Source organism: Arachis ipaensis, chromosome B6 (assembly GCF_059453495.1).
Source record: "Arachis ipaensis isolate K30076 ecotype BB chromosome B6, ASM5945349v1, whole genome shotgun sequence".
In the NCBI taxonomy this organism is placed as follows: domain Eukaryota; kingdom Viridiplantae; phylum Streptophyta; class Magnoliopsida; order Fabales; family Fabaceae; genus Arachis; species Arachis ipaensis.
This window is the reverse complement of record NC_142441.1, coordinates 138,932,541-139,076,719: the sequence shown is the minus strand read 5'-3', so window position 1 is coordinate 139,076,719 and position 144,179 is coordinate 138,932,541. Positions and strand designations below refer to the sequence as shown.

The following is a 144,179-nucleotide window of genomic DNA, read 5'->3' as shown; positions in this document are numbered from 1 at the left end:
ATCATGCAATTCGTATGAATAAGTGGGTGAAGACTTGATGAAACCACTCAATTAAACACAAGATAAACCATAAAATAGTGGTTTATCAACCTCCCCACACTTAAACATTAGCATGTCCTCATGCTTAGCTTAAGGAAATAAAATAAATGAGTAGGAAAAAGTAGGACTCATGCAATGCAATGCAACCTATGTATATGAATGCAACTATATGATAAAATAATTTTGCCTAATTGGTTAGAATAAATAAGTTCTTCAAGACAAAAATAACTCAAATTCCACTAATTCAAATTATACAGTAAAAACAAGTAAACTTGTAGGAAGACAGCTCATGAAAGCAGGGGACATAGAATTAAGCATTGAACCCTTACTGATGGTGTATATGCACTCTAGTCACTCTAGTGTATAGGGTAATCACTCTACTCTTCTCTAATCATGCTTTCTAAACCTTTTTCTTCACCTAACCAATCAACAAGTATTTAATGCACCAATGCAAACATCATGAGGTCTTTTCAAGGTTGTAATGGGGCCAAGGTAAAGGTGAGGGTATATATATGGCTAAGTGAGCTATAAATTGAATCCTTGATTATCCTAAGCAATCACCTAACATACATACTCTATTTTTTTCTTAAATCATCCTTAGCTACCCAAAATTTTCCCACTTTCATTTTACATACTCATGCATCAACTTTTCTCTTCAACTTGTACCACATATGCATTGATTTTTATTGAACTTAACTTAGCATTGGGATAATTTTTTCCCTTTATTCATTTATTTAATTACTTTATTACTTGAATATTTTTGGATTTTTTTTTGTAAAAGTAAACATAGCTTATCAATGCATATGGATTTATAATTTTTCTAGTTTCACATGAGTAGGTACCCAAATTCTCAATATTTTATCATAACACATTCCCTTGTTAACCCGTGTTTCCATAGTTTTCCACACTTAATTGACACAAAATCTCTATCTTAAGCTAACCAAAGATTCAATTTGGGGTATTACTTGTTTTTCTACTTAAGGCTAGTGATGTGGTAAAATATAGAACAAATGAAAAAAAAAAGGCTCAAATTGGCTAACAAAGGTGGTTGAAAGGGTAGGCTATTTGGGATAAGTGAGTTAATAAAATAATAGCCTCAATCATATGCATGCATATAACACATTAAATATTGGACATATAGGATGGAACAAAATATAGATTACAATCATAGAGAAACAAACACACAAGAATAAAATTTTATGGTTAAATAATGTAACCATGTCATTAAGCTCAAGTCTCATAGGTTGTGTGTTCTAACTTTTAACTATGTTCCAAATACAACTTCCAAACAAGTTTAACACAAAAGTTTTGATTTTAAATTAGTGAAATTTTTTCAAAAATAGGGTCTTAAAAAGAAACTTATTATTTTCTAACCAATTAGAACATGCATGCAAATAACCTATTACTATGCAATTTTTATCCTATCCTAACAAAAGAAAAATTAAATAAATATCCTATTCTATTGGTGCTAAGAAAGAGAAATTACCTCCGGAAGTCAGGTACTGACCGACCTCCCCACACTTAAAGCTTGGCACCGTTCTCGGTGCCATCAGTCAGGAACAAAGGGGGGCTGGTAGCAGCATCTCCACAATCAGGATCATCATGGCTCACTATGCTGGTAAATGAGGTGGAGTCTGGGGTGTCTGGTTCTTCTTTAGGTGGGTGGTGACCAACAAGCAGCTTCTTGAGGTATGTAAATCGGCGCTTGTTACGGCGCTCCCTTTGCTTTCCTTTCCGGTCAAGCCGGTCTAGCCTCTCAAGTATCTGATGGAGCAGTTAGTTTGTTGAAGGTGCTTGTGATGTAGAGGGAGAAGGAATATTTTCGGCCGGTTCGGTAGGCCGGCTAGTAGTAGCTGCTGGAGGTCTGATATATTTTCCGTTAAGGACTATCTGATCATCTCGTGGAATCATGGCCTTGGTGTCCCCAGCTTTGTAGGAGACTCTGGCTACTGAGACTAGATCTAAAACCAAGGCGGAAAAAGGTAGGTTGCCCGTAATCTGTACGTGTCCCATAGCATGCCTAATGTGTCTTGGTAAATTGAGGTGCTGGTCTGTAAGGATACACCAGAGTAAAACAGCCATGTCCGCAGTGAAGGAGGACTCGTGAGTGCTCGGAAAGGCATAATGGGACATAATCTGTGCCCATACTCGAGCCCCCAAGGTGAGTGCTGAAGCCAATATGCTCTTAGGTCGAGATCGATGGTATCCATAGATCCATCTGCTGCCAGGTTGTGCTATAACTCTGAGAACGGCGTTCCAGTCAAATTGATATGTCTGGTGCTTGAATGAGGCTTTTTGGAATGCGTTTAATACTTCTGGTGCAGGGGGAAGATCTAGAGCTTTTTGAATGTCCCCTTATGTTATGGGAACTTGCTTCTGACGGACATAAACAGACTGCATGGTTGGCATGTAAAAATTGGAGTAGAATTCAACTACCCAAGATAGGTTAACCTACCGTGGCTGTCTCCGTAGGAATCCCCATTGTCTTCGTTCAATTCGGGACTCAACAAATTCAACAATGTTGGTCGGGAGGACGAGAAGGTATTTGTTATTATAGTTTCTCTCAGCCAGGATGGGGAACATCTGCTCACAGTAGCGGTTAGGGAACCGCGTAGTGTCCTTTGCTGGGAAAGCTTTCTCTTTTTCATCGACCTTGATGATCCTCTTGATTTTTTTTGTTGAGGGTTTTACGGCTGTTGAAGATGGCTTTGCCACTAGTGCTCTTTTTGTTCCTTTCCTTGCTGGTGGTTTGGGAGTAGCTTTCTCTTTACCCTTCTTGGTGGCCATCCTGAAAAGGGAAAAAGAAGCTAACATGTAAATCTAAGGGTTTGAGCAAGGAAGAGGATGGTACAGGTGATAATCAATGCACGGTAAAGAAGGATGTCGTTAACACATGGTCATGACTACATGTGAAAAGTTCATCAATGGAAATATAGCAAGTGTATGTGATGGCAATTAGATGCAAGATGTTTATTGGCATGCCGGCAAAGGCATGAGTAGCATAGCTCAAGCATTAAATGCCCAATTTGATTATCAAGTCTCTTAAACTAACAATCTGTTTGTATTGACAATTATATTTTAATAATAAAATATGAAAAGGGGTTTTGTGAAAAAAAAGGCATTAAAGTAGTAGAATAGAGTAATATAAAAATAATGCACAATGCCATACGGGCTTTTTCACAAACACATAGTATGCATGATAAAGATGTTATGGAAAGTATAAATTTGAACATGCAAACAACCCTTTAAGAAGTAATATAAATTGTCAACAATTCCACAATAACTCACAAGCAAAATATAAGAGAAAATAATCACCCAATTAAATTTCTAACACCAATTAAAGGAATAAAAAGAAAAAGAAAATATAGATAATGAAAGTAAAAAGAAAAAGAAAAAGAAAACATTAATAAAAATAATAAGGGAAAAGTAAAAAGTAAGGAAAGAAAGAAAAGAAAAGAACCTTGATAATGGATATGAAAAATAAGGGAGGTGAAAGTAAAAAGTGAGAAAGAATAAAGAAGGAAGAAGGGGGAAGAAAGAAATAAGGGAAAGAAAAGATTTGGATTTGGGAAAGAAAAGATAAGATATTTTGCACTGATCTGGATAAGCTGTGCGTCGCATGTGACGCGGACGCGTGGGTCACGCGATCGCGTGGTGTGTGATAAGTTCAGGTGACGCGGATGCGTGGGTCACGCGATCGCGTGGCCTGATTTGTGCTATTGGCGTGAGTGCAGCCTCGCGTACGCACAACTCTCTGTTTTATACGCATTTTGCCAAAAATCTGGGTGACGCGTGCGCGTGGGTGACGCGCACGCGTGAATGGCCATATTGTGAAAAACGACGCGGCCGCGTGGGGCACGTGTTCGCGTGGTAGGGCTTATGCTTCCAGCACCATTCCATCCCCACTCCATCATAACTCTCTGTCATATACCCATTTACGTTGAGTTCGCAGGGTCACGCGTTCGCATGGGTGACGCGCACGCGTGGGAGGCTATTTTTCAAAATAACGCGGACGTGTCAGCGACGCGTTTGCTTGGGCATGGTTGTGGCTAAGGCACGCCTCTAGCCACGCTTCCGCGTGACTCTCTGCTTCTTTTCTTCCTGTTTCAAAAGCACCTATGACGCGGACGCGTGAGCGACGCTTGCACGTTGCGTGCATTTTTTTATATGCAGTATGCAAATGTAAATGCAGGCTATATGCAGAGGTTATGAGAAGAGTCATTAACAAAAATAAAAATAGAATAAAGTAAAATAAAACTGAAACGGAACAATCATACCATGGTGGGTTGTCTCCCACCTAGCACTTTGCTTTTACGTCCTTAAGTTGGACGGTCTTCAGGCTCATTCTGCTTCTGTTGGTAGGTCTTCCAAGAGAAAAACCTCTAGTTCTTTGTGATCCTTCATCTTCTCACCATGATAAAGCTTCAGGCGATGTCCGTTGACCTTCATGAATTTGGAGCTAGAGGGATGACGCAGGTGAAAAACTCCGTATGGCTCTGCCTTCTCTACTCTATAAGGACCTTCCCATCTTGATCTTAGTTTGCCTGGCATAAGCCTCAGTCTGGAGTTATAAAGAAGAACTAACTCCCCTGGTCTGAACTCTCTCCTTTTTATGTGCTTGTCATGGACAGCCTTCATCTTCTCTTTGTATCGCCTGGAATTATCATATGCTTCTAGGCGAAGATTCTCTAATTCTGCTAGTTGCAGCTTTCTTTCAGCACCAGATTCTTCGAAATTCATGTTGCATTCCCTTACAGCCCAGAAAGCCTTGTGTTCCACCTCTACTGGAAGGTGTCAAGCCTTTCCGTATACCAAGCAGAAGGGGCTCATCCCAATGAGTGTCTTATACGCTGTTCTATTTGCCCAGAGTGCATCTTGTAGCCTGGCACTCCAGTCTTTCCTATGAGGCTTTACTATCTTCTCCAGAATGCGTTTAATTTCTCTATTAGACACTTCTGCTTGTCCATTGGTCTGAGGATGATAAGCTGTTGTTACTTTGTGAACTATCCCATGCTTTTTCAGTAATCCTGTTAGTCTCCTGTTACAAAAGTGAGTGCCTTGATCGCTCACGATTGCTCGTGGTGACCAAAGCGACAGATAATATGGTTTCTAACAAAGGAAACAACAGTGTTAGTATCATCAGTACGGGTAGGAATTGCTTCCACCCATTTAGAAACATAATCTACAGCTAACAGTATATAAAGGTAACCATTAGAGTTTGGAAATGGACCCATGAAGTCAATGCCCCAAACATAAAAAATTTCACAGAAAAGCATAATTTGTTGAGGCATCTCATCCCTCTTGGATATATTACCAAATATTTGGCATGGGGAACAAGATTTACAAAATTTAGCAGCATCTTTAAAAAGAGTAGGCCACCAGAATCCATAGTCTAAAATTTTCCTAGCTGTTCTTTGAGGGCCAAAATGTCCTCCACTCTCAGAAGAGTGGCAGGCCTCTAAAATGGAATGGAATTCTGTTTGAGGCACACACCTTCTAATTACCTGGTCAGCACCACACCTCCATAGATATGGGTCATCCCATATATAATATTTAGATTCGCTTTTCAGCTTGTCCCTTTGATGTTTAGTAAAATTGGGAGGGAAAGTATGGCTAACTAGATAATTAGCTACAGGTGCATACCAAGGAACTACTTCAGATACTGCATGCAAGCTATCTAATGGGAAAGCATCATTTATAGGAGTGGAGTCTTCTTTAATGTGCTCAAGACGACTCAAGTGGTTTGCCACTAAATTCTGATTACCACTCCTATCCTTAATTTCTAAATCAAATTCTTGCAGCAGCAGTATCTAATGTATCAACCTTGGTTTGGACTCCTTTTTTTGCTAATAAATATTTTAGAGCTGCATGGTCTGAGTACACTACTACCTTAGCACCAAGTAAATAGGCTCGAAATTTATCCAGAGCAAAAACAATGGCAAGAAGCTCTTTTTTATTAGTAGTGTAATTAGACTGAGCAACATCTAAGGTTTTAGATGCATAAGCAATTACGAAAGGGTCCTTACCTTCACGCTGAGCCAGTGCCGCTCCTACTGCATGGTTGGAGGCATCACACATAATTTCAAATTGCTGGCTCCAGTCTGGTCCTCTCACAATCAGAGCTTGAGTCAGGGTGATATTCAGCTTATCAAATGCTTTTATGCAATCCTCACTGAACTCGAACTCAATATTTTTCTGTAGCAGTCTGGATAATGGTAATGCTACCTTCCTGAAGTCCTTAATGAATCTCCTGTAAAAACCTGCATGGCCTAGGAACGAACGGACTTCCCTCACGGAGGAGTAGTAAGGTAAACTAGAAATGACATCTACCTTTGCTGGATCTACTAAAATACCAGTTTTAGAGACAACATGTCCTAGAACAATCCCTTGTTTTACCATAAAATGACATTTTTCAAAATTCAATACAAGGTTTGAACTAACACATCTGTCTAGCTAAACTATCCAAGCAGAGGTCAAATGAATCACCATATACAATAAAATCATCCATAAATACTTCCATACAGTTCTCAATAAGATCTGAAAAGATACTCATCATGCATCTTTAGAAAGTAGCCGGTGCATTACATAAGCCAAAAGGCATCCTTTTATATGCATACGTTCCAAAGGGACATGTAAAAGTGGTCTTCTCCTGATCTTCAGGAGCTATATGAATTTGAAAATATCCTGTATAACCATCTAAAAAGCAATAATGGGATTTACCTGACAGGCGATCGAGCATCTGATCAATAAATGGCAAGGGGTAGTGATCCTTGCGAGTAGGTTGGTTGAGACGCCTATAGTCAATCAAACCCTCCATGAATTCTGCACTCTAGTTGTCAGGAGTTCTCCATGCTCATTCTTTACTGTTGTGACTCTAGACTTCTTGGGCACCACTTGTACTGGACTGACCCATTCACTATCTGAGATGGGGTAAATGATATCTGCTTCAAGTAGCCTGGTCACTTCTTTCTTGACAACTTCTAAGATGGTGGGATTCAATCTTCTTTGGGGTTGACAGACGGGTTTTGATTCCTCTTCTAAATATATTCTGTGCTCACAAACTTGAGGGCTGATGCCTACTATATCTGCCAAGCTCCACCCAATTGCTTTCTTGTGCTTTCTCAGCACACTAAGCAGTTGCTCCTCCTGTTGTGAAGTGAGTTCCCTTGCAATGATAACTGGAAACTTCTGATTATCCTCAAGGTAAGCATACTTGAGGTGTGGAGGAATGGGATTCAATTCCAATTTTTGCTCATGGCTAGGTTCTGGATCATCCGGGGCTAGTGGTAATGGTAAAGTGTCGTCATTATGTTCAGATGGTGTCCCCACACTTGGACCTTGCTCCATGTGCTTCTCTTCTATTTCTTCTTGGTGAACTTCAGCTATGGTTTCATCAATGATGTCACACTGGAAGATAGAATGATCTTCTGGAGGGTGCTTCATAGCTTCATTTAAACTGAAACTTACTATTCTGCCATCTATCTCAAAGGAGTAAGTTCCTGAGAATACATCCAGCTTGAACTTCGAGGTTTTCAGGAATGGTCTTCCAAGCAAGATTGATGATGGTCTTTCTGAGTCATTAGGGGGTATTTCCAGGATATAGAAGTCAATGGGAAATGTGAGCCCCTTAATGCTCCCTAATACATCTTCAGCAATTCCAACTACTGTAATAATGCTTTTATCTGCTAACACAAAACGAGCTGCCGACCTTTTTAAGGGAGGGAGCCTTAAGGTATCATATATAGACAATGGTATTATACTAACACACGCTCCTAAGTCACACATGTAATCAGAAAATATTACACCTCCAATGGTACAGTTTACCATGCATGGACCTGGATCACTACATTTTTCAGGTATACCTCCCATTAAAGCAGATATAGAACTACCTAAAGGGATAGTTTCTAACTCATTAATTTTATCTTTGTGTATGCATAAATCTTTTAGAAACTTTGCATATTTAGGTGTTTGCTGAATAACATAAAAAAGGGGAACAATTACCTCAACCTTTTTAAAAATTTCTACCATTTTGGGATCAAGTTCCATCTGCTTTCTGGACTTCCTTGCAAGGTGTGGAAATGGGATAGGAATGGCGCCACTTGTTTCTTCTGCATCCTTTGGTGCTCCATTCCTTTGCTGAGCTACTTCTTCTTCAACCTTGTCTTGTACTTCATCTTCCTCTTCAGCATCTTCCATTTCAGCATCTTCTGCTTCCACTGAGTCTTTAATTGGGGCGTGTTCTATTGGGATTGGCTCCTTCTGATTCCTCTCTGACAGTGTGGTTCCGGACCTCAAAGTGATGGCATTGATGCCACCCTTGGGGTTAGGTAAGGGTTGAGAAGGAATTCCATTGGAGCTTAAAGGTTGGTTAATGGAAGTAGGTAATGAATCTATCCGGGCGGCGAGAGCTTGTAAAGTGGCATTCAGACCATTTAAAGTAGAGTTCAGTGTAGTCTGCATGTCTTGTTGTCCTTGTGCAAGAGAACGAAGCATCTCGTCATTTGATGAGGGAGTGGGATAAGTGATCTGAGGTACTTGTTGTTGGTTTTGCTGGGGTCCTTGTGATTGTCTTAAGTGAGGAGCTCTGTAAGGTTGGTTCTGATTCTGTTGTCTATTGTTGTTATTCCACCTCTGGTTTCCTTGGTTGTCTCTGCTTCCTCTGTTATAGTTGTCTCTCTAGCCATGGTTGGAATTATCTCTCCAACTTTGGTTGGAGTTGTCCTGCCATCCTGGGTTATAGTTCCCACCTTGGTTGTAGTTGCCACCTTGTTGATTGTATCCTTGATTTGGGTGGTCATAGAAGTTACGAGTAGCTGCCACAGTATTGTCTTCTTGTTGGAGCTGTGGGCATTCATCAGTATAATGACTATAATAAGCACATATGCCACATACTCTTTGGGGAATTAACTGTTGGCTTTGCTGTGGTGGGGAAGGCTGAGCTTGTTGTTGTTGATTCAACTGTAATTGCTTCAGTAGGTTGGTCATTTCACATATACTCTGTGTAAGAGCAGTAGTCTCAGTACTAGAGGAAACTTTTGCAACAGCTTTCGAGTGGCTATTCCTATGCCTGTGATTCCTGGTGGACTCAGCAAAGTCGCTGATCAGTTGCCATGCTTCATCTGCGGTCTTGTACTTCTTCAGAGAACTATTACTAGCACTATCTAGTGTAGTTTTATCCCGAGGCTTCATGCCTTGAGTGAAATAGATGATTAACACTAGCCTGTCAATCATGTGATGGGGCATGCGTCCAGAAGGTTCTTAAAACGCTCCCAGTACTCATAGAGAGTTTCTGATTCACCTTAAACAATACATGAGATCTCTTTTCTCAGTCTATCTGTAACTTCAGCTGGAAAGTATTTTTCCAGAAATTCTCTCCTGAGCGTATCCCAGTTAGTAACAGTCACTTCAGGTTGGGAGTAGTACCACTCCCTCGCCTTTCCCTCAAGAGAAAATGGGAAGGTAGTTAACAAAATAGAAGTTTCATTCGCACCCTGATGCCTAACAGTAGAACAGGCTGTCTGAAAATCCCTGAGGTGCTGGATGGGCTCCTGAACAGGTAAGCCATGAAACTTGGGCATCAAGTTGATTAGTGCAATCTTCAGTTCAAAATCTGCAGCCAGAGTTGGATGATGCACTTGACACGACTGCATTGTAAAATCTGGGGCTCCAGTTTCCTGGAGAGTAATCCTCCTAGGTGCTGCCATTCTATCTGCACGTGAATTAACTGAATCAGTAGTAAAGGAGCTTGTTTCGCTCTCAGATGGCGGTTCAAATTCGCCCTCAGATGAGACTGGTGAATCGATAACAATCACTTCACCACCCTCAGAGGCTAACCGACGTCGAGCTCGCCTAATACGTGAAATAGTTCTTTCAATTTTAGGATCAAATGCGGCTAAGCTCGGATCAGGCAGTGAATGCGTCATTCAATAAAAGAAACATATAGCTCATGGTAATAAAATAAAAATAAAATATGCAAATAAAAATTAAAATATATACACTAATTAATAATTTAGCACACAATTGCAACTCCCCGGCAACGACGCCAAAAACCGGTGCGTGGCAGAAGTTAGGCCAATTAAGAGATTATAATATAATAGAACAGTGTTGTGAGTATAGCTCTTAACCAGCTAAAATCCACCTCACCAATTTAGAAAGGTGTCAAAAAAAATTTAGAATAGAAAAACACTGGGAGTATGAGTCCCAGGTCGTCTCCCAACGAGTTGCAAGAAAGGATGCTATTTTATTAATTAGGAATTTTCAAGAGAATTTGAGTTTGGTTGATAAGTAATTAAATAATTGTAAATTAAAGCAATAAAAACTAAGAATGATTATTAATATTCTAAATAAAAAGTCTTGATTGGGGGAATGATTAATTGGAAGTTCTATCCTTGTTGGGATCTCTTAAGTGTAGTATCAAAAAGGTTGTTGTTTTCACTTAGTTAACCTTTACTAAATAAAGGAAAGTCAAGTGATTGAGCTAACTCTTATTCACAAATCCTAGTCCTCTCCCTTGGGAGGGTCTAGCGTTAGTAAATACAGAACTAGCCAATAACTTCCAGTTTAATCAGCACTTAAGCCTTCCAACTCAAGTGTCTCCTTTTAATCAACCCCCATGTCAAGTATGGTTTCTACTCCATTGACATGAATATAACGCTCATAAAAATATAAGAAGAAGACATGATAAATTAAATTAATTAAAAATAAAAGTAATCCTTTGCATTAACAATCCATGAAAATAATCCAATTACTACTTTAAACAAGAATTAAGAATATGGAATAAATAAAAGAGTAAGTAAGGAAACAAACTAGAATGATATCTTCAACGGAGGTAATGGCTCTTCAATATCCGAAAGCATAAAACTAATAAACTATGAATGTAAAGAGAACCTAGAGGGAGAGTAATCCTCTCTAAATTCAGATCTAAAACCTAAAAACTATCCTAATGAGAATGTGTCAATGTGTATCTCTTCTTCTGTGTTGAGTCTCTACACGTTCCCTGGCTTTATTCTGTGTTTCTGGGCCAAAAACTGGGTCAAAACATGGCCCAAAATCGCCCCCAACATTTTCTGTTAATTCTGCAGATCGCGCAGGTCACGCGTACGCGTCAGTCACGCGTGCGCGTCATTCAGCGATTTTCCTTGTCATGCGTACGCATCGTCCACGCGTTCGCCTCATTTGTGCAGACTCCAATCCATGTGTACGCATCAGGCACGCACACGCGTCGCTGCAATTTTCTCCATTCCGCGCGCTCGCGTGAGCCATGCGCGCACGTCGGTGTTCGCTGGTCATCTCCTTAGTTTCTTGTGTTACTTCCATTTTTGCAAGCTTCCTCTCCATTCTCTAAGCCATTCCTGCCCTATAAAGCCTGAAACACTTAACACACGGATCACAGCATCGAATGGTATAAAGGAGAATTAAAATATACTAATTAAAGATCTCTAGGAAGCAAGTTTTCAACCATAAAACAAAACTAGGAAGGAAAATGTAAAATCATGCAATTAGTATGAATAAGTGGGTGAAGACTTGATGAAACCACTCAATTAAACACAAGATAAACCATAAAATAGTGGTTTATCAACCTTCCTAACCATTTTAAATATAGTCGAATTAAAATCTAAACAAAATAAGAACGATGAAGAAGACAATGAATTAAAATATAATAACACTCACCAATATATGAAATTCTGTCAGAGGGCGACACGGAGACTCCAAGGACAACCATCTGTAAATTGTCGGCAATGTATGTGATATTTGAATTGATTCGACTTGACTATTCGATACTCGGCACTTCTCCGGATGCTGTAATTCATCATGCGTTGCAGCACTGCCTCTTTGCTTCTGAATCTATGACCAACCTGAATCTCCACACCACCATCGGTGTTGTAATCGTCGGCCCTCATATTCAAAAACAAATTTTCCTCATGCATTGCATCCAAATCTAATGTATGGTAGTAGCTGGGTACAGATGATAACTTTGGAATTGGACGCGAAACAGGCAAAAGGTATTGAACTGATCCATGAACAGGAGTCTCAGGTATGAACTCATTATCGTCGTCGTCGTCAGAGGAACCACTTTCGTGGCTATCGGCAATGTACTCTTCGTCGGATTCCCCATCCTCAACGTCCATGTCCTGCACTGGACTAGCACAGTGCAACGGTCGTGGTGTGAGCAGAGGGTCATCTGGTACAAAATTCGAGCCGCCAGCACCACCACCACCACTATCACGAACTTACATAGAAAGCTCCATCACTTGTTCAACTATAATTCTGCCATGCACGTCAAACAAGGCACACATGCTTGCTCATTGCCATCGAGCCAGAATAGACGAAACTGAAATACAACATTCCCCATCAGTGCTAGCATCATATACCCAACTCTACCAACCTCTTTTTTCTCACCACCGCCGACGTGCGTTAATATCATACTCTTTAACTCGAACAATAAATTTGCTCTTCGAGTTCAGAACAATGCAAGATTCTCATACTCAAATATAACCCTGCTGTCATTGTTTCTCATCTGACAGTTGGGATACACCATCACAACAAAGAAACTACTGTCACTAGATATTTTTGCTAAATTTTTCGAAGAAAAATAGTAGAAAAAGAAGAATTGAGATATTTTTTAGGAATACCAGCGGTTTCCTAATCCTTTTATAAGGAGTTATTTTTGTCCTATTCTATCTTGTTTACTGTGTAAACGTTTTTTACTCCCACGTATCTCGTTTACACTATAAAAGAGATAAGTTTTGTCATATCTCATTTACATGACTAAACAACTATTTCTCACGTATCACGTTTGTAAACGTGATACATTGTCACATGTTCATGTTTTATCTTGTTTACAAATAGTTAAACTTATCTCGTCTACAGTATAAACGAGATAAGACACTTTATGAAAATTGGTAAATATCCTCAAATTAACATATATTCATAATTTAAATAATTATTTTATTTATTTAAAAAATCCTATGTTTCTACCTTATTCAATTAATAAAGTATTAATATCTTTTAAAAAAAATACATTTATGCTATATCTATTTATAATAAATTAATAATTAATAAAATTATTTTAATTGAGCTTTAGACGCACTTTTTATTTATTATAGACTATTGACCAATATGTATTTCTGAGTTAATACTAATTATTTTTTTTCTTTTTTACGTTAAAAATATTAGCCATATTCATTTGCATTCTGTATATATTGGTTCAGTGCTCCTCACTTAGCTTTTCTTTATCTTAGTTTAGCGTGTTTTTCCTATTTATAAATAATCTTTTTATGTTGATATTCTTGTTCAACATAATTTATATATCATTTTAGAGTTTGAATATACACCTCTATTTCAAAATATATTTTTTTTATACTCAACGGAACTTACACTCCTATTTTAAAATATTTGTCGCCTTAGAGTAGTTTTGTAAACCCCGAGAAAATAATAAATAGTTAGAGAATAAATTAATTATTAACCAAAGTGATTAGAAAATGGAATTTGATAGTTTAATGTGATAGAGAAAATTAAAACGAGAATTTTGATACTAATTTTAAAGAATTTGGCCTAAGATTGGGCCGAATGGGGAGAACCAAGCGAATCGGGCCGAAGTCCTAACTCAGGCCATTCACTTTTAATGAGCCAGCTTCCCCTTTCTCCTTCTTCTTCATTTACGCTGCACAACAAAGGAAGAAGGGGGAAAAAGCTTTCAACCCTAACCTTCACTTCAATTCAACATATCTTCTCCATCTGAGCTCCGATCGCCGCACCGTTTGCGGCCACGCGTCCACTGTGTCGAGCTCTACGATTCTATCGGATCAATTTTATAGGTAAGCTTCAATCTCACCCCAACCTCTCTTTCCCTCAATTTTCGAAATTAAAGAGAATCCAAGTTGAGGAATTGTTGATTTTGGTTCTCTAGGTTCAATCTAGCTTGTGGAGCTTGTTGGACTTGGCTCTCTTGGTTCGTGGGTACGGTAAGAATTATTAACCCTAGTCAATTCATTGAATTAGTGTATGAGTATTGAATTTTATATATGGGTATGTGAAATTAGGTGTGTATACATATATTGGAGTTTATTTTGGGCATTAAAAGGCTTGGTAGAGGATTAGTGTTGATGCTTTGGTGATTTTGGGCCTTGGAGCTGTGTTTGGCTTAGTGGGTTGCCTTGGACAAACGTGAAAATCGGCCAAGGGATGATTTAGGTTTCGCGTATATAATATATAATGTCGTGTGAAAACTTAGGCTAGAGAACCATAGGGTAAGCTGGAATGATTATGTGTATTGAATGTTTAGTGATAATGATATGAAGTGAGCATGTGTGGTGTTCACTTGATTTTGTTAGTATTGGAATAATGAATGATGATGTAATGATGTTTGAAGAACTTGTGACCATGGCAATATGTATATATATAGATTGATATGTTGGTGTTTGTTGTCAACTTGTGAAGTTTAGGTTGAAGTGAGATGTTATTGAGTTGATAAATGGTAGGATTGCAAAGATTGTTGTGATATTGTTAAGGGTAAGTTATAGTGATGATTATAGGTATGATGGATTGGGTTGGAATGAGCTTTAAAAAGAAATGAGGTTTTGAGGTTTTTGTGAAATTTGGTTTTTGGCTGGACTTTGGTGACCCATAACTTAGCTTCTGGACCTCCAAGTGATTTCAAACTTGTTTCTTATAAAAATTGGATATGTGAAGTTTACGCCATTCGAAGAACGGATGAAAAATGATTTAAAACGAAAAAGTTATGTGCGTCGGAAGTTTGATGTTAGAAATTAAAATTCTGCCACCTTTGAAACTTTGTGAAATTTTTGGAAAAATGCATGTTCACGCGTACGCGTGGCCCACGTATACGCGTGACATGGAATTTTTGCGTACGCATATACCCCCTTCGCAGACAAACGCTACTGCCTGGTTTGCATGCGTACGTGTAATCAGGGGATGCGTACGCGTCTTGGCCTAAACGCGTACCGACGAGTACGCCTGACCCATGCGTACGCGTGGCCCTGTTTTCACCAAAAATAAATTTTGTGTTTTAAAGCTCAAACTTGAACCTCCAGATTTCTATTTTCATTTCTTTAGTCTAAATATTGTTAGTAGGCCTAGTCATAGAATGAAGTTAGGAAATTGTGGTAACTTGAAAGTGAAGAAAGATTTGTTTAAAAGGTAATAAGTGATTAGAGGAGATGGTATTTAACCGATAAAGATGAGAAAAATGGTATAAGAGGTAATTGAGAGAGTAAAGTGACATTAATAATGATGAGATGAGACATGAATCTTAATGATGTTGAATAATTGAGAATGATGAGATGAGACGTGAATCACTGTGAGATTGGAAATGATAAATTGTAAGAAACGATTGAATAACTTGAGTTTGGGGCGTTTCCCTCCCATGTCAGCCGGGATTTTTTCCGTGGTTATTATTGAGCTTGGGGTGTTGTTTTCTCATGTCAGCCTGGGATTCGTTCCATGGATAACATTCAGCTTGGGGTATTGTCTTCCCCATGTCAGCTTGGGGTATTGTTTTCCCCATGTCAGCTTGGGATTCATCCCATGTATATTATTAAGCTTGTGGGCGTTCTCTTCCCTATGTCAGCTTGGGGATTCTCCCCATGGTCTATTTTTGAGCTTGAGAACATGTCGGGATGGCTACGTAACTGACAGTTGATATCAACGGCCATAGGATAGGCATGCATCATATGCATTTGTATGTATGGCTTGTTTGTGCATTAATTTAGATTGCCTAATTGAGTATAATATGCTAATTGTCATAATTGATATCTGTATTATCTGTATTCTACCTGTGCTTGCTTTGTCTGCTTGTCTGTCTTTGTAATTACCGGAGATGGGGGAACGGAGGAAAGGCGGAGAGATTGAGGATTCTATTTAAGTTCCAGCTAGATTTAAGGAGGTGATTTAGTTGAGAAATCCTTAGAGAACCACCTTGATTTATGGTTTCTGTTTAGTTCTTTAAGTTTTATAATTTGAGGGTCGGCATTGTAGGATTGCCTCTGTCATTCCCAGGACCTTATATATTATGTGCATGGCACCTTTATCATGCTGAGAACCTTTGGTTCTCACCCCATACTGTGTTGTGTTTTTCAGATGCAGGTCGAGAGGTTGCTCGCTAGGCGTTTGGACTTCTGAAGCAAAGTAGTTATTTTGTTCCGATTGAGTTGTTATTTTGTTATATAGCTTATGTATATACATATACTTAACTCTCTTCGATTGACTTGTTATTTTGTTCCTCTTAGAGGCTAATGAAGAGCTAGGATTTTATTTATGTATTTTGGGCTTTGATATATGTATATATGTATGTAAATATTCTCTGGCCAGCCTTAGCTTCGCAAGCTGAGTTAGGAGCTTGTTATTTTGTATCTTTTTGGCTCTCTACCCCTAGTTTCTGTTACATTATGTTCGTTGACTATCGGTTTCTTCGCACGCAAGTAACCACGTTCCTGAGCGTTGCACTTTTTATTTTCACAAATTTTGTTTGACCAATCCTTCAAGGCTCCTAGTATACTACATTCTTTCGACTATTATATATATTTATATCCTATCTTAGAGGTCGTAGCACCTCGTCACCTCTGTTTTACATTCTAGGTGTAAAACTCTATGTGGTAGGGTGTTACAAGTTTTAGTTCATTGAAAATTTAATATATTTAAATATAAATTATATCCTAATACAATAATGAAGTTTCAATGCATAAAATTTTTAAAGTAAAAGTATCTTCGAATGCAAATATTATTTAACCGTGTTTTTCAATTTTATGATTTTATTATTTTTATCCTTATTTTAAATAATATTTATTAATTTTTAATCATTATTTACAATTTTTAAAACAGAATTTTCTGTCAAAATAATATATTTCTTTCCTAGAATTGTAAAATCTAATAATTTTTCATATGCATATTAAATACTAATTTGGGAACTAATTCTTATATACACCGTGAAAGAAGAGTGATTTTTTCTCCAATTAGTTATCACAAATATTTAAGAAAAGAGAGAAAAAATATAATAAAAAAGGATAAAAAAAATTGATGAATGGTTATAAACTATAACACGTGGCTTAAAATTTTTTATTCGAAGAGGAAAATATCTCTAGTTTCGGAAGGATAGAATTAAATATCTCATGTTTATCGTTAATTTAAACTAATTAATATAGAACACAACATGATTAATATATGTGCATGTCGTAATTTATTGACTAACGTTATATTTTTAAATAATAAATATGCCACAATTTCAATGGTTAATGATAGCATTTTCGTTGACCGTCAAATAAAAATATGACAAATAACTCTAAAATCATACACTTGCATTAAAAAAAATTATTCTCTTGTTGAGCGAGAGAGAGAGAGAAAGCGAGAATGAGAGCGAGCAAGAGAGAGCGAGCGCGAGCGAGTGTGTGGGTGGGAAACATAGGGAGGGGTAGATCTAAGGAACTTGATAAGGATCCTAGGGTTTGGAATCGAGAAGAGTATCGGCGGTTAGAGAATGAATCCTTCTCCATTTTCGTGAGTAACCTCCCAGAAGACATATCAAAGAGGGCGTTATTCTGCCTATTCAACTGGACGGGATGCATCAATGATATATATCTATCCCGGAAACAGAAAAATAGATTCATGTATATGTTTGCTTTTATTCGGTACACAACAAAAGGAGGAACTTTGAAAGCAATAGCAGAAATGAATCGATTGTGGCTGAGAGGTAAAGTTGTATCTGTGGGAGAAGCTAAATATAGAAGAATGTTGGGAACAGGGAACATAACCAATGGGAATAGAGGTGATGTCACAATTTCGATGGTAGTGAAGCATGATCCTTTGATATCTGGACGGGACCCAAGGACGAAGGAGGTTGAAAAAGACCCAAATGGAAAATGGCTGGACTAAGAAGGTAGAAGTAGAAGCTGTGACAGAAAATTTGGAATGGCTGCTGAGAAGCCTTGTAAGGGGGCACGACGAAGCCTATTGATTTTGATTCTTTGAAGGAAATGATTGCAAAAAACATCCCAAATGTAGTCCTAGTTCGGGAAATGGGAGCTTACAAAGCGCTCTTAACCTTTGATAATGTCTTCGATACTAAGGAGACATACACATTCAACATGAACATGCTCCTACAATTGTTTCACAGTGTATGGAAGTGGGAGGAGTCGGAACATAGTGAAACTCGAAGAGTATGGTTGGAATGTTTTGGGGTTCCGTTGCATGCATGGTCAATCAACACTTCTAGAACGATAGGAGGTCAATGGGGAGAAGTGGTTGGATGTGACAAAGAGACGGAATTGTGTAACTCGTTCACTGTAGGAGGGGTCTAGATTGATACTTGTGTAATGGATGTGATTCAAGAATGGATCCATATAATAATTGGCGCGGGGGGTTTTGATGTTCTAGTGAATGAGATAGGACATGAGGCGTGTAATTTGCACTGTACGGCGAACAGGAGGAATGAAGGGGCAGGTATAGAGTGGAATCATGTTAACAAAAGCAGGAACTCAGGAATGGTTACAAGGTAGAGACAGGGAACAGAAGCTTTGCATGGAGGAACCCAGACGAAGAGTTGTCGATGATGGTAAACCGGAGCGAGGAAGAAGATAAGGGCAGAATCGTAATCGCAGACTTAATTTTAAATGAATGAATTAATGGCAGTAATGGCAGTAGAAATCATGATCACGAGAATAGTGCAACGGTTCAATCTGTAACTGGCAATAATCAAGGAAGGTGCATTAATTTTGGGGGAAGATGCGGTTCGAGTTACGTGGCTGACTCTGATGGAACAATAACATGTGAGTTAAATGGGCTGCGAACGAAGTCCAATAATAAGCAAAAAAAATTCCTTCTCTAAGTGAGTCGTGGGCCAGATGCAATAACATATTGGAGGAGGGGAAAATGGCCTTGGCATGCCCAAAGTTCTCAACAGCTGCGAATCCATCAGCTGGGCCAAGGTTGAAGGAGCCGGGTGGGGTAGCCAGAGTGAGGCCTGGGTTTGGGTCCTCCTTTCCAGAACGAGCAGCAGAAGGTAGCGACGCTCAGTTCCTCTTCGAGGGGGAGGGCGACGCGACCGATAGCGAAAGAAACGGTGAGACATGGCTGGTTGGGGACATCCGAAGCCGATTGCTCTGCACGGTGGGAGAAGGTGTCCGAACTGATGCAGATGCGGCTGTTGAGGATGATGAGAGTGCGACTACGGGCGGGACAGGGGTACCAGCAACTATGGATGGTCATGCAGGTCATGGCGAGGTGGTGCAACAGGGAGTGGATGACGACGGAGGTGGAGGATATAAGGGGGGTGCTGCGGAGGGAGGATTAATATTGAGGAGTGGTTGTGATGGTAGAATGGTGGCTGCTGAACATGAAGATGATGGCTATGGAAGGAATCATCCTGGGAACGAGGATGTCACTAATAAAGCAGAGGACAGTGATAGTCAGAGCTTAGAATTGCGGAAACAGTTGCTGGAAAACGGAAGGACTTGGGAGCTGGCCAAAGAGTCAGGTGCTATATTGTATAATGAAGAGGATGTCATTATGGCAATCCTTCAGGCACAAAATGATGAAATAGCTCGCAAAAAGAAAGTGGCAAAGCAGAAGGAAAAGATGAGACGGTGCAGACCTAAAAAAAAAAAAAACAGGTGTGTACAAAAAATTTTAAATAAATTTTAGTGCATGGAATGTTAGGGGTTTACGGGGTGACGGGAAGTTGATTATGGTGAAGGACTTAAAGAAAAAATATAGTTTAAATCTGTTAGGCCTGATTGAGACTAAAAGATAGGTTGTGACGAAGTTTGATGTTGCCAGAATATGGGGGAGAGATGATTTAGGCTGGGAGTATGTAGGCTCTGATGGTGCATCTGGTGGGCTGCTGTTAATATGGGATGAATCAGTGTTTAAAATGAATAACTGCTATAAGGGGGAGAGGTGGCTGTGTGTCAAAGAAGTAATGTTTAAAGAGTAGTTTCCATTGCGCTTTTGTATTGGTCTATGGTCCTCATAATAGAGATGAGAAGTGTCATGTTTGGGAGGAGCTAACCTATATAGCTGGGTTATGTCAGGTCCCTTGTTGTTTTATGGAAGATTTTAATGAGATAGTACATGTGGAGGAAAGAAAAGGTGCAACTACTGTACCTCGGTCAGCGGAAGAATTCAAGAACTGGATACAAGATATGCAATTAGTAGATTTGGCACTCACTGATCGCGAGTTTACATGGTTTCGAGGTCGCTCTTGCAGTCATATAGATAGAGCTCTGGTTAATGTGGAGTGGCTAGAAGCGTTTCCAAAAACTCGGTTACGAGGGGGCCAAGGGGATTGTCAGATCATTGCCCCATAATACTGGAGGACAAAAAGCTGAGGGGAGGTCCAAGGCCGTTCCAAAGTTTAGATTCGTGGTTTACACATAATGGATTTCTCAGTATGGTTAAAGAGAAATGGAGAGGTTTGGGGGAGATACAGTTTACAGATAAGTTGAAGGCACTGACAATACCTCTAGGGAGATGTGATGAACTGATTTTTGCTAGTAAAGAATTCACAATAAATTCCCGTTGCAAGTATAGTTTCTAAACCAACAATAATCCTTTCATACAAAAATTTGGTTGTCACTAAAACAAACCCAATAAAATTAAACCAAAGTATTTAAACTTCGGGTCGTCTCTCAAGGAATTGCAGGGAAGTGTACTTATAATTGGTTATGGAAAAGTATCTTTTTGGATTTTTGAAATAAGGAACAAGAAAAGTAAATTGCAAGAAATTAAATTAATAACTAAGAAAACTCTTGGCAAGGTATGAAAATTAGACGTCCTATCCTAGTTATCCTTATCAATTGTGATGAGAATTGTCCATTGCTACCACTTAGTTAACCTCTAACTACGAAGGAAGGTCAAGTGGATGAATCAATTTGATTCCTCAAGTCCTAGTCAACTCCTAAGGAAAGACTAGCTTTAGAGGGATCCAAATCAACTAGCAACTTTCAATTATCAATCAACAAAAGAGTTTGATAACTCAAGAGTCTCCAATTACTCAACCAAAGCCAAAAGGAGAGAAATCTACTCTAAAGCCCAACCAAGCATTTTATCAAATACTTGGAAGGCATAACATAAAGACATAGAAATTAATAAGAGATAATAAAACCTAAACAACCAATTAAAAGTATCAATAACATAAATTGAAGAAAGCAATCATAAATATAAAATACCTCAAATTGCATTAAATAGAGAATCAAATCTAACATGAGAATCCATAAAATAAAATAGCAACATAAAGAGATCAACAAGAAAAATAGATAACTAAAGTGCTAGAGCTAATAAGAGTAGAAGAAAACTAAAATAAAGTAAAATAGAAATCTGAAAGTGAGAAGAATTAAAGCTAAGAATCCTAAAACCTAGAGAGAGAAGAGAGCGAGCCTCTCTCTAGAAACTACTTCTAAAACCTAAAATTATGTGAATGAAAGTTGTGTGAATGAATGAATGATTCCCCTACTCTTCAGCCTCTAATATGTGTTTTCTGGGCCAAGAACTGGGTCAAAAACAGGCCAGAAATCGCTGGGGGAAAATTCTGATACGCTGAATTTTCACAGATGCACGCGTGCGTGCCGCTTATCTACTGAGCAACCATGGAAAATTATATATTATTTCGAAGCCCCGGATGTTTGCTTTCTAACGCAACTGGAACCGTCTCATTTGGACCTCTGTAGCTCAAGTTATGATAGATTTAGTACGAAGAGGTCAGGCTGGACAGCTTAGCAATTCCTTCAATTTATTGTATTCCTTCCACTTTTGCATGATTCCTTTCTGTTCTCTAAGGCATTCCTGCCCTATAAATCCTGAAAACACTTAACACACATATCACGACATCGAATGGTAATAAGAGAGGATTAATAATTAGCAATTTTAAGGCCAAAGAAGCATGTTTTTAATCAAAGCACAGAATTAGGAAGGAAAATGTAAAACATGCAAATTATATGAATAAGTGAGTAAAGAATTGATAAAAACCACTCAAATTAGCACAAGATAAACCATAAAATAGTGGTTTATCAAGATGACACAAGGCTAATTTTGGGGAGATGGACAGTAAGATCACAAAGTTTGAGGAAGAAATCAAGAGAGTTGATGATATGGTTAGCAATGGAGTATATGATACCACGATGGAGGCTAGAAGAAAGGTGCTGGTTACTTGTTATGAGAGATGGTATGAAAGGAAGGAAATGCATTGGAAATAGATGTCTCGGTCTCGGCACGCGAAGGAGATGGACAAAAATACAAGATACTTTCACAATATGGCTTCAGCAAGAAGATGGAACAATAAGATTGATACACTGGTGATAAACGGTAGAACGGTCAGAAATCAAGCGAGAATCAAGATAGCCATAAGAGAGTTTTACAAGGAATTATATCATCAGGAACCTACTCCAATGATGGGCTTTAGAGATGGTCTGGTAGGAAAGATAGATGAGGAAGATGCTGTGACCTTAGAGAGGATGCCGTCGGCTGAGGAGATCAGAGAGACTGTGTGGGACTGCGAGTCCTCTAAGGTGCCAGGCTGTGATTGTACAACATGAACTTCATTAAGAGATGCTGGGATGAGATTGGACCTGAATTTACCACAGCAGTGATGGGGTACTTTATTTCTTTCAGGTTATCGACTGATAGCAATATTGCTTGGGTGGCATTGGCTCCAAAGTTCGTTGGCGCAAAGGAGATCAAAGACTTGAGACCTATTAGTATGGTGGGGTGCGTCTACAAGGTCATCTCAAAGGTGCTAGTCAGGAGGATGAGATCAGTGATGCCAGGGTTAATAGGGGAGACTCAGAGTGCGTTCGTCAAGGGAAGGAAAATACACGATGGGGCACTTATTGCATGTGAAACAGTAAACTAGCTTAAATAGAGAAAAAAGGAAGCATCAATAATCAAGCTAGATTTCCAGAAAGCATATGACAGAGTCAAATGGAGCTTTGTGGACATGGTATTACAAAAGAAAGGCTTCGGGCATAAATGGAGAGCATGGGTTATGGAGTGTGTGGCCATTGCATCTATGTCAGTATTGATATTGGGTCACCATCTAAGCCTTTCAAAATGGAAAGAGGTTTGAGACAAGGTGACCCGCTTTCTCCCTTCTTATTTGTATTGGTTGTGGATGTGCTATATTGAATGGTTGGAGAGGCGATCAGGAATGGACATATATTACCGTTGTTGGTGGGTAGGGATAGCATATAATTGTCGCACCTTTAGTTTGCTGATGATACTATTCTATTCTGCCCACCAGAAAAGGAGACTATTAAGAATTATAAGCGACTTCTGTGATGTTTTGAGTTGATGTCAGGCCTCTGTATTAATTTTGATAAGTCAAGTTTGATTCCAATTAATTGTGAAGAGCAGTGGATACAACGTATGTGTAACCTTTTGGGTTGTAAAGGGGACACTCTCCCAGTTAAATACCTTGGTATCCTTAGGAGCAAATCCGAGGTTGGTGAAGACTTGGAAGCCTATTCTGGACAAAGTAGAGGAGAAACTAAGCTTGTGGAAAGCTAAGGTGCTAAACAAACCTGGGAAGTTGGTGCTCATCAAATCAGTATTGAACAATTTGCCAGTGTACTATTTGAGTCTATTTAAGTTGCCGAAAGCTGTTGCTGAGAAGTTGATTTCACTACAGAGAAGATTCATGTGGAGTAAGGAATATGGTAGGAATGGTATGGCATTAGTTAGATGGGAAATGGTACAGGCTCCAAAGAAACTAGGTGGCTTGGGAATTGGCGATGGAATGATTCGGAACTCAGCATTGTTGTTTTAGTGGTGGTGGCAGTTTGCAAAGGAAGAGTGCCCGTTGTGGAAGAAAATTGTATGTTTGTGTAATAATCTGAATCCCAATGAGCTACTGTCAACTCAATCACTACCTAAAAGAGGAGGCCCATGGAAGGATATATGCCAGTTGCACATCATGAATGAACGTATAAGGGATAAGATGGTTACAAGTTTGTCCATGGAGATTGGTGATGGGCGACGGACTCGGTTTTGGGAGGATGTATGGCTACTATGTGGATCTCTGAAAGACCGGTTCCTGAGGCTTTTCTCTGTTTCAAACCAATGTGGATCCGTTATTGGGGACTGTGGGTTTGGGATGGGATAGAGTGGATTTAGAATTCCAATGGAGGCACGAGCTTTTTTAGTGGGAATTGGAGCTTCGAAGTCAATTACATGAGGCTTTGAGACCGGTGAAATTAGTAAATAACAGAGAGGATTGAGTGGTTTGGAAATATGATAGGCAAGGTGTTTTTTCAACTAACTCATTTGTGCAGGTGATGCAGGTTGAAGCACTCCCAGAGGTGGTAACCAGCTACAGCTTCACAAGGACCATTTGGAAAGGTTTGGTTCCACCAAGAGTGGAGCTTTTTGCTTGGTTTGTTTTAATAGGCAGGGTGAACACTAAGGAAAGGCTGAGCCGGTTTGGAATTATCAGACAGGAAGATACTATATGCATGCTATGTAATAATGAATTGGAACATGTATATCACTTGTTTCTAGGCTGTGCATTTACGTGGTAGGTGTGGAGTGCTTGGATATCAGGATTCGGTTGTCAATGGTCTTATCCGGGTTCGATGAAAGAGCACTTTCTCAGTTGGACAGAGGAATTGAGGAGTAAGAAGGATCGTAAGCAGCGGCTGAGGTGCTTTTGTACGGTCATTTGGAATATATGGATGGAAAAGAATAACAAGATTTTCCAGAATCAAAGCAGAGGTGTTGAAGAAGTCATTAACATGACCGTGAGAAGCGTTAATGAGTGGAGTGGTGTTGATCCCTTTTGTTGTTGATGGCTATGCCGGAGATGACATGGGGAGTTTATGTGTTTGATTTAGTTATTTAAGTAGGCGTATGCTGCTTGTCTAGCTCTGTTCGCTCCACTGTACTGTGTTGAGCTCTTACTTTAAAAAAAAAAGATGACAAATAGAGTTGTTGTTAGTTAAGTTAATCTTTATTTTAGTGATTATCCACGGCTTATCTCTTTTACCAGAAGATACTATTTGTTGACCATTGAATAAGAAGGTAATAAGTGCCTATCACATTACATAACAGAATTTTCACCAACTATAAAAAGCCACCAAAGAAATATACTCACAACTCAACTTAGTATAACAAAAAAATAATGTTCCATAACCAATAAAATTTATTATTTTTAATTAATATTAGTAAATATTTTAAAGTTTAAGTACTAAATTTTAAATTTTAAATACTAAAATTAACTCCTAACAATATAAAAATAAAATGTTAGCTAATAGTATTAACTAATATTAATAAAAATTATCTTTAACATTTCTCGCAAGAAAATATATGCAAATAATTTTTATGATTCACATGTATTAATTATTTGGATTTAATTTATATAATAAATATCACTGTGAATCAGATTTTTATAGACATCCAACTAACATATCAATACATCAGCAAATAAATTTCACATAACCACCGATTATAGCTTGAAAGGCTCATGAATACTATAAATATATTTGATTAGACAAAAATAGAAAATTATTAAATGGTATCAATACATAATTAAAATAATCTAAATTAAGATAGTTAATATAAGGACCCAAAATGACAGCAATCATGTTAACATATGTAGGTATTTGAGTACATATTCGTTGTGACAGAGTAATAACGGAAAGTAGGAAAGGAAATAAAAAGAAGGGAAAGTAATCTAGTTGCAAGTTCACATCAACATGAAACTGATCCTTCATTAAAAAAAGAAACAAATGTTGTTATCATATATATGCCCATCGACTTTTAAGGGAACAAGAAATCCAACAAAATTTTTAAATTTAACAACTTTATTATCTATAAAACTATGTTAGATCTCACGCATTAACATGCAATTTACAACTAGTTGATAAAAGCAAGCTAGCAAAAATGGTGGCTGATATGTGCATATCGATTAAAGTAGGAAACTCTGATTATTTGGAGAAACATCCAGAGCACAGAATATCATTTTCCCAAAATTTTTACATTATTGGAGTTACTTTTGCGGCTGGTATTGGTGGCCTTCTATTTGGTTATGATACTGGTACAGTATACATATATGCGTATTGTCTACCATTTCATTAATTACAAAAAAAGAAAGAAATGATATAGCATATATTTTGTTTTCATTTGTAGGTGTGATATCTGGCGCTCTATTGTACATAAAAGATGATTTTGAAGTTGTAAAGAACAGTAGTTTTCTTCAGGTAAAAAAGAGAGTGTCTTTTTGTTCATTCTCTTTTAATTTGGTAGCTTGTAATTGTGACCATATAGTTATATGAAACGCAATATGTTCTTGTAGGAGAATTGGTAGGTGGTACGTAATACATCACATTTAAAATTTTTAATGGGAAAAGTATGTATATATATATATATATATAGCATTCGACAACAAAGATAAATTGTGAATTCACGTAACTATGACTATGACACATTAGGACTAGAGTAGAGTGCCATTTTGCAGCAATTATATGTTCTCATTTTGTTATGTTTGCAGGAACTAATAGTTGCCATGGCCTTAATTGGTGCAATTTTCGGCGCCGCCATTGGTGGTTACATTAATGATTCTTTAGGGCGTAAGGCTGCCACTATTGTGGCAGATATTTGTTTCGCAGTAGGATCACTCTTGATCGCCGTCGCACCAAATCCCACTCTTATCATAGTTGGCCGGTTTTTTGTTGGCCTAGGTGTAGGTTTCGCCTCTGTTACTGCTCCTATGTATATTGCAGAAGTATCACCGTTTGAAATAAGAGGTGGATTAGTTAGTGTCAATTGTCTTATGATCACAACTGGCCAATTTCTTTCCTTTGTCATCAATTATGGTTTGACTAGAGTAAGCATACCCAACTCTTTCGCTAACAATACCAATAGTAATAATTTTGTCTTCATCCATCTTGATTTTCTAAGAGCAAAATTATTTGTGCAGGTTCCTGGAACATGGCGTTGGATGCTTGGAATTGCAGGTACACCAGCTGTTATTCAGTTGGTTCTTATGGTCTTTCTTCCTGAGTCCCCCAGATGGCTATATTTGAAGGTAAATGATGATATAAAATCAATGATCATTCATGTGAAGTTCTCTTTATGCAAAAATTATAGGTAATATCTTTTAGATAATTTGATATGTTGAACTAAAATTAATGCTGGAAACCAATTTTTTTTAAACTAACATCAGCCAATTTTGTTATTTTGTTTATCTTAAATTCTAGATCCTAAAACTTAAATTATAAATATAAAATCTAAAGTTGACTAATGTTAGCTAACTAAAAATTAGTTTCCTGTACTTTTTTTCTTAACTAAATTATCATCTAATGATTATCAACTATTATTTTCATATGAAGACTACTTTATGTCATTAGTCACCTATAAAATTTGGGTAAAATAAATCCTTATATTGATTGTTTTGGTACAGTAATTAAAAGCTTAGTTACTTTTAACTTGCAGAATAGGAAGGAGGAGGCCACCAATGTTCTTTCTAGGACATACCCATCTCCTCGGTTGGAGGACGAAATAGATATTCTTGAAGCTCACATGGAGCAAGAACAAAAGGATAAGGTCAAAGTTAAATACAGTGATGTATTTAAGTTGAAAGAAATCAGAGTTGCGTTCATATGTGGCGCTGGACTTCAAGCATTCCAACAACTTACCGGTATTAGTGTTATAATGTACTATAGCCCAACAATCATTCAATTGGCTGGCTTCAAATCAAACGAATCGGCTTTGTTCTTATCCCTCATTGTTTCTGCAATTAATGCCGGTGGCACAATTATTGGCATTTACCTTATTGACATTGTAGGGCGAAAGAAGCTTACACTTAGTAGCTTAATAGGTGTGGTTGGATCGTTAATCCTACTCTCTGCTTCATGTTATGTTAAAGGACATGGCAACCCGAGTTTAGTTTATGGATGGCTTGCTGTTGCGGGTTTGGCTTTGTATATTATATTCTTTGCACCTGGAATGGGTCCTGTTCCTTGGGCTGTGAACACAGAGATATACCCTGAAGAGTTTAGAGGAATATGTGGTGGCATGTCTGCAACAATTAATTGGGTTGGTAGTGTCATCATGTCTATTAGCTTCCTTTCTTTTGTGGATGCTATTGGGCTTGGTGAGAGTTTTATGATTCTTTTGGCTATTGCTTGTGTTGCGATAATTTTTGTGATTTTCTATATGCCAGAGACAAAAGGATTGACTTTTGAAGAAGTTTCAAATATTTGGAAAGAGAAAGCCTATGGAAAAGATAAAAACATAGAGAGCATGGTTGAGACAGCAAGTACATGATCAACAACTTTTTCCAATACATTTAAGACTTGTGAAAGCACGAAAAGTCATAAAATTAGGGTTTGAACATGAAATGAAGAAGAACAAAAAATAAAAGGAGAAGAAATGAAAGATGCAATATATATGTGCATGCGCATGTGTCTGTGTCCTTATTGGTAGCTTTGGCCAAAGAGTTCAAAACACCATCCATGTGGTTGGCTATATAGTTGATCAGGATCATGTCTTCTTCCATGGTCCATGGCCCTTTTCTCACTTCCAAATCTTGAGACATGTTGAGAGAGTGAGAGAGATTTCGGAGGGGGTGTTAAGGGAGAAGACTCTAGTGACGTGTGTGACAAGCAATGTAGAGTTAGTTTGCATTACAGAGTTAGTTAGATGAAGTGATAATTTGTTATAGGATCAGTTGAGTGTTAGTTATTGATGTGTTTCTCTATCTTTCACTCTTAGTGTGTAAATAAGTGAGGAAGCTTCATATGTAAATTAATACATTCTTCCAACATCAATTCAATTTAATATTTAGTTCATTCTCTTAGCTTTCTTTCTAGTTTTCATACTCTCAACTTGGCAACATAGTGTTCATCAACTTGCTTAATGTGCTTCTAGATCCTAGTCCTCAAGTAGTTCTTGATCTCGTTTCTAGTTCCTCCCAGTATATACTTGGCTATTTTCGACCATGTACAGTCATTATGATTTGATTAATTTATTATGGACAAAAAATGTCATTTTATTACATTAGAATGAAGTCAAATCTTATCCAAAAATATTTGATTGATAAATTTTACAAAGATATAAAATAAATAGTTTAATTTTGATGTACTGATATTATATAACATTTAATTTTATATAGTCATATAATCAAATCTGTTAATTTGGATAACTATTCACATCCTCAATGTAAAAAGTAAGTATTTTTACTAACGTCGTATTATGTTACTGTACACATATGTAAAACTACTTTATTAAGAACGAAGGCTATGATAGTTATACAATGTTAACAATATTTAAAAATTGGTGTTAAAATTAAAATAATATTTTTAATATTAATAAATATTTTTAATTTGAAAAAATATTATATTGCAAAAATATAAAAATGTGTTACTTTAAATACTATATATTTATATATACCAACCTTGCTATATATAAAAAATGAAAAATTATATTTTTTTAAATTATCTTCCATATTTTTGTAATCAATCTCTAAATTAAAAATATTAAGTTTATATATTTATGATACTAAAATTGTTTAACACCACTGATATATATATATATATATATATATATATATATGATTAAAAAATATTAAGTTTATATATTTATGATACTAAAATTGTTTATCACCACTGATATATATATTTGTTAAAGACAATTATACCCTTGAAATTTCTAAAAACGCAACAAATCTGCCCAACCGTGAAGTAAGCCCTTCTCCATTAAATGGAGGTTGGTGATGTGGCAGACAGGATTCCAACGTGGCATCCTCATAAGGCCTTCCGTCCCGTTTCAGGTTTACCCTTAATTCATGAAACCCTAATTGTCCATTTCCTAGTAAATGACCAGGCTAACCTTAAATGAAACACTCCATTTAACTATGACCATTTTGGATGCGGGAAACTGAAGAGTTTCTTAGTGTTGGTCTATGTTTCTCTTCATCTCGTGTGTCTCTGCGTCTTGAAATTATTAACATCATTTGCAATCTCACGTTTGGCATTGATACTAGGTGAAGAAATCTCTATTGAACAACGAAGGTTTTGGTAAGCATTCATTGTTTTCGTTCTTCTTGTTATCAGTTCGTTGGGGTTTGCATATTGTTGGTGATGAAGTGAAAATTTTTTCTGATGGATGTCTTGATGTGTTGATTTATCTGATTGTTACTTATTTGATGTTTTTTGTTAGATGGCAACTCATATCACGTTTGTATATCACCATCGGAGTTGGTTAGAGAAGGATGCAGATGGTGTGGTGAGGTGTAACGATGGTTTAGTGAGTGTCATTGACAGGGTGCATGTTGATACATGTAATCTGTTCCTTGTTGAGGGTTTGTTTCTGGATTTAGGTTATACTAGGTATAATGAAGTGTATTGGTTGGAGCTGGGGATGGATTTAGCTAACGGGCTACGGGTGCTGAGAAGGGATGCCGATGTGGTTAAGTTGTGTGATTCCGCACTGAAGAATAAAAACAGGGTCCACTTGTATTTTGAGCATCCTGTTGACGTTGATCCAGAGTTAGTTGGAATGATGTTGTATTCATAGGTTGGGCACAACTCCAGAACCTGTCCTGATAAGAAGTCTCATGTGGCATCTGAGGAAGATGCAAACGCACAGCAAGCACCTCAAGCAGGTCAGCCAGATGGAGGACATGTTCAGCCAGCAACTCAACAAAATTTGCCACATATGGATTTAGAGGACATGTCAGACTCCGAGCAAGAGAGGTTTTGGGAGGAGACCATGGATGCAGTTGAACAAGAGCTCACACAAGGCCATCCACATTCTGAAGCTAATGAAGAGGTAGTACATATATCAATCAATACTGAGGCAGTAACTTGACAAGTGGAACTTAGAGTTTTTTTTTGTAGGCCAATCTCAACATATCCGATTCAACAAGTTAGTCTGCTGGAAGGAGAGCTCCTAGGACCAACCTTGGGAGGAGAGCAACCAGATCTAGCAAAGGTCCTGCATTAACTCCTAAAACTCCCTCCAATACTGCTGCTGCCGCTGTTGCTTCTTCTAGCAGGGAAGGAATCAGGGTAAAGATGCCTATTATGAGGCCCCCATCAGCTCCAAGTCCAGCAGCCACTACAAGGCCCACAACTCCAAGTCCAACAGCCACTCCAAGGCCCAACCCACCATTTAGGCCCCCACAAATACGGCCCGTTGGACCTACTTCAACTGTTGTCCTTGGTTTAGGAGTTGCAAACACCACAAGGATTCTCGTAGTGTCAAATGAAACCATGAATGGAGCTAGTAAAGCAACAACTTATAGGTTCTCTAAGTTCATGCCAAATTTGTCTGGTTGAAGGAGACTTGGATTTGTGATTAGTTCTTCTTTTGGGTTATAAGTTGAAGTTTAGTTGCAATACTGTTTCTACTTTTTGAGTTATAAAAATAATGACACCCAGTGTTCTTCGTCTGCCCAGCACAAAAGCCATTCATCAAGCTCAACTCTCAATAGGGAATGGGGACAGATTCACCAGAAAATTCATACATACCTTCCACATAGGACACCTGAAAAACCATCTCCCTGGGTTTCTTCTCGTCTTCGACTTCAACGCCACCACCTGAAGACGGCAAAAGCATGTCCCGTCATATGGCTTGCTCCCGTGTTCGTCGAGCCCTTCAGAGTTACTATTTTCCACTGACTGTGTCCTTCGATTGTTATTGGATATGCCTCTGCTTCCACCATGCATGATAGTAATTAGGGTTTATGTCTATGATGAATTGGGAAAAACATTCTCTCACATTCCATATAAAGGAGAAACGGGACAGAACGCCTTATTTTTTATATGATGTCATATTGTACAAGGATAGTTGAAATCAATGTTAGAATAAATACATAAATGATCTCTTCTACTAAGACTAATTTTTTAATTACATGACACAAATATAAAAGATGAGATCCACCTCTTCATCTCTCACTTTTTAGACAAATCAGATACAATTATACAAATTCTTTAAGAACCAAATAAATTTTCTACATAAATATGTGTCAAGAGAGTGTCTACTACTAGTGTGTGGGGTTGAGAGAAAACTAGTTAGTTAACACATGTGCAATGATTTCTTGAAAAAGAAGGTATGAATTGAATTTAAAATGTACTAATTTAATCCTACTCTCTGCTTCATGTCATGTTAGAGGACATGGCAACCCGAGTTTAGTTTATGGATGGCTTGCTGTTGCGGGTTTGGCTTTGTATATTATATTCTTTGCACCTGAAATGGGTCTTGTTCCTTGGGTTGTGAACACTGAGATATACCTTGAAGAGTTTCGAGGAATATGTGGTGGCATGTCTACAACAATTGTCATCATGTCTATTAACTTCCTTTCTTTTGTGGATGCGATTGGGCTTGGTGAGTTTTATGATTCTTTTGGCTGTTGCTTGTGTTGCAATAGTTTTTGTGATTTTCTGCATGCCAAAGACAAAAGGGTTGACTTTTGAAGAAGTTTCAAATATTTGGAAGGAGAAAGCTTATGAAAAAAATAACATAGAGAGAATAGTTGAGCAAGCAAGTACATGATCAACAACTTTTTCCAATACGCCTAAAACTTGTGAAAGCACGAAAAGTCATAAAGCTAGGGTTTGAACATGAAATGAAGAAGAATAAAAAATAAAAGGAGAAGAAATGAAAAATGCAATATATATGTACGTGCACATGTGTCAGCGTGCTTACTGGCAGCTTTGGCCAAAGAAAAGGGGGAAACGTTAATGGAGAAGACAGTGATGAGTGGTGACATGTGTGATATGCAATAGAGTTAGTTAGATGAAGTGAGAATATGTTATAGGATCAATTGAGTGTTAGCTATTGATGTGTTATCCTTCATTCTTAGTGTGTAGATAAGTGAGCTAGCTTCAAGTGTAAACTAATTCATTCCACTATCAATTCAATTTCATATTCTAAGTTCATTCTATTAACTTTCTCTTTGGTTTTAATCTCTTTCAATACCTTTACATGATATCAGAGTTGGTCATGATCAATCATGGCCTTAACTCTCATCATCATCATTATCGTTGCTAAGAACACCTTGGTTCCTCTACTGATAAGCAATAGTATTTTTTAACGATAAAATAAAAGGTTATGCCACAATGATGAAATTGAATATTTTCAGCACATGAAGAATGCATGTAAATAGACTTGTATTTAGACGTGTGTTATCAGGGACGGATTGAGGTTCAAAGGAGGAGGACACTTGCCCTCACTAAGTTTAAAAAAAAAAGTAATAGTTTTATACAAATATATATTATTGTCCCCAGTATAATTATATTTTTACCTCCACAAAAAATTATAAAATTTTATTTTGAGATTTATATTAATTTTTTATTAAATTTAACATGTAACAATATTTATTTTGTTAAATTTGATTTAATATCAAAATTAAAATTAATTAAATAAATTAGCTCAATAAAAATTAATGAATAATGATAATATAATTTTTGAAATTAATAAACTAATTAATTATCAAACTAAATATTAGTTTTCTAAATATAAGTAAAACTACTAGTATTTTTTGTCTTCAAAAGTTAGTTGAGATAAAAATAAATATCTATTTTTAATTAATAATTTTATTTTAAAATTATATAATATTTTTTTAATCTTAACTCTGAAATAAGTTTGCTTGTAACAACTATTTTGGGTGAAACAGTGTTTTATGTCATAAATATTGTAACAAATAAATTTTTTAATTGAATGGGTGGTAATTAATATTTTAAAATTGTAATGAATAATAGAACAATTGTTTACAAATATGAAAGTTAATTTTGATATATTAAAATATGTATATTTTTTACATAGTCATTTCATCACATTTTTTCTTTTAGATAAATATTTATATGATGAATGTAAAAGGTAGTTTTTTTACATTATAATACATAATTGAATGGATTCATAAAATCTTTAATTTGACAATATATTAAAATTAAATTAAAAATATATAAAAATATTTAATTATTTTAAAAAGAAAGAGAGAAAATTTATTGTAAATTAAGTTTTTATTATTTTATAGCAACATATCTGAAGGTTGTAGAAGGCTTAGAGAAGGGGAGTTGAATCTATGCCTTTCTTTTTGTTACTGAAATAACCTCTTTTTAAATGAACTTGCAATTTTGATTCTGTTTGAACTCAGCAGCGAAAATTTATGAGACAATTTCGTTTTGTCTCATGAATATCAGAAAACAGAACAGAGCAGAGAAGAGAAAAGCTAACACCACCATGTATCCTGGTTCGGTTGCCTTGTGCTATGCAACCTACGTCTAGTCTCCACCACAACAGTGGTGGAATTTCCACTATAGTTAAAGTATTACATACACCAATTCCACAGGATTGACACAATCCTTTCACACTCAAGTTCTAACCTAACTTGACATTGGCTATGCTAATACCCAGGGGCGGAGCTAGACCAACTATTTAAGGGGGGTGGTGTTTAATAATTTACTAAAAATATTTTATATTACTATTTCTATTGATAAAATAAAAAAAAAATATATAATCTCAATCAAAGTAAGACAATAATATATAAAAGTTACCATTTACAGTTTTGTATCATGAAAATGCTATTCGACGTTTTTTTCTATTTTCAAAATCATCTATAATTAAATTTGTGTCGAAAATAGTTGCTAATTCTTTTTCTATATAGATGACCAAATTGTCTGCAAGAAATTCATCAGCCATCTTGCTTCTGAGTCTTGTCTTAACAATTTTCATTGCTGAAAAAGCTCTTTCTGTTGTTGCTGTAGACATTGGTAAAGTCAAAACAAGACGTATTAATCTATCAAACATGTGATAAGTTCTTGATTTTCCCGTTTCTTGCAACTTCTTGCATAATTCAGAAAGTGTACCAATGCCTTTCAAATGATTTGGTATATCATGCTGATAATGTTGCAACTGAGATTTCAAAATATTAAACTCATTAGAAGAAAAGTCAAGGGGATAAAACTTTTCTGCTAACTTGCTAATTTCTTCAATATTAAATGATTTGAAATTGTCTTTAGGATTCATAGCACAACTCAAAGTCAAAAGCTCTATTGTTTGCTCATTAAATCTACTATTCAACTATTGTATTGGAGTAGTAATAGTAGAAGCATCTTCATTCTCTTGATCTTTTCTTTTAAAAAATGTACCAATGGTTTTGAACTTACTCATAATTCAAATGGCCAAATAAGTTCCTATAATTAAAAATATATTTAGCAAAAAGTGTAAATTACAATCTAGATCTTTATAAAATATAAAAATTATATTTCAATTCAAAATAAGATATTAAAATTCAGAACAATAATACTAATATTGTAGTATAAATAATATAACCTTGTAATTAAATAGTTAACTAATAAAAAACTAAATATACAAACTAACATATAATAACAAAAACTTAATTAACAAATAATAATAAATTAAGTAAATAACTAAATATATTAAAAAATATAAAAAAATTAGATAAGACTAACAAAAAAATAATAATAGAAAAGTCAATAGTTCAATAATTTTTTTAAAATAAAAAAGAATAAAAATAGAACATTTTTTGAGAAACAGTAGTGAAGAATCACTTGTTGAATTAATATCTTTTTTCTTAATCTACAAAAAAAAGAGAGTCAAAGAGGTAACAGATAAGAAGATTAAAGAGATAAAGAAAAAGAAGAATAAGAAAAGTAAAAAATTGTTACCTGCAAAGTGAAAGTAAAAAGTGTAGGAACAAAAAGAGGGATTGGAAAAATATGCGAACAAAGAGGAAGGGGGGCTGGGAGGCTGGCAAATAAAAAAAAGGGGTGGAAATTGGGAATTGGGAAATGGGCTATTAGGAAGGGGGCTAGGTGGCTGGCAAATAAAAAAAAGAGTGGGAATTGGGAAATGGGCTATTGGGCTATTTTTTTATGAATTAAAGGGGGGGGGGGGGGGGCTGGGAAAGTAATACGAAAAAAAAGGGAGGCGGACTGGGAAATAAAAACAGGAGGGGGCTAGACTTTTTTTTAAATGAAAATTAAAATTTTGGGGGGGGGGGGGCATTGCCCCCTTTAATAGTATGTACCTCCGCCCCTGGTAGGCAAGTTGAGTTGAATTGGTGCTTACCTGGTCTATATCTTGCTAACAGAGTTTAGCTCATGATGGTTGGAGGTAACTAAAAATCTTCTAATGCAATCGAATGCAGACGTGAAGACCCAATTCTTCACAATTTCTTCTCTAGTCCGTGTGAAAAGAGAGAAATAGCTAGATTTTTTAGCACTCTAGCATTTAAGAGAGCTACATCAAGAATTGATACGGATGTCTTGCGGTTTTCCATCATGAGTTTTTTGCATCTAATGTTGCTTTTCTCTTTTTGTTATCTCTATTTCTTTCATCTATTGATAAGTCTCTTGGGAGTCCTTCAATTTTTTTTTCAATCCCTCTAATGTGAACATATGTTTCTAAATTTTTTTAAAATAAATATTTTCATTAGGAATATACATTAATTTGAGGGTATTTACAGATTTTCATCAAGTGCCTTATCTCATTTACAGTGTAAACAAGATAAGTTTGCTATATCTCGTTTACACTGTAAACGAGATAAGGCACGAACACATGGTAATGTATCACGTTTACAAACGTGATATGATACGAGCCTTATCTCGTTTACACTGTAAACGAGATAAGTCCAGAGAGCGACTATAAATGGAAGTCGTTCACAGTGTTTCAGACTCTATATTTCTCTCACATTTTCCTCTTTCTTGCACTATTTTCTTGATATTTATTAGTTCCTCGGACATTATGGCATGCCCGGATGCACGGGACTTTGACATCAACTGCCTCAACGCTAGTTAGCACATTGCGGGAGCCATCGACTTTGAGGTTAGTGTTATCTTTATTGTTTAAATTAATAAGTCTATGCGATTTTATTTCGAAAACTTTTATAGAGTTAGTGTTTTAACAAATGAGTAGGCTGGATGATATTGAGGTAACACAGCTTAGGTTAGTTGGCAAGTTAGTAACATGAGTTAGGTGTATAATTTACTCATAGTGAAAGTTAGATAAGTAATTACTTTGATTTGATTAGTTAATTAAATTTTTTCACATACCGTGTTAGGGAGACAACTCTGCAATGCTTGGAGCAATCACGACACCTCATTGTACAACTCCTCCCAATCACCATATATTTAGGCAATTGCCTTTTGTTTTACCATCCAAACCTTCTAGTATGACGGCTTGAAGTGATAGCTCTGTCTCACTATTCTCTATAGAACAGGAATGGTCACTGATGGATTGGACTGTATGAGTGGCAGGTTGATTTTGCATATGAGATTGCCGTCCAACTGTCGGTGATCCTGTGACATGGTGGGGCCAGACACGTGTGTGGTCCGCCGAATTTATGCACCTTCCTAACCATTTTAAAAACAGTCGAATTAAAATCTAAACAAAATAAGAACGATGAAGAACACAATGAATTAAAATATAATAACACTCACCAATATATGAAATTCTGTCGGAGGGCGACATGGAGACTCCAAGGACAACCATCTGTAAATTGCCGGCAATGTATCTGATACTTGAATTGATCCGACTCGACTATTCGATACTCGGCACTTCTTCGGATGTTGTAATTCATCACGCCTTGCAGCACTGCCTCTTGGCTTCTGAATCTATGACCAACCTGAAACTCCACACCACCATCGGTGTTGTAATCGTCGGCCCCCATATTCAAAAACGAAGTTTCCTCGTGCATTGCATCCAAATCTAATGTATGGTAGTAGCTGGGTACAGATGATAACTCTGGAATTGGACGTGGAACAGGCAAAAGGTATTGAACTGATCCATCAACAGGAGTCTCAGGTATGAACTCATTGTCGTCGTCGTCGTCGTCAGAGGAACCACTTTCGTGGCTATCGGCAATGTACTCTTCGTCGGATTCCCCATCCTCAACGTCCATGTCCTGCACTGGACTAGCACAGTGCAACGGTCGTGGTGTGAGCGGAGGGTCATCCAGTACGAAATTTGAGCCGCCAGCACCACCACCACCAGCATCACGAACTTACGCAGAAAGCTCCATCACTTGTTCAACTATAATTCTGCCAAGCACGTCAAACAAGCCGCACATGCTTGCTCATCACCATCGAGCCAGAATAGACGAAACTGAAATACACCATTCCCCATTGGTGCTAGCATCATAAACCCAACTCTACCAACCTCTTTTCTCTCACCACCACCGACGTGCGTTAATATCATACTCTTTAACTCAAACAACGAATTTGCTCTTCGAGTTCAGAACAATGCAGGATTCTCATACTCAAATATAACCCTGCTGTCATTGTTTCTCATCTGACAGTTGGGATACACCATCACAACAAAGAAACCACTGTCACTAGATATTTTTGCTAAATTTTTCGAAGAAAAACAGTAGAAAAAGAAGAATTGAGATATTTTTGAGGAATACTAGCAGTTTCCTAATCCTTTTAGGAGTTATTTTTGTCCTATTCTATCTTGTTTACTGTGTAAACGTTTTTTACTCCCATGTATCTCGTTTACACTATAAAAGAGATAAGTTTTGTCATATCTCGTTTACATGACTAAACAACTATTTCTCACGTATCATGTTTGTAAACGTGATACATTATCACATGTTCATGTTTTATCTCGTTTACAAATAGTTAAACTTATCTCGTCTACAGTATAAACGAGATAAGACACTTTATGAAAATTGGTAAATATCCTCAAATTAACGTATATTCGTAATTTAAATATTTATTTTATTTATTTAAAAAAATCCTATGTTTCTACCTTATTCAATTAATAAAGTATTAATATCTTTTAAAAAAAAATACATTTATGCTATATCTATTTATAGTAAATTAATAATTAATAAAATTATTTTAATTGAGCTTTAGACGCACTTTTTATTTATTGTAGACTATTGACCAATATGTATTTCTGAGTTAATACTAATTTTTTTTTCTTTTTTACGTTAAAAATATTCGCCATATTCATTTGCGTTCTGTATATATTTGGTTCAGTGCTCCTCACTTAGCTTTTCTTTATCTTAGTTTAGCGTATTTTTCCTCTTTATAAATAATCTTTTTATGTTGATATTCTTGTTCAACATAATTTATATATCATTTTAGAGTTTGAATATACTCCTCTATTTCAAAATATATTTTTTTTATACTCAACGGAACTTACACTCATATTTTAAAATATTTGTCACCTTAGAGTAGTTTTGTAAACCTCAAGAAAATAATAAATAGTTAGCGAATAAATTAATTATTAACCAAAGTGATTAGAAAATGGGATTTGATAGTTTAATGTGATAGAGAAAATTAAAACGAGAATTTCGATACTAATTTTAAAGAATTTCGATACTAGTTTTGTAACTCCAGATTTCTATTTTCATTTCTTTAGTCTAAATATTGTTAGTAGGCCTAGTCATAGAATGAAGTTAGGAAATTGTGGTAACTTGAAGGTAAAGAAAGATTTGTTTAAAAGGTAATAAGTGATTAGAGGAGATGGTATTTGATCGATAAAGATGAGAAAAATGGTATAAGAGGTAATTGAGAGAGTAAAGTGACATTAATAATGATGAGATGAGACATGAATCTTAATGATGTTGAATAATTGAGAATGATGAGATGAGACGTGAATCACTATGAGATTGGAAATGATAAATTGTAAGAAACGATTGAATAACTTGAGTTTGGGGCGTTGCCCTCCCCATGTCAGTCGGGATTTTTTCCGTGGTTATTATTGAGCTTGGGGTGTTGTTTCTCCATGTCAGCCTGGGATTCAACCCATGGATAACATTCAGCTTGGGGTATTGTCTTCCCCATATCAACTTGGAGTATTGTTTTCCCCATGTCAGCTTGGGATTCGTCCCATGGATATTATTAAGCTTGTGGGCGTTCTTTTCCCCATGTCAGCTTGGAGATTCTCCCCATGGTCTATTTTTGAGCTTGAGAACATGTCGAGATGGCTACGTAACCGACAGTTGATACCAACGGCCGTAGGATAGGCATGCATCATATGCATTTGTATGTATGGCTTGTTTGTGCATTAATTGAGATTGCCTAATTGATTATAATATGCTAATTGTCATAATTGATATCTGTATTCTACCTGTGCTTGCTTTGTCTGCTTGTCTGTCTTTGTAATTACCGGAGATGGGGGAACAGAGGAAAGGCAGAGAGATTGAGGATTCTATTTAAGTTCCAGCTAGATTTAAGGAGGTGATTTAGTTGAGAAAGCCTTAGAGAACCACCCTGATTTATGGTTTCTGTTTAGTTCTTTAAGTTTTATAATCTGAGTGTCGGCATTGTAGGATTGCCTCTGGCATTCCCAGGACCTTATATATTATGTGCATGGCACCTTTATCATGCTGAGAACCTCTGGTTCTCACCCCATACTGTGTTGTGTTTTTCAGATGCAGGTCGAGAGGCTGCTCGCTAGGCGTCTGGACTTCTGAAGCAGAGTAGTTCCTGGGTTTATTTTAATATATAGCTTATGTATATACATATACTTAACTCTCTCCGATTGACTTGTTATTTTGTTCCTTTTAGAGGCTAATGGAGAGCTAGGATTTTATTTATGTATTTTGGGCTTTGGGATATGTATATATGTATGTAAATATTCTCCGGCCAGCCTTGGCTTCGCAGGCTGAGTTAGGAGCTTGTTATTTTGTATCTTTTTGGCTCTCTACCCCTAGTTTCTATTATATTATGTTCGTTGACTGTCGGTTTCTTCGCACGCAAGTAACCACGTTCCTGAGCGTTGCGCTGTTTATTTTCACAAATTTTGTTTGACCAATCCTTCAAGGCTCCTAGTATACTACATTCTTTCGACTATTATATATATTTATATCCTATCTTAGAGGTCGTAGCACCTCGCCACCTCTGTTTTACATCCTAGGTGTAAAACTCTATGTGGTAGGGTGTTACAAGTTTCGGTTCATTGAAATTTAATATATTTAAATATAAATTATATCCTAATACAATAATGAAGTTTCAATGCATAAAATTTTTAAAGTAAAAGTATCTTCGAATGCAAGTATTATTTAACCGTGTTTTTCAATTTTATGATTTTATTATTTTTATCCTTATTTTAAATATTAATTTTTAATCATTATTTACAATTTTTGAAACAGAATTTTCTGTCAAAATAATATATTTCTTTCCTAGAATTGTAAAATCTAATAATTTTTCATATCCATATTAAATACTAATTTGGGAACTAATTCTTATATACACCATGAAAGAAGAGTGATTTTTTCTCTAATTAGTTATCACAAATATTTAAGAAAAGAGAGAAAAAATATAATAAAAAAGGATAAAAAAAATTGGTGAATGGTTATAAACTATAACATGGGGCTTAAAATTTTTTATTCGAAGAGGAAAATATCTCTAGTTTCGGAAGGATAGAATTAAATATCTCATGTTTATCATTAATTTAAACTAATTAATATAGAACACAACATGATTAATATATGTGCATGTCGTAATTTATTGACTAATGATATATAAATAATAAATATACCACAATTTCAATGGTTAATGATAGCATTTTCGTTGACCGTCAAATAAAAAGATGACAAATAACTCTAAAATCATACACTTGCATTAAAAAAAATTATTCTCTTGTTGAGCGAGAGAGAGAGAAAGCGAGAATGAGAGCGAGCGAGAGAGAGCGAACGAGAGCGAGTGTGTGGGCGGGAAACATAGGGAGGGGTAGATCTAAGGAACTTGATAAGGATCCTAGGGTTTGGAATCGAGAAGAGTATCAGCGGTTAGAGAATGAATCCTTCTCCATTTTCGTGAGTAACCTCCCAGAAGACATATCAAAGAGGGAGTTATTCTGCCTATTCAACTGGATGGGACGTATAAATGATATATATCTATTCCGGAAACAGAAAAATGGATTCATGCATATGTTTGCTTTTATTCGGTACACAACAAAAGGAGGAACTTTGAAAGTAATAGTGGAAATGAATCGATTGTGGCTGAGAGGTAAAGTTGTATCTGTGGGAGAAGCTAAATATAGAAGAATGTTGGGAACATGGAACATAACCAATGGGAATAGAGGTGATGTCACAATTTCGATGGTAGTGGAGCATGATCCTTTGATATCTGGACGGGACCCAAGGACGAAGGAGGTTGAAAAAGACCCAAATGGAAATGGCTGGACTAAGAAGGTAGAAGTAGAAGCTGTGACAGAAAATTTGGAATGGCTGCAGAGAAGCCTTGTAAGGGGGCACGACGAAGCCTATTGATTTTGATTCTTTGAAGGAAATGATTGCGAAAAACATCCCAAATATAGTCCAAGTTCGGGAAATGGGAGCTTACAAAGCGCTCTTAACCTTTGATAGTGTCTTGCATACTAAGGAGACATACACATTCAACATGAACATGCACCTACAATTGTTTCACAGTGTATGGAAGTGGGAGGAGTCGGAACATAGTGAAACTCGAAGAGTATGGTTGGAATGTTTTGGGATTCCGTTGCATGCATGGTCGTCAACACTTCTAGAACGATAGGAGGTCAATGGGGAGAAGTGGTTGGATGTGACAAAGAGACGGAATTGTGTAACTCGTTCACTGTAGGATGGGTCCAGATTGATACTTGTGTAATGGATGTGATTCAAGAATGGATCCATATAACAATTGGCGCGGGGGGTTTTGATGTTCTAGTGAAGGAGATAGGACATGAGGCGTGTAATTTGCACTGTACGGCGAACATGAGGAATGAAGGGGCAGGTATAGAGTGGAATCATGTTAAAAAAAGCAGGAACTCAGGAATGGTTACAAGGCAGAGACAGGGAACAGAAGCTTTGCATGGAGGAACCCCAGACGAAGAGTTGTCGATGATGGTAAACCGGAGCGAGGAAGAAGATAAGGGCAGAATCGTAATCGTAGACTTAATTTTAAATGAATGGATTAATAGCAGTAATGGCAGTAGAAATCATGATCGTGAGAATAGTGCAACGGTTCAATTTGTAACTGGCAATAATCAACGAAGGTGCGTTAATTTTGGGGGAAGATGCAGTTCAAGTTACGTGGCTGACTCTGATAGAACAATAACATGTAAGTTAAATGGGCTGCGAAGGAAGTCCAATAATAAGCAAAAAAAATTCCTTCTCTAAGTGATTCGTGGGCCAGATGCAATAACATATTAGAGGAGAGAAAAATGGCCTTGGCAGGCCCAAAGTCGTCAAAAGCTGCGAATCCATCAGTTGGGCCAAGGTTGAAGGAGCCAGGTGGGGTAGCCAGAGTGAGGCATGGGTTTGGGTCCTCCTTTCCAGAACGAGCAGCAGAAGGTAGCGGCGCTCAGTTCTTCTTCGAGGGGGAGGGCGATGCGACTGATAGCAAAAGAAATGGCGAGACGCGGTTGGCGGGGGACATCCGAAGCCGGTTGCTCTGCACGGTGGGAGAGGGTGTCCGAACTGATGCAGATGCGGCTGTTGAGGATAATGAGAGTGCGACTACGGGCGGGACAGGGGTACCAGCAACTATGGATGGTCATGCAGGTCATGGCGAGGTGGTGCAACATGGAGTAGATGACGACGAAGGTGGAGGATATAAGGGGGGTGCTGCGGAGGGAGGATTAATATTGGGGAGTGGTTGTGACGGTAGAAGGATGGTTGCTGAACATGAAGATGATGGCCATGGAAGGAATTATCCTGGGAACGAGGATATCACTAATGAAGCAGAGGACAGTGATAGTCAGAGCTCAGAATTGCGGGAACAGTTGCTGGAAAACGGAAGGACTTGGGAGCTGGCCAAAGAGTCAGGTGCTATATTGTATAATGAAGAGGATGACATTATGGCAATCCTTCAGGCACAAAATGAAGAAATAGCTCGCAAAAGGAAAGTGGCAAAGCAGAAGGAAAAGATGAGACTGTGCAGACCCAAAAAAAAAAAAAACAAGTGTGTACAAAAAATTTTAAATGAATTTTAGTGCATGGAATGTTAGGGGTTTATGGGATGACGGGAAGTTGAGAATGGTGAAGGACTTAAAGAAAAAATATAGTTTAAATTTGTTAGGCCTGATTGAGACTAAAAGACAGGTTGTGACGAATTTTGATGTTGCCAGAATATGGGGGAGAGATGATTTAGGCTGGGAGTATGTAAGCTCTGATGGTGCATCTGTTGGGCTGCTGTTAATATGGGATGAATCAGTGTTTAAAATGAATAACTACTATAAGGGGGAGAGGTGGCTATATGTCGAAGGAGTAATGTTTAAAGAGTAGTTTCCATTGCGCTTTTGTATTGGTCTATGGTCCTCATAATAGAGATGAGAAGTGTCATGTTTGGGAGGAGCTAAGCTATATAGCTGGGTTATGTCAGGTCCCTTGTTGTTTTATGGGAGATTTTAATGAGATAGTACATGTGGAGGAAAGAAAAGGTGCAACTACTGTACCTCGGTCAGGGGAAGAATTTAGGAACTGGATACAAGATATGCAATTAGTAGATTTGGCACTCACTGATCGCGAGTTTACATGGTTTCGAGGTCGCTCTTGCAGTCATATAGATAGAGCTCTGGTTAATGTGGAGTGGCTAGAAGCGTTTCCAGAAACTTGGTTACGAGGGGGCCAAGGGAATTGTCAGATCATTGCCCTATAATACTGGAGGACAAAAAGCTGAGGGGAGGTCCAAGGCCGTTCCAAAGTCTGGATTCGTGGTTTACACATGATTGATTTCTCAGTATGGTTAAAGAGGAATGGAGAGGTTTGGGGGAGATACAGTTCACAGATAAGTTGAAGGCACTGACAATACCGCTAGGGAGATGTGATGAACGGATTTTTGCTAGTAAAGAATTCACAATAAATTCCCGTTGCAAGTATAGTTTCTAAACCAACAATAATCCTTTCATACAAAAAATTGGTTGTCACTAAAACAAACTCAAAAAAATTAAATCGAAGTATTTAAACCTCGGGTCGTCTCTCAAGGAATTGCAGGGAAGTGTACTTATAATTGGTTATGGAAAAGTATCTTTTTGGATTTTTGAAATAGGAAACAAGAAAAGTAAATTGGAAGAAATTAAATTAATAACTAAGAAAACTCTTGGCAAGGTATGAAAATTAGACGTCCTATCCTAGTTATCCTTATCAATTGTGATGAGAATTGTCCATTGCTACCACTTAGTTAACCTCTAACTATGAAGGAAGGTCAAGTGGATGAATCAATTTGATTCCTCAAGTCCTAGTCAATTCCTAAGGAAAGACTAGCTTTAGAGGGATCTAAATCAACTAGCAACTTTCAATTATCAATCAACAAAGGAGTTTGATAACTTAAGAGTCTCCAATTACTCAACCAAAGCCAAAAGGAGAGAAATCTACTCTAAAGCCCAACCAAGCATTTTATCAAACACTTGGAAGGCATAACATAAAGACATAGAAATTAATAAGAGATAATAAAACCTAAACAACCAATTGAAAGTATCAATAACATAAATTGAAGAAAGCAATCATAAATATAAAATACCTCAAATTGTATTAAATAGAGAATCAAATCTAACATGAGAATCCATAAACTAAAATAGCAACATAAAGATATCAACAAGAAAAATAGATAACTAAAGTGATAGAGCTAATAAGAGTAGAAGAAAACTAAATTAAAGTAAAATAGAAATATGAAATTGAGAAGAATTAAAGCTAAGAATCCTAAAACCTAGAGAGAGGAGAGAGCTTCTCTCTCTAGAAACTACTTCTAAAACCTAAAATTATGTGAATGAAAGTTGTGTGAATGAATGAATGATTCCCCCACTCTGCAGCCGCTAATCTGTGTTTTCTGGGCCGAGAACTGGGTCAAAAACAGCCCAGAAATCGCTGGGGGCGAATTCTGATACGCTGAATTTTCGCAGATGCGCGCATGCGCCACTTATCTGCTGAGCAACCAAGGCAAATTATATATCATTTCGAAGCCCCGGATGTTTGCTTTCCAACGCAATTGGAACCGCCTCATTTGGACCTCTGTAGCTCAAGTTATGATAGATTTAGTACGAAGAGGTTAGGCTGGACAGCTTAGTGATGGATTATTTTGGAAAACGAAATGAATTCCAAAACACCTTAAAACTAACCGGCAAGTATAACAGATCGCATCAAGTAGTAAAACTCACTTAGAGTGAGGTCGATCCCACAGGGATTGATGGATCAAGCAACTTTAGTGGGTGATTAGTTTAGTCAAGCTAACATTGAGTGAATTGTGTGAAATTGTAGCCAACAGAAAGTAAATGACAAGGAATTTAAAATGCAAAAAGTAAATTGGACAGAAACTTAAAGAGCAAGAAATGTAAATTGCAAAAACTTAAATGACAAGAAATGTAAATTGCAGTAAATTGTAAAGGGGGTTGGGGTGCTGGAAATTAAATAGAGCAGTAAAGCAAGCAATTGAAGAGATCTTGAGAACAAGTAACAGGAAATTTAAGGTGCAGGAAAAGTAAATTCAAATCACAGCATCTCAAATGTAAAGTGTAGATGAACAAAAGTGCAGGAAAAGTAAATTCAAATCACAGCATCTCAAATGTAAAAATTGCAGAAAAGGAAATTGTAGCAGAAAAGTAAACCAGCAAGAAAACTCAATTCAATTATGAAATCTAAAAAGACAAGTGAAGATCTCAGGGGATCAATGAGACTAGAAAACAAGTCTAGATCTCAACCCCTTCCTTGATCCAGCAGAAGACAATATTGCAGAAGAAAGAAAGAGGAAGCAGCAAATGAAATTTGAATTATCTAGAAGAAGAACAAAGAGATTTCAGAGTGAGAATTGAAACAGAATTCCTTCAATTCTCCAATTTAAGTTAAGATGTAAAAGTGAGCTCTCTACTACTACTCTCTCTTGGAGCCCCCCTCAATGAAATGGAATTGATGCCTTTATATAGGCTTTACAAAGTGAAAATAAAAATGAAATTAAAATTCTAAACAAATTACCATTAAAATAAATTCCTAAGCTAACTAATCCTTGTGCCTTTGAGTGATGATAATGGGCTTAGCTTGCTTTGGATTTGAGGAGAAATGGGTTTGGTTGGCCTTGATTCAATTTGGTGAGAAATTGAATTTAAATGGAATTTTGGTTGAATTTTGGCCCATGAGTGTTTGCTCCCAATAGAGTGCTCTGCTCTTGTGGGGAGCGAAGCATCATGGTTTGCTTGTGTTGCCTTGTGTGCACCAAGCCCCTTGACCGTGCCAAATTGTGCGTGACATGCTTCCCTGGGCCGTGTCAAACTCGTGCAAGGAATAAGGAGAGTAGCGTTCTGCTCTTGGCAAGAGCGTAGCACTCCTTTTGCTTAGGTGAGGTCCCAAGTTCAAATCCTTGTGGCTTCACTAGCAAACATTTTCCTTTGAATTTTTCTTGGAGAGAGCACGACAATGCTCTCCAAGAGAGCGGAGCACAATAATTATGTAGAGCGCTACTTTGCTTTGGAGTGAGGTTCCAGCTTCGAACCTTGGTGGTTGCACTTTGGTATATTTTTGTTTGTTTTCGGTCCTTAAAGATGTCTTTCACTCGTACCTCAATTTTGTGCCAAATATGGATTGCCATATATTGTTGGAAAGCTCTAAATGTCAGCTTTCCAACGCAACTAAAAGTACATTAATCGGACATCTGTAGCTCAAGTTATAGCTCTTGGAAGGAGGCATGGTCATGCTGTGGGCGCCCAGATTTTAACTTAGCGAAAATTTTGCTTCCAAGCTCATTTTGAACTCTTATAGCGCTCTGCTCTTGGCAAGAGCGGAGCTTTGTGTGCTGATTGTAAATATCCTTTAATTTGGTCATGGGTCATGCTTTTAAAAGCGTGGTCTAAGGCTCCAAAGTGTTCTCCAACTTCAAAGTGTGTCCCAAAGCTCTTTTTTCTCCTTTTTAGCTTATTTTGTGCTTTTTGCTTCTTTTTCTTCTTATTTCCTACAAAATTTATAAAATCAAAAGATCAAGGAAATATACCATTTAAGTACCAAAGCATTCATTATTCAAGCACAAATTATCAATTTCTTGTATGAATAAGCATAGAAAAATATGACATGGTGACATGTCATCACTTAGCAATTCCTTCAATTTCTTGTATTCCTTCCACTTTTGCATGCTTCCTTTCTGTTCTCTAAGGCATTCCTGCCCTATAAACCCTGAAAACACTTAACACACATATCACGATATCGAATGATAATAAGAGAGGATTAATAATTAGCAATTTTAAGGCCAAAGAAGCATGTTTTTAATCAAAGCACATAATTAGGAAGGAAAATGTAAAACATGCAAATTATATGAATAAGTGAGTAAAGAATTGATAAAAACCACTCAAATTAGCACAAGATAAACCATAAAATAGTGGTTTATCAAGATGACACAAGGCTAATTTTGGGGAGATGGACAGTAAGATCACAAAGTTTGAGGAAGAAATCAAGAGAGTTGATGATATGGTTAGCAATGGAGTATATGATACCACGATGGAGGCTAGAAGAAAGGTGCTGGTTACTTGTTGTGAGAGATGGTATGTAAGGAAGGAAATGCATTGGAAACAGATGTCTCGGTCTCGGCACGCGAAGAAGATGGACAAAAATACAAGATACTTTCACAATATGGCTTCAGCAAGAAGATGGAACAATAAGATTGATACACTAGTGATAAACGGTAGAACGGTCAGAAATCAAGCGAGAATCAAGATAGCCATCAGAGAGTTTTACAAGGAATTATATCATCAGGAAGCTACTCCAATGATGGGGTTTAGAGATGGTCTGATGGGAAAGATAGATGAGGATGATGCTGTGACCTTAGAGAGGATGCCGTCGGCTGAGGAGATCAGAGAGGCTGTGTGGGAGTGCAAGTCCTCTAAGGTGCCTGATGACAAGTCATCTTAGCCTAGTTTCACTAGCCTTTTTCTTTTGTTTTCAATTGATTTATGCACTTTCTTGAGCCATAAGCAAGCCAATTGGGTAGATTTTCATGCTTCCTTTGATTTAATCAACCATAGATGAATTAATGCAATTTCATGAGGTTTTATGCTATAATTGTCACATATTATGAAAGAATGAATATCTCATGATTTTGAGCATAGCTTTGATGTGTTTGGTTGATTAATGATAGGTGAAGAAAGTTTGGAGAAAGGTTGAAGCAAGAAGGAATGGCTAGGAGGAAGAGAGGACAAAAAGTTTAAGAAAAAGTTTGCCTCAAACTTTAGCTCAAACTTTTGGAATAAGTGAAAACGAACCAGGGAGCAAAAAGCTTGACCAAAAGTTTGCCTCAAACTTTTGCACAAACTTTTGGGCAAAAAGCTTGAGCAAAAGTTTGCCTCAAACTTTTTGGCAAACTTTTGGGAGAAAAGCTTGAGCCAACGTTTGCCTCAAAATTTTTGGCAAACGTTGGCATCACAAATCAACACCCTAGAGAGCAAAAGTTTGCGCCAACGTTTGCCTCAAACTTTTTGGCAAACGTTGGCGCCATGAACAACACACCCTGGAGAGCAAAAGTTTGCGCCAACGTTTGCCTCAAACTTTTTGGCAAACGTTGGCGCCATGAGTGTGCAAGGGGGAGCCAACGTTTGAGCAAAAGTTTGACCCCAAACTTTAGCTCAAACGTTGGTAGCAGCAAGGATGGGGTGGCTGATATGAAAAGTTTGAGTAAAAGTTTGCCTCAAACTTTTACTCAAACTTTTACTCAAGCTTACATGATTCCAAACCCGGTTCACTTTGGTTCTTCTCCAAACTCCAAGAGCAATCAACCAAGGCCTCTATCAACCCAATTCCATCAAGAGCAAAGGCCCAATTGAAGGCTTGAAGACCATTTGAAGAAAGTGTATAAATAGCATAGGATTTAAGTTTTTCGGGAGCTTTTCTTTTCGGTTTTGATTTGGTAGTTTGTAGAGAGCTCACTTTTACATTTTGGCATTGTTGTTCTAGAATTCAAGAGAATTGGGGAGGAGAATTGATCTCTCTTCTTCCTTGTTCTTGCTTGAGCACTCTTTACTTTTCTTGCTTCGGATCTTGGGTGGAGAATTGAAGGAATTCTGTTTCAATCTCATCCTGAGATCTCTCTGTTTAATTTTACTGCATAATTGAATTTCCATTTCTGTTACTTGCTTCTTCATCTACTTTCTCTGTAATTTACATTTCCTTTGCAATTGCTCTTGTTGGATCTAGAAAGGCATTGAGATCTAGACTTGGTTATCTAGTCTCTTGGGTCCTGAGATCTGAATTATCATTTTACTTTCTCTGTTTAACGCTTTTCATGTTCATTTACATTTCCGTTTTAGATCCGGTTCAATCCAAGCCATCTTCTACTCTTCTGTGTGTTGAATTTTACTTTTCCTTGTTTAATTTCTGCAAATCCAATTCCCAATTCCCTTTACAATTCAAGCCATTTACATTTCTTGCACTCTAAGATTCTGCAATTTACATTTCTTGCGTTCTAAGCTTCTGCTCTTTAATTTCTTCCTCTTTAAGATTCAGCACTTTAAATTTCAGTTCTCTTTAATTTCATGCAATTTGAATTCTGCAAATCACAAATCTCTCAACCAAATCTTGATTTGCTTAACTAAATCAACCACTAAACTAAAATTGCTCAATCCTTTAATCCCTGTGGGATCGACCTCACTCCCGTGAGTTATTATTACTTGATGCGACCCGGTGCACTTGCCGGTGAGTTTTGTGTCGGATCGTTTTCCGCACATCAAGTTTTTGGCGCCGTTGCCGGGGATTGATTAGATTGACAATGATTAAGTGAGGTGGTGATTTAGATCTAGCATTTTTATTTTCTGTTTCTCTAATTTTTGACTAACACGCTAACTGTTTGAAATTTTGCTTAAACTAAACTTCATTCTAGCAATAGACTGAAGAGTTACTGGTGGTGTTTCTTGTGTTTTTTTTGTATGTCAGGTACAGGGAGATCCATTCCTGTTTTATCTGAAACTGACCAGAGAACTCTTAGAAGGTTGAGAAGAGCTGAAAGAGGGAAAAATATTGTTGGAGAGGAAGAATCTGAGGAAGAATATCACGAGATGGAAGGAGATCCATCTAATCCAGGAAGAGGGGCTTTCCAAAGGTGACAAAGTGCAATTGATATATCAACAACTGGGAGCAATCCAACAGACTGATGACTATTACACTGTCAGCAACATACTCTCGTTGGAACATGCTGAAATTGAACACCAGAGAACAAAGAGGAGGATCACAGTCAGGGGAGACAAGTTGAGGCACTACAATCCTCAACCACCATAAAAGAAAGCTCCAAGGTCAAGCTAGTGACAATAAAGAAGCGCTTGTTGGGAGGCAACCCAACCTGAGGTAGTTTTCTTTTCATAGCCTTTTCAATAAAAATGTTGAATAATTGGTATGCATTGCAAGGAGCTAAGTTTGGTGTTGCACACCAAAACAATTTAAGGGAGAATGAAGGATTCTAAGTTTGGTGTTCCACCAAAACCTCATTTGAAAAGCATATTCTCACCTCCTGCACAATACTAGCTCTAAGCAATCAAACAGGTTATTCACTTACTTAACTGATTTCTAGTTTTAATTTCATAATCTTTAGTAAGGAAACAAGATTTTACATATAGTCAACCTGTTGCATCAGAGGAAGTGGCAAGGAATTAAGTTTGGTGTTCCCACACCAAATCAAACCCAAAAGCCACACTCAATTCATGCATACTAACCAGTCACCTAAGGGCTTGAGAAGCAAGCAACTTTTGAGAATGCAGGGAACTCACTACAATTTGAAGACACTATGCATCATAACTCAAAAGGGCACAACAGAAGGAAGAACAAAGGAACTGCAAACCAATAGGTGGTATCTACACTTAACTCTTACTGTTGAAAAATGCTTTGACTTGTGTCTTGCTAAAGTGTTCATCTAGTACAAGTAGAATCACTCTTAAAATAAGTAAGCTAGCCTATGTGTGTGCTTGTGTGTTTACTTTCACTGAACAAAAAGCATGCTTTGTCCCCTGCATCTTTAATTTAATAAAAGAAATGTTTGAATGTGAAGTGAGATAGTTCTCTGTTAGATAGAAGTACAATAAAAGTAAGTGGTGGTATAAATGTGTGATTGCATAATAGCTCACTTTTAATGAATAAGAGAACTAGGATGTCTCCTCTTAAGTAGAAAGTGGCCTACTGTCTATGAATCTCAATCAAATAAAAATCCTTGGTTAAAAAGAAAAACAAAAAAAAAGAGAGAAAAGAAAAAGCCAAAAATGGCAACAGAACAAAAGAAAAACAAAAAAGAAACAAAGCTAGACACCAATAGCTTGAACCTTAGAATATATGCCTGTGGTGTCTTTGTACTAGGATCTGCTTGGATTATTAAGCTCTTTGGAGTGCATCAACACTTGGTGATTTGGGTTAACTAACCCGGGATCATCAGCTGAAAGTCCACTATCAAGAGCAACCTAACTACAAGGCATTTAGTAACCCAAAGAGGTGCTGGGCATCAATGTTTTAAGAAGGAATGTGAGCCAAGTGTCTATAGTGAATAATGTGTCAAGTATAAAGAAATCAATGAACTTGTTACACATGACACTCAAATAAAGCTTATGAACAAAATAATAGCCAAGGATAAAGGAATAATGAGAGGTCATAGCAGTGTGTTGCTTGATGCTTGAAGAAGACTTTCTAGGCCTAAGAGTCAATAAGAAGTGAGTGTTTACATATCCACATAAAACCCCATGAACTACCAATAGTACTCTGCTAGCATGAACATCATCTTCCATTTCATTCTTTCTTCTCAATAAATCTTTTCTTGCTTGAGGACAAGCAAGCTTTAAGTTTGGTGTTGTGATGACAAGTCATCTTAGCCTAGTTTCACTAGCCTTTTTCTTTTGTTTTCAATTGATTTATGCACTTTCTTGAGCCATAAGCAAGCCAATTGGGTAGATTTTCATGCTTCCTTTGATTTAATCAACCATAGATGAATTAATGCAATTTCATGAGGTTTTATGCTATAATTGTCACATATTATGAAAGAATGAATATCTCATGATTTTGAGCATAGCTTTGATGTGTTTGGTTGATTAATGATAGGTGAAGAAAGTTTGGAGAAAGGTTGAAGCAAGAAGGAATGGCTAGGAGGAAGAGAGGACAAAAAGTTTAAGAAAAAGTTTGCCTCAAACTTTAGCTCAAACTTTTGGAATAAGTGAAAACGAACCAGGGAGCAAAAAGCTTGACCAAAAGTTTGCCTCAAACTTTTGCACAAACTTTTGGGCAAAAAGCTTGAGCAAAAGTTTGCCTCAAACTTTTTGGCAAAATTTTGGGAGAAAAGCTTGAGCCAACGTTTGCCTCAAAATTTTTGGCAAACGTTGGCATCACAAATCAACACCCTAGAGAGCAAAAGTTTGCGCCAACGTTTGCCTCAAACTTTTTGGCAAACGTTGGCGCCATGAACAACACACCCTGGAGAGCAAAAGTTTGCGCCAACGTTTGCCTCAAACTTTTTGGCAAACGTTGGCGCCATGAGTGTGCAAGGGGGAGCCAACGTTTGAGCAAAAGTTTGACCCCAAACTTTGGCTCAAACGTTGGTAGCAGCAAGGATGGGGTGGCTGATATGAAAAGTTTGAGTAAAAGTTTGCCTCAAACTTTTACTCAAACTTTTACTCAAGCTTACATGATTCCAAACCCGGTTCACTTCGGTTCTTCTCCAAACTCCAAGAGCAATCAACCAAGGCCTCTATCAACCCAATTCCATCAAGAGCAAAGGCCCAATTGAAGGCTTGAAGACCATTTGAAGAAAGTGTATAAATAGCATAGGATTTAAGTTTTTTGGGAGCTTGTAATTGTGACCATATAGTTATATGAAACGCAATATGTTCTGGTAGGAGAATTGGTAGGTGGTACGCAATACATCACATTTAAAATTTTTAATGGGAAAAGTATATATATAGCATTCGACAACAAAGATAAATTGTGAATTCACGTAACTATGACTATGACATAGTAGGACTAGAGTAGAGTGCCATTTTGTAGCAATTATATGTTCTCATTTTGTTATGTTTGCAGGAACTAATAGTTGCCATGGCCTTAATTGGTGCAATTTTCGGTGCTGCCATTGGTGGTTACATTAATGATTCTTTAGGGCGTAAGGCTGCCACTATTGTGGCAGATATTTGTTTCGCAGTAGGATCACTCTTGATCGCCGTTGCACCAAATCCCACTCTTATCATAGTTGGCCGGTTTTTTGTTGGCCTAGGTGTAGGTTTCGCCTTTGTTACTGCTCCTATGTATATTGCAGAAGTATCACCGTCTGAAATAAGAGGTGGATTAGTTAGTGTCAATTGTCTTATGATCACAACTGGCCAATTTCTTTCCTTTGTCATCAATTATGGTTTGACTAGAGTAAGCATACCCAACTCTTTAGCTAACAATACCAATAGTAATAATTTTGTCTTCATCCATCTTGATTTTCTAAGAGCAAAATTATGTGTGCAGGTTCCTGGAACATGACGTTGGATGCTTGGAATTGCAGGTACACCAGCTGTTATTCAGTTGGTTCTTATGGTCTTTCTTCCTGAGTCCCCCAGATGGCTATATTTGAAGGTAAATGATGATATAAGATCAATGATCATTCATGTGAAGTTCTCTTTATGCAAAAATTATAGGTAATAACTATTAGATAATTTGATATGTTGAACTAAAGTTAATGCTGGAAACCAATTTTTTTTAAACTAACATCAGCCAATTTTGTTATTTTGTTTATCTTAAATTCTAGATCCTAAAACTTAAATTATAAATATAAAATCTAAAGTTGACTAATGTTAGCTAACTAAAAATTAGTTTCCTGTACTTTTTTTCTTAAATAAATTATCATCTAATGATTATCAACTATTATTTTCATATGAAGACAACTATATGTCATTAGTCACCTATAAAATTTGGGAAAATAAATCCTTATATTGATTTTTTTTGGTAGAATAATTAAAAGCTTAGTTACTTTTAACTTGCAGAATAGGAAGGAGGAGGCCACCAATGTTCTTTCTAGGATATACCCATCTCCTCGGTTGGAGGACGAAATAGATATTCTTGAAGCTCACATGGAGCAAGAACAAAAGGATAAGGTCAAAGTTAAATACAGTGATGTATTTAAGTTGAAAGAAATCAGAGTTGCGTTCATATGTGGCGCTAGACTTCAAGCATTCCAACAACTTACCGGTATTAGTGTTATAATGTACTATAGCCCAACAATCATTCAATTGGCTGGCTTCAAATCAAACGAATCGGCTTTGTTCTTATCCCTCATTGTTTCTGCAATTAATGCCGGTGGCACAATTATTGGCATTTACCTTATTGACATTGTAGGGCGAAAGAAGCTTACACTTAGTAGCTTAATAGGTGTGGTTGGATCGTTAATCCTACTCTCTGCTTCATGTTATGTTAGAGGGCATGGCAACCCGAGTTTAGTTTATGGATGGCTTGCTATTGCGGGTTTGGCTTTGTATATTATATTCTTTGCACCTGGAATGGGTCCTATTCCGTGGGCTGTAAACACAGAGATATACCCTGAAGAGTTTAGAGGAATATGTGGTGGCATGTCTGCAACAATTAATTGGGTTGGTAGTGTCATCATGTCTATTAGCTTCCTTTCTTTTGTGGATGCTATTGGGCTTGGTGAGAGTTTTATGATTCTTTTGGATGTTGCTTGTGTTGCAATAGTTTTTGTGATTTTTTATATGCCAGAGACAAAAGGATTGACTTTTGAAGAAGTTTCAAATATTTGGAAGGAGAAAGCCTATGGAAAAGATAAAAACATAGAGAGCATGGTTGAGCAAGCAAGTACATGATCAGCAACTTTTTCCAATACATTTAAGACTTGTGAAAGCACGAAAAGTCATAAAGTTAGGGTTTGAACATGAAATGAAGAAGAACAAAAAATAAAAGGAGAAGAAATGAAAGATGCAATATATATGTGCATGCGCATGTGTCTACGTCCTTATTGGTAGCTTTGGCCAAAGAGTTCAAAAGACAATCCATGTGGTTGGCTATATAGTTGATCAGGATCATGTCTTCTTCCATGGTCCATGGCCCTTTTCTCACTTCCAAATCTTGAGACAGGTTGAGAGAGTGAGAGAGATTTCGGAGGGGGTGTTAAGGGAGAAGACTCTAGTGACGTATGTGACAAGCAATGTAGAGTTAGTTTGCATTACAGAGTTAGTTAGATGAAGTGAGAATCTGTTATAGGATCAGTTGAGTGTTAGTTATTGATGTGTTTCTCTATCTTTCACTCTTAGTGTGTAAATAAGTGAGGAAGCTTCATATGTAAATTAATACATTCTTCCAACATCAATTCAATTTAATATTTAGTTCATTCTCTTAGCTTTCTTTCTAGTTTTCATACTCTCAACTTGGCAACACAGTGTTCATCAACTTGCTTAATGTGCTTCTAGATCCTAGTCCTCAAGTAGTTCTTGATCTCGTTTCTAGTTCCTCCCAGTATATACTTGGCTATTTTCGACCATGTACAGTCATTATGATTTGATTAATTTATTATGGACAAAAATGTCATTTTATTACATTAGAATGAACTCAAATCTTATCCAAAAATATTTGATTGATAAATTTTACAAAGATATAAAATAAATAGTTTAATTTTGATGTACTGATATTATATAACATTTAATTTTATATAGTCATATAATCAAATCTGTTAATTTGGATAACTATTCACACCCTCAATATAAAAAGTAAGTATTTTTACTAACGTCGTATTATGTTACTATACACATATGTAAAACTACTTTATTAAGAACGAAGGCTACGATAGTTATACAATGTTAACAATATTTAAAAGGTGGTGTTAAAATTAAAATAATATTTTTAATATTAATAAATATTTTTAATTTGAAAAAAATATTATATTGCAAAAATATAACAATGTGTTACTTTAAATACTATATATTTATATATATCAACCTTGCTATATATAAAAAATGAAAAATTATATTCTTATAAATTATTTTCCATATTTTTGTAATCAATCTCTAAATTAAAAATATTAAGTTTATATATTTATGATACTAAAATTGTTTAACACCACTGAGATATATATATATATATATATATATATATGATGTCATATTGTACAAGGATAGTTGAAAATCAATGTTAGAATAAATACATAAATGATCTCTTCTACTATGACTAATTTTTTAATTACATGACACAAATATAAAAGATGAGATCCACCTCTTCATCTCTCACTTTTTAGATAAATCAGATACAATTATTCAAATTCTTTAAGAACCAAATAAATTTTCTACATAAATATGTGTCAAGAGAGTGTCTACTACTAGTGTGTGGGGTTGAGAGAAAACTAGTTAGTTAAAACATGTGCAATGATTTCTTGGAAAAGAAGGTATGAATTGAATTTAAAATGTACTAATTTAATCCTACTCTCTGCTTCATGTCATGTTAGAGGACATGGCAACCCGAGTTTAGTTTATGGATGGCTTGCTGTTGCGGGTTTGGCTTTGTATATTATATTCTTTGCACCTGGAATGGGTCTTGTTCCTTGGGCTGCGAACACTGAGATATACCTTGAAGAGTTTAGAGGAATATGTGGTGGCATGTCTGCAACAATTGTCATCATGTCTATTAACTTCCTTTCTTTTGTGGATGCGATTGGGCTTGGTGAGTTTTATGATTCTTTTGGCTGTTGCTTGTGTTGCAATAGTTTTTGTGATTTTCTGCATGCCAAAGACAAAAGGGTTGACTTTTGAAGAAGTTTCAAATATTTGGAAGGAGAAAGCTTATGAAAAAAATAATAACATAGAGAGAATAGTTGAGCAAGAAAGTACATGATCAACAACTTTTTCCAATACGCCTAAAACTTGTGAAAGCGCGAAAAGTCATAAAGCTAGGGTTTGAACATGAAATGAAGAAGAATAAAAAATAAAAGGAGAAGAATTGAAAAATGCAATATATATGTACGTGCACATGTGTCAGCGTGCTTACTGGCAGCTTTGGCCAAAGAAAAGGGGAAAACGTTAATGGAGAAGACAGTGATGAGTGGTGACATGTGTGATATGCAATAGAGTTAGTTAGATGAAGTGAGAATCTGTTATAGGATCAATTGAGTGTTAGCTATTGATGTGTTATCCTTCATTCTTAGTGTGTAGATAAGTGAGGTAGCTTCATGTGTAAACTAATTCATTCCACTATCAATTCAATTTCATATTCTAAGTTCATTCTATTAACTTTCTCTTTGGTTTTAATCTCTTTCAATACTTTTACATGATATCAGAGTTGGTCATGATCAATCTTGGCCTTAACTCTCATCATCATCATTATTATCGTTGCTAAGAAAACCTTGGTTCCTCTACTGATAAGCAATAGTATTTTTTAACGATAAAACAAAAGGTTATGCCACAACGATGAAATTGAATATTTTCAGCACATGAAGAATGTATGTAAATAAACTTGTATTTAGACGTGTGTTATCAGAGACGGATTGAGGTTCAAAGGAGGAGGACACTTGCCCTCACTAAGTTTAAAAAAAAGTAATATTTTTATACAAATATATATTATTGTCCCCAGTATAATTATATTTTTACCTCCACAAAAAACTATAAAATTTTATTTTGAGATTTATATTAATTTCTTTTATTAAATTTAACATGTAACAATTTTTATTTTGTTAAATTTGATTTAATATCAAAATTAAAATTAATTAAATAAATTAACTCAATAAAAATTAATGAATAGTGATAATATAATTTTTGAAATTAATAAATTAATCAATTATCAAACTAAATATTAGTTTTCTAAATATAAGTAAAACTACTAGTATTTTTTGTCTTCAAAAATTAGTTGAGATAAAAAAATAATATCTAGTTTTAATTAATAATTTTATTTTAAAATTATATAATATTTTTTTAATCTTAACTCTGAAATAAGTTTGCTTGTAACAACTATTTTGGGTGAAACAGTGTTTTATGTCATAAATATTGTAACAAATAAATTTTTTAATTGAATGGGTGGTAATTAATATTTTAAAATTGTAATAAATAGTAGAACAATTGTTTACAAATATGAAAGTTAATTTTTATATATTAAAATATGTATATTTTTACATAGTCATTTCATCACATTTATTCTTTTAGATAAATATTTATATGATGAATGTAAAATGTATTTTTTTTACATTATAATACATAATTGAATGGATTCATAAAATCTTTAATTTGACAATATATTAAAATTAAATTAAAAAATATATAAAAATATTTAATTATTTTAAAAAGAAAGAGAGAAAATTTATTGCAAATTAAGTTTTTATTATTTTATAGCAACATATCTGAAGGTTGTAGAAGGCTTAGAGAAGGGGTGTTGAATCTATGCCTTTCTTTTTGTTACTGAAATAACCTGTTTTTAAATGAACTTGCAATTCTGATTCTGTTTGAACTCAGCAGCGAAAATTTATGAGACAATTTCGTTTTGTCTCATGAATATCAGAAAATAGAACAGAGCAGAGAAGAGAAAAGCTAACACCACCATGTATCCTGGTTCGGTTGCCTTGTGCTATGCAACCTACGTCCAGTCTCCACCACAATAGTGGTGGAATTTCCACTATAGTTAAAGTATTACATACACCAATTCCACAGGATTAACACAATCATTTCACACTCAAGTTCTAACCTAACTTGACATTGGCGATGCTAATACCCAGGGGCTGAGCTAAACTAACTATTTAGGAGGGGAGGTGTTTAATAATTTTGCTAAAAATATTTTATATTACTATTTCTATTGATAAAATAAAAAAAATAAATATATAATCTCAATCAAAGTAAGACAATAATATATTAAAGTTACCACTTACAATTTTGTATCATGAAAATGCTATTCAACGTTTTTTTCTATTTTCAAAATCATCTATAATTGAATTTGTGTCGAAAATAGCTGCTAATTCTTTTTCTATATAGATGACCAAATTGTCTACAAGAAATTCATCAGCCATTTTGCTTCTGAGGCTTGTCTTAATAATTTTCATTGTTGAAAAGGCTCTTTCTGTTGTTGCTATAGACACTGGTAGAGTCAAAACAAGACGTATTAATCTATCAACCATGTGATAAGTTCTTGATTTTCCCGTTTCTTGCAACTTCTTGCATAATTCAGAAAGTGTACCAATGCCTTTCAAATGATTTGGTATATCATGCTGATAATGTTGCAACTGAGATTTCAAAATATTAACTCATTAGAAGGAAAGTCAAGGGGATAAAACTTCTCTGCTAACTTGCTAATTTCTTCAATATTAAATGATTTGACATTGTCTTTAGGATCCAAAGCACAACTCAAAGTCAAAAGCTCTATTGTTTGCTCATTAAATCTACTATTCAACTCTTGAATTGGAGTAGTAATAGTAGAAGCATCTTCATTCTCTTGATCTTTTCTTTTAAAAAATGTATCAATGGTTTTGAACTTACTCATAATTCAAATGGCCAAATAAGTTCCTATAATTAAAAATATATTTAGCAAAAAGTGTAAATTACAATCTAGATCTTTATAAAATATAAAAATTATATTTCAATTCAAAATAAGATATTAAAATTCAGAACAATAATACTAATATTGTAGTATAAATAATATAACCTTGTAATTAAATAGTTAACTAATAAAAAAACTAAATATACAAACTAACATATAATAACAAAAACTTAATTAACAAATAATAATAAATTAAGTAAATAACTAAATATATTAAAAAATATAAAAAAATTAGATAAGACTAACAGAAAAATAATAATAGAAAAGTCAATAGTTCAATAATTTTCTTAAAATAAAAAAGAATAAAAATAGAACCTTTTTTGAGAAACAGTAGTGAAGAATCACTTGTTGAATTACTATCTTTTTTCTTAATCTGCAAAAAAAAAAAAAAACAAGAGTCAAAGAGGTAACAGATAAGAAGATTAAAGAGATAAAGAAAAAGAAGAATAAGAAAAGTAAAAAATTATTACCTGCAAAGTGAAAGTAAAAAGTGTAGGAACAAAAAGAGGGATTGGAAAAATATGCGAACAAAGAGGAAGGGGGGCTGGGCGGCTGGCAAATAAAAAAAAGGGGTGGAAATTGGGAATTGGGAAATGGGCTATTAGGAAGGGGGGCTGGGCGGCTGGCAAATAAAAAAAAGGGTGGAAATTGGGAAATGGGCTATTGGGCTATTTTTTTATGAATTAAGGTAATACGAAAAAAAAGGGAGGGGGCTGGGAAATAAAAACAGGAGGGAGCTAGACTTTTTTTTAAATGAAAATTAAAATTTTGGGGGGGGGGGAGGGGGGAGGGGAGGGCATTGCCCCCCTTTAATAGTATGTACCTCCGCCCCTGGTAGGCAAGTTGAGTTGAATTGGTGCTTACCTGGTCTAGATCAAGCTAACAGAGTTTAGCTCATGATGGTTGGAGGTAACTAAAAATCTTCTAACGCGATCGAATGCAGATGTGAAGACCCAATTCTTCACAATTTCTTCTCTAGTCCGTGTGAAAGGAGAGAAATAGCTAGATTTTTAGCACTCTAGTATTTAAGAGAGCTACATCAAGAATTGATACGGATGTCTTGCCGTTTTCCATCATGAGTTTTTTGCATCTAATGTTGCTTTTCTCTTTTTGTTATCTCTATTTCTTTTATCTATTGATAGGTCTCTTGGGAGTCCCTCAATTTTTTTTCAATCCCTCTAATGTGAACATATGTTTCTAAATTTTTTTAAAATAAATATTTTCATTAGGAATATACATTAATTTGAGGGTATTTACAGATTTTCATCAAGTGCCTTATCTCATTTACAGTGTAAACAAGATAAGTTTGCTATATCTCATTTACACTGTAAACGAGATAAGGCACGAACACATGGTAATGTATCACATTTACAAACGTGATATGATACGAGCCTTATCTCGTTTACACTGTAAACGAGATAAGTCCAGAGAGCGACTATAAATGGAAGTCGTTCACAGTGTTTCAGACTCCATATTTCTCTCACATTTCTCTCATTTCTCTCTTTCTTACACTGTTTTCTTGATATTTATTAGTTCCTCGGACATTATGGCATGCCCGGATGCACGGGACCTTGACATTAACTGCCTCGACGCTAGTTAGCACATTGCGGGAGCCATCGACTTTGAGGTTAGTGTTATCTTTATTGTTTAAATTAATAAGTCTATGCGATTTTATTTCGAGAACTTTTATAGAGTTAGTGTTTTAACAAATGAGTAGGCTTGATGATATTGAGGTAACACAGTTTAGGTTAGTTGGCAAGTTAGTAACATGAGTTAGGTGTATAATTTACTCATAGTGAAAGTTAGATAAGTAATTACTTTGATTTGATTAGTTAATTAAATTTTTTCACATACCATGTTAGGGAGACAACTCTGCAACGCTTGGAGCAATCACGGCACCTCATTGTACAACTCCTCCCAATCACCATATATCTAGGCAATTGCCTTTTGTTTTACCATCCAAACCTTCTAGTATGACGGCTTGAAGTTATAGCTCTGTCTCACTATTCTCTGTAGAACAGGAATGGTCACTGATGGATTGGACTGTATGAGTGGCATGATGATTTTGCATATGAGATTGCCGTCCAGCTGTCGGTGATCCTGTGACATGGTGGGGCCAGACACGTGTGTGGTCCGCCAAATTTACGCACCTTCCTAACCATTTTAAATACAGTCGAATTAAAATCTAAACAAAATAAGAACGATGAAGAAGACAATGAATTAAAATATAATAACACTCACCAATATATGAAATTCTGTCGGAGGGCGACACGGAGACTCCAAGGACAACCATCTGTAAATTGCCGACAATGTATGTGATACTTGAATTAATCCGACTCGACTATTCGATACTCGGCACTTCTCCGGATGCTGTAATTCATCACGCCTTGCAGCACTGCCTCTTTGCTTCTAAATCTATGACCAACTTGAAACTCCACACCACCATCGGTGTTGTAATCGTCGGCCCCCATATTCAAAAATGAAGTTTCCTCGTGCATTGCATCCAAATCTAATGTATGGTAGTAGCTGAGTACAGATGATAACTTTGGAATTGGACGCGAAACAGGCAAAAGGTATTGAACTGATCCATCAACAGGAGTCTCAGGTATGAACTCATTGTCGTTGTCGTCGTCGTCAGAGGAACCACTTTCGTGGCTATCGGCAATGTACTCTTCGTCGGATTCCCCATCCTCAACGTCTATGTCCTGCACTGGACTAGCACAGTGCAACGGTCGTGGTGTGAGCGGAGGGTCATCCGGTACAAAATTTGAGCCGCCAGCACCACCACCACCACCATCACGAACTTACGCAGAAAGCTCCATCACTTGTTCAACTATAATTCTGCCGTGCACGACAAACAAGGTGCACATGCTTGCTCATTGCCATCGAGCCAGAATAGACGAAACCGAAATACACCATTCCATATCGATGCTAGCATCATAAACCCAACTCTACCAACCTCTTTTCTCTCACCACCACCGACGTGCGTTAATATCATACTCTTTAACTCGAACAACGAATTTGCTCTTCGAGTTCAGAACAATGCAGGATTCTCATACTCAAATATAACCCTGCTGTCATTGTTTCTCATCTGACAGTTGGGATACACCATCACAACAAAGAAACCACTGTCACTAGATATTTTTGCTAAATTTTTTGAAGAAAAACAGTAGAAAAAGAAGAATTGAGATATTTTTGAGGAATACCAGCGGTTTCCTAATCCTTTTATAAGTAGTTATTTTTGTCCTATTCTATCTTGTTTACTGTGTAAACGTTTTTTACTCCCATGTATCTCGTTTACACTATAAAAGAGTTAAGTTTTGTCATATCTCGTTTACATGACTAAACAACTATTTCTCACGTATCACGTTTGTAAACGTGATACATTATCACATGTTCATGTTTTATCTCATTTACAAATAGTTAAACTTATCTCGTCTACAGTATAAACGAGATAAGACACTTTATGAAAATTGGTAAATATCCTCAAATTAACGTATATTCGTAATTTAAATATTTATTTTATTTATTTAAAAAAATCCTATGTTTCTACCTTATTCAATTAATAAAGTATTAATATCTTTTAAAAAAAATACATTTATGCTATATCTATTTATAATAAATTAATAATTAATAAAATTATTTTAATTGAGCTTTAGACGCACTTTTTATTTATTGTAGACTATTGGCCAATATGTATTTCTGAGTTAATACTAATTTTTTTTCTTTTTTATGTTAAAAATATTAGCCATATTCATTTGCGTTCTGTATATATTTGGTTCAGTGCTCCTCACTTAGCTTTTCTTTATCTTAGTTTAGCGTGATTTTCCTATTTATAAATAATCTTTTTATGTTGATATTCTTGTTCAACATAATTTATATATCATTTTAGAGTTTGAATATACTCCTCTATTTCAAAATATATTTTTTTTATACTCAACGGAACTTACACTCATATTTTAAAATATTTGTCACCTTTGTAAGACCCAGAACTTTGAAAAGTCTTAGTATGATCAAGTCTCAAATCATATTGTTATTTATAGCCTTAATTTCGGAAATCATTTTATTAAAGATAATTAAGGCAAGTTTTGATTTATTGAATTTGAGATAAGTTATGATTATTATCTAATTTTATAATTATCGGATTATTTTCTATATTTAGATTATAAAGTTGGCAGTTATGAAATAATAAGGAATTTATATGATTTGGATTAAATATTAATATTTTGAATATTACTACTACTGTTTTGTGAAAATAGAGAAAATAATTATATTATTCCTAATTTTTGGATTCAAGCATTTATTGAAAATAATTTATGAAATTGATGAGCAAATAGTATTTTTATACATTATTATTAATGGATTAGAATTTATTTCTAATTACTATAATATCCCTATTTTTATTCGAAATTACTAAAATTTCCCTAACCCTAATTTTTGAAAGAAAAACCCTAACCCTGAAAACCTGACCCGGTACCCGTTTCCCCTCCCTAAACCAGCAGCAGCAGCTGCTGCCCTCTAACCAAAACACACACACACAGCCGTAGCCTTCCCCCAATCCAACCAGCAGCAATAGCTGCGGAAATGGAAGAAAGAAAGAAATAGAGAGGGAAGGGAGAAACGAATCGGTGGAGGAGAAGAAGGAGAGGAGGGGAGGAAAGGGACCGCGCCGGCGTGCTGAACCTCACCGCCGCCGTCGCGCCATCGCCGAACCATGGAGGGAAAGGGAGTGTCGCGAGTCACCGTCCCTAAGCTGCAGCACCATGGAGCCATCCTGGTCGTGCCGCCTCTACTGTTCGTGCTACCATCGTCGACCAAGCTCGTCGTCGGTAGTCGCGTCGTTGCCGTCTCTGCCCAGCGCCGCCGCAGATGATGGGTCACCGAGAAATGCCACCGCTGCTGCTGTCGTCTTCGCAGCTTGAGTTGTTGCGATCGCTCCTCGCCGTGAAGCCCATCCACGAGCACCACTGTCAGCCTCGTGCTTTCGGGTGCCGTCGGTGGAGTCATGTCGGCCGGATCTGCTGCAAGAGATCGGGAAGGGAAGCGTTCCTCAGATGTCAAATGGAGCTCGGTAGGGGCTGTGCGCCGTCACTGAACTCGCACGCAGAGGGAGATGAGACGCGAGAGGGAGCCGTCGCGGGGTTGCTGTCGCACCGCGTGGCTGGGCTCGCCGTGGTGGGAGGTTGTCGCCACGAGTGTCGCTACCAGAGGAGGAAACTACGCCGCCATGATTGGCCACTGGAAAACCCCGCTGCCGTCGCCGGAAAACTCTGCCAGTAAGGGTTTTTGAATTCGGTCTTCATTCGTTTAAGATTTTGGAAGCTTTAACGTCTCTGTATGTGGGTTCCAGGCGCCATTGTCGGAGTCTGGTCGCCGCTGCTACTTGAGGTGGCTGCCGGGCTGCTGCCGAACCGGTTCAGAGATCGCCGTTGTTTTGGTTCAGCTGCTCCTTCATCGTTCGGTAAGCGTTTTTGAATTGAAAGTCCTTTTCTGTTATCATACGCTGAGGTTGTGGCACTAATTTCTATACGATTGAGTTTTGGTTGTCGTATGTTGCGATTAGAGTTGTTGAGACTGTTGCGAAAGTGGCTTGGAACCGAGGTTTTGGCTGCCGGGATTTTGATTGTTGATCTCAGGTCGAGGCGGAAGGGATTATGTGACGCGTTTGGGCTATGGAATTGTGTTTTGAGGTAGGGGCGCTTTCCAAAAACTATAGTTTATTATTGGAATTATTACATATGGGTACTGATGTGAGATGTTGTGTACTTGGTGATTGTATCTGTCTTATGTATCAATTGATTGACTCGAATGACTATGGTTGTTAGTTTGGCTGAATTGTTGTGTGGCTTGTGAAATGTAATGTTTGAAGTTGATTCTTTAAATATTTGAAATGAATTTAATCCGTTGAGGATTGGTTTGAATTGAGTCAATTATTTTGATGATGTGAAAGATAGAATGCTCTTGAAATTTAGCCTGGGTTGCTTTAATTGCTCTGGCTTTGATAAATGATTTATTGCTGAACCGATTCTTTAAAGCTTTATAAATGAGTTAAACCGGTTGATATTGAGTTGATTTTTGAAATGGTTTCCTTGAGGTATGCCATTGAGGCGACTGTTGGATTTAGCTTGCTTTTGAATTGATTTCTGGTTTGAGCTGTTGAAAAGGAATGAGAAACGGTTTAGTTGGGACCCGAAGCGGGTGGCAAAAGTCCAAGTTTTAGGGGAGGTGCTGCCGAAATTTCTATAAAATCCGAGTCTTTATTGAAATGTTGTCTGGAAAATGATGAGTTAAAGGCTTCTACTATTTTATTTGAATTATCGAGAAAAGGATGATTCAAGCTTTCGAAATGAATTAATAAAGAAGAAATTGTGATTTAGTCTTGCTTCTTACGAAAGGCATTGTATCTCTTTCAGGAGAAGGTTATTTAGATGAAACTTGTGTTTTAAAGCTGTTTGGATGTGAAAAGGGTTTATGCCTTTGAATTTGACTTGGGAGTTTCAATTAAAGAAGTTTCAATGACTTTGAAAGAACCTGAATGTCTATTGACAAGTTTCATTTTGAAATGTTTTGAGAAAGATTTTAAGTACTCTTTGAATTCTGAATTCTTGCAAGACTAAAACAATTTTGAACAGTTGAAACGTTCTAGAATTATCATGGGGGTTGAAGTTAGTTTTGCCTAAGTAAAGGAAACGGCTTTGAAAGAAGTGAATGATTACATGACTTGGTTTGGTTTAGATCCTATTTTCTTACTCAAATCAGAAAGCTAATGTTTTAATGATTTTAAATGAATTTGGCGAAATGAGTTATGTTATTCTCTCCTAAAGACTTGGGACTCTGCCGAGAAATTTTGTTATAAAATCCCATTGTGAAATGGGTGATTTTGATTGTTCCCAAATTAAATCTTTAACTTTCCATGGTTTTGGAAGTCTTGGAAAGAGGATGCCGAGAGCGGCTTTGTTTTAAAAAGGGAACTTACTTTGAGTAAATTTGGCTTATGAGCCTGAGATGATTTGAGAAATGAGATCTTTAAAGCCAAGGCTGAAAAGAGTTGAAATTTGATTTCAAAGTGTAATGGCTTGAGAAAAGTGATTTGAGGCTTAAATGCCGGTTTTATGAATTCGATGATGTTGAATGGTGAAAATGCTGTTTTGTTATGGGCCGGAATGGCTGTGTATGATTATGAGTAATGGCTGGTTCTGGATTGAACCGTGAGCCGGAATGGCTGTGTAAGATATTGATTTATGGCTGATTGCTGAATGAGTTATGGGCCGTATGGCTGACTATGAATTATGAACTTAAGCCGGATGGCTGAGATGGATGTTGATCCATGACTGGGACTGAATGAATATATGCTTGAGATACCTGGGTAGTAGCAAGGGTTGTGGTTCGTCCCACTTGCTCCAGGTCAGAGACTGTGACGCCTGGGTAGTAGCGGTAGTAATGGTGATTCCACTCGCTCCAGGTTGAGCTGTTAAACACCCGCCTGGGTAGTAGCCACAGTAGTGGTTATTCCACTGGCTCTGGGTTGAGCGGATAGTAGCAATGGGGTTGTAGCTCAAACCTACTTGCTCCGTGATGGGTGTTTCTGTCTATGGTTAGCTACCAGGACGTGTCGGATTGGCTATATAACTGACAGATGATATCATCAGCCACTAGGGACAGGCATGCATCATATGCATCTATGTGACATTGTTTGGGTGTGCATATTATACTTGGTGTGCCTATGTGATTAATTGCTAATTGTTCTGCTTGCAATAACTGTTTGTTTGTGCTTGCATCTTCCTATTTGTGTTTGCTACTGGGACTCTGTTGGACTGTGGTGATTGGTTGATGGTTGGATTGTTTGGGCCTAGGGCCGTGGTTGGAATGAGATGAACCGATGGTTGATTTCGGTTTTGTGTTTCTGGTTTGGAATAAAATATGAAAGGCTATTTTGTTTCAGCATAGATAAATCGTGTTGAAAGGCTTTTGAGTTTTTGAGAATTGAATGGTTCCTCTTTCAGAAAAGATTTCCGACTTTACTTTTATTGTAAACCGTTGTTTTTGAAAAGGAGGCATAAGACGGTTATTAATCACTGGTACGGTTTATACTCACGTATCCTATTACAGTAATTCCCAAAAACCCTCTACTGAGAACCCTTTCGAGGATGATGTTCTCACCCCCCTACATTTTTTCCCTTTCAGGATATGGGAGCAGAAGTTACGAAGAGCTTATTTAATTGTTGTTGTGATGCTCTGTATTGTTTTAGCTATGGTTTATTGTACCCTCGCCTTTATCTTGATATAATTTGTAAGAGGGATAGGAATTGTATTGGATTATGGTTGTAATATTACTTATATATATGTATGTATATATATATGGATGTACTCTTTATGAGTTTTGTAAGTTGTATGGTATTTATGGATGTATGATATCGGATGAAAGTATTTTTGGATCGGTATTGCGACTTAAAGTTTTAAACAGGCTCATATTTTAGTATTAAATAATATAAAAGTCGTCGTAATGTCCGAACTATCAGAGTCGCGCAGCCGGAAGTGTGAGCTTTGGTAGTTAGGGTGTTACATTATGGTATCAGAGCAGTTCTTCCTGTAGAGCCTAAGGAATGGACTAACTATGCTTCAGTTGCATACTCTGAGTGTTTGTCATGTATTAGGCCTTGTCGAATGACGAGAATTAGAGGTTTATGCACATGACGGTCTATCGATTAACGCTATTAGTCTTGCATTGCATACTTCCTGATATTAAGTTTGGCCGGCTTAATACTAGTGAATTATGTATATGAAAGAACTGATGGGTTATCATAGATGATATACGAGTTTCGAGTAAAGCGAATCGCGGGTTTTGGGAACGTTAGAAACTATTTCTCGAGGCTATTCAGTTGTGTATCTTGAATTCTGCTCGAGTCGACCTGTTCTTTCATGTCCTAACTTGAAGTTCTTGCTTGCTAATCCTTTTGAAAAGTAGTTTGATTCTTCAATTCTATTCCTCTATTCCTATGCATTCTTGTTTGATCTTAATTGCATATGCTTGTTTGCAATCCTTGTTACATCTATCTTTCTCTATTTGAGTTCTTCTTGATTCAGGTATTCTTTGAAATAGCTTTGAACTTGTCTTAATGCACTGTGCCTTTTAACTCCGGGTTCTGAGTCCATTCTTAGAGAAATTGTTGATTCAATGTTCCTCTTATTTGACAGTGAATTACAGACAATTTTGAGATTTTAATAAAGTTGCTGTTGGATAGATGTATACTTACCTATATATGAAACTTGAGATTTCTTATACAGTTTAACAACTATTTATTTCTAATGCCTCGTCTGTACTTTTACTGGTTTACGGAATTGCACTTACTTTAAATACAATTTGACTTTCTAGTAATTTTACTATAGTTCTAATGCACGTCTTCATTTGATTATGTATTTGGGGTATTTTTCAAAATTCTGGAAAGAAAGGGGATTTCTCGCTTTTATCCCGGTTGAGTTTCATTTGATAAACTTTACTTAATTCATTTTGATTTGAGTCTGATTTAGCATACTACATGGTTTATGCCATTGTTGTTCTTTTGAAAATGTTAGACTCATGGCTTTCTTCTTATAAACGAACTCATTCTCTCTTAAGCTTTCCATCTCCACGAATGTCATGCTTGACCTTGTTTTTAACTGATCTCTTACATCTTGTGAGCATTACTATTGATCTTGGTTTTTCCAACCTTGTGAATCTCATTCTTATGTGAGTTAGTTTGATTCGTTTCAAAATAGTGCATCGTTTATTCTCATTGTCTTTACAAGAGTTTTTAGTCAAAGATTTATCATTGAGAAATTACAAATGATTGAGTTGTCCTTTTCTATGACTTTTGTATTCTTTTGGATCAATTGAAAGCTTATTTGATGTCTCATGCCTAGTGGATCTTGTTTGAACTATTTTGGTTTAAGATCCTTTCTTGCAAGGCTTGACTCATTTTTAGTACATCTTGAACTTCTTGAATGTTCTTCTGAGAGGGTGATCTCAAGAACGCTTTTTGGAGTCTTGTTTTGAACCTTTTAAAGGAATTTTGAATTCTCTTTGAAGAAATATTAAACGGAATTTATTTTCTGTTGCTTGATTGGGATTGAAACCATTGTCCAATTTCGACAAAATTAATTTAAAGTTGGCATGCACTATTTTAAATGAGGTTTTGAAAAGTTTCCTTGTTTAATGGAAACATGTTCGTTTGTAACGCACCACTTGTCTCCTTACCAAATTGTAAGCAAAAAATTTTTACCTCGGAGTTTCTTTTCTAAAAAGATTTTAACTTCCTCTTTCGTCCTTGCTATGAATGTTATACACGCTTGTTTGAATATGAACTTTGAGAATTTTTGAACAAGCATTTGATTTCTTTTCTGAGTTTTATGATTGCCTTTGTTTAAGTTGTGCACCTAATTATCTTTCTAAAATATTTGAGAAAATATTTTAGCTTTTAGCCAAACTTGTGTGCACCTTGTTTTTAAAATTCTACATGATCTGTTTCAACATAAAATTGTATTACAGCAAGGCCACGTTATTGCTTTTGTTATTCTCTGGGAGGATGTTTGTTACTTAACTTTTCTTCTAAATTGCGAAGTGGTTTTTCCGCAAGTTTTGGTTCCTTTATGAACAATGTATTCGGAAGTACCTTTAATCGTGCTCTTGAGTTCTGTGAGCTTTGTCTTGGGTCTGAAATGTTCTCTTCTGTAAACCTCGTGCTTCCTCGACTCAGCTTGAGTTTGTTTCAAACTGATGCGCTGGTTTTCTTCTTATTGATCCTATTGAACTTCTTTGATCTAAGGGTTATCTTTGAAGTTGTCAATTGAATTGTGTCTAGCAAACTTCATTGCTTGAGCATCCTTGTTTATCTGGAATTGGATATATTCTTTCAAATCTATGAGTATTGTCTTTGGCATTTGTCTCTCCTTTCTAAGATCTCGTATTCTTCTGAGTAGACTCGAGAATTGTTTTGATATCACGTGCGATCTATAGATATAGTAACGTGATGCGTTAGTTCTTTAAGACGTGATGTGTGCATACGAAAGTTGAAGCGGTAGGTGTGCAACGTTAAGAGTTGTGGGTGTTTTGTTCCTTGCGAACGGGTTTGCGGTCATTAGGCTTATGATCGGATATGGGGATTGTTAAGTGCCTGATGAGGTTGGAATGTTGAATCCCTGAGGCTGATATGAGATTAGTGTGCGGATGTTAAGCACGTTGTTTTAACCCCATCCTGTTTTATAGCCTTTGATGCTTTGCCCTACTATCACATGATTGACCCATGTTATCTTTTACATCGAGCCTACCTTGTAATGTTTGCTTTGCAATCACACTCCTACCTTTGCACCATTATGCATATGACGATCAAAGTATTTGAAAATCGTATATATATGATTATATTTTGAGATATTTTTGCTTCTTCCTTAAATGTGTTCAAGGGTGAACTATTATGGAATTTCTTTCATTTTGTATCAATTTTCGAGGGCGAAATTTTTATAAGGTGGGTAGAATGTAAGACCCAGAACCTTGAAAAGTCTTATTATGATCAAGTCTCAAATCATATTGTTATTTATAGCCTTAATTTCGGAAATCATTTTATTAAAGATAATTAAGGCAAGTTTTGATTTATTGAATTTGAGATAAGTTATGATTATTATCCAATTTTATAATTATCGGATTATTTTCTATATTTAGATTATAAAGTTGGCAGTTATGAAATAATAAGGAATTTATATGATTTGGATTAAATATTAATATTTTGAATATTACTACTACTGTTTTGTGAAAATAGAGAAAATAATTATATTATTCCTAATTTTTGGATTCAAGCATTTATTGAAAATAATTTATGAAATTGATGAGCAAATAGTATTTTTATACATTATTATTAATGGATTAGAATTTATTTCTAATTACTATAATATCCCTATTTTTATTCAAAATTACTAAAATGTCCCTAACCCTAATTTTTGAAAGAAAAACCCTAACCCTGAAAACCTGACCCGGTACCCGTTTCCCCTCCCTAAACCAGCAGCAGCAGCTGCTGCCCTCTAACCAAAACACACACACACAGCCGCAGCCTTCCCCCAATCCAACCAGCAGCAATAGCTGCGGAAATAGAAGAAAGAAAGAAATAGAGAGGGAAGGGAGAAACAGATCGGTGGAGGAGAAGAAGGAGAGGAGGGGAGGAAAGGGACCGCACCGGCGTGCTGAACCTCACCGCCGCCATCGCGCCATCGCCGAACCATGGAGGGAAAGGGAGTGTCGCGAGTCACCGTCCCTAAGCTGCAGCACCATGGAGCCATCCTGGTCGTGCCGCCTCTGCTGTTCATGCTACCATCGTCGACCAAGCTCGTCACCGGTAGTCGCGTCGTTGCCATCTCTGCCCAGCGCCGCCGCAGATGATGGGTCATCGAGAAATGCCACCGCTGCCGTCGCTGGAAAACTCTGCCGGTAAGGGTTTTTGAATTCGGTCTTCATTCGTTTAAGATTTTGGAAGCTTTAACGTCTCTGTATGTGGGTTCCAGGCGCCATTGTCGGAGTCCGGTCGCCGCTGCTACTTGAGGTGGCTGCCGGGCTGCTGCCGAACCGGTTCAGAGATCGCCGCTGTTTCGGTTCAGCTGCTCCTTCTTCGTTCGGTAAGCGTTTTTGATTTGAAAGTCCTTTTCTGTTATCATACGCTGAGGTTGTGGAACTAATTGCTATACGATTGAGTTTTGGTTGTCGTATGTTGCGATTAGAGTTGTTGAGACTGTTGCGAAAGTGGCTTGGAACCGAGGTTTTGGCTGCCGGGATTTTGATTGTTGATCTCGGGTCGAGGCGGAAGGGATTATGTGACGCGTTTGGGCTATGGAATTGCGTTTTGAGGTAGGGGCGTTTGGGCTATGGAATTACATATGGGTACTGATGTGAGATATTGTGTACTTGGTGATTGTATCTTCCTTATGTATCAATTGATTGACTCGAATGACTATGGATGTTGGTTTGGCTGAATTGTTGTGTGGCTTGTGAAATGTAATGTTTGAAGTTGATTCTTTAAATATTTGAAATGAGTTTAATCCGTTGAGGATTAGTTTGAATTGAGTCAATTATTTTGATGATGTGAAAGATAGAATGCTCTTGAAATTCAGCCTGGGTTGCTTTAATTGCTCTGGCTTTGATAAATGATTTATTGTTGAACCGATTCTTTAAAGCTTTATAAATGAGTTAAACCGGTTGATATTGAGTTGATTTTTGAAATGGTTTCCTTGAGGTATGCCATTGAGGCGACTGTTGGATTTAGCTTGATTTTGAATTGATTTCTGGTTTGAGCTGTTGAAAAGGAATGAGAAACGGTTTAGTTGGGACCCGAACCGGGTGGCAAAAGTCCAAGTTTTAGGGGAGGTGCTGCCGAAATTTCTATAAAATCCGAGTCTTTATTGAAATGTTGTCTGGAAAATGATGAGTTAAAGACTTCTACTATTTTATTTGAATTATCGAGAAAAGGATGATTCAAGCTTTCGAAATGAATTAATAAAGAGGAAATTGTGATTTAGTCTTGCTTCTTAAGAAAGGCATTGTATCTCTTTCAGGAGAAGGTTATTTAGTTGAAACTTGTGTTTTAAAGCTGTTTGGATGTGAAAAGGGTTTATGCCTTTGAATTTGACTTGGGGGTTTCAATTAAAGAAGTTTCAATGACTTTGAAAGAACCTGAATGTCTATTGACAAGTTTCATTTTAAAATGTTTTGAGAAAGGTTTTAAGTACTATTTGAATTCTGAATTCTTGCAAGACTAAAACAATTTTGAACAGTTGAAACGTTCTAGAATTATCATGGGGGTTGAAGTTGGTTTTGCCTAAGTAAAGGAAACGGCTTTGAAAGAAGTGAATGATTACATGACTCGGTTTGGTTTAGATCCTATTTTCTTACTCAAATCAGAAAGCCAATGTTTTAATGATTTTAAATGAATTTGGCGAAATGAGTTATGTTATTCTCCCCTAAAGACTTGGGACTCTGCCGAGAAATTTTGTTATAAAATCCCATTGTGAAATGGGTGATTTTGATTGTTCCCAAATTAAATCTTTAACTTTCCATGGTTTTGGAAGTCTTGGAAAGAGGATGCCGAGAGCGGCTTTGTTTTAAAAAGGGAACTTACTTTGAGTAAATTTGGCTTATGAGCCTGAGATGATTTGAGAAATGAGATCTTTAAAGCCAAGGCTGAAAAGAGTTGAAATTTGATTTCAAAGTGAAATGGCTTGAGAAAAGTGATTTGAGGCTTAAATGCCGGTTTTATGAATTCGATGATGTTGAATGGTGAAAGTGCTGTTTTGTTATGGGCCGGAATGGCTGTGTATGATTATGAATAATGGCTGGTTCTGGATTGAACCGTGAGCCGGAATGGCTGTGTAAGATATTGATTTATGGCTGATTGCTGAATGAGTTATGGGCCGTATAACTGACTATGAATTATGAACTTAAGCCGGATGGCTGAGATGGATGTTGATCCATGACTGGGACTGAATGAATATATGCTTGAGATACCTGGGTAGTAGCAAGGGTTGTGGTTCATCCCACTTGCTCCAGGTCAGAGACTGTGACGCCTGGGTAGTAGCGGTAGTAGTGGTGATTCCACTCGCTCCAGGTTGAGCTGTTAAACACCCGCCTGGGTAGTAGCCACAGTAGTGGTTATTCCACTGGCTCTGGGTTGAGCCGGTAGTAGCAATAGGGTTGTAGCTCAAACCTACTTGCTCCGTGATGGGTGTTTCTGTCTATGGTTAGCTACCAGGACGTGTCGGGTTGGCTATATAACCGACAGATGATATCATCAGCCACTAGGGACAGGCATGCATCATATGCATCTATGTGACATTGTTTGGGTGTGCATATTATACTTGGTATGCCTATGTGATTAATTGCTAATTGTTCTACTTGCAATAACTGTTTGTTTGTGCTTGCATCTTCCTATTTGTGTTTGCTACTGGGACTCTGTTGGACTGTGGTGATTGGTTGATGGTTGGATTGTTTGGGCCTAGGGCCGTGGTTGGAATGAGATGAACCGATGGTTGATTTCGATTTTGTGTTTCTGGTTTGGAATAAAATATGAAAGGCTATTTTGTTTCAGCATAGATAAATCGTGTTGAAAGGCTTTTGAGTTTCTGAGAATTGAATGGTTCCTCTTTCAGAAAAGATTTCCGACTTTACTTTTATTGTAAACCGTTGTTTTTGAAAAGGAGGCATAAGACAGTTATTAATCACTGGTACGGTTTATACTCACGTATCCTATTACAGTAATTCCCAAAAACCCTCTACTGAGAACCCTTTCGAGGATGATGTTCTCACCCCCCTACATTTTTTCCCTTTCAGGATATGGGCGCAGAAGTTACGAAGAGCTTATTTAATTGTTGTTGTGATGTTCTGTATTGTTTTAGCTATGGTTTATTGTACCCTCGCCTTTATCTTGATATAATTTGTAAGAGGGATAGGAATTGTATTGGATTATGGTTGTAATATTACTTTTATATATGTATGTATATATATATGGATGTACTCTTTATGAGTTTTGTAAGTTGTATGGTATTTATGGATGTATGATATCGGATGAAAGTATTTTTGGATCGGTATTGCGACTTAAAGTTTTAAACAGGCTCATATTTTAGTATTAAATAATATAAAAGTCGTCGTAATGTCCGAACTATCAGAGTCGCGCAGCCGGAAGTGTGAGCTTTGGTAGTTAGGGTGTTACAACCTTAGAGTATTTTTGTAAACCCTGAGAAAATAATAAATAGTTAGCGAATAAATTAATTATTAACCAAAGTGATTAGAAAATGGGATTTGATAGTTTAATGTGATAGAGAAAATTAAAACGAGAATTTCGATACTAATTTTAAAGAATTTCAATACTAGTTTTGTAACTCCAGATTTCTATTTTCATTTCTTTAGTATAAATATTGTTAGTAGGCCTAGTCATAGAATGAAGTTAGGAAATTGTGATAACTTGATGGTGAAGAAAGATTTGTTTAAAAGGTAATAAGTGATTAGAGGAGATGGTATTTGATTGATAAAGATGAGAAAAATGGTATAAGAGGTAATTGAGAGAGTAAAGTGACATTAATAATGATGAGATGAGACATGAATCTTAATGATGTTGAATAATTGAGAATGATGAGATGAGACGTGAATCACTGTGAGATCGGAAATGATAAATTGTAAGAAACGATTGAATAACTTGAGTTTGGGGCGTTGCCCTCCCCATGTCAGTCAGGATTTTTTCCGTGGTTATTATTGAGCTGGGGTGTTGTTTTCCCATGTCAACCTGGGATTCGTCCCATGGATAACATTCAGCTTGGGATATTGTCTTCCCCATATTAACTTGGGGTATTGTTTTCCCCATGTCAGCTTGGGATTCGTCCCATGGATATTATTAAGCTTGTGGGCATTCTTTTTCCCATGTCAGCTTGGGGATTCTCCCCATGGTCTATTTTTGAGCTTGAGAACATGTCGGGATGGCTACGTAACCGACAGTTGATACCAACGACCATAGGATAGGCATGCATCATATGCATTTGTATGTATAGCTTGTTTGTGCATTAATTGAGATTGCCTAATTGATTATAATATGCTAATTGTCATAATTGATATCTGTATTCTACCTGTGCTTGCTTTGTCTGCTTGTCTGTCTTTGTAATTACCGGAGATGGGGGAACGGAGGAAAGGCGGAGAGATTGAGGATTCTATTTAAGTTCCAGCTAGATTTAAGGAGGTGATTTAGTTGAGAAAGCCTTAGAGAACCACCCTGATTTATGGTGTCTGTTTAGTTCTTTAAGTTTTATAATATGAGTGTCGGCATTGTAGGATTGCCTCTGGCATTCCCAGGACCTTATATATTATGTGCATGTCACCTTTATCATGCTGAGAACCTCTGGTTCTCACCCCATACTGTGTTGTGTTTTTCAGATGCAGGTCGAGAGACTGCTCGTTAGGCATCTGGACTTCTGAAGCAGAGTAGTTCCTGGGTTTATTTTGACATATAGCTTATGTATATACATATACTTTAACTCTCTCCGATTGACTTGTTATTTTGTTCCTCTTAGAGGCTAATGGAGAGCTAGGATTTTATTTATGTATTTTGGGCTTTGGGATATGTATATATGTATGTAAATATTCTCCGGCCAGCCTTGGCTTCGCAGGCTGAGTTAGGAGCTTGTTATTTTGTATCTTCTTGGCTCTCTACCCCTAGTTTCTGTTATATTATGTTCGTTGACTGTCGGTTTCTTCGCACGCAAGTAACCACGTTCCTGAGCGTTGCGTTATTTATTTTCACAAATTTTGTTTGACCAATCCTTCAAGGCTCCTAGTATACTACATTCTTTCGACTATTATATATATTTATATCCTATCTTAGAGGTCGTAGCACCTCGCCACCTCTGTTTTACATCCTAAGTGTAAAACTCTATGTGGTAGGGTGTTACAAGTTTCGGTTCATTGAAAATTTAATATATTTAAATATAAATTATATCCTAATACAATAATGAAGTTTCAATGCATAAAATTTTTAAAGTAAAAGTATCTTCGAATGCAAGTATTATTTAACCGTGTTTTTCAATTTTATGATTTTATTATTTTTATCCTTATTTTAAATATTAATTTTTAATCATTATTTACAATTTTTGAAACAGAATTTTCTGTCAAAATAATATATTTCTTTCCTAGAATTGTAAAATCTAATAATTTTTCATATGCATATTAAATACTAATTCAGGGACTAATTCTTATATACACCGTGAAAGAAGAGTGATTTTTTCTCTAATTAGTTATCACAAATATTTAAGAAAAGAGAGAAAAAATATAATAAAAAAGGATAAAAAAATTGATGAATGGTTATAAACTATAACATGGGGCTTAAAATTTTTTATTCGAAGTGGAAAATATCCCTAGTTTCGGAAGGATAGAATTAAATATCTCATGTTTATCATTAATTTAAACTAATTAATATAGAACACAACATGATTAATATATGTGCATGTCGTAATTTATTGACTAACGATATATTTTTAAATAATAAATATACCACAATTTCAATGGTTAATGATAGCATTTTCGTTGACCGTCAAATAAAAAGATGACAAATAACTCTAAAATCATACACTTGCATTAAAAAAAATTATTCTCTTGTTGAGCGAGAGAGAAAGAGAGAGCGAGAATGAGAGTGAGCGAGAGAGAGCGAGCGAGAGCGAGTGTGTAGGCAGGAAACATAGGGAGGGGTAGATCTAAGGAACTTGATAAGGATCCCAGGGTTTAGAATCGAGAAGAGTATCGGCGGTTAGAGAATGAATCCTTCTCCATTTTTGTGAGTAACCTCCCAGAAGACATATCAAAGAGGGACTTATTCTGCCTATTCAACTGGATGGGATGTATCAATGATATATATCTATCCCGAAAATAGAAAAATGGATTCATGTATATGTTTGCTTTTATTTGGTACACAACAAAAGGAGGAACTTTGAAAGCAATAGCGGAAATGAATCAATTGTGGCTGAGAGGTAAAGTTGTATCTGTGGGAGAAGCTAAATATAGAAGAATGTTGGGAACATGGAACATAACCAACGGGAATAGAGGTGATGTCACAATTTCGATGGTAGTGGAGCATGATCCTTTGATATCTGGACGGGACCCAAGGACGAAGGAGGTTGAAAAAGAACCAAATGGAAATGGCTGGACTAAGAAGGTAGAAGTAGAAGCTGTGACAGAAAATTTGGAATGGCTGCAGAGAAGCCTTGTAGGGGGGCACGACGAAGCCTAATGATTTTGATTCTTTGAAGGAAATGATTGCGAAAAACATCCCAAATGTAGTCCAAGTTCGGGAAATGGGAGCTTACAAAGCGCTCTTAACCTTTGATAGTATCTTGCATACTAAGGAGACATACACATTCAACATGAACAGGCTCCTACAATTGTTTCACAGTGTATGGAAGTGGGAGGAGTCGGAACATAGTGAAACTCGAAGAGTATGGTTGGAATGTTTTGGGGTTCCGTTGCATGCATGGTCAGTCAACACTTCTAGAACGATAGGAGGTCAATGGGGAGAAGTGGTTGGATGTGACAAAGAGACGGAATTGTGTAACTCATTCACTGTAGGACAGGTCCAGATTGATACTTGTGTAATGGATGTGATTCAAGAATGGATCCATATAACAATTGGCGCGGGGGTTTTGATGTTCTAGTGAAGGAGATAGGACATGAGGCGTGTAATTTGCATTGTACGGCGAACAGGAGGAATGAAGCGGCAGGTATAGAGTGGAATCATGTTAAAAAAAGCAGGAACTCAGGAATGGTTACAAGGCAGAGACAGGGAACAGAAGCTTTGCATGGAGGAACCCCAGACGAAGAGTTGTCGATGATGGTAAACCGGAGCGAGGAAGAAGATAAGGGCAAAATCGTAATCACAGACTTAATTTTAAATGAATGGATTAATGGCAGTAATGGCTGTAGAAATCATGATCGCGAGAATAGTGCAATGGTTCAATCTGTAACTGGCAATAATCAAGGAAGGTGCGTTAATTTTGGGGGGAGATGCAGTTCAAGTTACGTGGCTGATTCTGATAGAACAATAACATGTGAGTTAAATGGGCTGCGAAGGAAGTCCAATAATAAGCAAAAAAATTCCTTCTCCAAGTGAGTCGTGGGCCAGATGCAATAACATATTGGAGGAGTGGAAAATGGCCTTGGCAGGCCCAAAGTCGTCAACAGCTGCGAATCCATCAGTTGGGCCAAGGTTGAAGGAGCGAGGTGGGGTAGCCAGAGTGAGGCATGGGTTTGGGTCCTCCTTTCCAGAATGAGCAGCAGAAGGTAGCGGCGCTCAGTTCCTCTTCGAGGGGGAGAGCGACGCGACTGATAGCAAAAGAAACGGCGAGACGCGGCTGGCGGGGGACATTTGAAGCCGATTGCTCTGCCGAACTGATGCAGATGTGGCTGTTGAGGATGATGAGAGTGCGACTACAGGCGGGACAGGGGTACCAGCAACTATGGATGGTCATGCAGATCATGGCGAAGTGGTGCAACAGGGAGTGGATGACGACGGAGGTGGAGGATATAAGGGGGGTGCTGCAGAGGGAGGATCAATATTGGGGAGTGGTTGTGACGGTAGAAGGATGGCAGCTGAACATGAAGATGGTGGCTATGGAAGGAATCATCCTGGGAACGAGGATGTCACTAATGAAGTAGAGGACAGTGATAGTCAGAGCTCAGAATTGCGGGAACAGTTGCTGGAAAACGGAAGGACTTGGGAGCTGGCCAAAGAGTCAGGTGCTATATTGTATAATGAAGAGGATGCCATTATGGCAATCTTTTAGGCACAAAATGAAGAAATAGCTCACAAAAGAAAAGTGGCAAAGCAGAAGGAAAAGATGAGACGGTGCAGACCCAAAAAAAAACAAGTGTGTACAAAAAATTTAAATGAATTTTAGTGCATGGAATGTTAGGGGTTTATGGGGTGACGGGAAGTTGAGAATGGTGAAGGACTTAAAGAAAAAATATAGTTTAAATATGTTAGGCCTGATTGAGACTAAAAGACAGGTTGTGACGAATTTTGATGTTGCCAGAATATGGGGGAGAGATGATTTAGGCTGGGAGTATGTAAGCTCTGATGGTGCATCTGGTGGGCTGCTGTTAATATGGGATGAATCAGTGTTTAAAATGAGTAACTGCTATAAGGGGGAGAGGTGGCTGTGTATCGAAGGAGTAATGTTTAAAGAGTAGTTTCCATTGCGCTTTTGTATTGGTCTATGGTCCTCATAATATAGATGAGAAGTGTCATGTTTGGGAGGAGCTAAGCTATATAGCTGGGTTATGTCAGGTCCCTTGTTGTTTTATGGGAGATTTTAATGAGATAGTACATGTGGAGGAAAGAAAAGGTGCAACTACTGTACCTCGATCAGGGAAAGAATTCAGGAATTGGATACAAGATATGCAATTAGTAGATTTGGCACTCACTGATTGCGATTTTACATGGTTTCGAGGTCGCTCTTGCAGTCATATAGATAGAGCTCTGGTTAATGTGGAGTGGCTAGAAGTGTTTCCAGAAACTTGGTTACGAGGGGGCCAAGGGAATTGTCAGATCATTGCCCCATAATACTGGAGGACAAAAAGCTGAGGGGAGGTCCAAGGCCGTTCCAAAGTCTAGATTCGTGGTTTACACATGATGGATTTCTCAGTATGGTTAAAGAGGAATGGAGAGGTTTGGGGGAGATACAGTTCACAGATAAGTTGAAGGCACTGACAATACCGCTAGGGAGATGTGATGAACGGATTTTTGCTAGTAAAGAATTCACAATAAATTCCCGTTGCAAGTATAGTTTCTAAACCAACAATAATCCTTTCATACAAAAATTTGGTTGTCACTAAAACAAACCCAAAAAAATTAAACCAAAGTATTTAAACCTCGGGTCGTCTCTCAAGGAATTGCAGGGAAGTGTACTTATAATTGGTTATGGAAAAGTATCTTTTTGGATTTTTGAAATAAGGAACAAGAAAAATAAATTGCAAGAAATTAAATTAATAACTAAGAAAACTCTTGGCAAGGTATGAAAATTAGACGTCCTATCCTAGTTATCCTAATCAATTGTGATGAGAATTGTCCATTGCTACCACTTAGTTAACCTCTAACTATGAAGGAAGGTCAAGTGGATGAATCAATTTGATTCCTCAAGTCCTAGTCAACTCCTAAGGAAAGACTAAATTTAGAGGGATCCAAATCAACTAGTAACTTTCAATTATCAATCAACAAAGGAGTTTGATAACTCAAGAGTCTCCAATTACTCAACCAAAGCCAAAAGGAGAGAAATCTACTCTAAAGCCCAACCAAGAATTTTATCAAACACTTGGAAGGCATAATATAAAGACATAGAAATTAATAAGAGATAATAAAACCTAAACAACTAATTGAAAGTATCAATAACATAAATTGAAGAAAGCAATCATAAATATAAAATACCTCAAATTGCATTAAATAGAGAATCAAATCTAACATGAGAATCCATAAACTAAAATAGCAACATAAAGAGATCAACAAAAAAAATAGATAACTAAAGTGCTAGAGCTAATAAGAGTAGAAGAAAACTAAATTAAAGTAAAATAGAAATATGAAATTGAGAAGAATTAAAGCTAAGAATCCTAAAACCTAGAGAGAGGCTAAAAATTATGTGAATGAAAGTTGTGTGAATGAATGAATGATTCCCCCCACTCTGCAGCCTCTAATCTGTATTTTCTAGGCCGAGAACTGGGTCAAAAACAGCCCAGAAATCGCTGGGGGTGAATTTTGATACGCTGAATTTTCGTAGATGCACGCGTGCGTGCCGCTTATCTGCTGAGTAACCATGGCAAATTATATATCATTTCGAAGCCCCGGATGTTTGCTTTCCAACGCAACTGGAACCGTCTCATTTGGACCTCTATGGCTCAAGTTATGATAGATTTAGTACGAAGAGGTCAGGCTGGACAGCTTAGCAATTCCTTCAATTTCTTGTATTCTTTCCAATTTTGCATGCTTCCTTTCTGTTCTCTAAGGAATTCCTGCCCTATAAACCCTGAAAACACTTAACACACATATCACGACATCGAATGGTAATAAGAGAGGATTAATAATTAGCAATTTTAAGGCCAAAGAAGCATGTTTTTAATCAAAGCCCAGAATTAGGAAGGAAAATGTAAAACTTGCAAATTATATGAATAAGTGAGTAAAGAATTGATAAAAACCACTCAAATTAGCACAAGATAAACCATAAAATAGTAGTTTATCAAGATGACACAAGGCTAATTTTGGGGAGATGGACAGTAAGATCACAAAGTTTGAGGAAGAAATCAAGAGAGTTGATGATATAGTTAGCAATGGAGTATATGATACCACGATGGAGGCTAGAAGAAAGGTGCTGGTTACTTGTTGTGAGAGATGGTATGTAAGGAAGGAAATGCATTGGAAACAGATGTCTCGGTCTCGGCACGCGAAGGAGATGGACTAAAATACAAGATACTTTCACAATATGGCTTCAGCAAGAAGATGGAACAATAAGATTGATACACTAGTGATAAACGGTAGAACGGTCAGAAATCAAGCGAGAATCAAGATAGCCATCAGAGAGTTTTACAAGGAATTATATCATCAGGAAGCTACTCCAATGATGGGCTTTAGAGATGGTCTGGTGGGAAAGATAGATGAGGATGATGCTATGACCTTAGAGAGGATGCCGTCGGCTGAGAAGATCAGAGAGGCTGTGTGGGACTGCGAGTCCTCTAAGGTGCCAGGCTGTGATGGTACAACATGAAGTTCATTAAGAGATGCTGGGATGAGATTGGACCTAAATTTATGACAGCAGCGATGGGGTTCTTTAATTCTTTCAGGTTACCGACTGATAGCAATATTGCTTGGGTGGCATTGGCTCCAAAGTTCATTGGTGCAAAGGAGATCAAAGACTTGAGACCTATTAGTATGGTGGGGTGCATCTACAAGGTCATCTCAAAGGTGCTAGTCAAGAGGATGAGATCAGTGATGCCAGGGTTAATAGGGGAGACTCAGAGTGCGTTCGTCAAGGGAAGGAAAATACACAATGGGGCACTTATTGCATGTGAAACAGTAAACTGGCTTAAACAGAGAAAAAAGGAAGCAGCAATAATCAAGATAGATTTCTAGAAAGCATATGACAGAGTCAAATGGAGCTTTGTGGACTTGGTATTACAAAAGATGGGCTTCGGGCATAAATGGAGAGCTTGGGTTATGGAGTGTGTGGCCACTGCATCTATGTCAGTATTGATAAATGGGTCACCATCTAAGCCTTTCAAAATGGAAAGAGGTTTGAGACAAGGTGACCCGCTTTCTCCCTTCTTATTTATACTGGTTATGGATGTGCTACATTGAATGGTTGGAGAGGCGATCAGGAATGGACGTATATTACCGTTGTTGGTGGGTAGGGATAGCATAGAATTGTCGCACCTTCAGTTTGCTGATGATACTATTCTGTTCTGCCCACCAGAAGAGGAGACTATTAAGAATTATAAGCGACTTCTGTGATGTTTTGAGTTGATGTCAGGCCTCTGTATTAATTTTGATAAGTCAAGTTTGATTCTGATTAATTGTGAAGAGCAGTGGATACAGCGTATGTGTAACCTTTTGGGTTTTAAGGGGGACACTCTCCCAGTTAAATACCTTGGGATATCCTTAGGAGCAAACCTGAGGTTGGTGAAGACTTGGAAGCCTATTCTGGACAAAGTGGAGGAGAAACTAAGCTTGTGGAAAGCTAAGGTGCTAAACAAAGCTGGGAAGTTGGTGCTCATCAAATCAGTATTGAACAGTTTGCCAATGTACTATTTGAGTCTATTTAAGATGCCGAAAGCTGTTGCTGAGAAGTTAATTTCACTACAGAGAAGATTCATGTGGAGTAAGGAAGATGATAGGAATGGTATGGCATTAGTTAGATGGGAAATGGTACAGGCTCCAAAGAAACTAGGTAGCTTGGGAGTTGGTGATGCAATGATTCAGAAATCAACATTGTTGTTTAAGTGGTGGTGGTGGTTTGCAAAGGAAGAGTGCCCGTTGTGGAAGAAAATTGTATGTTCATGTAATAATCTGAATTCCAATGAGCTACTGTCAACTCAACCACTACCTACAAGAGGAGGCCCATGGAAGGATATATGCCAGTTGCACATCATGAATGAACGTATAAGGGATAAGATGGTTACAAGTTTGTCCATGGAGATTGGTGATGGGCAACGGACTAAGTTTTGGGAGGGTGTATGGCTACTATGTGGATCTCTGAAAGACCGGTTCCCGAGGCTTTTCTCTGTTTCAAACCAATGTGGATCCGTTATTGGGGATTGTGGGTTTTGGGATGGGATAGAGTGGATTTGGAATTTCCAACGGAGGCACGAGCCTTTTTAGTGGGAATTGGAGCTTCTAAGTCAATTACATGAGGCTTTGAGACCGATGAAATTAGTAAATAACAGAGAGGATCGAGTGGTTTGGAAATATGATAGGAAAGGTGTTTTTTCAACTAACTCATTTGTGCAGGTGATGCAGGTTGAAGCACTCCCAGAGGTGGTAACCAGCTACAGCTTCACAAGGACCATTTGGAAAGGTTTGGTTCACCAAGAGTGGAGCTTTTTGCTTGGTTTGTTTTAATAGGCAGGGTGAACACTAAGGAAAGGCTGAGCTGGTTTGGAATTATCAGACAGGAAGATACTATATGTATGCTATGTAATAATGAATTGGAACATGTATATCACTTGTTTCTAGGATGTGCATTTACGTGGTAGGTGTGGAGTGCTTGGATATCAGGATTTGGTTGTCAATGGTCTTATCTGGGTTCGATGAAAGAGCACTTTCTCAGTTGGAGAGAGGAATCGAGGAGTAAGGAGGATCGTAAGCAGCGGCTGAGGTGCTTGTGTGCGGTCATTTGGAATATATGGATGGAAAGGAATAACAGGCTTTTCCAGAATCAAAGCAGAGGTGTTGAAGAAGTCATTAACATGATCGTGAGAAGCGTTAATGAGTGGAGTGGTGTTGATCCCTTTTGTTGTTGATGGCTATGCCGAAGATGACATGGGGAGTTTATGTGTTTGATTTAGTTATTTAAGTAAGCGTATGCTGCTTGTCTAGCTCTGTTCGCTCTACTGTACTGTGTTGAGCTCTTACTTTCAAAAAAAGAAAGATGACAAATAGAGTTGTTATTAGTTAAGTTAATCTTTATTTAAGTGATTATCCACGGCTTATCTCTTTTACCAGAAGATACTATTTGTTGACCATTGAATAAGAAGGTAATAAGTGCCTATCACATTACATAACAAAATTTTCACCAACTATAAAAAGCCACCAAAGAAATATACTCACAACTCAACTTAGTATAACAAAAAAATAATGTTCCATAACCAATAAAATTTATTATTTTTAATTAATATTAGTAAATATTTTAAAGTTTAAGTACTAAATTTTAAATTTTAAATACTAAAATTAACTCCTAACAATATAAAAATAAAATGTTAGCTAACAGTATTAACTAATATTAATAAAAATTATCTTTAACATTTCTCGTAAGAAAATATATGCAAATAATTTTTATGATTCACATGTATTAATATTTGGATTTAATTTATATAATAAATATCACTGTGAATCAGATTTTTATAGACATCCAACTAACATATCAATACATCAGCAAATAAATTTCACATAACCACCGATTATAGCTTGAAAGGCTCATGAATACTATAAATATATTTTATTAGACAAAAATAGAAAATTATTAAATGGTATCAATACATAAGAATTAAAATAATCTAAATTAAGATAGTTAATATAAGGATCCAAAATGACAGCAATCATGTTAACATATGTAGGTATTTGAGTACAAATTCGTTGTGACAGAGTAATAACGGAAAGTAGGAAAGGAAATAAAAAGAAGGGAGAGTAATCTAGTTGCAAGTTCACATCAACATGAAACTGACCCTTCATAAAAAAAACAAATGTTGTTATCATATATATGCCCATCGACTTTTAAGGGAACAAGAAATCCAACAAAATTTTTAAATTTAACAACTTTATTATCTATAAAACTATGTTAGATCTCACGCATTAACATGCAATTTACAACTAGTTGATAAAAGCAAGCTAGCAACAATGGTGACTGATATGTGCGTGTCGATTAAAGCAGGAAGCTCTGATTATTTGGAGAAACATCCAGAGCGCAGAATATCATTTTCCCAAAATTTTTACATTATTGGAGTTACTTTTGCGGCTGGTATTGGTGGCCTTCTATTTGGTTATGATACTGGTACAGTATACATATATGCGTATTGTCTACCATTTCATTAATTAAGAAAAAAAAAGAAAGAAATGATATAGCATATATTTTGTTTTCATTTGTAGGTGTGATATCTGGCGCTCTCTTGTACATAAAAGATGATTTTGAAGTTGTAAAGAACAGTAGTTTTCTTCAGGTAAAAGAGAGAGTGGATTTTCGTTCATTTTCTTTTAATTCGGTAGCTTGTAATTGTGACCATATAGTTATATGAAACGCAATATGTTCTGGTAGGAGAATTGGTAGGTGGTACGCAATACATCACATTTAAAATTTTTAATGGGAAAAGTATATATATATATAGCATTCGACAACAAAGATAAATTGTGAATTCACGTAACTATGACTATGACACAGTAGGACTAGAGTAGAGTGCCATTTTGCAGCAATTATATGTTCTCATTTTGTTATGTTTGCAGGAACTAATAGTTGCCATGGCCTTAATTGGTGCAATTTTCGGCGCCGCCATTGGTGGTTACATTAATGATTCTTTAGGGCGTAAGGCTGCCACTATTGTGGCAGATATTTGTTTCGCAGTAGGATCACTCTTGATCGCCGTCGCACCAAATCCCACTCTTATCATAGTTGGCCGGTTTTTTGTTGGCCTAGGTGTAGGTTTCGCCTCTGTTACTGCTCCTATGTATATTGCAGAAGTATCACCGTCTGAAATAAGAGGTGGATTAGTTAGTGTCAATTGTCTTATGATCACAACTGGCCAATTTCTTTCCTTTGTCATCAATTATGGTTTGACTAGAGTAAGCATACCCAACTCTTTAGCTAACAATACCAATAGTAATAATTTTGTCTTCATCCATCTTGATTTTCTAAGAGCAAAATTATGTGTGCAGGTTCCTGGAACATGGCGTTGGATGCTTGGAATTGCAGGTACACCAGCTGTTATTCAGTTGGTTCTTATGGTCTTTCTTCCTGAGTCCCCCAGATGGCTATATTTGAAGGTAAATGATAATATAAGATCAATGATCATTCATGTGAAGTTCTCTTTATGCAAAAATTATAGGTAATAACTATTAGATAATTTGATATGTTGAACTAAAGTTAATGCTGGAAACCAATTTTTTTTAAACTAACATCAGCCAATTTTGTTATTTTGTTTATCTTAAATTCTAGATCCTAAAACTTAAATTATAAATATAAAATCTAAAGTTGACTAATGTTAGCTAACTAAAAATTAGTTTCACGTACTTTTTTTCTTAAATAAATTATCATCTAATGATTATCAACTATTATTTTCATATGAAGACAACTTTATGTCATTAGTCACCTATAAAATTTGGGTAAAATAAATCCTTATATTGATTTTTTTTTGGTACAATAATTAAAAGCTTAGTTACTTTTAACTTGCAGAATAGGAAGGAGGAGGCCACCAATGTTCTTTCTAGGATATACCCATCTCCTCGGTTGGAGGACGAAATAGATATTCTTGAAGCTCACATGGAGCAAGAACAAAAGGATAAGGTCAAAGTTAAATACAGTGATGTATTTAAGTTGAAAGAAATCAGAGTTGCGTTCATATGTGGCGCTGGACTTCAAGCATTCCAACAACTTACCGGTATTAGTGTTATAATGTACTATAGCCCAACAATCATTCAATTGGCTGGCTTCAAATCAAACGAATCGGCTTTGTTCTTATCCCTCATTGTTTCTGTAATTAATGCCGGTGGCACAATTATTGGCATTTACCTTATTGACATTGTAGGGCGAAAGAAGCTTACACTTAGTAGCTTAATAGGTGTGGTTGGATCGTTAATCCTACTCTCTGCTTCATGTTATGTTAGAGGGCATGGCAACCCGAGTTTAGTTTATGGATGGCTTGCTGTTGCGGGTTTGGCTTTGTATATTATATTCTTTGCACCTGGAATGGGTCCTGTTCCTTGGGCTGTAAACACAGAGATATACCCTGAAGAGTTTAGAGGAATATGTGGTGGCATGTCTGCAACAATTAATTGGGTTGGTAGTGTCATCATGTCTATTAGCTTCCTTTCTTTTGTGGATGCTATTGGGCTCGGCGAGAGTTTTATGATTCTTTTGGCTGTTGCTTGTGTTGCAATAGTTTTTGTGATTTTCTATATGCCAGAGACAAAAGGATTGACTTTTGAAGAAGTTTCAAATATTTGGAAGGAGAAAGCCTATGGAAAAGATAAAAACATAGAGAGCATGGTTGAGCAAGCAAGTACATGATCAGCAACTTTTTCCAATACGTTTAAGACTTGTGAAAGCACGAAAAGTCATAAAGTTAGCGTTTGAACATGAAATGAAGAAGAATAAAAAATAAAAGGAGAAGAAATGAAAGATGCAATATATATGTGCATGCGCATGTGTCTGTGTCCTTACTGGTAGCTTTGGCCAAAGAGTTCAAAACACCATCCATGTGGTTGGCTATATAGTTGATCAGGATCATGTCTTTTTCCATGGTCCATGGCCCTTTTCTCACTTCCAAATCTTGAGACAGGTTGAGAGAGTGAGAGAGATTTCGGAGGGGGGTGTTAAGGGAGAAGACTCTAGTGACGTGTGTGACAAGCAATGTAGAGTTAGTTTGCATTACAGAGTTAGTTAGATGAAGTGAGAATCTGTTATAGGATCAGTTGAGTGTTAGTTATTGATGTGTTTCTCTATCTTTCACTCTTAGTGTGTAAATAATGAGGAAGCTTCATATGTAAATTAATACATTCTTCCAACATCAATTCAATTTAATATTTAGTTCATTCTCTTAGCTTTCTTTCTAGTTTTCATACTCTCAACTTGGCAACACAGTGTTCATCAACTTGCTTAATGTGCTTCTAGATCCTAGTCCTCAAGTAGTTCTTGATCTCGTTTCTAGTTCCTCCCAGTATATACTTGGCTATTTTCGACCATGTACAGTCATTATGATTTGATTAATTTATTATGGACAAAAAATGTCATTTTATTACATTAGAATGAACTCAAATCTTATCCAAAAATATTTGATTGATAAATTTTACAAAGATATAAAATAAATAGTTTAATTTTGATGTACTGATATTATATAACATTTAATTTTATATAGTCATATAATCAAATCTGTTAATTTGGATAACTATTCATTCCCTCAATGTAAAAAGTAAGTATTTTTACTAACGTCGTATTATGTTACTGTACACATATTTAAAACTAATTTATTAAGAACGAAGGCTACGATAGTTATACAATGTTAACAACATTTAAAAGGTGGTGTTAAAATTAAAATAATATTTTTAATATTAATAAATATTTTTAATTTGAAAAAAATAATATATTGCAAAAATATAAAAATGTGTTACTTTAAATACTATATATTTATATATATCAACCTTGCTATATATAAAAAATGAAAATTTATATTTTTATAAATTATCTTCCATATTTTTGTAATCAATCTCTAAATTAAAAATATTAAGTTTATATATTTATGATACTAAAATTGTTTAACACCACTGATTGATATATATATATATATATATATATATATATATATATATATATATAGCTCGCTCTAAGGCTCGTTTAGTGGACTATAAGGCTCCTATTCACAGCCTTTGAATTCCGTCCTCTTACGTGAACATGCTGAGGTTATTCTCTGTGCTGGTGCCATTGGAAACCCTCAGCTCCTGCTGCTTAGCGGCATTGGCCACATGCCTTATCTCTCTTCATGGGGAATTCAAGTGGCCCATCAAATGTTATATATATATGATGTCATATTGTACAAGGATAGTTGAAAATCAATGTTAGAATAAATACATAAATGATCTCTTCTACTATGACTAATTTTTTAATTACATGACACAAATATAAAATATGAGATCCATATCTTCATCTCTCACTTTTTAGACAAATCAGATACAATTATTCAAATTCTCTAAGAACCAAATAAATTTTCTACATAAATATCTGTCAATAAAGTGTCTACTTCTAGTGTGTGGGGTTGAGAGAAAACTAGTTAGTTAAAACATGTGCAATGATTTCTTGAAAAAGAAGGTATGAATTGAATTTAAAATTTACTAATTTAATCCTACTCTCTGCTTCATGTCATGTTAGAGGACATGGCAACCCGAGTTTAGTTTATGGATGACTTGCTGTTGCGGGTTTGGCTTTGTATATTATATTCTTTGCACCTGGAATGGGTCTTGTTCCTTGGGCTGTGAACACTGAGATATACCTTGAAGAGTTTAGATGAATATGTGGTGGCATGTCTGCAACAATTGTCATCATGTCTATTAACTTCCTTTCTTTTGTGGATGCGATTGGGATTGGTGAGTTTTATGATTCTTTTGGCTGTTGCTTGTGTTGCAATAGTTTTTGTGATTTTCTGCATGCCAAAGACAAAAGGGTTGACTTTTGAAGAAGTTTCAAATATTTAGAAGGAGAAAGCTTATGAAAAAAATAATAACATAGAGAGAATAGTTGAGCAAGCAAGTACATGATCAACAACTTTTCCAATACGCCTAAAATTTGTGAAAGCACGAAAAGTCATAAAGCTAGGGTTTGAACATGAAATGAAGAAGAATAAAAAATAAAAGGAGAAGAAATAAAAAATGCAATATATATGTACGTGCACATGTGTCAGCGTGCTTACTGGCAGCTTTGGCCAAAGAAAAGGGGAAAACGTTAATGGAAAAGACAGTGATGAGTGGTGACATGTGTGATATGCAATAGAGTTAGTTAGATGAAGTGAGAATCTGTTATAGGATCAATTGAGTGTTAGCTATTGATGTGTTATCCTTCATTCTTAGTGTGTAGATAAGTGAGGTAGCTTCAAGTGTAAACTAATTCATTCCACTATCAATTCAATTTCATATTCTAAGTTCATTCTATTAACTTTCTCTTTGGTTTTAATCTCTTTCAATACTTTTACATGATATCAGAGTTGGTCATGATCAATCTTGGCCTTAACTCTCATCATCATCATTATTATCGTTGCTAAGAACACCTTAGTTCCTCTACTGATAAGCAATATTATTTTTTAACGATAAAACAAAAGGTTATGCCACAATGATGAAATTGAATATTTTCAGCACATGAAGAATGTATGTAAATAGACTTGTATTTAGACGTGTGTTATCAAGGACGGATTGAGGTTCAAAGGAGGAGGACACTTGCCCTCACTAAGTTTAAAAAAAAGTAATAGTTTTATACAAATATATATTATTGTCCCCAGTATAATTATATTTTTACCTCCACAAAAAACTATAAAATTTTATTGAGATTTATATTAAATTTTTTATTAAATTTAACATGTAACAATATTTATTTTGTTAAATTTGATTTAATATCAAAATTAAAATTAATTAAATAAATTAACTCAATAAAAATTAATGAATAGTGATAATATAATTTTTGAAATTAATAAATTAATTAATTATCAAACTAAATATTAGTTTTCTAAATATAAGTAAAATTACTAGTATTTTTTGTCTTCAAAAATTAGTTGAGATAAAAAAAATAATATCTATTTTTAATTAATAATTTTATTTTAAAATTATTTAATATTTTTTTAATCTTAACTCTGAAATAAGTTTGCTTGTAACAACTATTTTGGGTGAAACAGTGTTTTATGTCATAAATATTGTAACAAATAAATTTTTTAATTGAATGGGTGGTAATTAATATTTTAAAATTGTAATGAATAGTAGAACAATTGTTTACAAATATGAAAGTTAATTTTGATATATTAAAATATGTATATTTTTTACATAGTCATTTCATCACATTTATTCTTTTAGATAAATATTTACATGATGAATGTAAAAGGTATTTTTTTTACATTATAATACATAATTGTATGGATTCATAAAATCTTTAATTTGACAATATATTAAAATTAAATTAAAAAATATATAAAAATATTTACTTATTTTAAAAAGAAAGAGAGAAAATTTATTGTAAATTAAGTTTTTATTATTTTATAGCAACATATCTGAAGGTTGTAGAAGGTTTAGAGAAGGGGAGTTGAATCTATGCCTTTCTTTTTGTTACTGAAATAACCTCTTTTTAAATGAACTTGCAATTCTGATTCTGTTTGAACTCAGCAGCGAAAATTTATGAGACAATTTTGTTTTGTCTCATGAATATCAGAAAACAGAACAGAGCAGAGAAGAGAAAAGCTACCACCACCATGTATCCTGGTTCGGTTGCCTTGTGCTATGCAACCTACGTCCAGTCTCTTCCACAACAGTGGTGGAATTTCTACTATAGTTAAAGTATTACATACACCAATTCCACAGGATTAACACAATCATTTCACACTCAAGTTCTAACCTAACTTGACATTGGCTATGCTAATACCCAGGGGCAGAGCTAGACTAACTATTTAGGGGGGGCGGTGTTTAATAATTTACTAAAAATATTTTATATTACTATTTCTATTGATAAAATAAAAAAATAAATATATAATCTCAATTAAAGTATGATAATAATATATTAAAGTTACCACTTACAGTTTTGTATCATAAAAATGTTATTCGACGTTTTTTTCTATTTTCAAAATCATCTATAATTGAATTTGTATTGGAGTAGTAATAGTAGAAGCATCTTCATTCTCTTGATCTTTTCTTTTAAAAAATGTATCAATGATTTTGAACTTACTCATAATTCAAATGGCCAAATAAGTTCCTATAATTAAAAATATATTTAGCAAAAAGTGTAAATTACAATCTAGATCTTTTATAAAATATAAAAATTATATTTCAATTCAAAATAAGATATTAAAATTCAGAACAATAATAATAATATTGTAGTATAAATAATATAACCTTGTAATTAAATAGTTAACTAATAAAAAAACTAAATATACAAACTAACATATAATAACAAAAACTTAATTAACAAATAATAATAAATTAAGTAAATAACTAAATATACTAAAAATATAAAAAAATTAGATAAGACTAACAGAAAAATAATAATAGAAAAGTCAATAGTTCAATAATTTTCTTAAAATAAAAAAGAATAAAAATAGAACCTTTTTTGATAAACAGTAGTGAAGAATCACTTGTTGAATTACTATCTTTTTTCTTAATTTGCAAAAAAAAAAAACAAGAGTCAAAGAGGTAATAGATAAGAAGATTAAAGAGATAAAGAAAAAGAAGAATAAGAAAAGTAAAAAATTGTTACCTGCAAAGTGAAAGTAAAAAGTGTAGGAACAAAAAGAGAGATTGGAAAAATATGCGAACAAAAAGGAAGGGGGGCTGGGCGGCTGGCAAATAAAAAAAGGGGTGGGAATTGGGAATTGGGAAATGGGCTATTAGGAAAGGGGGCTGGGCGGCTGGCAAATAAAAAAAAGGGTGGAAAATGGGAAATGGGCTATTGGGCTATTTTTTTAATGAATTAAGGAGGGCTGGGAAAGTAATACAAAAAAAAAGGGAGGGGGCTGGGAAATAAAAACAGGAGGGAGCTAGACTTTTTTTTAAATGAAAATTAAAATTTTGGGGGGGCCATTGCCCCCCTTCAATAGTATGTACCTCCGCCCCTGGTAGGCAAGTTGAGTTGAATTGGTGCTTACCTGGTCTAGATCTAGCTAACAGAGGAGGTAACTAAAAATCTTCTAACGCGATCGAATGCAAATGTGAAGACCCAATTCTTCACAATTTCTTCTCTAGTCTGTGTGAAAGGAGAGAAATAGCTAGATTTTTTAGCACTCTAGCATTTAAGAGAGCTACATCAAGAATTGATACGGATGTCTTGCCGTTTTCCATCATGAGTTTTTTGCATCTAATGTTGCTTTTCTCTTTTTGTTATCTCTATTTCTTTCATCTATTGATAAGTCTCTTGGAAGTCCCTCAATTTTTTTTCAATCCCTCTAATGTGAACATATGTTTCTAAATTTTTTTAAAATAAATATTTTCATTAGGAATATACATTAATTTGAGGGTATTTACAGATTTTCATCAAGTGCCTTATCTCATTTACAGTGTAAACAAGATAAGTTTGCTATATCTCGTTTACACTGTAAACGAAATAAGGCACGAACACATGGTAATGTATCACGTTTACAAACGTGATATGATACGAGCCTTATCTCGTTTACACTGTAAACGAGATAAGTCCAGAGAGCGACTATAAGTGGAAGTCATTCACAGTGTTTCAGACTCCATATTTCTCTCACATTTCTCTCATTTCTCTCTTTCTTACACTATTTTCTTGATATTTATTAGTTCCTCGGACATTATGGCATGCCCGGATGCACGGGACCTTGACATCAACTGCCTCAACGCTAGTTAGTACATTGCGGGAGCCATCGACTTTGAGGTTAGTGTTATCTTTATTGTTTAAATTAATAAGTCTATGCGATTTTATTTCAAGAACTTTTATAGAGTTAGTGTTTTAACAAATGAGTAGGCTGGATGATATTGAGGTAACACAGTTTAGGTTAGTTGGCAAGTTAGTAACATGAGTTAGGTGTATAATTTACTCATAGTGAAAGTTAGATAAGTAATTACTTTGATTTGATTAATTAATTAAATTTTTTCACATACCGTGTTAGGGAGACAACTCTGCAACGCTTGGAGCAATCACGGCACCTCATTGTACAACTCCTCCCAATCACCATATATCTAGGCAATTGCCTTTTGTTTTACCATCCAAACCTTCTAGTATGACGGCTTGAAGTTATAGCTCTGTCTCACTATTCTCTGTAGAACAGGAATGGTCACTGATGGATTGGACTGTATGAGTGGCAGGATGATTTTGCATATGAGATTGATGTCCAACTGTTGGTGATCCTGTGACATGGTGGGGCCAGACACGTGTGTGGTCCGCCGAATTTACGCACTTTCCTAACCATTTTAAATACAGTCGAATTAAAATCTAAACAAAATAAGAACGATGAAGAAGACAATGAATTAAAATATAATAACACTCACCAATATATGAAATTCTGTCGGAGGGCGACACGGAGACTCCAAGGACAACCATCTGTAAATTTCCGGCAATGTATGTGATACTTGAACTGATCCGACTCGACTATTCGATACTCGGCACTTCTCCGGATGCTGTAATTCATCACGCCTTGCAGCACTGCCTCTTTGCTTCTGAATCTATGAACAACCTGAAACTCCACACCACCATCGGTGTTGTAATCGTCGGCCCCCATATTCAAAAATGAAGTTTCCTCGTGCATTGCATCCAAATCTAATGTATGGTAGTAGCTGAGTACAGATGATAACTTTGGAATTCGACGCGGAACAGGCAAAAGGTATTGAACTGATCCATCAACAAGAGTCTCAGGTATGAACTCATTGTCGCTGTCGTCGTCGTCAGAGGAACCACTTTCGTGGTTATCGGCAATGTACTCTTCGTCGGATTCCCCATCCTCAACGTCTATGTCCTGCACTGGACTAGCACAGTGCAACGGTCGTGGTGTGAGCGGAGGGTCATCCGGTACAAAATTTGAGCCGCCAGCACCACCACCACCACCATCACGAACTTATGCAGAAAGCTCCATCACTTGTTCAACTATAATTCTGCCGTGCACGTCAAACAAGGCGCACATGCTTGCTCATCGCCATCGAGCTAGAATAGACGAAACCGAAATACACCATTCCCCATCGGTGCTAGCATCATAAACCCAACTCTACCAACCCCTTTTCTCTCACCACCACCGACGTGCGTTAATATCATACTCTTTAACTCGAAAAACGAATTTGCTCTTCGAGTTCAGAACAATGCAGGATTTTCATACTCAAATATAACCCTGCTGTCATTGTTTCTCATCTGACAGTTGGGATACACCATCACAACAAAGAAACCACTGTCACTAGATATTTTTGCTAAATTTTTTGAAGAAAAACAGTAGAAAAAGAAGAATTGAGATATTTTTTAGGAATACCAGCGGTTTCCTAATCCTTTTATAAGGAGTTATTTTTGTCCTATTCTATCTTGTTTACTGTGTAAACGTTTTTTACTCCCATGTATCTCGTTTACACTATAAAGAGATAAGTTTTGTCATATCTCGTTTACATGACTAAACAACTATTTCTCACGTATCACGTTTGTAAACGTGATACATTATCACATGTTCATGTTTTATCTCGTTTACAAATAGTTAAACTTATCTCGTCTACAGTATAAACGAGATAAGACACTTTATGAAAATTTGTAAATATCCTCAAATTAACGTATATTCGTAATTTAAATATTTATTTTATTTATTTAAAAAATCCTATGTTTTTACCTTATTCAATTAATAAAGTATTAATATCTTTTAAAAAAAATACATTTATGCTATATCTATTTATAATAAATTAATAATTAATAAAATTATTTTAATTGAGCTTTAGACGCACTTTTTATTTATTGTAGACTATTGACCAATATGTATTTCTGAGTTAATACTAATTTTTTTTCTTTTTTACGTTAAAAATATTAGCCATATTCATTTGCGTTCTGTATATATTTGGTTTAGTGCTCCTCACTTAGCTTTTCTTTATCTTAGTTTAGCGTGTTTTTCCTATTTATAAATAATCTTTTTATGTTGATATTCTTGTTCAACATAATTTATATATCATTTTAGAGTTTGAATATACTCCTCTATTTCAAAATATATTTTTTTTATACTCAACGGAACTTACACTCATATTTTAAAATATTTGTCACCTTAGAGTAGTTTTGTAAACCCCGAGAAAATAATAAATAGTTAGCGAATAAATTAATTATTAACCAAAGTGATTAGAAAATAGGATTTGATAGTTTAATGTGATAGAGAAAATTAAAACGAGAATTTCGATACTAATTTTAAAGAATTTCGATACTAGTTTTGTAACTCCAGATTTCTATTTTCATTTCTTTAGTCTAAATATTGTTAGTAGGCCTAGTCATAGAATGAAGTTAGGAAATTGTAGTAACTTGAAGGTGAAGAAAGATTTGTTTAAAAGGTAATAAGTGATTAGAGGAGATGGTATTTGATCGATAAAGATGAGAAAAATGGTATAAGAGGTAATTGAGAGAGTAAAGTGACATTAATAATGATGAGATGAGACATGAATCTTAATGATGTTGAATAATTGAGAATGATGAGATGAGACGTGAATCACTATGAGATCGGAAATGATAAATTGTAAGAAACGATTGAATAACTTGAGTTTGGGGCGTTGCCCTCCCCATGTCAGTCGGGATTTTTTCCATGGTTATTATTGAGCTTGGGGTGTTGTTTTTCCATGTCAGCTTGGGATTCGTCCCATGGATAACATTCAGCTTGGGGTATTGTCTTCCCCATATCAACTTGGGGTATTGTTTTCCCTATGTCAGCTTGGAATTCGTCCCATGGATATTATTAAGCTTGTAGGCGTTCTTTTCCCCATGTCAGCTTGGGGATTCTCCCCATGGTCTATTTTTGAGCTTGAGAACATGTCGGGATGGCTACGTAACCGACAGTTGATACCAACGGCCATAGGATAGGCATGCATCATATGCATTTGTATGTATGGCTTGTTTGTGCATTAATTGAGATTGCCTAATTGATTATAATATGCTAATTGTCATAATTGATATCTGTATTCTACCTGTGCTTACTTTGTCTGCTTGTCTGTCTTTGTAATTACCGGAGATGGGGGAACGGAGGAAAGGCGGAGAGATTGAGGATTATATTTAAGTTCCAGCTAGATTTAAGGAGGTGATTTAGTTGAGAAAGCCTTAGAGAACCACCCTGATTTATGGTTTCTGTTTAGTTCTTTAAGTTTTATAATCTGAGTGTCGGCATTGTAGGATTGCCTCTGGCATTTGCAGGACCTTATATATTATGTGCATGGCACCTTTATCATGCTGAGAACCTCTGGTTCTCACCCCATACTGTGTTGTGTTTTTCAGATGCAGGTCGAGAGACTGCTCGCTAGGCGTCTGGACTTCTAAAGCAGAGTAGTTCCTCGGTTTATTTTGATATATAGCTTATGTATATACATATACTTAACTCTCTCCAATTGACTTGTTATTTTGTTCCTCTTAGAGGCTAATGGAGAGCTAGGATTTTATTTATGTATTTTGGGCTTTGGGATATATATATATGTATGTAAATATTCTCCAGCCAGCCTTGGCTTCGCAGGCTAAGTTAGGAGCTTGTTATTTTGTATCTTTTTGGCTCTCTACCCCTAGTTTCTGTTATATTATATTCGTTGACTGTCGATTTCTTCGCACGCAAGTAACCACGTTCCTGAGCGTTGCGCTGTTTAGTTTCACAAATTTTGTTTGACCAATCCTTCAAGGCTCCTAGTATACTACATTCTTTCGACTATTATATATATTTATATCCTATCTTAAAGGTCGTAGCACCTCGCCACCTGTGTTTTACATCCTAGGTGTAAAACTCTATGTGGTAGGGTGTTACAAGTTTCGGTTCATTGAAAATTTAATATATTTAAATATAAATTATATCCTAATACAATAATGAAGTTTCAATGCATAAAATTTTTAAAGTAAAAGTATCTTCGAATGCAAGTATTATTTAACCGTGTTTTTCAATTTTATGATTTTATTATTTTTATCCTTATTTTAAATATTAATTTTTAATCATTATTTACAATTTTTGAAACAGAATTTTCTGTCAAAATAATATATTTCTTTCCTAGAATTGTAAAATCTAATAATTTTTCATATCCATATTAAATACTAATTTAGGAACTAATTCTTATATACACCATGAAAGAAGGGTGATTTTTTCTCTAATTAGTTATCACAAATATTTAGGAAAAGAGAGAAAAAATATAATAAAAAAGGATAAAAAAAATTGATGAATGGTTATAAACTATAACATGGGGCTTAAAATTTTTTATTCGAACAGGAAAATATCTCTAGTTTCGGAAGGATAGAATTAAATATCTCATGTTTATCGTTAATTTAAACTAATTAATATAGAACACAACATGATTAATATATGTGCATGTCGTAATTTATTGACTAACGGTATATTTTTAAATAATAAATATACCACAATTTCAATGGTTAATGATAGCATTTTCGTTGACCGTCAAATAAAAAGATGACAAATAACTCTAAAATCATACACTTGCATTAAAAAAATTATTCTCTTGTTGAGCGAGAGAGAGAGAGAGAGAGAGAGAGAGCGAGAATGATAAGGATCCTAGGGTTTGGAATCGAGAAGAGTATCGGCGGTTAGAGAATGAATCCTTCTCCATTTTTGTGAGTAACCTCCCAGAAGACATATCAAAGAGGGAGTTATTCTGCCTATTCAACTGGATGGGATGTATCAATGATATATATCTATCCCGGAAACAGAAAAATGGATTCATGTATATGCTTGCTTTTATTTGGTACACAACAAAAGGAGGAACTTTGAAAGCAATAGCGGAAATGAATCGATTGTGGCTGAGAGGTAAAGTTGTATCTGTGGGAGAAGCTAAATATAAAAGAATGTTGGGAACATGGAACATAACCAACGGAAATAGAGGTGATGTCACAATTTCGATGGTAGTGGAGCATGATCCTTTGATATTTGGACGGGACCCAGGGACGAAGGAGGTTGAAAAAGAACCAAATGGAAATGGCTGGACTAAGAAGGTAGAAGTAGAAGCTGTGACAGAAAATTTGGAATGGCTGCAGAGAAACCTTGTAGGAGGGCATGACGAAGCCTATTGATTTTGATTCTTTGAAGGAAATGATTGCAAAAAACATCCCAAATGTAGTCTAAGTTCGAAAAATGGGAGCTTACAAAGCGCTCTTAACCTTTGATAGTGTCTTGCATACTAAGGAGACATACACATTCAACATGAACATGCTCCTACAATTGTTTCACAGTGTATGGAAGTGGGAGGAGTCGGAACATAGTGAAACTCGAAGAGTATGGTTGGAATGTTTTGGGGTTCCGTTGCATGCATGGTCAGTCAACACTTCTAGAACGATAGGAGGTCAATGGGGAGAAGTGGTTGGATGTGACAAAGAGACGGAATTGTGTAACTCGTTCACTGTAGGACGGGTCCAGATTGATACTTGTGTAATGGATGTGATTCAAGAATGGATCCATATAACAATTGGCGCGGGGGGTTTTGATGTTCTAGTGAACGAGATAGGACATTAGGCGTGTAATTTGCACTGTACGGCGAACAGGAGGAATGAAAGGGCAAGTATAGAGTGGAATCATGTTAAAAAAAAAGCAGGAACTCAGGAATGGTTACAAGGCAGAGACAGGGAACAGAAGCTTTGCATGGAGGAACCCCAGACGAAGAGTTGTCGATGATGGTAAACCGGAGCGACGATAAAGATAAGGGCAGAATCGTAATCGTAGACTTAATTTTAAATGAATGGATTAATGGCAGTAATGGCAGTAGAAATTATGATCGCGAGAATAGTGCAACGGTTCAATCTGTAACTGGCAATAATCAAGGAAGGTGCGTTAATTTTGGGGGGAGATGCAGTTCAAGTTACGTGGATGATTCTGATAGAACAATAACATGTGAGTTAAATGGGCTGCGAAGGAAGTCCAATAATAAGCAAAAAAATTTCTTCTCCAAGTGAGTCGTGGGCCAGATGCAATAACATATTGGAGGAGGGGAAAATGGCCTTGGCAGGCCCAAAGTCGTCAACAGCTGCGAATCCATCAGTTGGGCCAAGGTTGAAGGAGCGAGGTGGGGTAGCCAGAGTGAGGCATGGGTTTGGGTCCTCCTTTCCAGAATGAGCAGCAGAAGGTAGCGGTGCTCAGTTCCTCTTCGAGGGGGAAGGCGACGCGACTGATAGCAAAAGAAACGGCGAGACGCGGCTGGTGGGGGACATTTGAAGCCGGTTGCTCTGCACGGTGGGAGAGGGTGTCCGAACTGATGCAGATGTGGCTATTGAGGATGATGAGAGTGCGACTACGGGCGGGACAGGGGTACCAGCAACTATGGATGGTCATGCAGGTCATGGCGAGGTGGTGCAACAGGGAGTGGATGACGACGGAGGTGGAGGATATAAGGGGGGTGCTGCAGAGGGAGGATTAATATTGGGGAGTGGTTGTGACGGTAGAAGGATGGCTGCTGAACATGAAGATGATGGCTATGGAAGGAATCATCTTGGGAACGAGGATGTCACTAATGAAGCAGAGGACAGTGATAGTCAGAGCTCAGAATTGCGGGAACAGTTGCTGGAAAACGGAAGGACTTGGGAGCTGGCCAAAGAGTCAGGTGCTATATTGTATAGAGAAGAGGATGACATTATGGCAATCTTTCAGGCACAAAATGAAGAAATAGATCGCAAAAGGAAAGTGGCAAAGCAGACGGAAAAGATGAGACGGTGCATACCCAAAAAAAAAAAAAAACAAGTGTGTACAAAAAAATTTAAATGAATTTTAGTGCATGGAATGTTAGGGGTTTATGGGGTGACGGGAAGTTGAGAATGGTGAAGGACTTAAAGAAAAAATATAGTTTAAATATGTTAGGCCTGATTGAGACTAAAAGACAGGTTGTGACAAATTTTGATGTTGCCAGAATATGGGGGAGAGATGATTTAGGCTGGGAGTATGTAAGCTCTGATGGTGCATCTGGTGGACTACTGTTAATATGGGATGAATCAGTGTTTAAAATGAATAACTACTATAAGGGGGAGAGGTGGCTGTGTGTCGAAGGAGTAATGTTTAAAAAGTAGTTTCCATTGCGCTTTTGTATTGGTCTATGGTCCTCATAATAGAGATGAGAAGTGTCATGTTTGGGAGGAGCTAAGCTATATAGCTGGGTTATGTCAGGTCCCTTGTTGTTTTATGGGGGTTTTAATGAGATAGTACATGTGGAGGAAAGAAAAGGTGCAACTACTGTACCTCAGTCAGGGAAAGAATTCAGGAACTGGATACAAGATATGCAATTAGTAGATTTGGCACTCACTGATCGCGAGTTTACATGGTTTCGAGGTCGCTCTTGCAGTCATATAGATAGAGCTCTGGTTAATGTGGAGTGGCTTGAAGCGTTTCCAGAAACTTGGTTACGAGGGGGCCAAGGGAATTGTCAGATCATTGCCCCCATAATACTGGAGGACAAAACGCTGAGGGGAGGTCCAAGGCCGTTCCGAAGTCTAGATTCGTGGTTTACACATGATGGATTTCTCAGTATGGTTAAAGAGGAATGGAGAGGTTTGGGGGAGATACAGTTCACAGATAAATTGAAGGCACTAACAATACCGCTAGAGAGATGTGATGAACGGATTTTTGCTAGTAAAGAATTCACAATAAATTCCCGTTGCAAGTATAGTTTCTAAACCAAAAATAATCCTTTCATACAAAAATTTGGTTGTCACTAAAACAAACCCAAAAAAATTAAACCGAAGTATTTAAACCTCGGATCGTCTCTCAAGGAATTGCAGGGAAGTGTACTTATAATTGGTTATGGAAAAGTATCTTTTTGGATTTTTGAAATAAGGAACAAGAAAAGTAAATTGCAAGAAATTAAATTAATAACTAAGAAAACTCTTGGCAAGGTATGAAAATTAGACATCTTATCCTAGTTATCCTAATCAATTGTGATGAGAATTGTCCATTGCTACCACTTAGTTAACCTCTAACTATGAAGGAAGGTCAAGTGGATGAATCAATTTGATTCCTCAAGTCCTAGTTAACTCCTAAGGAAAGACTAGCTTTAGAGGGATCCAAATCAACTAGAAACTTTCAATTATCAATCAACAAAGGAGTTTGATAACTCAAGAGTCTCCAATTACTCAACCAAAGCCAAAAGGAGAGAAATCTACTCTAAAGCCCAACCAAGCATTTTATCAAACACTTGGAAGGCATAACATAAAGACATAGAAATTAATAAGAGATAATAAAACCTAAACAACCAATTGAAAGTATCAATAACATAAATTGAAGAAAGCAATCATAAATATAAAATACCTCAAATTGCATTAAATAGAGAATCAAATCTAACATGAGAATCCATAAACTAAAATAGCAACATAAAGAGATCAACAAGAAAAATAGATAACTAAAGTGCTAGAGCTAATAAGAGTAGAAGAAAACTAAATTAAAGTAAAATAGAAATATGAAATTGAGAAGAATTAAAGCTAAGAATCCTAAAACCTAGAGAGAGGAGAGAGCCTCTCTCTCTAGAAACTACTTCTAAAACCTAAAATTATGTGAATGAAAGTTGTGTGAATGAATGAATGATTCCCCCCACTCTGTAGCCTCTAATTTGTGTTTTCTGGGCCGAGAACTGGGTCAAAACCAGCCCAGAAATCGCTAGGGGCGAATTTTGATACGCTGAATTTTCGCAGATACACGCGTGCGAGCCGCTTATCTGCTGAGCAACCATGGAAAATTATATATCATTTCGAAGCCCCGGATGTTTGCTTTCTAACGCAACTAGAACCGCCTCATTTGGACCTTTGTAGCTCAAGTTATGATAGATTTAGTACGAAGAGGTCAGGTTGGACAGCTTAGCAATTCCTTCAATTTCTTGTATTCCTTCCAATTTTGCATGCTTCCTTTCTGTTCTCTAAGGCATTCCTGCCCTATAAACCCTGAAAACACTTAACACACATATCACGACATCGAATGGTAATAAGAGAAGATTAATAATTAGCAATTTTAAGGCCAAAGAAGCATGTTTTTAATCAAAGCACATAATTAGGAAGGAAAATGTAAAACATGCAAATTATATGAATAAGTGAGTAAAAAATTGATAAAAACCACTCAAATTAGCACAAGATAAACCATAAAATAGTAGTTTATCAAGATGACACAAGGCTAATTTTGGGGAGATGGACAGTAAGATCACAAAGTTTGAGGAAGAAATCAAGAGAGTTGATGATATGGTTAGCAATGGAGTATATGATACCACGATGGAGGCTAGAAGAAAGGTGCTAGTTACTTGTTGTGAGAGATGGTATGTAAGGAAGGAAATGCATTGGAAACAGATGTCTCGGTCTCGGCACGCGAAGGAGATGGACAAAAATACAAGATACTTTCACAATATGGCTTCAGCAAGAAGATGGAACAATAAGATTGATACACTAGTGATAAACGGTAGAACGGTCAGAAATCAAGCGAGAATCAAGATAGCCATCAGAGAGTTTTACAAAGAATTATATCATCAGGAAGCTACTCCAATGATGGGCTTTAGAGATGGTCTGGTGGGAAAGATAGATGAGGATGATGTTGTGACCTTAGAGAGGATGCCGTCGGCTGAGGAGATCAGAGAGGCTGTGTGGGACTGCGAGTCCTCTAAGGTGCCAGGCTGTGATGGTACAACATGAAGTTCATTAAGAGATGCTGGGATGAGATTAGACCTGAATTTATGACAGCAGTGATGGGGTTCTTTAATTCTTTCAGGTTACCGACTGATAGCAATATTGCTTGGGTGGCATTGGCTCCAAAGTTCATTGGTGCAAAGGAGATCAAAGACTTGAGACCTATTAGTATGGTGGGGGTGCATCTACAAGGTCATCTCAAAGGTGCTAGTCAGGAGGATGAGATCAGTGATGCCAGGGTTAATAGGGGAGACTCAAAGTACGTTCGTCAAGGGAAGGAAAATACACAATGGGCACTTATTGCATATGAAACAGTAAACTGGCTTAAATAGAGAAAAAAGGAAGCAGCAATAATCAAGCTAGATTTCTAGAAAGCATATGACAGGGTCAAATGGAGCTTTGTGGACTTGGTATTACAAAAGATGGGCTTCGGGCATAAATGGAGAGCTTGGGTTATGGAGTGTGTGGCCACTGCATCTATGTCAGTATTGATAAATGGGTCACCATCTAAGCCTTTCAAAATGGAAAGAGGTTTGAGACAAGGTGACCCGCTTTCTCCCTTCTTATTTGTACTGGTTATGGATGTGCTACATTGAATGGTTGGAGAGGCGATCAGGAATGGACGTATATTACCATTGTTGGTGGGTAGGGATAGCATAGAATTGTCGCACCTTCAATTTGCTGATGATACTATTCTGTTCTGCCCACCAGAAGAGGAGACTATTATGAATTATAAGCGACTTCTGTGATGTTTTGAGTTGATGTCAGGCCTCTATATTAATTTTGATAAGTCAAGTTTGATTCCGATTAATTGTGAAGAGCAGTGGATACAGCGTATGTGTAACCTTTTGGGTTGTAAGGGGGACACTCTCCCAGTTAAATACCTTGGGATATCCTTAGGAGCAAACCCGAGGTTGGTGAAGACTTGGAAGCCTATTCTGGACAAAGTGGAGGAGAAACTAAGCTTGTGGGAAGCTAAAGTGCTAAACAAAGCTGGGAAGTTGGTGCTCATCAAATCAGTATTGAACAGTTTGCCAGTGTTCTATTTGAGTCTATTTAAGATGCCGAAAGCTGTTGCTGAGAAGTTGATTTCACTACAGAGAAGATTCATGTGGAGTAAGAAAGATGATAGGAATGGTATGGCATTAGTTAGATGGGAAATGGTACAGGCTCCAAAGAAACTAGGTAGCTTGGGAGTTTGTGATGCAATGATTTAGAAATCAGCATTGTTGTTTAAGTGGTGGTGGTGGTTTGCAAAGGAAGAGTGCCCGTTGTGGAAGAAAATTGTATGTTCATGTAATAATCTGAATTCCAATGAGCTACTGTCAACTCAAGCACTACCTACAAGAGGAGGCCCATGGAAAGATATATGCCAGTTGCACATCATGAATGAACGTATAAGGGATAAGATGGTTACAAGTTTGTCCATGGAGATTGGTGATGGGCGACGGACTCAGTTTTGGGAGGATGTATGGCTACTATGTGGATCTCTGAAAGACCGGTTCCCGAGGCTTTTCTCTGTTTCAAACCAATGTGGATCCGTTATTGGGGACTGTGGGTTTTGGGATGGGATAGAGTGGATTTGGAATTTCCAATGGAGGCACGAGCCTTTTTAGTGGGAATTGGAGCTTCTAAGTCAATTACATGAGGCTTTGAGACCGATGAAATTAGTAAATAACAAAGAGGATCGAGTGGTTTGGAAATATGATAGGCAAGGTGTTTTTTCAACTAACTCATTTGTGCAGGTGATGCAGGTTGAAGCACTCCCAGAGGTGGTAACCAGCTACAGCTTCACAAGGACCATTTGGAAAGGTTTGGTTCCACCAAGAGTGGAGCTTTTTGCTTGGTTTGTTTTAATAGGCAGGGTGAACACTAAGGAAAGGCTGAGCTAGTTTGGAATTATAAGACAGGAAGATACTATATGTGTGCTATGTAATAATGAATTGGAACATGTATATCACTTGTTTCTAGGATGTGCATTTACGTGGTAGGTGTGGAGTGCTTGGATATCAGGATTTGGTTGTCAATGGTCTTATCCGGGTTTGATGAAAGAGCACTTTCTCAGTTGGACAGAGGAATCGAGGAGTAAGGAGGATCGTAAGCAGCGGCTGAGGTGCTTTTGTGTGGTCATTTGGAATATATGGATGGAAAGGAATAACAGGCTTTTCCAGAATCAAAGCAGAGGTGTTGAAGAAGTCATTAACATGATCGTGAGAAGCGTTAATGAGTGGAGTGGTGTTGATGCCTTTTGTTGTTGATGGCTATACCGAAGATGACATGGGGAGTTTATGTGTTTGATTTAGTTATTTAAGTAAGCGTATGCTGCTTGTCTAGCTCTGTTCGCTCTACTGTATTGTGTTGAGCTCTTACTTTCAAAAAAAGAAAGATGACAAATAGAGTTGTTATTAGTTAAGTTAATCTTTATTTAAGTGATTATCCACGGCTTATCTCTTTTACCAGAAGATACTATTTGTTGACCATTGAATAAGAAGGTAATAAGTGCCTATCACATTACATAACAGAATTTTCACCAACTATAAAAAGCCACCAAAGAAATATACTCACAACTCAACTTAGTATAACAAAAAAATAATGTTCCATAACCAATAAAATTTATTATTTTTAATTAATATTAGTAAATATTTTAAAGTTTAAGTACTAAATTTTAAATTTTAAATACTAAAATTAACTCCTAACAATATAAAAATAAAATGTTAGCTAACAGTATTAACTAATATTAATAAAAATTATCTTTAACATTTCTCGTAAGAAAATATATGCAAATAATTTTTATGATTCACATGTATTAATATTTGGATTTAATTTATATAATAAATATCACTGTGAATCAGATTTTTATAGACATCCAACTAACATATCAATACATCAGCAAATAAATTTCACATAACCACCGATTATAGCTTGAAAGGCTCATGAATACTATAAATATATTTTATTAGACAAAAATAGAAAATTATTAAATGGTATCAATACATAAGAATTAAAATAATCTAAATTAAGATAGTTAATATAAGGATCCAAAATGACAGCAATCATGTTAACATATGTAGGTATTTGAGTACAAATTCGTTGTGACAGAGTAATAACGGAAAGTAGGAAAAGAAATAAAAAGAAGGGAGAGTAATCTAGTTGCAAGTTCACATCAACATGAAACTGATCCTTCATAAAAAAAACAAATGTTGTTATCATATATATGCCCATCGACTTTTAAGGGAACAAGAAATCCAACAAAATTTTTAAATTTAACAACTTTATTATCTATAAAACTATGTTAGATCTCACGCATTAACATGCAATTTACAACTAGTTGATAAAAGCAAGCTAGCAACAATGGTGACTGATATGTGCATGCCGATTAAAGCAGGAAGCTCTGATTATTTGGAGAAACATCCAGAGCGCAGAATATCATTTTCCCAAAATTTTTACATTATTGGAGTTACTTTTGCGGCTGGTATTGGTGGCCTTCTATTTGGTTATGATACTGGTACAGTATACATATATGCGTATTGTCTACCATTTCATTAATTAAGAAAAAAAAAAGAAAGAAATGATATAGCATATATTTTGTTTTCATTTGTAGGTGTGATATCTGGCGCTCTCTTGTACATAAAAGATGATTTTGAAGTTGTAAAGAACAGTAGTTTTCTTCAGGTAAAAGAGAGAGTGGATTTTCGTTCATTTTCTTTTAATTCGGTAGCTTGTAATTGTGACCATATAGTTATATGAAACGCAATATGTTCTGGTAGGAGAATTGGTAGGTGGTACGCAATACATCACATTTAAAATTTTTAATGGGAAAAGTATATATATATATATAGCATTCGACAACAAAGATAAATTGTGAATTCACGTAACTATGACTATGACACAGTAGGACTAGAGTAGAGTGCCATTTTGCAGCAATTATATGTTCTCATTTTGTTATGTTTGCAGGAACTAATAGTTGCCATGGCCTTAATTGGTGCAATTTTTGGCGCCGCCATTGGTGGTTACATTAATGATTCTTTAGGGCGTAAGGCTGCCACTATTGTGGCAGATATTTGTTTCGCAGTAGGATCACTCTTGATCGCCGTCGCACCAAATCCCACTCTTATCATAGTTGGCCGGTTTTTTGTTGGCCTAGGTGTAGGTTTCGCCTCTGTTACTGCTCCTATGTATATTGCAGAAGTATCACCGTCTGAAATAAGAGGTGGATTAGTTAGTGTCAATTGTCTTATGATCACAACTGGCCAATTTCTTTCCTTTGTCATCAATTATGGTTTGACTAGAGTAAGCATACCCAACTCTTTAGCTAACAATACCAATAGTAATAATTTTGTCTTCATCCATCTTGATTTTCTAAGAGCAAAATTATGTGTGCAGGTTCCTGGAACATGGCGTTGGATGCTTGGAATTGCAGGTACACCAGCTGTTATTCAGTTGGTTCTTATGGTCTTTCTTCCTGAGTCCCCCAGATGGCTATATTTGAAGGTAAATGATGATATAAGATCAATGATCATTCATGTGAAGTTCTCTTTATGCAAAAATTATAGGTAATAACTATTAGATAATTTGATATGTTGAACTAACGTTAATGCTGGAAACCAATTTTTTTTAAACTAACATCAGCCAATTTTGTTATTTTGTTTATCTTAAATTCTAGATCCTAAAACTTAAATTATAAATATAAAATCTAAAGTTGACTAATGTTAGCTAACTAAAAATTAGTTTCATGTACTTTTTTTCTTAAATAAATTATCATCTAATGATTATCAACTATTATTTTCATATGAAGACAACTTTATGTCATTAGTCACCTATAAAATTTGGGTAAAATAAATCCTTATATTGATTTTTTTTTGGTACAATAATTAAAAGCTTAGTTACTTTTAACTTGCAGAATAGGAAGGAGGAGGCTACCAATGTTCTTTCTAGGATATACCCATCTCCTCGGTTGGAGGACGAAATAGATATTCTTGAAGCTCACATGGAGCAAGAACAAAAGGATAAGGTCAAAGTTAAATACAGTGATGTATTTAAGTTGAAAGAAATCAGAGTTGCGTTCATATGTGGCGCTGGACTTCAAGCATTCCAACAACTTACCGGTATTAGTGTTATAATGTACTATAGCCCAACAATCATTCAATTGGCTGGCTTCAAATCAAACGAATCGGCTTTGTTCTTATCCCTCATTGTTTCTGCAATTAATGCCGGTGGCACAATTATTGGCATTTACCTTATTGACATTGTAGGGCGAAAGAAGCTTACACTTAGTAGCTTAATAGGTGTGGTTGGATCATTAATCCTACTCTCTGCTTCATGTTATGTTAGAGGGCATGGCAACCCGAGTTTAGTTTATGGATGGCTTGCTGTTGCGGGTTTGGCTTTGTATATTATATTCTTTGCACCTGGAATGGGTCCTGTTCCTTGGGCTGTAAACACAGAGATATACCCTGAAGAGTTTAGAGGAATATGTGGTGGCATGTCTGCAACAATTAATTGGGTTGGTAGTGTCATCATGTCTATTAGCTTCCTTTCTTTTGTGGATGCTATTGGGCTCGGCGAGAGTTTTATGATTCTTTTGGCTGTTGCTTGTGTTGCAATAGTTTTTGTGATTTTCTATATGCCAGAGACAAAAGGATTGACTTTTGAAGAAGTTTCAAATATTTGGAAGGAGAAAGCCTATGGAAAAGATAAAAACATAGAGAGCATGGTTGAGCAAGCAAGTACATGATCAGCAACTTTTTCCAATACGTTTAAGACTTGTGAAAGCACGAAAAGTCATAAAGTTAGCGTTTGAACATGAAATGAAGAAGAACAAAAAATAAAAGGAGAAGAAATGAAAGATGCAATATATATGTGCATGCGCATGTGTCTGTGTCCTTACTGGTAGCTTTGGCCAAAGAGTTCAAAACACCATCCATGTGGTTGGCTATATAGTTGATCAGGATCATGTCTTTTTCCATGGTCCATGGCCCTTTTCTCACTTCCAAATCTTGAGACAGGTTGAGAGAGTGAGAGAGATTTCGGAGGGGGGTGTTAAGGGAGAAGACTCTAGTGACGTGTGTGACAAGCAATGTAGAGTTAGTTTGCATTACAGAGTTAGTTAGATGAAGTGATAATCTGTTATAGGATCAGTTGAGTATTAGTTATTGATGTGTTTCTCTATCTTTCACTCTTAGTGTGTAAATAAGTGAGGAAGCTTCATATGTAAATTAATACATTCTTCCAACATCAATTCAATTTAATATTTAGTTCATTCTCTTACCTTTCTTTCTAGTTTTCATACTCTCAACTTGGCAACACAGTGTTCATCAACTTGCTTAATGTGCTTCTAGATCCTAGTCCTCAAGTAGTTCTTGATCTCGTTTCTAGTTCCTCCCAGTATATACTTGGCTATTTTCGACCATGTACAGTCATTATGATTTGATTAATTTATTATGGACAAAAAATGTCATTTTATTACATTAGAATGAACTCAAATCTTATCCAAAAATATTTGATTGATAAATTTTACAAAGATATAAAATAAATAGTTTAATTTTGATGTACTGATATTATATAACATTTAATTTTATATAGTCATATAATCAAATCTGTTAATTTGGATAACTATTCATTCCCTCAATGTAAAAAGTAAGTATTTTTACTAACGTCGTATTATGTTACTGTACACATATTTAAAACTACTTTATTAAGAACGAAGGCTACGATAGTTATACAATGTTAACAACATTTAAAAGGTGGTGTTAAAATTAAAATAATATTTTTAATATTAATAAATATTTTTAATTTGAAAAAAATAATATATTGCAAAAATATAAAAATGTGTTACTTTAAATACTATATATTTATATATATCAACCTTGCTATATATAAAAAATGAAAATTTATATTTTTATAAATTATCTTCCATATTTTTGTAATCAATCTCTAAATTAAAAATATTAAGTTTATATATTTATGATACTAAAATTGTTTAACACCACTGATTGATATATATATATATATAGCTCGCTCTAAGGCTCGTTTAGTGGACTATAAGGCTCCTATTCACAGCCTTTGAATTCCGTCCTCTTACGTGAACATGCTGAGGTTATTCTCTGTGCTGGTGCCATTGGAAACCCTCAGCTCCTGCTGCTTAGCGGCATTGGCCACAGGCCTTATCTCTCTTCATGGGGAATTCAAGTGGCCCATCAAATGTTATATATATGATGTCATATTGTACAAGGATAGTTGAAAATCAATGTTAGAATAAATACATAAATGATCTCTTCTACTATGACTAATTTTTTAATTACATGACACAAATATAAAAGATGAGATCCACCTCTTCATCTCTCACTTTTTAGACAAATCAGATACAATTATTCAAATTCTTTAAGAACCAAATAAATTTTCTACATAAATATGTGTCAAGAGAGTGTCTACTACTAGTGTGTGGGGTTGAGAGAAAACTAGTTAGTTAAAACATGTGCAATGATTTCTTGAAAAAGAAGGTATGAATTGAATTTAAAATGTACTAATTTAATCCTACTCTCTGCTTCATGTCATGTTAGAGGACATGGCAACCCGAGTTTAGTTTATGGATGGCTTGCTGTTGCGGGTTTGGCTTTGTATATTATATTCTTTGCACCTGGAATGGGTCTTGTTCCTTGGGCTGTGAACACTGAGATATACCTTGAAGAGTTTAGAGGAATATGTGGTGGCATGTCTGCAACAATTGTCATCATGTCTATTAACTTCCTTTCTTTTGTGGATGCGATTGGGCTTGGTGAGTTTTATGATTCTTTTGGCTGTTGCTTGTGTTGCAATAGTTTTTGTGATTTTCTGCATGCCAAAGACAAAAGGGTTGACTTTTGAAGAAGTTTCAAATATTTGGAAGGAGAAAGCTTACGAAAAAGTTGTGATCAACAAATTTTTCCAATACGCCTAAAACTTGTGAAAGCGCGAAAAGTCATAAAGCTAGGGTTTGAACATGAAATGAAGAAGAATAAAAAATAAAAGGAGAAGAATTGAAAAATGTAATATATATGTACGTGCACATGTGTCAGCGTGCTTACTGGCAGCTTTGGCCAAAGAAAAGGGGAAAACGTTAATGGAGAAGACAGTGATGAGTGGTGACATGTGTGATATACAATAGAGTTAGTTAGATGAAGTGAGAATCTGTTATAGGATCAATTGAGTGTTAGCTATTGATGTGTTATCCTTCATTCTTAGTGTGTAGATAAGTGAGGTAGCTTCATGTGTAAACTAATTCATTCCACTATCAATTCAATTTCATATTCTAAGTTCATTCTATTAACTTTCTCTTTGGTTTTAATCTCTTTCAATACTTTTACATGATATCAGAGTTGGTCATGATCAATCTTGGCCTTAACTCTCATCATCATCATTATTATCGTTGCTAAGAACACCTTGGTTCCTCTACTGATAAGCAATAGTATTTTTTAACGATAAAAGAAAAGGTTATGCCACAATGATGAAATTGAATATTTTCAGCACATGAAGAATGTATGTAAATAGACTTGTATTTAGACGTGTGTTATCAGGGACGGATTGAGGTTCAAAGGAGGAGGACACTTGCCCTCACTAAGTTTAAAAAAAAGTAATAGTTTTATACAAATATATATTATTGTCCCCAGTATAATTATATTTTTACCTCCACAAAAAACTATAAAATTTTATTTTGAGATTTATATTAATTTTTTTATTAAATTTAACATGTAACAATATTTATTTTGTTAAATTTGATTTAATATCAAAATTAAAATTAATTAAATAAATTAACTCAATAAAAATTAATGAATAGTGATAATATAATTTTTGAAATTAATAAATTAATTAATTATCAAACTAAATATTAGTTTTCTAAATATAAGTAAAATTACTAGTATTTTTTGTCTTCAAAAATTAGTTGAGATAAAAAAAAATAATATCTATTTTTAATTAATAATTTTATTTTAAAATTATATAATATTTTTTTAATCTTAACTCTGAAATAAGTTTGCTTGTAACAACTATTTTGGGTGAAACAGTGTTTTATGTCATAAATATTGTAACAAATAAATTTTTTAATTGAATGGGTGGTAATTAATATTTTAAAATTGTAATGAATAGTAGAACAATTGTTTACAAATATGAAAGTTAATTTTGATATATTAAAATATGTATATTTTTTACATAGTCATTTCATCACATTTATTCTTTTAGATAAATATTTACATGATGAATGTAAAAGGTATTTTTTTTACATTATAATACATAATTGAATGGATTCATAAAATCTTTAATTTGACAATATATTAAAATTAAATTAAAAAATATATAAAAATATTTAATTATTTTAAAAAGAAAGAGAGAAAATTTATTGTAAATTAAGTTTTTATTATTTTATAGCAACATATCTGAAGGTTGCAGAAGGCTTACAGAAGGGGAGTTGAATCTATGCCTTTCTTTTTGTTACTGATTCTGTTTGAACTCAGCAGCGGAAATTTATGAGACAATTTCGTTTTGTCTCATGAATATCAGAAAACAGAACAGAGCAGAGAAGAGAAAAGCTAACACCACCATGTATCCTGGTTCGGTTGCCTTGTGCTATGCAACCTACGTCCAGTCTCCACCACAACAGTGGTGGAATTTCTACTATAGTTAAAGTATTACATACACCAATTTCACAGGATTAACACAATCATTTCACACTTAAAAAGGCTCTTTCTGTTGTTGCTGTAGACACTGGTAGAGTCAAAACAAGACGTATTAATCTATCAACCATGTGATAAGTTCTTGATTTTCCCGTTTCTTGCAACTTCTTGCATAATTCAGAAAGTGTACCAATGCCTTTCAAATGATTTGGTATATTATGCTGATAATGTTGCAACTGAGATTTCAAAATATTAACTCATTAGAAGGAAAGTCAAGGGGATAAAACTTCTCTGCTAACTTGCTAATTTCTTCAATATTAAATGATTTGACATTGTCTTTAGGATCCAAAGCACAACTCAAAGTCAAAAGCTATATTGTTTGCTCATTAAATCTACTATTTAACTCTTGTATTGGAGTAGTAATAGTAGAAGCATCTTCATTCTCTTGATCTTTTCTTTTAAAAAATATATCAATGATTTTGAACTTACTCATAATTCAAATGGCCAAATAAGTTCCTATAATTAAAAATATATTTAGCAAAAAGTGTAAATTACAATCTAGATCTTTATAAAATATAAAAATTATATTTCAATTCAAAATAAGATATTAAAATTCAGAACAATAATACTAATATTGTAGTATAAATAATATAACCTTGTAATTAAATAGTTAACTAATAAAAAAACTAAATATACAAACTAACATATAATAACAAAAACTTAATTAACAAATAATAATAAATTAAGTAAATAACTAAATATATTAAAAAATATAAAAAAATTAGATAAGACTAACAGAAAAATAATAATAGAAAAGTCAATAGTTCAATAATTTTCTTAAAATAAAAAAGAATAAAAATAGAACCTTTTTTGAGAAACAGTAGTGAAGAATCACTTGTTGAATTACTATCTTAAAAACAAGAGTCAAAGAGGTAACAGATAAGAAGATTAAAGAGATAAAGAAAAAGAAGAATAAGAAAAGTAAAAAATTGTTACCTGCAAAGTGAAAGTAAGAAGTGTAGGAACAAAAAGAGGGATTGGAAAAATATGCGAATAAACAGGAAGGGGGGCTGGGCGGCTGGCAAATAAAAAAAGGGGTGGGAATTGGGAATTGGGAAATGGGCTATTAGGAAGGGGGGCTGGGCGGTTGGCAAATAAAAAAAAGGGTGGGAATTGGGAAATGGGTTATTGGGCTATTTTTTTATGAATTAAAGGGGGCTGGGAATGTAATACGAAAAAAAAGGGAGGGGGCTGGGAAATAAAAACAGGAGGGAGCTAGACTTTTTTTTAAATGAAAATTAAAATTTTGGGGGGCCATTGCCCCCCTTTAATAGTATGTACCTCCGCCCCTGGTAGGCAAGTTGAGTTGAATTGGTGCTTACCTGGTCTAGATCTAGCTAACAGAGGAGGTAACTAAAAACCTTCTAACGCGATCGAATACAGATGTAAAGACCCAATTCTTCACAATTTCTTCTCTAGTCCGTGTGAAAGGAGAGAAATAACTAGATTTTTTAGCACTCTAGCATTTAAGAGAGCTACATCAAGAATTGATACGGATGTCTTGCCGTTTTCCATCATGAGTTTTTTGCATCTAATGTTGCTTTTCTCTTTTTGTTATCTCTATTTCTTTCATCTATTGATAAGTCTCTTGGGAGTCCCTCAATTTTTTTTTCAATCCCTCTAATGTGAACATATGTTTCTAAATTTTTTTAAAATAAATATTTTCATTAGGAATATACATTAATTTGAGGGTATTTACAGATTTTCATCAAGTGCCTTATCTCATTTACAGTGTAAACAATATAAGTTTGCTATATCTCGTTTACACTGTAAACGAGATAAGGCACGAACACATGGTAATGTATCACGTTTACAAACGTGATATGATACGAGCCTTATCTCGTTTACACTGTAAATGAGATAAGTCCAGAGAGCGACTATAAATGGAAGTCGTTCACAGTGTTTCAGACTCCATATTTCTCTCACATTTCTCTCATTTCTCTCTTTCGTGCACTGTTTTCTTGATATTTATTAGTTCCTCGGACATTATGGCATGCCCGGATGCACGAGACCTTGACATCAACTGCCTCAACGCTAGTTAGCACATTGCGGGAGCCATCGACTTTGAGGTTAGTGTTATCTTTATTGTTTAAATTAATAAGTCTATGCGATTTTATTTCGAGAACTTTTATAGAGTTAGTGTTTTAACAAATGAGTAGGCTGGATGATATTGAGGTAACACAATTTAGGTTAGTTGGCAAGTTAGTAACATGAGTTAGGTGTATAATTTACTCATAGTGAAAGTTAGATAAGTAATTACTTTGATTTGATTAGTTAATTAAATTTTTTCACATACCGTGTTAGGGAGACAACTCTGCAACGCTTGGAGCAATCACGACACCTCATTGTACAACTCCTCCCAATCACCATATATCTAGGCAATTGCCTTTTGTTTTACCATCCAAACCTTCTAGTATGACGGCTTGAAGTTATAGCTCTCTCTCACTATTCTCTGTAGAGCAGGAATGGTCACTGATGGATTGGACTGTATGAGTGGCAGGATAATTTTGCATATGAGATTGCCGTCCAACTGTCGGTGATCCTGTGACATGGTGGGGCCAGACACGTGTGTGGTTCGCCGAATTTACCCACCTTCCTAACCATTTTAAATACAGTCGAATTAAAATCTAAACAAAATAAGAACGATGAAGAAGATAATGAATTAAAATATAATAACACTCACCAATATATGAAATTCTGTCGGAGGGCGACACGGAGACTCCAAGGACAACCATCTGTAAATTGCCGGCAATGTATGTGATACTTGAATTGATCCGACTCGACTATTCGATACTCGGCACTTCTCCGGATGCTGTAATTCATCACGCCTTGCAGCACTGCCTCTTTGCTTCTGAATCTATAACCAACCTAAAACTCCACACCACCATCAGTGTTGTAATCGTCGGCCCCTATATTCAAAAACGAAGTTTCCTCGTGCATTGCATCCAAATCTAATGTATGGTTGTAGCTGGGTACAGATGATAACTCTGGAATTGGACGCGGAACAGGCAAAAGGTATTGAACTGATCCATCAACAGGAGTCTCAGGTATGAACTCATTGTCTTCGTCGTTGTCAGAGGAACCACTTTTGTGGCTATCGGCAATGTACTCTTCGTCGGATTCCCCATCCTCAACGTCTATTTCCTGCACTGGACTAGCACAGTGCAACGGTCGTGGTGTGAGCGAAGGGTCATCCGGTACAAAATTTGAGCCGCCAGCACCACCACCACCACCATCACGAACTTACGCAGAAAGCTCCATCACTTGTTCAACTATAATTCTGCCGTGCACGTCAAACAAGGCGCACATGCTTGCTCATCGCCATCGAGCCAGAATAGACGAAACCAAAATACACCATTCCCCATCGGTGCTAGCATCATAAACCCAACTCTACCAACCTCTTTTCTCTCACCACCACCGACGTGCGTTAATATCATACTCTTTAACTCGAACAACGAATTTGCTCTTTGAGTTCAGAACAATGCAGGATTCTCATACTCAAATATAACCCTGCTATCATTGTTTCTCATCTGACAGTTGGGATACACCATCACAACAAAGAAACCACTGTCACTAGATATTTTTGCTAAATTTTTTGAAGAAAAACAGTAGAAAAAGAAGAATTGAGATATTTTTGAGGAATACCAGTGGTTTCCTAATCCTTTTATAAGGAGTTATTTTTGTCCTATTCTATCTTGTTTTCTGTGTAAACGTTTTTTACTCCTATGTATCTCGTTTACACTATAAAAGAGATAAGTTTTGTCATATCTCGTTTACATGACTAAACAACTATTTCTCACGTATCCCGTTTGTAAACGTGATACATTATCACATGTTCATGTTTTATCTCGTTTACAAATAGTTAAACTTATCTCGTCTACAGTATAAACGAGATAAGACACTTTATGAAAATTGGTAAATATCCTCAAATTAACGTATATTCGTAATTTAAATATTTATTTTATTTATTTAAAAAAATCCTATGTTTCTACCTTATTCAATTAATAAAGTATTAATATCTTTTAAAAAAAATACATTTATGCTATATCTATTTATAATAAATTAATAATTAAAAAAATTATTTTAATTGAGCTTTAGACGCACTTTTTATTTATTGTAGACTATTGACCAATATGTATTTCTGAGTTAATACTATTTTTTTTTCTGTTTTACGTTAAAAATATTAGCCATATTCATTTGCGTTCTGTATATATTTGGTTCAGTGCTCCTCACTTAGCTTTTCTTTATCTTAGTTTAGCGTGTTTTTCCTATTTATAAATAATCTTTTTATGTTGATATTCTTGTTCAACATAATTTATATATCATTTTAGAGTTTGAATATACTCCTCTATTTCAAAATATATTTTTTTTTATACTCAACGGAACTTACACTCATATTTTAAAATATTTGTCACCTTAGAGTAGTTTTGTAAACCCCGAGAAAATAATAAATAGTTAGCGAATAAATTAATTATTAACCAAAGTGATTAGAAAATGGGATTTGATAGTTTAATGTGATAGAGAAAATTAAAACGAGAATTTCGATACTAATTTTAAAGAATTTTGATACTAGTTTTGTAACTCCAGATTTCTATTTTCATTTCTTTAGTCTAAATATTGTTAGTAGGCCTAGTCATAGAATGAAGTTAGGAAATTGTGGTAACTTGAAGGTGAAGAAATATTTGTTTAAAAGGTAATAAGTGATTAGAGGAGATGGTATTTGATCGATAAAGATGAGAAAAATGGTATAAGAGGTAACTGAGAGAGTAAAGTGACATTAATAATGATGAGATGAGACATGAATCTTAATGATGTTCAATAATTGAGAATGATGAGATGAGATGTGAATCACTGTGAGATTGGAAATGATAAATTGTAAGAAACGATTGAATAACTTGAGTTTGGGGCGTTGCCCTCCCCATGTCACGGGATTTTTTCTGTGGTTATTATTGAGCTTGGGGTGTTGTTTCCCCATGTCAGCCTGGGATTCGTCCCGTGGATAACATTCAGCTTGGGGTATTGTCTTCCCCATATCAACTTGGAGTATTGTTTTCCCCATGTAAGCTTGGGATTCGTCCCATGGATATTATTAAGCTTGTGGGCGTTCTTTTCCCCATGTCAGCTTGGGGATTCTCCCCATGGTCTATTTTTGAGCTTGAGAACATGTCGGGATGGCTACGTAACCGACAGTTGATACCAACGGCCATAGGATAGGCATGCATCATATGCATTTGTATGTATGGCTTGTTTATGCATTAATTGAGATTGCCTAATTGATTATAATATGCTAATTGTCATAATTGATATCTGTATTCTACCTGTGCTTGCTTTGTCGGCTTGTCTGTCTTTGCAATTACCGGAGATGGGGGAACGGAGGAAAGGCGAAGAGATTGAGGATTCTATTTAAGTTCCAGCTAGATTTAAGGAGGTGATTTAGTTAAGAAAGCCTTAGAGAACCACCCTGATTTATGGTTTCTGTTTAGTTCTTTAAGTTTTATAATCTGAGTGTCGACATTGTCGGATTGCCTCTGGCATTCCCAGGACCTTATATATTATGTGCATGGCACCTTTATCATGCTAAGAACCTCTGGTTCTCACCCCATACTGTGTTGTGTTTTTCAGATGCAGGTCGAGAGACTGCTCGCTAGGCGTCTGGACTTCTGAAGCAGAGTAGTTCCTGGGTTTATTTTGATATATAGCTTATGTATATACATATACTTTAACTCTCTCCGATTGACTTGTTATTTTGTTCCTCTTAGAGGCTAATGGAGAGCTAGGATTTTATTTATGTATTTTAGGCTTTGGGATATGTATATATGTATGTAAATATTCTTCGGCCAGCCTTGGCTTCGCAGGCTGAGTTAGGAGCTTGTTATTTTGTATCTTTTTGGCTCTCTACCCCTAGTTTCTGTTATATTATGTTCGTTGACTGTCGGTTACTTCGCACGCAAGTAACTACGTTCCTGAGCGTTGCGCTGTTTATTTTCACAAATTTTGTTTGACCAATCCTTCAAGGCTCCTAGTATACTACATTCTTTCGACTATTATATATATTTATATCCTATCTTAGAGGTCGTAGCATCTCGCCACCTCTGTTTTACATCCTAGGTGTAAAACTCTATGTGGTAGGGTGTTACAAGTTTCGGTTCATTGAAAATTTAATATATTTAAATATAAATTATATCCTAATACAATAATGAAGTTTCAGTGCATAAAATTTTTAAAGTAAAAGTATCTTCGAATGCAAGTATTATTTAACCGTGTTTTTCAATTTTATGATTTTATTATTTTTATCCTTATTTTAAATATTAATTTTTAATCATTATTTACAATTTTTGAAACAGAATTTTCTGTCAAAATAATATATTTCTTTCCTAGAATTGTAAAATCTAATAATTTTTCATATCCATATTAAATACTAATTTGGGAACTAATTCTTATATACACCATGAAAGAAGAGTGATTTTTTCTCTAATTAGTTATCACAAATATTTAAGAAAAGAGAGAAAAAATATAATAAAAAAGGATAAAAAATTGATGAATGGTTATAAACTATAACATGGGGCTTAAAATTTTTTATTCGAAGAGGAAAATATCTCTAGTTTCGAAAGGATAGAATTAAATATCTCATGTTTATCGTTAATTTAAACTAATTAATATAGAACACAACATGATTAATATATGTGCATGTCGTAATTTATTGACTAACGATATATTTTTAAATAATAAATATACCACAATTTCAATGGTTAATGATAGCATTTTCGTTGACCGTCAAATAAAAAGATGACAAATAACTCTAAAATCATACACTTGCATTAAAAAAATTATTCTCTTGTTGAGCGAGAGAGAGAGATAGAGAGCGAGAATGAGAGAGAGCGAGCGAGAGCAAGTGTGTGGGCGGGAAACATAGGGAGGGGTAGATCTAAGGAACTTGATAAGTATCCTAGGGTTTGGAATCGAGAAGAGTATCAGCGGTTAGAGAATGAATCCTTCTCCATTTTCGTGAGTAACCTCCCAGAAGACATATCAAAGAGGGAGTTATTCTGCCTATTCAACTGGATGGGATGTATCAATGATATATATCTATCCCGGAAACAGAAAAATGGATTCATGTATATGTTTGCTTTTATTTGGTACACAACAAAAGGAGGAACTTTGAAAGCAATAGCGAAAATGAATCGATTGTGGCTGAGAAGTAAAGTTGTATCTGTGGGAGAAGCTAAATATATAAGAATGTTGGGAACATGGAACATAGCCAACGGGAATAGAGGTGATGTCACAATTTCGATGGTAGTGGAGCATGATCTTTTGATATCTGGACGGGACCCAGGGACGAAGGAGGTTGAAAAAGAACCAAATGGAAATGGCTGGACTAAGAAGGTAGAAGTAGAAGCTGTGACAGAAAATTTGGAATGGCTGCAGAGAAGCCTTGTAGGGGGCACGATGAAGCCTATTGATTTTGATTCTTTGAAGGAAATGATTGCGAAAAAATCCCAAATGTAGTCCAAGTTCGGGAAATGGGAGCTTACAAAGCGCTCTTAACCTTTGATAGTGTCTGGCATACTAAGGAGACATACACATTCAACATGAACAGGCTCCTATAATTATTTCACAGTGTATGGAAGTGGGAGGAGTCGGAACATAGTGAAACTCGAAGAGTATGGTTGGAATGTTTTGGGGTTCCGTTGCATGCATGGTCAGTCAACACTTCTAGAACGATAGGAGGTCAATGGGGAGAAGTGGTTAGATGTGACAAAGAGACGGAATTGTGTAACTCGTTCACTGTAGGACGGGTCCAGATTGATACTTGTGTAATAGATGTGATTCAAGAATGGATCCATATAACAATTGGCGCGAGGGGTTTTGATGTTCTAGTGAAGGAGATAGGATATGAGGCGTGTAATTTGCACTGTACGGCGAACAGGAGGAATGAAGGGGCAGGTATAGAGTGGAATCATGTTAAAAAAAGCAGGAACTCAGGAATGGTTACAAGGCAGAGACAGGGAACAGAAGCTTTGCATGGAGGAACCCCAGACGAAGAGTTGTCGATGATGGTAAACTGGAGCGAGGAAGAAGATAAGGGAAGAATCGTAATCGCAGTAATGGCAGTAGAAATCATGATCGCGAGAATAGTACAACGGTTCAATCTGTAATTGGCAATAATCAAGGAAGGTGCGTTAATTTTGGGGGAAGATGCAGTTCAAGTTACGTGGCTGACTCTGATAGAACAATAACATGTGAGTTAAATGGGCTGCGAAGGAAGTCCAATAATAAGAAAAAAAATTCCTTCTCCAAGTGAGTCGTGGGCCAGATGCAATAACATATTGGAGGAGGGGAAAATGGCCTTGGCAGGCCCAAAGTCGTCAACAACTGCGAATCCATCAGTTGGGCCAAGGTTGAAGGAGCCAGGTAGCCAGAGTGAGGCATAGGTTTGGGTCCTCCTTTCCAGAATGAGCAGCAGAAGGTAGCGGCGTTCAGTTCCTCTTCGAGGGGGAGGGCGACGCGACTGATAGCAAAAGAAACGGCGAGACGCGGCTGGCGGGGGACATCCGAAGCCGGTTGCTCTGCACGGTGGGAGAGGGTGGCCGAACTGATGCAGATGCGGCATTTGAGGATGATGAGAGTGCGACTACGGGCGGGACAGGGGTACCGGCAACTATGGATGGTCATGCAGGTCATGGCGAGGTGGTGCAACAGGGAGTGGATGACGACGGAGGTGGAGGATATAAGGGGGTGCTGTAGAGGGAGGATTAATATTGGGGAGTGGTTGTGACGTAGAATGATGGCTGCTGAACATGAAGATGATGGCTATGGAAGGAATCATCCTGGGAACGAGGATGTCACTAATGAAGCAGAGGACAGTGAAGTCAGAGCTCAGAATTGCGGGAACAGTTGCTGGAAAACAGAAGGACTTGGGAGCTGGCCAAATAGTCAGGTGCTATATTGTTTAATGAAGAGGATGACATTATTGCAATCTTTCAGGCACAAAATGAAGAAATAGCTCGCAAAAGGAAAGTGGCAAAGCAGAAGGAAAAGATGAGACGGTGCAGACCCAAAAAAAAAAAACAAGTGTATACAAAAAATTTTAAATGAATTTTAGTGCATGGAATGTTAGGGGTTTATGGGGTGACGGGAAGTTGAGAATGGTGAAGGACTTAAAGAAAAAATATAGTTTAAATATGTTAGGCCTGATTGAGACTAAAAGACAGGTTGTGATGAATTTTGATGTTGCCAGAATATGGGGGAGAGATGATTTAGGCTGGGAGTATGTAAGATCTGATGGTGCATCTGGTGGGCTGCTGTTAATATGGGATAAATCAATGTTTAAAATGAATAACTGCTATAAGGGGAGAGTTGGATGTGTGTCGAAGGAGTAATGTTTAAAGAGTAGTTTCCATTGTGCTTTTGTATTGGTCTATGGTCCTCATAATAGAGATGAGAAGTGTCATGTTTGGGAGGAGCTAAGCTATATAGCTGGGTTATGTCAGGTCCCTTGTTGTTTTATGGGAGATTTTAATGAGATAGTACATGTGGAGGAAAGAAAAGGTACAACTACTGTACCTCAGTCAGGGGAAGAATTCAGGAACTGGATACAAGATATGCAATTAGTAGATTTGGCACTCACTGATCGCGAGTTTACATGGTTTCGAGGTCGCTCTTGCACTCATATAGATAGAGCTCTGGTTAATGTGGAGTGGCTAGAAGCATTTCCAGAAACTTGGTTACGAGGGGGCCAAGGGAATTGTCAGATCATTGCCCGATAATATTGGAGGACAAAAAGCTGAGGGGAGGTCCAAGGCCATTCCGAAGTCTAGATTCGTGGTTTACACATGATGGATTTCTCAGTATGGTTAAAGAGGAATGGAGAGGTTTGGGGGAGATACAGTTCACAGATAAGTTGAAGGCACTGACAATACCGCTAGGGAGATGTGATGAAAAGATTTTTGCTAGTAAAGAATTCACAATAAATTCCCGTTGCAAGTATAGTTTCTAAACTAACAATAATCCTTTCATACAAAAATTTGGTTGTCACTAAAACAAACCCAAAAAAATTAAACCTAAGTATTTAAACATCGGGTCGTCTCTCAAGGAATTCCAGGGAAGTGTACTTATAATTGGTTATGGAAAAGTATCTTTTTGGATTTTTGAAATAAGGAACAAGAAAAGTAAATTGCAAGAAATTAAATTAATAACTAAGAAAACTCTTGGCAAGGTATGAAAATTAGACGTCCTATCCTAGTTATCCTTATCAATTATGATGAGAATTGTCCATTGCTACCACTTAGTTAACCTCTAACTATGAAGGAAGGTCAAGTGGATGAATCAATTTGATTACTCAAGTCCTAGTCAACTCCTAAGGAAAGACTAGCTTTAGAGGGATCCAAATCAACTAGCAACTTTCAATTATCAATCAACAAAGGAGTTTGATAACTCAAGAGTCTCCAATTACTCAACCAAAGCCAAAAGGAGAGAAATCTACTCTAAAGCCCAACCAAGCATTTTATCAAACACTTGGAAGGCATAACATAAAGACATAGAAATTAATAAGAGATAATAAAACCTAAACAACCAATTGAAAGTATCAATAACATAAATTGAAAAAAGCAATCATAAATATAAAATACCTCAAATTGCATTAAATAGAGAATCAAATCTAACATGAGAATCCATAAACTAAAATAGCAACATAAAGAGATCAACAAGAAAAATAGATAACTAAAGTGCTAGAGCTAATAAGAGTAGAAGAAAACTAAATTAAAGAAAACTAAATTAAGAATCCTAAAACTTAGAGAGAGGAGAGAGCCTCTCTCTCTAGAAACTACTTCTAAAACCTAAAATTATGTGAATGAAAGTTGTGTGAACGAATGAATGATTTTCCCACTCTGCAGCCTCTAATCTGTGTTTTCTGGGCCGAGAACTGGGTCAAAAACAGCCCAGAAATCGCTGGGGGCGAATTTTGATACGCTGAATTTTCACAGATACACGTGTGCGCGCCGCTTATCTGCTGAGCAACCATGGCAAAACATATATCATTTTGAATCCCCGGATGTTTGCTTTCCAACGTAACTCGAACCGCCTCATTTGGATCTCTGTAGCTCAAGTTATGATAGATTTAGTACAAAGAAGTCAGGCTGGACAGCTTAGCAATTCCTTCAATTTCTTGTAATCCTTCCACTTTTGCATGCTTCCTTTCTGTTCTCTAAGGCATTCCTGCCCTATAAACCCTGAAAACACTTAACACACATATCACGACATCGAATGGTAATAAGAGAGGATTAATAATTAGCAATTTTAAGGCCAAAGAAGCATGTTTTTAATCAAAGCACAGAATTAGGAAGAAAAATGTAAAACATGCAAATTATATGAATAAGTGAGTAAAGAATTGATAAAAATCACTCAAATTAGCACAAGATAAACCATAAAATAGTGGTTTATCAAGATGACACAAGGCTAATTTTGGGGAGATGGACAGTAAGATCACAAAGTTTGAGGAAGAAATCAAGAGAGTTGATGATATGGTTAGTAATGGAGTATATGATACCACGATGGAGGCTAGAAGAAAGGTGCTGGTTACTTGTTGTGAGAGATGGTATGTAAGGAAGGAAATGCATTGGAAATAGATGTCTCGGTCTCGGCACGCGAAGGAGATGGACAAAAATACAAGATACTTTCACAATATGGCTTCAGCAAGAAGATGGAACAATAAGATTGATACACTAGTGATAAACGGTAGAACGGTCAGAAATCAAGCGAGAATCAAGATAGCCATCAGAGAGTTTTACAAGGAATTATATCATCAGGAAGCTACTCCAATGATGGGCTTTAGAGATGGTCTGGTGGGAAAGATAGATGAGGATGATGCTGTGACCTTAGAGAGGATGTCGTCGGCTGAGGAGATCAGAGAGGCTGTGTGGGACTGCAAGTTCTCTAAGGTGCCAGGCTGTGATGGTACAACATGAAGTTCATTAAGAGATGCTGGGATGAGATTGGACTTGAATTTACGACAGCAGTGATGGGGTTCTTTAATTCTTTCAGGTTACCGACTGATAGCAATATTGCTTGGGTAGCATTGGCTCCAAAGTTCGTTGGTGCAAAGGAGATCAAAGACTTGAGACCTATTAGTATGGTGGGGTGAGTCTACAAGGTCATCTCAAAGGTGCTAGTCAGGAGGATGAGATCAGTGATGCCAGGGTTAATAGGGGAGACTCAGAGTGCGTTCGTCAAGGGAAGGAAAATACACGATAGGGCACTTATTGCATGTGAAACAGTAAACTGGCTTAAACAGAGAAAAAAGGAAGCAGCAATAATCAAGCTAGATTTCTAGAAAGCATATGACAGAGTCAAATGGAGCTTTGTGGACTTGGTATTACAAAAGATGGGCTTCGGGCATAAATGGAGAGCTTGGGTTATGGAGTGTGTGGCCACTGCATCTATGTCAGTATTGATAAATGGGTCACCATCTAAGCCTTTCAAAATCGAAAGAGGTTTGAGACAAGGTGACCCGCTGATGAGCGGATAATTTATACGCTTTTTGGCATTGTTTTTAGTATGATTTTAGTAGGATCTAGTTACTTTTAGGGATGTTTTCATTAGTTTTTATGTTAAATTCACATTTCTGGACTTTACTATGAGTTTGTGTGTTTTTCTGTGATTTCAGGTATTTTCTGGCTGAAATTGAGGGACTTGAGCAGAAATCAGATTCAGAGGTTGAAAAAGGACTGCTGATGTTGTTGGATTCTGACCTCCCTGCACTCAAAGTAGATTTTCTGGAGCTACAGAACTCGAAATGGCGCGCTTCCAATTGCGTTGGAAAGTAGACATCCAGGGCTTTCCCGCAATATATAATAGTCCATACTTTGGCCAAGAATTGACGACGTAAACTGGCGTTCAACGCCAGCCTTCTGCCCAAATCTGGCGTCCAGCGCCAGAAAAGGATCCAAAACCAGAGTTGAACGCCCAAACTGGCACAGAAACTGGCGTTCAACTCCACAAATGGCCTCTGCACGTGCAACACTCAGGCTCAGCCCAAACACACACCAAGTGGGCCCCGGAAGTGGATTTATGCATCAATTACTTACTCATGTAAACCCTAGTAGCTAGTTTATTATAAATAGGACCTCTTACTATTGTATTAGGCGTCTTTTTTACCATCTTTGGATCCTGGATTGTATTTTGATCCTGTGATCTCGTTTAGGGGGCTGGCCATCTCGGCCATGCCTGGACCTTTAACTTATGTATTTTTAACGGTAGAGTTTCTACACTCCATAGATTAAGGTGTGGAGCTCTGCTGTTCCTCAAAGATTAATGCAAAGTACTACTGTTTTCTATTCAATTCTTCTTATTTCTCTTCTAAGATATCCATTCGCACCCAAGAACGTGATGAAGGTGATGATTATGTGTGACGCTCATCACCATTCTCCCCTATGAACACGTGCCTAACAAACACTTCCGTTCTACATGAAATAAGCTAGAATGAATATCTCTTAGATCTCTTAACCGGAATCTTCGTGGCGTAAGCTAGAATGATGGCGGCATTCAAGAGAATCCGGAAAGTCTAAACCTTGTCTGTGGTATTCCGAGTAGGATTCAATGATTGAATGACTGTGACGAGCTTCAAACTCGCGAGTGCTGGGCGTTAGTGACAGACGCAAAAGGAGGGTGAATCCTATTCCAGCATGATCGAGAACCGACAGATGATTGGCCGTGCTGTGACAGAGCATGTGAGCATATCTTTCACTGAGAGGAGGGGATGTAGCCACTGACAACGGTGATGCCCTTGCATAAAGCCAGCCATGGAAAGGAATGAGACTGATTGGATGAAGATAGCAGGAAAGCAGAGGTTCAGAGGAACGAAAAGCATCTCCATTCGCTTATCTGAAATTTCTACCAATGATTTACATAAGTATCTCTATCCCTATTCTATTATTTATTATTCGAAAACATCTTCATCACTTTATATCTGCCTGACTGAGATTTACAAGGTGACCATAGCTTGCTTCATACCAACAATCTCCGTGGGATTCGACCCTTACTCACGTAAGGTATTACTTGGACGACCCAGTGCACTTGCTGGTTAGTTGTATCGAAGTTGTGACAAATTATGAGTGTGTAATCATGATTACGCGCACCAAGTTACTCACGTTGCCAGGGATTGTTCGAGCCTGGACATCACAATTTCGTGCACCACCCGCTTTCTCCCTTCTTATTTGTATTGGTTATGGATATGCTACATTGAATGGTTGGAGAGGCGATCAGGAATGGACGTATATTACCGTTGTTGGTGGGTAGGGGTAGCATAGAATTGTCGTACCTTCAGTTTGCTGATGATACTATTCTGTTCTGCCCACCAGAAGAGGAGACTATTAAGAATTATAAGCGACTTCTGTGATGTTTTGAGTTGATGTCAGGCCTCTGTATTAATTTTGATAAGTCAAGTTTGATTTCGATTAATTGTGAAGAGTAGTGGATACAACGTATGTGTAACCTTTTGGGTTGTAAGGGGGACACTCTCCCAGTTAAATACCTTGGGATATCCTTAGGAACGAACCCGAGGTTGGTGAAGACTTGGAAGCCTATTCTGGACAAAGTGGAGGAGAAACTAAGCTTGTGGAAAGCTAAGGTGCTAAACAAAGCTGGGAAGTTGGTGCTCATCAAATCAGTATTGAACAGTTTGCCAGTGTACTATTTGAGTCTATTTAAGATGCCGAAAGCTATTGCTGAGAAGTTGATTTCACTACAGAGAAGATTCATGTGGAGTAAGGAAGATGATAGGAATGGTATGGCATTAGTTAGATGGGAAATGGTATAGGCTCTAAAGAAACTAGGTGGCTTGGGAGTTGGCGATGCAATAATTCGGAAATCAGCATTATTGTTTAAGTGGTGGTGACGGTTTGCAAAGGAAGAGTGCCCGTTGTGGAAGAAAATTGTATGTTCATGTAATAATCTGAATTCCAATGAGCTACTGTCAACTCAAGCACTACCTACAAGAGGAGGCCCATGGAAGGATATATGCCAGTTGCACATCATGAATGAACGTATAAGGGATAAGATGGTTACAAGTTTGTCCATGGAGATTGGTGATGGGTGACGGACTCAGTTTTGGGAGGATGTATGGCTACTATGTGGATCTCTAAAAGACCGGTTCCCGAGGCTTTTCTCTGTTTCAAACCGATGTGGATCCGTTATTGGGGACTGTGGGTTTTGGGATGGGATAGAGTGGATTTGGAATTTTCAATGGAGGCACGAGCCTTTTTAGTGGGAATTGGAGCCTCTAAGTCAATTGAATGAGGCTTTGAGACCGATGAAATTAGTAAATAACAGAGAGGATCAAGTGGTTTGGAAATATGAGAGGCAAGGTATTTTTTCAACTAACTCATTTGTTCAGGTGATGCAGGTTGAAGCACTCCCAGAGGTGGTAACCAGCTACAGCTTCACACGGACCATTTGGAAAGGTTTGGTTCCACCAAGAGCGGAGCTTTTTGCTTGCGGTTTGTTTTAATAGGCAGGGTGAACACTAAGGAAAGGCTGAGCTGGTTTGGAATTATCAGACAGCAAGATACTATATGTGTGCTATGTAATAATGAATTGGAACATGTATATCACTTGTTTCAAGGCTGTGCATTTACGTGGTAGGTGTGGAGTGCTTGGATATCAGGATTTGGTTGTCAATGGTCTTATTCGGGTTCGATGAAAGAGCACTTTCTCAGTTGGACAGAGGAATCGAAGAGTAAGGAGGATCGTAAGCAGCGGCTGAGGTGCTTTTGTATGGTCATTTGGAATATATGAATGGAAAGGAATAACAGGCTTTTCCATAATCAAAGCAGAGGTGTTGAAGAAGTCATTAACATGATCGTGAGAAGCGTTAATGAGTGGAGTGGTGTTGATCCCTTTTGTTGTTGATGGCTATGCCAAAGATGACATGGGGAGTTTATGTGTTTGATTTAGTTATTTAAGTAAGCGTATGCTGCTTGTCTAGCTCTGTTCGCTCCACTATACTGTGTTGAACTCTTACTTTCAAAAAAAAAAGATGACAAATAGAGTTGTTATTAGTTAAGTTAATCTTTATTTAAGTGATTATCCACGGCTTATCTCTTTTACCAGAAGATACTATCTGTTGACCATTGAATAAGAAGGTAATAAGTGCCTATCACATTACATAACAAAATTTTCATCAACTATAAAAAGCCACCAAAGAAATATACTCACAACTCAACTTAGTATAACAAAAAATAATGTTCCATAACCAATAAAATTTATTATTTTTAATTAATATTAGTAAATATTTTAAAGTTTAAGTACTAAATTTTAAATTTTAAATACTAAAATTAACTCCTAACAATATAAAAATAAAATGTTAGCTAACAGTATTAACTAATATTAATAAAAATTATCTTTAACATTTCTCGCAAGAAAATATATGCAAATAATTTTTATGAAAATCAATGTTAGAATAAATACATAAATGATCTCTTCTACTATGACTAATTTTTTAATTACATGACACAAATATAAAAGATGAGATCCACCTCTTCATCTCTCACTTTTTAGACAAATCAGATACAATTATACAAATTCTTTAAGAACCAAATAAATTTTCTACATAAATATGTGTCAAGAGAGTGTCTACTACTAGTGTGTGGGGTTGAGAGAAAACTAGTTAGTTAAAACATGTGCAATGATTTCTTGAAAAAGAAGGTATGAATAGAATTTAAAATGTACTAATTTAATCCTACTCTCTGCTTCATGTCATGTTAAAGGACATGGCAACCCGAGTTTAGTTTATGGATGGCTTGCTGTTGCGGGTTTGGCTTTGTATATTATATTCTTTGCACCTGGGATGGGTCTTGTTCCTTGGGCTGTGAACACTGAGATATACCTTGAAGATTTTAGAGGAATATGTGGTGGCATGTCTGCAACAATTATCATCATGTATATTAACTTCCTTTCTTTTGTGGATGCGATTGGGCTTGGTGAGTTTTATGATTCTTTTGGCTGTTGCTTGTGTTGCAATAGTTTTTGTGATTTTCTGCATGCCAAAGACAAAAGGGTTGACTTTTGAAGAAGTTTCAAATATTTGGAAGGAGAAAGCTTATGAAAAAAATAATAACATAGAGAGAATAGTTGAGCAAGCAAGTACATGATCAACAACTTTTTCCAATACGCCTAAAACTTGTGAAAGCACGAAAAGTCATAAAGCTAGGGTTTGAACATGAAATAAAGAAGAATAAAAAATAAAAGGAGAACAAATGAAAAATGCAATATATATGTACGTGCACATGTGTCAGCGTGCTTACTGGCAGCTTTGGCCAAAGAAAAGGGGAAAACGTTAATGGAGAAGACAGTGATGAGTGGTGACATGTGTGATATGCAATAGAGTTAGTTAGATGAAGTGAGAATCTGTTATAGGATCAATTGAGTCTTAGCTATTGATGTGTTATTGATAAACCACTATTTTATGGTTTATATTGTGTTTAATTATGTGGTTTTATCATGATCTTTACCCACTTATTCATTAAATAAGCATGCATTTATAATTCCTTCCTAAAGTTATTGCATGATTGAAAACTTGCTTCCTAGAGACCTTTAATTATGTATTTTATTTCTCCTTTATTCCATTCGATGCCGTGATTTGTGTGTTAAGTGATTCAGGCTTTATAAGGCATGAATGAGTTGGAGATTGGAAAGGAAGCTTGCAAAAATGGAAGGAACACAAGAAATTGAGGAGATGACCAGCGAGAAGCGACGCGGCCGCATGGATGACGCGACCGCGCAAAAAAAAGGAAATCGCAGTGACGCGGCCGCATGGACGACGCGACCGCGTGGCAAGGCAGAACGCCGAATGACGCGTCTGCGTGAATGACGCGACCGCGTGACATGCGCGATCTGCAGAATCGCTGGGGGCGATTTCGGGCCTGATTTTGACCCAGTTTTCGGCCCAGAAAAGCAGACTAGAGCCAGAGAACATGCAGAAACCAACAACAACATTCATTCCGCATAGTTTTAGTTTTTAGATCTAGTTTTCCTCTCCTCTAGGTTTTTCTCTACACATTCATAGTTTTTAGGATTTGTTATGTTCATTGTTTTTGCATTGGGATATTGAGAAGAGTTATTGCCTCATCAAGACTTCGACATTCTAGTTCGTTCTCTTTACTTGTCTCTTACTCTTCCATGTTCCTTAATTTACTTAATTTTACTATTGGATTATTTTAGCATATATTAATACAAGAATCACTTTTATTTTTAATTAATCTTTTGATCATTATTTATCATGTCTTTCTTTAATTCCCTTTCTTATATTATGAATTTTACATTTACAATGAGCGAGTAGTTTCCTAACTTGATGGGGAGTTGATTGAAAGGAACCCTTGAGTTGGGATGCTCAAGAGAAAGATTGCAATTGGGTTTATTGTTGGATTGCTCTCTAGTCATTAACACTAATCCTCCCAAGAGCGGATTGGAAATTGTGGATAGATACAGCACTCCAATTTGTTTGACTTTCCCTTACTTAGTAAGGGACAACTAAACATAATAACCATCAATTGTCAATTAATCTTGAGAGTACTCCAACAAGAATAGGGCTTCCAGCTAATCAACTCCCAGTCAAGGCTTTTATTTAAATTTATATAGATTCTCTAATTTAATTTTCTGCCATTTTACTCAAACCTTTTTGAAAACATCTGATTAATAAAAATAGCACACTTTTCTGCAACTCGTTGGGAGACGACCTGGGATTCATACTCCCAGTATTTTAATTTTAATTTCTGTGACACCCTTCTAAATTGATGAGCGGATTTCTGGTTGGTTGAGAACTATACTTGCAACGCATATTTTATAATCATTCTTAACTCGCCAATTTCTGCTCGCATCAATTTTTGGCGTTGTTGCCGGGGAGTTGCAATAGAGTGCTAAAGTTATTAATTGGATTTTATTTATTTGCATTTTATTTTATTTTGCTACTATGAGCTGCTTGTTTCTTTCGTTAGATGACACGTTCGCTTCCTGACCCAAGCTTGCTAGTATTCGATCCTGAGATTGAAAGAACTATTTCACGAATAAGGCAAGTTCGGCGTCGGTTAGTCCTCTCTGAGGGCGGATCTGAAACGTCACTTGAGAAAGAAACCAGCCCCTGTTCTACTGATTTGGTTGTTTTACGTGCAGGTAACATGGCAGCAGCCAGGAGAGTTACTATCCAGGAGGCTGGAGCCCCTAATTTTACAATGCAACCATTTCAAGCGCATCACCCAGCGGTAGCTACAGACTTTGAAATAAAGACCGCACTGCTCAATTTGATGCCCAAGTTTCATGGCTTACCTGCTCAAGAGCCTATCAAGCACCTGAGAGATTTTCAAGCAGCCTGTTCTGCTATCAGGCGTGATGGTGCAGATGAAACTTCAATTTTACTGAAAGCTTTCCCATTTTCTCTTGAGGGGAAGGCAAGAGAGTGGTACTACACTCAACCAGCAGCAACTGTATCCAACTGGGATACACTGAGAAGAGAATTCTTGGAAAAGTTCTTTCCAGCTGAAGTTACTGATAAACTGAGGAAAGATATTTCCATGATTGTTCAGGATGAATCCGAGATGCTTTACGAATACTGGGAGCGCTTCAATAATCTTCTGGAAGCTTGCCCCCACCATATGATTGACAAGATAGTGTTACTCGGTTATGTCACACAGGGCATGAGGCCCCAAGATAAGACCACATTGGAAAATGCTAGCAATGGGTCTATGAAAAAGTACAAAACCACTGATGAGGCATGGCAATTGATCAGCGACTTAGCTGAATCTACTAGAAATCACAGGTGGAAACAAAGCCGTTCAAAAGCCATTGCAGAAGTATCCTCTAGCAGAGAGACTGCTTCTTTAACTCAGAGTATCTGTGAAATGACCAACTTGCTGAAGCAAATGCAATTCAATCAACAACAAGTTCAGCAAGCTCAACCTTCTCCAGCACAGCAAAACCAATAGTTAGTCCCACAAAGAATTTGCGGAATCTGTACTGATTATAGCCATTATACTGACGAATGTCCGCAGCTCCAGCAGGAAGACAACACCGTGGCAGCCACTCATAACTTCTATGACTACCCCAACCAAGGGTACAATCAAGGTGGCAATTACAACCACAGATGGTAAGACCATTCTAACCAGAATTGGAGGGATAACAACAACAACAGAGGAGGCAGAGATAATCAGGGAAATCAGAGGTGGAATAACAATAACAACAAGCAGCAGAATCAGAATCAGCCTTACAGAGCACCTCACCTAAGGCAATCCCAAGGACCACAGAATACCCAACAGCAGACCTCTCAATTTACCTATTCTTCTTCATCTGATAATGATGACTTACTACAATCTATTGATCGGAGACAACAGACCATGGAAAATAACATTAATGCCACTCTAAATGGTCTGACCGCTACTTTGCAGGCTCTTGTCTCCCAGATTGGATCAATGAACAACTCCAATAATCAACCTTCGAGCTCCAGTGGTATTCCCTCTTAACCATTACCCAATCCCAAGGGTAGTATTAATGCCATCACCCTGAGGTCCGGAACCACACTGCAGGAGAGAAATCAGGAGGAGACAAGCCCACCAGAACACGCCTCAGCTGAAGAGGTAGTAGAAATAGAAGATGTTGAGGAGGAAGAAAACATACAGGACGCGGCTAAAGAAGAAGAAGTGCAACCACAGGAGGAAGCACTAAAAGGCACAGACACTGCAAAAGACACCACTCCCATTCCATTTCCATAACTTGCAAGGAAGCCCAGGAAGCAGCTGGAACCTGATCCAAAAATGGTAGAGATATTCAAAAAGGTTGAGGTAACTGTTCCTCTATTTGATGTTATTCAACAGGTACCTAAATATGCAAAGTTTCTAAAAGATTTATGTATACATAAAGACAAAATTAATGAATTAGAAACTATTCCTTTAGGAAGTTCCATATCTGCTTTAATGGGAGGTTTACCTGAAAAGTGTAGTGACCCAGGTCCTTGTATAGTTAATTGTACTATTGGTGGTGTGATAATTTCTGATTGCATGTGTGATTTAGGAGCATGTGTAAGTATAATGCCTTTGTCTATATATGATATTTTGAGGCTCCCTCCCTTAAAAAGGTCGGCAGCTCGTTTTATGTTAGCAGATAAAAGCATTATTACAGTGGTTGGAGTTGCTGAAGATGTATTAGTGGGCATTAAGGGACTCACATTCCCCACTGATTCTTATATCCTGGAAATGCCCCAAAATGACTCAGACAAGCCATCATCAATCCTACTCGGAAGGTCATTCCTGAAGACCTCAAAGTTTAAATTAGATGCTTTTTCAGGAACATACTCTTTTGAAATAGATGGCAGAGTAGTAATCTTCAATCTGAATGGAGTTATGAAGCATCCTCCAGAGGATCACTCTATCCTCAAGTGTGACACTATAGATGAAACCGTGGCTGAAGTCCATCAGGAGGAATTTGAAAAGAAGCACACGGGACAAGGCCCAAGTGTGGGGACATTCTCAGAGGACAATGACAGTGCCTTACCACTGTTACCAGCTCCAGACAACCCAGTGCCTGAATATGATCAGAAGTTAGAATTAAAACCCCTTCCTCCACACCTCAAATATGCTTACCTTGAAGACGGGTAGAAGTTCCCGGTTATCATTGCAAGGGAACTCACTTCTCAACAGGAAGAGCAGCTACTTGGTGTGCTGAGGAGGCACAAGAAGGCAATTGGTTGGAGTTTGGCAGACATAGTAGGCATCCACCCTCAAGTCTGTGAGCATAAGATATTTTTAGAAGAGGGAGCAAGACCTGTCCGTCAACCCCAGAGAAGACTGAACCCCACTATCCTAGAGGTTGTCAAAAAAGAAGTGACCAGACTACTAGAGGCAGATATCATCTATCCCATCTCAGACAGTGAATGGGTAAGCCCAGTACAAGTGGTGCCAAAGAAGTCTGGAGTCACTGCAGTGAAGAATGAGCATGGAGAACTCCTGACAACCAGAGTTCAGAACGCCTGGAGGGTCTGCATTGACTACAGACGCCTCAACCAAGCAACCCGTAAGGATCACTATCCTCTTCCATTCATTGATCAAATGCTGGATCGCCTGTCAGGTAAATCACATTATTGTTTTCTAGATGGTTACACAGGTTATTTCCAGATTCATATAGCTCCTGAGGATCAGGAAAAGACCACTTTTACATGTCCTTTTGGGACTTATGCTTACAAGAGAATGCCCTTTGGCTTGTGCAATGCACCAGCCACTTTCCAGAGGTGCATGATGAGTCTTTTCTCTGATCTTATTGAGGACTGTATGGAGGTTTTTATGGATGATTTTAGTGTTTATGGCAATTCCTTTAGCCTTTGCTTAGATGGATTATCTAGAGTATTAGATAGATGTGTCAGTACAAACCTGGTATTAAATTTTGAAAAATGTCACTTTATGGTTAAACAAGGGATTGTACTAGGACATATTGTGTCTAACACTAGCATTTCTGTAGATCAAGCAAAGGTGGATGTTATTTCTAGTTTACCTTACCCCTCTTCTGTGAGGGAGGTCCGTTCTTTCCTTGGCCATGCAGGTTTTTACAGGAGGTTCATTAAGGACTTTAGTAAGATAGCACTTCCCTTATCCAGGCTACTGCAGAAAGATATTGAGTTCGAGTTCAGTGAAAATTGCAAACAAGCGTTTGATAAGCTAAAGACTGCACTGACTCAAGCCCCAATTGTAAGAGGACCAGACTGGAGCCAACCATTTGAAATAATGTGTGATGCTTCCAACCATGCAGTAGGAGCAGCACTGGCTCAGTGTGAAGGTAAGGATCCTTTTGTTATTGCTTACGCGTCTAAAACTTTAGATGCCGCTCAGTCGAATTACACTACTACTGAGAAAGAGCTTCTTGCTATTGTTTTTGCTCTGGATAAATTCTGAGCCTATTTACTTGGTATGAAGGTAGTAGTGTATTCAGACCACGCAGCTCTAAAGTATTTATTATCTAAAAAGGAGTCCAAACCAACGCTTATACGTTGGATACTGCTATTACAAGAATTTGATTTGGAAATTAAGGACATGAGTGGTAACCAAAATTTAGTGTCGGACCACTTGAGTCGCCTTGAGCACATTACAGATGACTCCACTCCTATAGCTGATAATTTCCCATTTGATCACCTGCAAGCAGTATCTGAGATAGTCCCTTGGTATGCACCTGTAGCTAATTATCTAGTTAGCCGCACCTTCCCTCCGAACTTTTCTAAACATCAAAGAGACAAGCTGAAAAGCGAGTCTAAATATTATATATGGGATGACCCATATTTATGGAGATGTGGCGCTGACCAGGTAATTAGACGGCGTGTGTCTCAATCAGAATTCCAGTCCATCTTAGAGGCCTGTCACTCATCTGAGAGTGGAGAACATCTTGGCCCTCAAAGAACTGCTAGAAAACTCTTAGACTGAGGATTCTGGTGGCCTACTCTTTTTAAGGACGCTGCTGAATTTTGTAGATCTTGTTTTCCATGCCAGAAATTTGGTAATATATCCAGGAGGGATGAGATGCCTCAACAGATTATGCTTTTCTGTAAAATTTTTGATGTTTGGGGCATTGACTTCATGAGTCCATTTCCAAATTCTAATGGTTATTTCTATATATTGTTAGCTGTGGATTACGTTTCCAAATGGGTGGAAGCAATTCCTACCCGCAATGATGATGCTAACACTGTTGTTTCCTTTGTGAGAAACCATATTATCTGTCGCTTTGGATCACCAATCGTGAGCGATCAAGGCACCCATTTTTGTAACAGGAGACTAATAGGACTAATGAAGAAGCATGGGATAATTCATAAAGTTGCGACAGCCTACCATCCTCAGACTAATGGGCAAGCCGAGGTGTCAAATAGAGAGATAAAGCGTATCTTGCAGAAAATAGTCAAACCTCATAGAAGAGACTGGAGCACCAGGCTACAAGATGCACTCTGGGCATACAGAACAGCATACAAAACACCCATTGGGATGAGTCCTTTCTGCTTAGTTTATGGAAAAGCTTGTCATCTCCCTGTTGAAGTAGAGCACAAAGCCTTTTGGGCAGTAAAGGAATGAAACATGGGAATTGAGAGAGTCGAAGATGAAAGGAAGTTGCAACTGCAGGAACTAGAAATCCTTCGCCTAGAAGCTTATGAGAATTCAAGACTATACAAGGAGAAGATGAAGGCTGTGCATGATCAGCACATCAAGAGGAAAGAGTTCTAACCTGGGGACTTAGTCCTCCTTTATAAATCTCGACTAAGGCTCATGCCAGGCAAGTTGAAATCAAGATGGGAGGTCCATACAGAGTAGAGAAGGCAGAACCGTACGGAGTCTATCACCTAAGTCATCCTTCAAGCTCTGAACCTATCAAAGTTAATGGACATCGTTTAAAGCTGTACCATGGCGAGAAGCTGAAGAAAAACAAGGAGCTTGAGATCTTCCTCTTAGAAGATCCCCACATAGCTGAAGACTGAGCTAGTGGAGCGTCCAACTTACGGACGTTAAAGCAAAGTGCTAGGTGGGAGACAACCCACCATGGTATGATCGTTCTTTTCTTTATTTTTAGTTTTCTTATTCAATAACTCTTCTCTTCATTAGTACATTTTGTGCATCTGCATTTACATACCTTTATAAAAAAATCCAAAAATATTCAACAAATAAATAAGGGGACAAAATTACCCCAATGCTAAGTCAAGCATTCAAAGATCAATACATGTATGATAAAATCAAAATAAAAGGTTGATACATGAGTATGGATGTGAAAGGGATTTCTGGGTAAGCTAGGTATGAATTCAAAAGTTACATAGAATATATATATAGGTTATGTTAAAGCTTGGGTTAATTAAAGATTCAATTTATAAGCTTACTTAGCCATATATGTATCCTTACCCTTACCTTGGCCCCATTACAACCTTGAAAAGACCTCATGATGTTTGCATTGGTATATTAAATGTTGTTGATTGGTTAGGAGAAGAACAAAAATTAGAGAGCATGATTAGAGAAGGATAGAGTGATGACTGATGAGCGGATATTTTATACGCTTTTTGGGGATAATTTCATATAGTTTAGAGTATGTTTTAGTTAGTTTTTAGTCTATTTCTAGTAGTTTTTAGGAAAAATTCATATTTCTGGACTTTACTATGATTTGTGTGTTTTTCTGTAATTTCAGGTATTTTTCTGGCTGAAATTGAAGGAGCTGAGCAAAAATCTGATTCAGGCTGAAAAAGGACTGCTGATGCTGTTGGATTCTGACCTCCCTGCACTCAAAGTGGATTTTCTGGAGCTACAGAACTCGAAATGGCGCGCTTCCAATTGCGTTGGAAAGTAGACATCCAGGGCTTTCCAGCAATATATAATAGTCCATACTTTGCACAAGAATTGACGATGTAAACTGGCGTTCAACGTCAGCCTTCTGCCCAAATCTGGCGTCCAGCGCCAGAAAAGGATCAAAAACTGGAGTTGAACGCCCAAACTGGCATAAAAACTGGCGTTCAACTCCACAAATGGCCTCTGCACGAAATCTCAGCCCCAGCACACACCAAGTGGGCCCCGGCACACCAAGTGGGCCCCAGAAGTGGATATCTGCATCATCCATCATAGTCCACTCATATTTTGTAACCCTAGGCTACTAGTTTAGTATTTAAACAACTTTTAGAGACTTATTTTGTATCTCATGACATTTCAGATCTAAACTTTGTATTCTCTGACGACATGAGTCTCTAAACCCCATTGTTGGGGGTGAGGAGCTCTGCTGTGTCTCAATGAATTAATGCAAGTATTCCTGTTTTCTATTCAAACACGCTTGTTCCTATCTAAGATGTTCATTCGCGCTTAACTGTGATGAAGGTGATGATCTGTGGCATTAATCACCTTCCTCAAACCATGAACGTGTGCCTAACAACCACCTCCGTTCTATATCCGATTGAATGAGTATCTCTTAGATTCTTTAATCAGAATCTCCGTGGTATAAGCTAGAACTGATGGCAGCATTCATGAGAATCCGGAAAGTCTAAACCTTGTCTGTGGTATTCCGAGTAGGATTCAAGGATTGAATGACTGTGACAAACTTCAAACTCCTGAAGGCTGGGCGTTAGTGACAGATGCAAAAGGATAGTAAATCCTATTCCAACCGGATCGAGAACCAACCGGTGATTAGCCGTGCTGTGACAGAGCGCGTGAGCGTAGTTTTCACTGGAAGGATGGAAGGTAGCCATTGACAACGGTGATCCACCAACACACAGCTTGCCATAGGAGGACGTGCGTGCGTGAATCAGAAGACAGAGGAAAGCAGAGATTCAGAAGACAAAGCATCTCCAAAACTCCAACATATTCTCCATTACTACACAACAAGTAACTTTTAATTTATGCTCTACTGGTTATTCATAATTCAACTGATAAACATAATTGATTTCCTGACTAAGATTTACAAGATAACCATAGATTGCTTCAAACCAACAATCTCTGTGGGATTCGACCCTTACTCACGTAAGGTATTACTTGGACGACCCAGTGCACTTGCTGGTCAGTGGCACGCGTTGTGAAAAGTGTGATTCGTGATTCGTGCTACCAATGACCTTATACACTAGAGAGACTAGAGTGTACATACATCATTAGTGAGGGTTCCATGCTTGAAATTCTATGTTCCTTGCTTTCATGAGCTATCTTCTTGCATTTTTATCTGTTCTTACTGTATGAGAATTGAATTAGTGGAATTTGATCTGTAATTGTTTTGAAGAGCTTATTTACTTTAGATCAAGTGGACAAGAATCATATAGTTGTATTCATATATATAGGTTACATTGCATTGCATGAGTTTTACATGTTCTTACTCATTCATTTTATCTCCTTCAACTAAGCATGAGGACATGCTAATGTCTAAGTGTGGGGAGGTTGATAAACCACTATTTTATGGTTTATATTGTGTTTAATTATGTGGTTTTATCATGATCTTTACCCACTTATTCATTAAATAAGCATGCATTTATAATTCCTTCCTAAAGTTATTGCATGATTGAAAACTTGCTTCCTAGAGACCTTTAATTATGTATTTTATTTCTTCTTTATTCCATTCGATGCCGTGATCTGTGTGTTAAGTGATTCAGGCTTTATAAGGCATGAATGAGTTGGAGATTGGAAAGGAAGCTTGCAAAAATGGAAGGAACACAAGAAATTGAGGAGATGACCAGCGAGAAGCGACGCGGCCGCATGGATGACGCGACCGCGCGAAGAAGAGGAAATCGCAGTGACGCAGCCGCATGGATGACGCGACCGCGCGGCATGGAATAGCACAAGTGACGCGGTCGCATGGACGACGTGACCGCGTGGCAAGGCAGAACGCCGAATGATGCGTCCGTGTGAATGACGCGACCGCGTGACATGCGCGATCTGCATAATCTGCAGAATCACTGGGGGCGATTTCGGGCCTGATTTTGACCCAGTTTTCGGCCCAGAAAAGCAGACTAGAGCCAGAGAACATGCAGAAGCCAACAACAACATTCATTCCGCATAGTTTTAGTTTTTAGATCTAGTTTTTCTCTCCTCTAGGTTTTTTCTCTACACATTCATAGTTTTTAGGATTTGTTATGTTCATTGTTTTTGCATTGGGATATTGAGAAGAGTTATTGCCTCATCAAGACTTTGACATTCTAGTTCGTTCTCTTTACTTGTCTCTTACTCTTCCATGTTCCTTAATTTACTTAATTTTACTATTGGATTATTTTAGCATTTATTAATACAAGAATCACTTTTATTTTTAATTAATCTTTTGATCATTATTTATCATGTCTTTCTTTAATTCCCTTTCTTATATTATGAATTTTACATTTACAATGAGTGAGTAGTTCCCTAACTTGATGGGGAGTTGATTGAAAGGAACCCTTGAGTTGGGATGCTCAAGAGAAAGATTGCAATTGGGTTTATTGTTAGATTGCTCTCTAGTCATTAACACTAATCCTCCCAAGAGCGGATTGGAACTTGTGGATAGATACAGTACTCCAATTCGTTTGACTTTCCCTTACTTAATAAGGGACAACTAAACATAATAACTCTCAATTGTCAATTAATCTTGAGAGTACTCCGACAAGAATAGGGCTTCCAGCTAATCAACTCCCAGTCAAGTCTTTTATTTAAATTTATATAGATTCTCTAATTTAATTTTCTGCCATTTTACTCAAACCTTTTTGAAAACATCTGATTAATAAAATAGCACACTTTTCTGCAACTCGTTGGGAGACGACCTGGGATTCATACTCCCAGTATTTTAATTTTAATTTCTGTGACACCCTTCTAAATTGATGAGCGGATTTCTGGTTGGTTGAGAACTATACTTGCAACGCATATTTTATAATCATTCTTAACTCGCCAATTTTCGCTCGCATCAGTTATCCTTCATTCTTAGTGTGTAGATAAGTGAGGTAGCTTCAAGTGTAAACTAATTCATTCCACTATCAATTCAATTTCATATTCTAAGTTCATTCTATTAACTTTCTCTTTGTTTTTAATCTCTTTCAATACTTTTACATGATATCAGAGTTGGTCATGATCAATCATGGCCTTAACTCTCATCATCATCATTATTATCGTTGCTAAGAACACCTTGGTTCCTCTACTGATAAGCAATAGTATTTTTTAACGATAAAACAAAAGGTTATGCCATAATGATGAAATTGAATATTTTCAGCACATGAAGAATGTATGTAAGTAGACTTGTATTTAGACGTGTGTTATCACGGACGGATTGAGGTTCAAAGGAGGAGGACACTTGCCCTCACTAAGTTTAAAAAAAAGTAATAGTTTTATACAAATATATATTATTGTCCCCAGTATAATTATATTTTTACCTTCACAAAAAACTATAAAATTTTATTGAGATTTATATTAATTTTTTTATTAAATTTAACATGTAACAATATTTATTTGTTAAATTTGATTTAATATCAAAATTAAAATTAATTAAATAAATTAACTCAATAAAAATTAATGAATAGTGATAATATAATTTTTGAAATTAATAAATTAATTAATTATCAAACTAAATATTAGTTTTCTAAATATAAGTAAAACTACTAGTATTTT

General features: G+C 36.5%; 8 protein-coding genes and 1 non-coding gene across 9 annotated transcripts; all 9 read left to right on the top strand.

The window, feature by feature from the left end:
- Window positions 1-9,268: 9,268 nt before the first annotated feature.
- LOC148562916 (small nucleolar RNA R71) lies at window positions 9,269-9,371 on the top strand. The gene has a single exon (XR_015887771.1). It is a non-coding gene; the product is annotated as a small nucleolar RNA R71 (small nucleolar RNA).
- Window positions 9,372-22,576: 13,205 nt separating this feature from the next.
- On the top strand, window positions 22,577-23,809 carry LOC148562915 (uncharacterized). Its single transcript, XM_088491062.1, has 2 exons — window positions 22,577-22,888; window positions 23,393-23,809. Exons 1-2 carry the CDS (start codon window positions 22,577-22,579, stop codon window positions 23,807-23,809), a joined length of 729 nt encoding a protein of 242 aa, XP_088347188.1.
- A 2,123-nt stretch (window positions 23,810-25,932) lies between these two features.
- On the top strand, window positions 25,933-30,849 carry LOC148562914 (inositol transporter 1-like). Its single transcript, XM_088491061.1, has 8 exons — window positions 25,933-26,074; window positions 26,167-26,237; window positions 26,528-26,863; window positions 26,957-27,064; window positions 27,472-28,297; window positions 30,093-30,112; window positions 30,199-30,447; window positions 30,556-30,849. The coding sequence occupies exons 1-8, from the start codon at window positions 25,933-25,935 to the stop codon at window positions 30,847-30,849; spliced, it is 2,046 nt and encodes a 681-aa protein (XP_088347187.1).
- A 23,080-nt stretch (window positions 30,850-53,929) lies between these two features.
- Window positions 53,930-62,391, top strand: LOC148562913 (inositol transporter 1-like). The gene is made up of 8 exons (XM_088491060.1): window positions 53,930-54,265; window positions 54,359-54,466; window positions 54,874-55,699; window positions 56,281-56,356; window positions 57,339-57,553; window positions 61,940-62,033; window positions 62,124-62,139; window positions 62,269-62,391. The coding sequence occupies exons 2-8, from the start codon at window positions 54,380-54,382 to the stop codon at window positions 62,389-62,391; spliced, it is 1,437 nt and encodes a 478-aa protein (XP_088347186.1). The 5' UTR covers window positions 53,930-54,265; window positions 54,359-54,379.
- Window positions 62,392-65,519: 3,128 nt separating this feature from the next.
- On the top strand, window positions 65,520-75,849 carry LOC148562912 (uncharacterized). Its single transcript, XM_088491059.1, has 4 exons — window positions 65,520-65,682; window positions 72,932-73,042; window positions 73,145-73,271; window positions 75,747-75,849. The coding sequence occupies exons 1-4, from the start codon at window positions 65,520-65,522 to the stop codon at window positions 75,847-75,849; spliced, it is 504 nt and encodes a 167-aa protein (XP_088347185.1).
- Window positions 75,850-80,834: 4,985 nt separating this feature from the next.
- On the top strand, window positions 80,835-81,510 carry LOC148562911 (uncharacterized). Its single transcript, XM_088491058.1, has 2 exons — window positions 80,835-81,078; window positions 81,182-81,510. Exons 1-2 carry the CDS (start codon window positions 80,835-80,837, stop codon window positions 81,508-81,510), a joined length of 573 nt encoding a protein of 190 aa, XP_088347184.1.
- Window positions 81,511-87,054: 5,544 nt separating this feature from the next.
- Window positions 87,055-89,422, top strand: LOC148562910 (inositol transporter 1-like). Its single transcript, XM_088491638.1, has 5 exons — window positions 87,055-87,196; window positions 87,292-87,362; window positions 87,643-87,978; window positions 88,072-88,179; window positions 88,589-89,422. The coding sequence occupies exons 1-5, from the start codon at window positions 87,055-87,057 to the stop codon at window positions 89,420-89,422; spliced, it is 1,491 nt and encodes a 496-aa protein (XP_088347764.1).
- A 16,391-nt stretch (window positions 89,423-105,813) lies between these two features.
- LOC148562909 (uncharacterized) lies at window positions 105,814-107,480 on the top strand. Its single transcript, XM_088491057.1, has 5 exons — window positions 105,814-105,922; window positions 106,160-106,554; window positions 106,651-106,932; window positions 107,137-107,237; window positions 107,363-107,480. The coding sequence occupies exons 1-5, from the start codon at window positions 105,814-105,816 to the stop codon at window positions 107,478-107,480; spliced, it is 1,005 nt and encodes a 334-aa protein (XP_088347183.1).
- Window positions 107,481-108,754: 1,274 nt separating this feature from the next.
- LOC107647622 (inositol transporter 1-like) lies at window positions 108,755-111,125 on the top strand. Its single transcript, XM_088491665.1, has 5 exons — window positions 108,755-108,896; window positions 108,993-109,063; window positions 109,346-109,681; window positions 109,775-109,882; window positions 110,292-111,125. Exons 1-5 carry the CDS (start codon window positions 108,755-108,757, stop codon window positions 111,123-111,125), a joined length of 1,491 nt encoding a protein of 496 aa, XP_088347791.1.
- Window positions 111,126-144,179: the final 33,054 nt, after the last annotated feature.

Coding starts and splice junctions, on each gene's coding strand:
- LOC148562913 (XM_088491060.1), top strand. CDS start 54,380: ATGCTTGGAATTGCAGGTACACCAGCTGTTATTCAGTTGGTTCTTATG. Junction 54,467..54,873: donor CCAGATGGCTATATTTGAAG/GTAAATGATGAT, acceptor TTTAACTTGCAG/AATAGGAAGGAGGAGGCCAC. Junction 55,700..56,280: donor GAGCATGGTTGAGCAAGCAA/GTACATGATCAG, acceptor TTGGCAACACAG/TGTTCATCAACTTGCTTAAT.
- LOC148562914 (XM_088491061.1), top strand. CDS start 25,933: ATGTGCATATCGATTAAAGTAGGAAACTCTGATTATTTGGAGAAACAT. Junction 26,864..26,956: donor TCAATTATGGTTTGACTAGA/GTAAGCATACCC, acceptor TTATTTGTGCAG/GTTCCTGGAACATGGCGTTG. Junction 30,113..30,198: donor TTCGTTGGGGTTTGCATATT/GTTGGTGATGAA, acceptor GTTTTTTGTTAG/ATGGCAACTCATATCACGTT.
- LOC148562915 (XM_088491062.1), top strand. CDS start 22,577: ATGAACTTCATTAAGAGATGCTGGGATGAGATTGGACCTGAATTTACC. Junction 22,889..23,392: donor CACTTATTGCATGTGAAACA/GTAAACTAGCTT, acceptor TTAATTGTGAAG/AGCAGTGGATACAACGTATG.
- LOC148562909 (XM_088491057.1), top strand. CDS start 105,814: ATGGGCTTCGGGCATAAATGGAGAGCTTGGGTTATGGAGTGTGTGGCC. Junction 105,923..106,159: donor GCCTTTCAAAATGGAAAGAG/GTTTGAGACAAG, acceptor AGTTGATGTCAG/GCCTCTATATTAATTTTGAT. Junction 106,933..107,136: donor TTTCAAACCAATGTGGATCC/GTTATTGGGGAC, acceptor TCATTTGTGCAG/GTGATGCAGGTTGAAGCACT.
- LOC148562910 (XM_088491638.1), top strand. CDS start 87,055: ATGTGCGTGTCGATTAAAGCAGGAAGCTCTGATTATTTGGAGAAACAT. Junction 87,363..87,642: donor AGAACAGTAGTTTTCTTCAG/GTAAAAGAGAGA, acceptor TTATGTTTGCAG/GAACTAATAGTTGCCATGGC. Junction 88,180..88,588: donor CCAGATGGCTATATTTGAAG/GTAAATGATAAT, acceptor TTTAACTTGCAG/AATAGGAAGGAGGAGGCCAC.
- LOC148562911 (XM_088491058.1), top strand. CDS start 80,835: ATGAATTTTAGTGCATGGAATGTTAGGGGTTTATGGGGTGACGGGAAG. Junction 81,079..81,181: donor TGAATCAGTGTTTAAAATGA/GTAACTGCTATA, acceptor CTCATAATATAG/ATGAGAAGTGTCATGTTTGG.
- LOC148562912 (XM_088491059.1), top strand. CDS start 65,520: ATGAGACGCGAGAGGGAGCCGTCGCGGGGTTGCTGTCGCACCGCGTGG. Junction 73,043..73,144: donor AGCTGCTCCTTCTTCGTTCG/GTAAGCGTTTTT, acceptor TGTTGCGATTAG/AGTTGTTGAGACTGTTGCGA. Junction 73,272..75,746: donor CTATGGAATTGCGTTTTGAG/GTAGGGGCGTTT, acceptor TTTCCCTTTCAG/GATATGGGCGCAGAAGTTAC.
- LOC107647622 (XM_088491665.1), top strand. CDS start 108,755: ATGTGCATGCCGATTAAAGCAGGAAGCTCTGATTATTTGGAGAAACAT. Junction 108,897..108,992: donor TCTATTTGGTTATGATACTG/GTACAGTATACA, acceptor TTTCATTTGTAG/GTGTGATATCTGGCGCTCTC. Junction 109,064..109,345: donor AGAACAGTAGTTTTCTTCAG/GTAAAAGAGAGA, acceptor TTATGTTTGCAG/GAACTAATAGTTGCCATGGC.